General features: G+C 40.2%; 2 long non-coding RNA genes and 1 other non-coding gene across 4 annotated transcripts; 2 read left to right on the plus strand and 1 right to left on the minus strand.

Annotated features, from left to right (window-relative positions):
• Positions 1-22,042: 22,042 nt before the first annotated feature.
• On the minus strand, positions 22,043-93,680 carry LOC121133665. Of its 2 annotated transcripts, none has more exons than XR_005870616.1 (3): positions 93,327-93,680; positions 46,041-46,184; positions 22,043-23,064 (listed from the first exon to the last, which is right to left on the minus strand). It is a non-coding gene; the product is annotated as an uncharacterized LOC121133665 (long non-coding RNA). The 2 variants fall into 2 exon arrangements; XR_005870617.1 differs by lacking the exon at positions 22,043-23,064 and adding an exon at positions 26,797-27,870.
• LOC121133750 lies at positions 25,338-25,444 on the plus strand. Its single transcript, XR_005870727.1, has one exon. It is a non-coding gene; the product is annotated as a U6 spliceosomal RNA (small nuclear RNA).
• Positions 93,681-93,832: 152 nt separating the features above from the next.
• On the plus strand, positions 93,833-102,170 carry LOC110343282. Its single transcript, XR_002385519.2, has 3 exons — positions 93,833-94,166; positions 98,054-98,193; positions 99,926-102,170. It is a non-coding gene; the product is annotated as an uncharacterized LOC110343282 (long non-coding RNA).
• The last annotated feature ends 26,425 nt before the right edge of the window (positions 102,171-128,595 follow it).

Genomic DNA, 128,595 nt, shown 5'->3' on the forward strand with positions numbered 1-128,595 from the left:
CCCTGCTTGTGTTTATTATAAACAGCCTATAATTTTAAGTCTTCTAGTGTAGCCAACTGGGATAATTTATTATTTTAATTTGCCTTCTACTTAGGTCAATTGGAACAATTTAGCAATTTTAGAAGTATTACCTAAATGGATACCTGGTAGAAGTCCCCTCATTATGTTTATTTTTTAATAAATTTTATTTAAATTAGAAACAATCTTATTTGATATATCAAATCCAATTCCCTCTCCCTCCCATTCTCCCATGCCTGCCACAGACTCCCCCCATCCCATCCACCATTCACTCCCCAGGGAGGATGAGGCTTCCACTAGGGATCATCAAAGTCTGTCAAATCATTTGGGGTAGGGCCTAGGCTCTCTTCCATGTATCTAGGCTAAAAGAGTATACCTTCATGGGGAATGGGCTCCCGAAGTCTCTTTGTGCACTAGGGATACATCCTGGTTCCACTGCCAGAGGCCCTATAGACTACCCAGGCCTCCTAGCTGGCACTCACGTACAGGGGGCCTGGTTTGGTCCTATGCTGGTTCCCCGGCTGTCAGACTAGGGTTCAGTGGACTCCCACTTGGTCAGATCAACTGCTTCTGTGCATTTCCCCAGCATTTTCTTGACCCCTTTGTTCATCAATCCTCCCCCTCTACAACTGGATTCCAGCTCAGTGCTTAGCTGTGGATCTCTGCTTCTGTTTCCATTAGCTATGGATGAAGGCTCTAGGATGTAATATAAGGTAGTCATAAATCTTATTATAGGGGAAGGGCCTCTTCACTATTGCTTAGAATCTTAGTTGGGGTCATCCTTTTATATCTCTGGACATTTCCCTAGTGTCAGATTTCTCTTTACACCTATGATGGCTCCCTCTATTATGGTATCTCTTTTCTTGCTCTCCTCTATTAATCCCCTGACAAGCTTCCTGATCCCTCATATTCTCCTCCCCTCTCCTCTTTCTCCTACCTTCTTCCCTCCTCCCCCCTGTGCTCCCAATTTACTCAGGAGATCTTGTCCCTTTCCCTTTCTCTGGGGGACCATGTATGTCTCTCTTAGGGTCTTCCTTGTTTCCTAGCTTCTCTGGAGGTGTAGATTGTAGGCTGGTAATCCCCTGATTCATGTCTAATATGCATACATGAGTGAGTACATACCATGTTTCTCTTTTTGTGACTGTGTTACCTCACTCAAGATAGTTTCTTCTAGTTCCATCTATTCTCCTGCGAATTTCAAGATTCCATTTTTTTTCTGCTGAGTACTCCATTGTGTAAATGTACCACATTTTCTTTATCCACTCTTCAGTTGAGGGGCATCTAGGTTGCTTCCAGGTTCTGGCTATTACAAATAATGCTGCTATGAACATGTGGAACAGACGTCCTTGTATGAATGTGCATCCTTTGGGTATATGCCTAAGAGTGGAATTGCTGTGTCTTGAGGTAGACTAATTCCTTTTTCCTGAGAAACGGCCATACTGATTTCCAAAGTGGCTGCATAATTTTGCATTCCAACCAGCAATGGAGGAGTGTTACCCTTTCTCCACATCCTCTCCAGCATAAACTGTTTGTCTTTGGTGTTTTTTATTTTAGCCATTCTAACAAGAATAAGATGGTATCTCAGAGTTGTTTTGATTTGCATTTCCCTGATGGCTAAGGATGTTGAACATGTTCTTAAGTGTATTTCAGACATTTTAGATTCTTCTATTGAGAAGTCTCTGTTTAGTTCTGTGCCCAACTTTTTAATTGGATTATTTGGTGTTTTGGTGACTAGCTTCTTGAGTTCTTTGTATATTTTGGAAATCAGCGATCTGTCAGATATGGGGTTGGTGAAGATCTTTTCCTATTCTGTGGGCTACTGTTTTGTCTTGTTGACTGTGTCCTTTGCCTTACAGAAGCTTCTCAGTTTCACGAGGTCCAATTTATTAATTGTTGATCTCAGTGTCTGTGCTACTGGCGTTATGTTCAGGAAGCAGTCTCCTGTACCAATTTGTTCAAGGATACCTCCCACTTTCTCTTCTAAGGGGTTCAGCATGGATGGATTTATGTTGAGATCTTTGATCCATTTGGACTTAAGTTTTGTGCATGGTGATAGACATGGATCTATCTGCAGTTTTCTACATGTCAATATCCAGTTATGCCAGCACCATTTGTTGAAGATGCTTTCTTTTTTCCATTGTATAATTTTAGTTTCTTTGTCAAAAATCAGGTGTTCATAGGTGTGTGGGTTAATATCAGGGTCTTCAATTTGGTTCCATTGATCAACCTGTCTGTTTTTGTGATAATACCAAGCTGTTTTCAGGACTATAGCTCTATAGTAGAGCTTAAATCAGGGATGGTGATGCCTCTAGAAGTTGCTTTATTGTACAGGGTTGATTTGGCTATCCTAGGTCTTTTGTTTTTCCATATAAAGCTGAGTATTATTCTTTCAAGGTCTGTGAAGAATTGTTCTGGGGTTTTGATGGGGATTGCATTGAATCTGTAGATTGCTTTTGGCAAGATTGCCATTTTTACTATGCTGATCCTACCTATTCAAGGGCATGGGAGATCTTTCCATTTTCTGTTATCTTCTTTAATTTCTTCCTTTAATGACTCAAAGTTCTTGTCATACAGGTCTTTCACCTCTTTGGTAAGAGTTACCCCAATATTGTCACAGTCTCAAGGGGAGGGGTGCAAAAGGAAATAAATAAGTGTTTAAAACAGTTTCCAATATTTTTGAAATGTTTGGATAGATCAGATTGCATATACTGGAAGAGAAGCATCAGGTAGAAGAACTAAAACTCCAAACTGTGTAAAGTCCACCAAAGAACTAAGTGACAACTGCACACCAGAGGACATTTGTAACACTAGAAGGTTAGAGAAAGTAGCTCAGAAGCTATAAATGCCAAAGGGGGCATAACATGCTTCAGGGTGGAGAAGACTGGGAGAGGGTGCAACTGTGGGCCATGGGAATGCCGGCTAACAGATGGTCACTCAGAGCAGGCGTTATCTTTGAAGACAATGATCAGTTTGGTGAACTAGATTTCCTAGATAAATGATATGCAAACAGCGAAATGCCAGTAGATCCTTGGTAAGACTATAGTGTATATTGGTTGTTGTTTAATTCACCACTTACAGCTCAGTCTTTGACTAAACTGTTCCGCATTCCATTTTTGTTTTTGAGCTAGAGATCCATGTATGGCTTAGCATACATTTTCCAGGCTACACTCAAGGTATCAGGTGGTCTTCTCAGATTCAGCAGCGACTGGCCTGCTTCTGAGATAAATCAGCTGTGGAAATTTTTGTTTCATTCTTAAAGGACTATTGAGCAAAAGGGTGGTTCTTTGTTTCTTACTGTTAGGTGTGGGGTGTTCTTAGTTCTGTGTCTTGTGAACTCACTCCCTCCCACTTGAGAACATCCATCAGGAGAAGGATGATTTGTAAGATGAAAGTCACAGGTGTAGTCTCATTGTGGAAGCAATCTTCTGTAATTTTTCCTATATTCTTCCAACAGAAGGAAGCAGTTTGATCCACTCCATGGAAGAGAAGGCTTATATAACAGTATGAACTCTGGGAGCTACATATCATTGTGGTCATGTCCAGTGCTGCCCACCATATACAAATTCTGTCTTAGTAACTTTATGAAAGCAAGTGCACACTCTTTAGTCTCTGCTGACTCTCTTCAGCTGTATTTTGTGACAAATCTGGTAAGCTTTTTTTGTTGCTGACCCCTCTTAAATTGTTCAAGGGCATTTGCTTACTTATAATGTGTGCTTAGACACACAAGTCCCACGGCACTCATGCGGAGATCAGAGGACAACTGGCAGAGTTGGTTCTCTCCTTCCTGGGGGTGCATCCTGGGGGTGGAACTCAGCTCATCAGGCTTGGTAGCAGAAGCCTTGACCTGCTGAGCTGTCTTACTGGCTCTGATTCCTAATTTTATGCATTCTTCTCTTCCCTTTCCTGCAAGTGCTTTGTGTTCTAGTCGTTTATCCCCTTTCCCATGAAGAAGCCTTCCTTACGTCCAACAGGTATTCTTCATATCTATCTATCTGTCTGTCTGTCTGTCTGTCTCTATCTATCTCTGTACTCTAATTTCCCTGTGCACATTGGTTTTCAAGTTTATATGTTTCCCTATGTGGTTTTCTTCTTGACTGTTACTTCTTTTGATTGCTACACTCAAGTGTTAATTATTCTTTTATTCATAGGGCTTAGCTCAAAGTAAACACCAGAGAAGCTGTTGTTTCTTTGTGATGAGATAATGAGGAAGGGGCTGCTTCTTGCACTATATGTTTTTTCTCTTACTCATTTCCAGATAGTTGGATGAGCACCTGCTATGTGCCGCTTACTGTGAGAGAGTCATGAATTCTTCCCTGTAAGGCAGACAGTGCTTCTCTTGTCTTGAAGATTTGGAAATTGGGGTTTAAAGAGGTTAACTAACTTCCTCCACCCTCTTTTCCTTAGCCCTCTTCCAGTTAATGAACACAGCTCTGGTCAAGAGCATGCATGCAATTGGAGTCAGCTGGGGTGGCTCCTGGAAAAAGCTCTCTCCCTCCTCTCCTCTCTCTCTCTCTCTCTCTCCCTCTCCCTCCCTTCCTTCCTTCCTTCCTTCCTTCCTTCCTTCCTTCCTTCCTTCCTTCCTTTCATTTTCTTTCTTTTGATTAAAAACAGACCACATCATCTGGAGCATCCTAACTTTCTTAATTACAATTTTCTTTCCCATTCCTTTGTGCTTAGGACTGAAGGTAATACCTAGAAGCTCAGCTGGCACCTTGTAACCTTGAGGCTACAGGCAGGAGGATGAATGTCAGGCATATTCAATGAGTAATGAGAAAGAAAGAGCCTAGGGTCGTTATGGCATCTGTGAACAGCTGTAACAGTCCAGTGTTCTTGGTTCCATGACAAAAATCAGTCTTTATGTTAGCACAGCTCTATTGTTTCTTTCAATCAATTCTTAGCCAACATTGCTGCTAAGTGGTAGCCCTCTGATTGAAATCTCAGTGCCTTCACTTTGGATTCTATTATTTGATTGCACTCCATTTCCATAGCACACATTTTCCGACTCAAGTTTATCTAATGTTAGCAGCAGAAAGAAGACACTTGCACTAATTAGAGGCAGTCATGCTCACAGCTTCACTGGCTAGCTGTTATGTTTTTTTCTGTTCAGTGTTACACAGGTAGGAATTTGTGGTGATGTAACGACCAAAGAAAACTTCAAAGATCGGACATACTATATGACAAGTCTCAATGAATGGTCCAAATTTGGAAGCCTGACCCAGATAAAGAAAAACAGACATAAGTATCATTGGTGACAAAAAGCAAAGGGCACATGTTTTTTCTCATCTACCTCCCCACATTTTTTCTTTACAATGCTTCCTATTGGGGAACCATACAACTTTTCTGAGTCTTTGGCCAAGAGTTTGAGAAGTCATTACCCTGTAGTTGGTTAAGGTTCAAAATTAGAGACAGGAGGAAGAGTGAAGGTTTCTCAGCTGACAAAAGACAGGGAGTGGAGTTCACCGTATGTCCCTATTCCTGACACTCGCTACTACTAATCAAATGGATTCCATTGCTGCTAGTTAAGTCTACTATTTTTAAGTGTGAAGTAAGGTGGACAAGGAGCCTTGCAAATCCACCAAAATGGTTTATATATTCTGGCTCTTGGATTAGCATTATAACTCAGAATCAGGAAGAGATAAACCACAATCAATAGAGAGAATATTGATTTTATATCAATTAGTGTATTTAGTGTCATAGGACCAAAGATTCTTGGAACTTAACAGTCAAATGGGAAAACCTAGAAAGCAATATACCCTCAGATACATTGGTTCAAAGAGGAAGAGAATAAAACTGAGTGAGGGATGTTTTCACCTTTTATTCCCACCATCTGGTTCCCACATAGCTGTTAGGTGCAAAAGCAGCCCATGTTGGCTCAATGGTATGCAGAGCACAGCCAACATTGTTGACACATGGCCATTTCCCTACTAAGGTTTACGTGGACTGTATGCAGAGCTGTATCTTATGAATACATTATTTCCCTCAAATGCAGATTAACACTTAGTCTTGGTCATCAGAGGAATGAGTTTTGAACACATATTTTGCCATTCTCACTTATTGGGAAGTCCTGATGCATAGATCTTTTTTGTATCCTCTCAATCTAAGACACTCTTTATGATTCTTTCATGTTCTCTCTCTATATATACATATACATACATACAAATACTGGCTGTACGACTGGGATAAAGCAGGAATGATCAATCACTTCTCCATGGTGTGTGAGGATTCAGTGTGATGTTGTGGGCAAGAGTCCTCTGTTAAGTGGAAAGTACTTTACAGTTGTAAGGGTTTATTAATGTGATAATTGTAATTCATTATTGCATCATTCATCAGGCTTTATAACTCAATAAATGCTTAATACATATGGCTGAAATGAAAAGTAAACACTTAATGATTAAGTGCAGGCTGGATTCCAGGTGTTGACTGTCACAGATTATCCACTACACAGAAACATGAGAACTTGGAGCCAGTGAGACTTTCAACCCTCATTCATATGTCCCCTGAGAGACTCATGGACACCAGTTAGGGCAACAAAGGAGTGAGGACAGGCAGTTGGGAGTTCAAACTGGCTCTATGCTCTGCTTTGAGGTTGATGTGATGTCATTTTATATTTATTTAAATCCATACTTTTTACATACACATTATTTGGGGCCAGAGTGGACCTTGGAGACAATGGCTTGATCAAGCAAGCAAGCAAGCAAACAAACAACCCCCCAGATTTTAGAGATTGAATCCAGCTTTTCCATGTGTTAAGTGTGGGACTCCAGGCAAGTCCCTTCTACTCCCTAAACTTCAGTTTTCTCCTCTGCAAAACAGGAATGAAGAAACTTGGGAGTTCTCTCTCTCTCTCTCTCTCTCTCTCTCTCTCTCTGTCTGTCTCTGTCTCTCCATCGCTCTCTCTCTCTCTCTCTCTCTGTCTGTCTCTGTCTCTCCATCGCATACAACACACACACACACACACACACACACACACACACACACTATTATATAGCATACACACATCATAGTTCTTGGAAGAGTTTGCCTTAATAAACGGTAGTCAGCTTCCTGTTCCCCCATGACCAACTCTCTTCCTCTTCACCCCCTGAAGTTGAGTGGGTGGGGTTAGAATAGGGGGAAGACAGAATCATAGGATAGAAGACAGATCAGGCACCAGAGTGACCTTGAGTGATCTAAAGGGATAACACCAATTGGCAAGCTAAGCAATAGAGGAGAGACCACCTCGAATACCCATTCCTGATAATGAACTTGATGTCTATAACCATCCGGGAGTCTTCATCCTGTGACTGATGGAAGCAGAGGCAAACACACAATTAATCACTCAACTGAACCCAAGGAACCCAGTGACAGAGAGAGATGAGTGATGAGCAAATTGGCAAAGAATGGGCTGGCAAAACCAGCAGAGACAGCTGATCTGAACAGGGGAGAGCTCTTGGACCCCAGAGCGACAGTGGGGAGGCCAGCATGGGACTGATCTGGACCCCCCAAATGTGAGTGTCAGCGAGAAGGCCTGGACAACCTATGGGGCCCTGAACTGTGGATCAGTGTCTATCCCTGGAATACAAACAGTTATCGTGTGCCTATAGCACAAAGAGGGATGCTCTCTCAGCCTGGACTCTTTCTTAGGGGAGTGCCTGGACCCTACCCAGAGTGAAATGACAGACTCTAGATATCCCCTATGTGGAAGGATTTGGCAATAGGGTGGGAGGGTGGGGGGGAAGGGGAGTGTGGGAGGAGGGGAGGGAGAGGGTGCTGGGGTTGGGGTTGACATGTAAAAAAAGCTATTTAAAATTAAAATAAAAGAACAAAAAATAAAAATAAACGGTAGTCAGTTTTTATTTTTATATCAGATAGCTCTTAACTTGTTTCTCTGGTTAATCTTAAATTCTTTTTCTGACTTCTCTGGCTTTAATTGGGCAGGCTATATGTGTTTATTTGACTTTTTTGGTTGGTAATTTCTGCACTCATTTGTCTGCTGAAACCTTTCTGATGGCTATGACAAAGTTCATTGACTTTCGATTTGATCAGCTTTTTTTCCTGTAAGATGGAGAAAGGACTTCCAAGTTGTTTTCTTTTAAACGTGATACTACAGAGATTCAACTGTTTGTGATGAGAAGCAGTATGTATTGAATGTACATGACTTGATGACTCAAGAGATAGTATATTCTTATGAAACCATCACCATTGCCAAAACTGCAAACATACCATTACTTCCCTTTCCCTGTCCTCTTACCTATGATTTTGTTTTAACATAATATAAGTTCTAACTTCACAAAATTTAAAGTGTGCATTGTAAAACAGAATGCTGCTAACCACAGCTACTATAATTGTAAAGTCGATTTCATCTTGTGAGTGTGAAACTCTGCAGTCTTTAACTATTATCCTATTTTCTCCTTCCAAAACTACTGGCAACAACTGCTCTACATTTTTGTTTCTGTGTTGACAACTTTATATTCCTTATGTAAATGATATCAAATCCTTCTGTGGTTGGCTCATTTTCTTAGTGTGTTGTGCTCCAAGTTTGTTAATGACAGAGAAACAAAAGATGAGTAGTTTGAAGTTTCTGTCTTGAAGTGCTTAGAAGTTTAAAGGGAAGAGAAACCGAGGGTGGGAAACTTACATTGTATGATTTGGTTATCATAAGCTATAAATACATTAACTCAGATCTGTGGGAGCTCAGGGAGAAGTAGATTACACTTAAAACACTGTAAACTGGCACTCCAGCTTATCTCATTAGTAACTAATTGATTAAACAAATCCTCACCATGGTGCCAGGCTCTCTGCTGGTGACATGCTGGTGTAAAGACACATTAGAAAAAATTTTTCCCTCTGAGGATTGTTGGTGGAGGGAGGAAAACTTGTTACTAAATGGAGATAGATGCAATTTATTGAGGAGGTAGAGGAGTGGTTAATGCTGCTTGGACTTGAGAGATAGACTCTTGAGGGGTAAACATAAATTTTCCTCTGATTTAATCATGTGCAATCCAATACTTGATTGAGTGTCTCAAGACCAAATATTTAGGGTAATTTTACCACTCTGTAGACTTGTAATTCTTTTCTTATTGTTTATTTTATTTGGCTATTACAGTATAATTGCATCATTTCCCTCTTCCTTTTCCCCCTTCAAATTCTCTCATGTATTCCTCCTTTCTCTTTCACTTCATGACATCTTTTTTATTAATTGATGCTACATGCATACAAGTATGCATATGTGTGTGTGTGTCTGTGTACTTATATATCCATATCCATTCCTAAATATAACCTTTTTAGTCTGTATAATGTTGCTTGTATGTACGTTTTCAGGGGTGACCATTTGGTAATAGACACCCAGTTGTGTTGGTGTGACCCTCCCTTGAGAAGACTGTTTCCCCCCCTCAGCATTCCTTAGTAGCCTGTAGTTCTTTGGGAGGGAGAGGCCTGGCAGTTTTTGCTACCACCTCAAAGTAGAACAAAGCTCATGACCAATTCCTAGACTTGAGTCCTTAGGAAACATTTTCTGGATCTAAAAGTTAGTGCTATTGCCATGTACAGTTGTAGATGATTTTAGTGAACATTAATTATAAAAAGTTTTCAGTTTTATTGTGAAATACAGTCACTCATTCCATTGCCTTTTTGGAATAGTCTCTCTTTTTTACTGACATGTCTTTCTCCATCTTTTAATTTTCACATATTTACCACTTTTAAAATTGTAACTTATTTTTTGTGTTTGAATATGCCCAAATATGTGTCTATATCATGTGCCCATCTTGTACCTTTGGAGGCCAGAAGAGAGCGTTGTATCCCCTGGGAATGGAGTCACAGTTGGCTGTGAGTCATCGTGTGGATGCTGGTAACTGAACCAGTGCTTTTAACGGTTGAACCACCTCTCTATGCTCATTCCCTTACCTTCATCCTTTTAAAACATGCTCTTGCCATGTGGCTCAGGCAGCTTGCCTTGAATTTGCGGTACCCCTGCCTCAGCAAATTTTAGGAGAATAGCTATATGTGCCAATGCCTGGCTCCTGTTTTTATTTACCTATCTATCTATCTATCTATCTATCTATCTATCTATCTATCCATTCATTTATTTATGTGTGTGTGATTATCCCTTTTTCATCTTTTTCTATAAGACTCTCTGGTAGGCTATTTAGTGATGCCCTCTAACCAAGTGGGTTTTATGCTTAAAGTGTGCTTCAAAAACACATAACAGAATTTGAACTCTCCATAAAAGTGCTAGCTAGCATAAATGACAATTTTTCATAATCAGTATTCTCATTAATTCCACAGTTCAAAATTATGTATTTTTATTTTTGAGAACATACTGTATTTCTATAACTGTTCAATATACTAAAGGAATTATAGAGGTCTTTCATTCATTCATTCATTTATTCATGTGCTCTCTCACTTTTTAGACATTTTACAGGGGTCAAATAAATGTATGATGGGGACATATATATGCTTCTCTTATTGATTGATGAATAAAACACTGATTGGCCAGTAGACAGGCAGAAAGCATAGGCAGGACTACCAGACCAGAAGAAGGCTGGGGAGAGGAAGGCAGAGGGGAGCCACAGAGAGATGCCATGCTGCTGAAGGAGGAACATGACAGATTATAGGTAAGCCACAGTCTTGTGACAATACATAGATTAGTAGACATCGGTTAATAATTAAGACAGAGCTAGCCAATAAGAAACTTAAGCCATTGCCCCAACAGTTTAATAATTAATATAGCATCAGTGTGTTTATTTAGAGCTAATCAGCTGTGGCACCAGGCGGGACAGAAACTTTCATCTGTATGTAGGAGCCAGGGGTTGGGGAGTGCAGACCGGTTACAAAAAAAGCAAGGTATTTTGTTTTCACTCAAGGGTTTTAAAGCTTAGCAAGAAGTACAAAATAGTGTATAAGACTTAGTTGAAATATGTATGACAAATTGACATAGTGATTCCAGTGGTAGTTCAGAGACTTTGGGAGACAATTAACAGGGGTCACGAGGATGAGGTCTCTGCCACGGTAGAGTGGTTTTGTAGAAAAGAGAGAGACCGGAGCAAGAGTATGTGCTCTTTGTTGGGATTGGAATGGCTACAGCAGTAGCCATCTTGAGTCAGAGCAGTCACTGCTGCTGAGTGACCCTGCTCAGTTTTCCATGCATGGCATTTAGACATGTTCTAACCCTTAGACCCTGTTGCTATCAGTGCTAGGAATGTGCCTGCTATTAACGATATCGGCTTACATTAAACCAGGTACATCTGACTTGGGCAAAGACCCACTGGCTTCTTTTTTAAGATTTTTTAATTTAAATTAGAAACAAGCTTGCTTCACATGTCAATCCAAGCTCCCTCTTCCTCCCCTCCATAGGCCCTCCCCCAAGATTTCAGTCTGAGAGAGCATCCCTCATTATGGCATGGGCACCCAGAGTCCATTTGTGTGCCAGTGATTAATAATATCCAAGGCCCCATAGATTGCCTAGACCTCCTCACTGACACTCACATTCAGGGGGTCTGGATTATTCCCATGCTAGCCCCTCAGCCATCAGTCTGGGGTCCAAGAGCTCCCACTTGTTCAGGTCAGTAGTTTCTGTGGGTTAAACCAGCCCAGTCTTGATATCTTTGCTCATCAATTCTCCCTCTTTGTCACTGGATTCCAGGAGTTTAGCTCAGTGTTTAGCTGTGGGTGTCTGCCTCTGCCTCCATCAGTCACTGGATAAAGGATCTGTTTCCCAGACTCTCTGGCAGTGGGATTGTAGGCTGGCACTCCCCTGGTCCTTGTCTAAAATCCATATATGAGTGGATGAATACTAAGTTTGTCTTTTTGTGTCCGGGTTACCTCACTCAGGATGGTTTCTTCTAGTGCCATCCATTTGCCTGCAAATTTCAAGATTCCATTGTTTTTTTCCCACTGAATAATACTCCATTGTGTAAATATACCACATTTTCTCTATCCACTCTTCAGTTGTGTGGCATCTAGGTTGTTTGTAGGTTCTGGCTATTACAAATAGTGCTGCTATGAATATGGTGGGATGGATATTTTCTACTTCTGTCCCAAATATCAGGGATCGGCCTGGTCTAGCTGTCACCCAGAATCAGACTTTTGTCCTTGACCAGTCTACCTCTTTCTTCATCCTCAGGACACTGTGGAGACAGTACACTGTCTGCATGTCCTTCATTGTGTTTAGAGGGAGCAGAAGCACCCTGGAAAGATCAAGCCGGCAACTACTCTGCATTTTTTTTTTTTTACAATTTCTAGCCTCTAGGACTGTGTGCTAACCAAACTCCCTCCCTCTCTCCATACTTTTCTTCCTTTCTTCCTTCCTCCCTCCCTCCCTTCCTTCTTCACTCCTTCCTTCCTCCTTTCCTACTTTCCCTCCTTCCTTTAGCTTTTCCTCCCTCCCTCATTTCCTTCCTTTCTTCTTTCCTTCCTTCCTGTTACTTTCTCTCCCTCCTTCCCTTTCTCACTTTTTCTCTGCCTCTTTCTTTCCTTCTTTCTCTCCTTTCTTTTTCTTAAACAAGTTTTGTCTACATAGCCTTGACTGTCCTGGAACTCACTATGTAGACTAGGCTGACTTAAAACTCACTGAATTCTTTTTTATTGTGGAAGAGGCCTTCATATTATGGCTGGGAACAATTGAAGATAAAGAGAAAGGGGTTAGATATCAACCATTTTTTTCCAGGGCACATTCCCAGTGCTCTGAAATCTCTGCATAGACAGTACTTCTTCAAGGTTTTATCACTTGAGGGCTCCACAGGCTCAGGCATTCTGTTTTAGCAGATAAGGGCAGAAGGAGGGATGAGAGAGCAGTAGTTTTGTCTATGAGTCCCTTTGAAAATTATACATCTCTTAGAGATGGTTTAAATCACCAAGCGCTATGTAGCCCTTGGAATGCAATCTTTCTGAAAAAAGATTTACCAGGAGAAGAATGGCAATTAGTTTTGCATTTTGAAAGTTATTTCTGGAAAGGAGGAAAGATGAAATTAGGTTTTCTTAACAGTTCAAAATGAGTCTATAGGGATAGCTCTTCTGTATCTACCCCACATTCCTCAAATCCGACACTTGGGGTGAGAACATGAGTAAGAGGTCCTTGTAAACCCCATCATTATCATCATCATCATAACCACCACCATCATCATCACCATCATCATCATGACAATAGTGAGGATGATGATGAGGATCATGTTGCTGAGCATGGTGATGAGGATGAGGAGGATGACAGTGATGGTGATGATGATGATGAGGATTGTGATGATGATGAAGATGATGAGGTGATCACCATCATCCTAATCACCATCACCACCATCATCCTCCCCCTTCTTCTCATGGTCCTAATCATTACCATCATCCTTCTCATCACGCTCCTCCTCCTCCTTATCTTCACCATCTCATCATCATCATCCTCATCACCATCCTCATTATCACCATCATCATCCTCATCACCATCTCATCATCATCATCATCATCATCATCCTCAACATCCTCATTCTCACCATCATCATCATCCTCATTGTCATAGTCATTTTCATCCTCATCATCACCATCATCATCAGGCTTCTTAAACAGTTCCAGCATGCATGCTCTATAGTGTCAGTCTTAACCCACTTTAAAACAATCACACGTAGCCTGTTTGCCTGAATTATATGTCAGGGTATCTTATGAGAGAAGGGCATGATATCCTTTGCATCCATGAAAGCAGTAAGCAGCACACATTTCAAACTGTGTGTATGCATGGATACACCTTCATGTTTATGTGTATACACTCACACACACACACACACACACACACACACACACATGGAGGGCAGAGGTTGATGCCAGGGTCTTTCACAACAAACTGCACAGCTTCCTGTCTCTGTCTTGCTCCCTAACACTAGCTGTCACATTCATTTTTTTATGGGTGAAGGACACTAAATGCAGGTCTTCACACGTTTTTTTGAAGGCAGGGTTTCTCTGTACTCTGGGTGTCTTGGAACTTGTTCTGTAGACCAGGCTGGCACCGGCATCAAACTCCCAAGTACTAGGATTAAAGACGTGTGCCACCATGCTTGACTTGATGGAGCCATCTTGCCAGATAGTACAGGTAATAAAAATATTGACCAATATTTTGGCTAATAAGGAAACAAGACTCAAAACACACCAGCCCAGAGAGAGACAATGGCAGGATAGCAAATATACTTGAATGCTGTTGTGGTTGGACTGATAAATTTTCCCTGTAGGCTCATATGTTTGAACACTTGGCTACCAGTTGGTGGCGCTGTTTGGGGAGACTATGGGGCCCTTAGGGAGTGAAGTGGTCCTGGGGGATCTAAGGTTTTATAGCCTGATGTCTTGACTCCTACTTCCCTCCCTCCCTCCTCCCTCTCTCCCTCCCTCCCTCCCTCCCTCCCTCCCTCCCTCTCTCTCCCTCCCTCCCTCCCTCTCTCTCTCTCTCTCTCTTTTTGTTCACAAAATGTGATTAGCTAGCTCTCTGACTTCCATGCTAAAGCCAAAGTAAAACTCCCCTCCCAGCCCCCAGTATCTTTTTGTCAGGGTCTTTTATTGCATCAGTGGAAAAGTAGCTAATGCAGGTGTCCATCGAAATAACATATCTGTTATATGTTAAGAGAGAGAGAGGCGTATTTGCAGAAGAGCCTGTGAATACAGATTTTCTGTTGTGGTTGCAGTTAAGATGTCACAGGTGTGGCTGGAGGCTTCTGTATTTTGTCTGCTTGTGTTCACATTTAAATGGTCAATGTCAGTGGGCTCTTGGATTGAATTTGCTGAACATGCACTCTTGGATGAACTCTGGAGCTTGTTCTAACCTCCAAGCATTTCTCCCAAGGAAATTCCCAATTCTGCTGAGTCACGCCTAGCCTGAGAACATTGTCTAAATGTGATTTCAAACTCATTTTCTCAAGATACTCTTCAGGTCTCCTAATGAAGTCACAAAAATCTTAACCTTGATTGCAATTAGCCTGCCCCAAACCCTGAACTTTGGACAGAGGAATGCTCAGTGAATAAGAGGAAAGGAGGGAATATTAAGCATGAAGTAAGGCTACCACCCACATTCAGAAGGCAGAGATGGGAAGATTGCCTAGCCCATGAAATGAAGCAAATGAAAACCAACAGAATCACTTGGGAAGGGGGTATAATATTTCTGCATCTACCTCTTAGGGAGGTATCATCTGCCTCTTAGAAGTGACTTTGATTTTTTAAAATACATTTCTCCCTATGTACTCAAGATAGCTTCAGTGTGATGATTTTGGCTTCGTGATGTTTTTCGGAAGCTGATATAACACAGGCCTGGCACATGAGCGCTACCATTAGGACCTTGGTCAGAAGCAGCCAACAGAGTTCCTGGTGAGCTCAGAGCGCTTTATAAATCTTGGAAAGGCTCAGGGTTGCAAAGGACAGAGATTAATTATGTAACTGTGATCAAGCTGTTTCCCATAGGAGTTGGGGGAGGAATGTGTCTCAAGCCAGCTCAGGAAAATCTGTGTACGGTGAAGAGGTGACGCGCTCAGGCTACTCTCTTCCCATTGGCACCATTGTCACTATCTGAGTTTTGTTAGCATCATCTGGAACACTGGGCTCTGTGCTGGACACTGGATGAAGACCTTCTAAGGATGGTACTTTCATTTTTCTTGTTGTGTTTTTTTTCTCCCCTCATGGTACTGCCTTGGAGTCAGATTTCAATTCTGACTCTACCTCATCCGTAACTGGCCAGACACCTTCAATTTTTTTTCCTGCAGTCGACAGACTCTAGTCATTTGGTTTCATCTTTCGTTAATCATCTCTCTTGCTGGGAAAGCTGCTCAGGGAGAGAATGCTTGTCTGGCATGGGCAAACTCTTTCTCCCTGGTATTTATTTAAAAACAACAGAGAGGGAAAGAATCAAATTTAGAGAAAAAAATTCAAAGACCATACAGAAGTTTCCCACACACTCCTTGCCCAGTTCTCCATCATTGATGTCTCACAGCAGCAAGGTGCATTTTCAAACAGGTGTTAGGCCGATCCGGATGGGTTGCCATTCACCAACACCGCAATTTCTTCTTCCTTCCATAGCTTTGACCCAATGACCCTTTCCTGTTCCAGGACCCTATTGTGGATTCTATATTAGCTTAGCTGTCATCTCTCAGGCTCCTCTTGGATTGACAATCTGTCAACCTTTCCTTATTTTGAATGACCTCGACAGCTTTGATAAGTTCTGACCAGGTATCCTGCTGCATACTTCTCATTTGGGATTTGTCTGCGTCACTCTTGAGATTAGAGCGGGGTTAGGGATGTGGGGTAAATACGGAGGCCATGCCAAGCTCATCATATCACACCAAGACTTTGTACTCTAAGCACGACTCTGCATGTATGGTGCTGACATTATTGTTTTCCGAGTTTCTCTTCAGAAAGTTACTCTTTCCCCCCTGCCTTCTATGACAATGTCTTTGGGAAGGAAGTCAGCTGTGCTGCTATCCACACGTAAGCAGACACTACCTTGAAGGCGAGGTGTTCAAATCATAGAATTCTTCTGCACCCTGCATCTGCTTAACTTAGTGTGATGGTTTGGATGATGTTTTCTCCATAGTTTCTAGAATTTGAACGCTTGGTTCCCAGTTGGAGGCTCTGTTTGAGAAGGCGTCCTGATGTGTGGGCTTGCTGCAGGAAGTATGGCACTAGTGGAAGACTTTGAGAGACTAAAACTTGCCCAATTCAAGTTCTCTCTCTTTGCTTTTCTGCATGCAGTTTGAGATGTGATCTCTCAGCTGTTTTGGCCACCGTACCTGGTGCTTGATGCCATGTCCCCTATGGGATGGTTACAGACTCATCCCTCTGGAACTGTAAGCTTAAAATAAACCCCCCTTATATGAGCTGCCTTTGTCATGGTGTTGTATCACTAAAATCTAATGAATGCCTTTATCATTAATAGAAATGTTTTGGTTATAGTTAAATACTATGTACCTTATAACGTATTTCCAACTGTGGTCATCGGGAATTAATTCTTTTGGCTTCTGGGTTGGTTTGATCTCATTGCTATTGAGATGCTGGTGCAGGAGCATCATTTCTTCTTCCTTATCTGACAGAGTTGAGATGTTAGTGTCTGCTGACCAGTGTATGTGCACACCATTTGCACGTTATGTCCATTTACACCAAAGTCTATAAACAATGTGACAAGGTGGGCTAAGAGAATCTCATGGAGCAGAAAACAGGGATTCAGATGCGTGTTGTTTCCTGTTGCTTTGATGATGCAGTCCATGCTTGGGTATGGAGAATTAATTCACACAGTTTTAGACTGATCTTACATAGACAACAGTGGGTACCATCTGAAAATTTGTTTTTTATACTGCAAATACTGTGTTCATCATTAAACCTCTTGTTGAAGGAAAATCGTGGAGACAGTTCAGGTGGACAGTGTCGAAAGGAAGAGTTACTTCAGCTGGTATAAAGGATGCGTTTGAGAAAGTGGTTGAGATTAGGCTGAAAGACTGGACTGTGCCCTTGAGTTTGTAAGAAACTTTTGAACAATCCCCAGAACTTTGGGAATATTCTAAAATAGGTAAAGTATCCAGTTGTCTCCTGAGGAGACAGCATGGCACAAAATTCTCATACATATATGTGGTTGTGATTTTATTACCAGCCTTGTCCGGCAGATGCTTTGCCCTAAATGAACACATAGAGATGCTGTATTAATTATACAACTGCTGGTTGGTGACTAGAGCTCTCTTAATTATTAACCCATTTCTATTAATCTAAGTATTCCCATGTGGTCTTATCTTACTGGAGAGTGCCTAGTGCATCCTGTCTTTCCAGTCTCTATGTGATGTCTCCTCGTGGTGGCCTCACTCCACCACCTCTCTCCAGAATTCTCCTTGTCTCCTAGCCCCACCTATCTTCCTGCCTCTATTGGCCAAACAGTATTTTATTCATCAGCCAAAAAGAGAAACATATATACAGATGGACATCCTCCATCACATATCTATCTCATATTCACCCAGGAAACAAAAAAAATCACAGAACCACAGGCTCCATTCTGAATACCCTAAAGCAGAACATGCCCCTCACACACTGATAATCTTTCCTTCTGTGTTACTCCTGTACTGATCTAGTTGAAGGCTCATGGTCAGGTGTTTAAAACTTGAACCTTACGTTTATACAAAGCAGAATTTCAATGGAAACTGCATCACTGATTGTAGACAAGCTACCCAAGTTCTATGAGCTGAAAACACTCCCTTTGCATACCAAGGATGCAAATACCCACCCATTGGGTGTATGGGGAGATTGCAGAGGCAATGTGTGACTACACAGGGAGCTGTCACTCCAGTTCTTAAGCACAGTAGCAAAGAACAGTCATGCATCTCTCTACTCTTGTTTCCTTACTTGACGTTAGGACATCATTCTGTTTAAGTTGCCAAGTGCTTGTGGAATTTCAGATTGAGTCCACCTCCTTTGTGCGTAAAACTTCAGAGTTCTCCTTCATCTAAATCTTTCCTTGGCTATATACGAGATCATTGTGAATTGCAACCCGTGGATCAAAACACTGCCAAGAACACCTCTGCAGTAACTGTTTCCTTAGCTTCCCTTCCCTCCACTCAAAGCCATCTTGGAGACAGTGCAATGGGAGATGATTAAAAGATTGCTTCTCCAGAGGCAGAACTTCTTCTGACAGCCTGATATGAAAAAAGTCTCCTTTGAGTTTCCCAGGAATCACACTGTAGACACATTTAGCCATTAATCAGGTTTGTTCAGAAATAAAATGTCTACTTTGATTATGACTGCCTCATCCCCTGACTGTGGTAGAACTACCTTCATGTGTGAAGGTGTCTTGGTGGTGACTGTCTCAATCAGGAAGAAATTGGAGTTAGACTTACAAGAGAGATTCTCCCTCCATTCCTTTCTCCCCTGCCCCCATCCCTTACTCCTTCCCTTTCCCCCTCTCTTGTCCCTTCTCTTCCTCTTTCCTTTCCTTAACCCCCTTTTACTTATTAAAATGATTTATTTTGATTTATGTGTATATGTGTGTGCCTGTATCTCTGTGTGTGTATCATGTGTGTGCAGGTGCTGTGGAGACCAGAAAGTGTCAGATCCAGTGGAGGGCAGATACAGGGGGTTATGAGCTGCCTGATTCAGTGCTGGGGACTGAATCTTGGGTCTCAGCAAGAGAAATAAGTGTTCTTAACTGATGAGTAATCTCCCCAGATCCTTTCTTCATTCTTTAATATATGGAGCTGAATAATTAAAATCACTGTTCTTAGTCTTACTGTACTTTCTTATAAAATATAAATGGCAACTCATGTCTGGACTGCCTCTCAAGGAACTTTATGAAGATTGAATGAGATAATGTCTCATTTTTAAGCTATAAATTTCCATATAAGGTTAATCATAATTTTTATTTTCCATATTTATATCTTAGGTGGCTCAAGAGTATAAGAAAAGAAATGGAACATCCATTAATTAGCTTATTACTTTTGCCTGCTTATGCATTTACCAGTAGTAAATATTTATCAAACAGGATAGAAAAGAACACAGACTCTGTCAGATCCTTGTACTTGTGCTATTTCCCTTAACTTTGGTCCTGAAAGATAATTTTTGTTTTCTTCATTGAGAAATCCAGAAAAACTGCCTAGAACAGGGCCATATAGCTGGTGGAAAACTGAGCTCCTTCTTTGTTTCAGTCTGACCACGAGTAAGATGAATCATAGATAAGTATAAAGAGTAGTATTTTTTAACTCTTACTTTAGGATATCTTAAAAAGGATAAAAAATAAGGCTAATGAGATAACTCAGTCAGGAAAATGCTTGCTATGTGAGCTTGAGGATCTAGGTTTGATGTTCTAGAACCTGTATAAAAGGCTGGGTATAGTGGGAAAGGCTTATAATTCCAGAACTGGGGACGTGGAGACAGACTGGTCTCTTGACTGGCCAGCAAGTCAGCCTGTATTAATGGTGAGATCCATGTGCAGCCAAAGACTTTCTCTTAAAAAATAAGGTGGACAATGACTGATGCAGACACTCACATTGATCTCTCTCTCTCTCTCTCCCTCTCTCTCTCTCTGTCTGTCTCTCTCTCACACACACACAGAAACATTTACATGTACACAAAACATGAGCAAGCATTCATCTAAAACTTTGCTGGCACTTTTGGAGCTACTCTGGGATGAAGAGCAAGAGAGTGAAGCTATGGATTTTGGACAATTCCATCCAATACGTTCAATCCACTAAGAAGGGTCCATGGTGCTGTCATCTAAGTCCCACCCAAGGTTTATTTGAGACCCCTCTCCGCCCTTTTATTTAACCACTATAGAGGCTCATTTATGACTGGTTCAAGGAACAGTCTCTACATGCAACTTAAAAGCATTTTTTCCATAATTTAACTCTTGGGTTCTAAAATGGAACTTTTTCTTGACGTATGAAGCCTCCTGTTTCCTTCCTTTTGACATTTTATGTGCTGCTTAAAAATAATTCCAAGCAGCCTAGGCCTTAAAAATATGCCAAGTCAGACTGTTTTATATTGGAGGTTACTTGACAGGAACCATTGGGGCAAAGCAGAGTGTGTGCTTTTGAGCTGCCAACAACCAAGGCAGAGAATGAGGTGGCAGTTAAGACTAGAACGTAAGCCCTATGAAGACTGGAATGAGTTTCTATTCCAAGACTTAAAATAGTGCTGAGCAAATATAAAGTTCTCAATAATTATCTGCCAAATGAGTGATAAATCATCAAAGGGTTAAAGGAGAGTGATTTTGACTTGGAGATTAGAGAGGGTAATGTAAGATTGTAAAATGCTGTTATTGTTCAAGGGGAGGGTGAGGAGATGGAAGGAAGGCAGATGCAATCTATGCTCTGGGCTTGTGGAGACAGGCATGCTTACATCGGTGGCAGAGCAAGTGACTGTAGCTTCTCAACATAGTGGATCCTCAGCTGCCTTCTTCTTCTTCGTTCTCCTTCTTCTTCTCCTTCTTCTTTTCTCCTCCTTCTCCTTCTCCTTCCTCTTCCCCTTCCTCCCCCTCCTCCTCCTCTTTATTTGAGACAGAGTTTCTCTGTGTATCCTTGGCTGTCTTGGAACCCACTCTGTAGACTAGGTTGTTCTTGAAGTCACAGAGATCTGCCTGCCTCTGCCTCCCAGGTGCTGGGATTAAAGGCGTGTGCTACACCACCCAGCATTGGCTTCTCTTAGAAAGCTAATATTTCTTTGTTGGGAAATAGTAGAAAGAAAGGACCATTCTTGGAGTGAAAGAAAGTACAGTTATGCCTGCTCTCCATACCTATCTTAGAAAATATCTGACACTGTGTGGGTGATGTGAGAATCCTTTTTAATCTTCCCAACCTGTCCTGTTGATGAGGCTCCAACAAATCTTTTATAAATGTGTTCATGTGTGAGGGTGTTAGTTGTGAGAATTTGATCTGTGACATTAGACTCAAAGCCACCTGTCTCATTTGACCATAGCAAGCTATATTAAGGACAAGCAGCTTGTATCTTGCAATAGTATACCTTGCATTCATTTAAAAACTTTGTTCTCTCTCTCTTTCTGTCTCTCTCATTCTCTCTGTCTGTCTGTCTCTCTCTCTGTGTTTGTTCTTCAACTCGCAACTCCTACTGGCAGGAAAGAGGACAGCTTTGTGGGGCCACTTCTCTCCTTCCATCTTTCCATTGCTTCTGGAGATCATTTTCAGGTTGCCTCACTCGGGCTGCATCTTTACCCATTGACTGATGTCTTTCCTGTTATGCCTGCTTTTGAAATCAATGAGGTGGGTATGCCTCAGGCATCACTGCAGCTGAGGACTGTTGACCAGTGTGTGTTGCTGTATACCAGTGATACTGGATGGCCCTTACAAAAGCCCCCTTTTCAATATGAGAGGAAAGTCCCAGATCAAAGGTAAGAAAGCAGTACCGGCATTCTCAAAAATTCATGAAAGAAAAGAAAGCAAAGAAAGGCATCTTGTAATATCAGTAAGGCTATCAAAGGCATTCATCCACCTTCCTTTATTCCTTTCTTCTGGTTTCCCTTCTCACTGGTTCCCTTCCTCAAAAATCATCATTATCAATATCAAGGATGCATTACCACGCCAGTGAATGAGACCTGCTCAAAACCTAGTAAATTTTCATGGAGTCTTTATTAAAGTATCCTATAGTTCAACCATCCCGTTATTTTACCTGCTTAGATTTCCTTTTTGTGTTTTAGACTTCTCATCACCTATTTCAGTCAATGGAGACATACATAGTCTGTGAGAAATTGTAGGGTGATCAGGGGAGTAGAGCCTGCGGCTTCAGTTAACTTTATAATTTATATTCTCAGGAAATCATTTGCTACTGCATGAATTTCATTGCTCCTGTCCAGGTGTCAGTTGGATAGATGAAACAAGGAAGAAGAGTTTGCCCTCATTCTGTAGGTGGAAGAGCCAGAGACACGGAGGGGTTGGGCAGCTTGCAGAATGTTGTGCAGGTAAATTTTTCCAAGGCAAGATTTGAACCTGCTCCCTCTTTCTCAGCTCTAGTGTTTCCTTCACTGGGTAGTGATGGTGGTTATCATGGTGGCTTCTCAGTCAGGACCCAGGGAGTTGAGCTGTCTTGGGACAGGAGGTCACTCATTCCTTTTGCCCCACATCCTTCCCTAAAGCCAGACATCTGAGGCACATTTCTTGTTAAGTTGATTCTTACATGTGATGAAACAGAAGAATAACCTAATTTGGTATTCGTTCTGATACAAGTAGGGCAGGCTTTGAGAACCTACACCTGGGCATAGATCCGGGGTGCATCCTCTGAGTAGTAGCTTGTACCCGGTGTAATGTCACATTTTTTTCATTACTAGAATGTATACCTAGGGTCCCATTCATGTTAATCAAGCCTTCTGCCATTAAGCTATATTCCTATTCTTTTATTTCTTTCTGAGACACAATCTCAGTATGTTGTACAGGCTGAACAGAGCTAGTTAGTTCATTTATAACCTAGTTATGCCTCAAACTTGCAGTCTTCTTCCTCAGTCTCTTGAGTAAATAGGATCACAGGTATGAGCCACCATCTTGGTGTGGAATTCTTTACAATGTGTGGAAGAAGAGTCCGTGTTTGCAAGCTTATGATTTTGGAGGCTTCAATGTCTTCAAATATTAATTTTCCCATCTGGAAATTAGAAACAATAAAGTTGTGTATACTTCAGAGTGTTCTGGTGCAGAATACACAATACAACATTGGCAGAGTCTCCAGGGATCTTTTGTATAAATATAGTCCTTAAGACATCCTAACTTCCTTCCATCTGCAACAGGAGATAGACCTCTTCATTAGTGTATTAAGTGAACATTAGGAGGTGGGTCATATGTACACAGAGTTTGGCTTTAGGCTGGGGAAGATGATTATTTGGGTTTTGTTGCTGTGAGAATAAATTGAGCAACATGAAAAAATAACCCCCATGTTCATATAACAGTTACTGTTGACAAATGTGCAGCCTGACAAGGGAAATACCACAAGAGTTCAGGCTAAGAAATGAGATCCCCCAGATAATATCAGGGGCACTGGCATCACTGGAGAGCATCACTGAGTAGGTTCAGCTATACTTCCTGATCAAGGATAACATGAGTGATAAGAATAATAGACGCACACAGATGAAAAGAATGTAAAAACTAAGACTTACTGACATTTAAAAAAACACACCTACTTACCTTGATCTAGCTGATAAACTATGCTAACTTTAGTGTCACAAGCAGTCCATGAAGGAGGCAACATCAGTAACATTTTGTGGATGAGAAAACTAAGCTCATTGGATACTTAGTAACACTGAAGAATCCTACAGATTGGTAGTGTTTATAATCCAGTGTTTGAGAGGGATAGAGACAGAGGATAATGTACTGTTTGGAAAAACCATGGCAAATGGGTTTAGAATAATGGTCAAATTTTAAGTTTCTGGTAAGGCTGTGTGCAGAAATATTTAGGAGCCATCCAGATTAGACTGTTCAACTTGTCTTGGTACTGAACATCACCTTGGGCTCTGGAGAAGTGGTGGTGGTCACTAAGGCAGATATTTGCTGTCTTGATCCTTATATCTCATTTTATAGAAAACCAATATTAAGAGTTATGACTTCTAGGGTCAACCATTACCCAAACCTGTTCTTAATCTTCAATTTACTGATTCTTAGAACAAGAAAACTTTCACAGTGGAAAACACCAACCAACCAACCAACAAACCACTGAACTAATAATAATAATAATAATAATAAAGCAAGGAAAAGCAAGAAGAAACATATTTGTTGTCATCTGGGTCTGATGAGAATGTAGCACAGAAGTATGAGTGTTGGAAACTTTGAAATATTTTTATTTTTAAAACAATCTTACGTTATATACCAATCCCAGTTCCCTCTCCCTCTAGTCCTCCTGCTCCCCCCAGCTTCTCCCCCCACCTACTCCTCAGAGAGAATGAGGTTTCCCATGGGTAATCAAAAAAGTCTGTCACATCACTTGAGGCAGGAACAAGGTCCTCCCTACTATATCTAGGTTGAGCAAGGTATCCCTCCATAAGGAACGGGCTCCAAAATGTCAGTTCATGCACTAGGGATAAATACTGATTCCCCTGCCAGTGCCCCCACAAACTGACCAAGCCATCTAATTGTCACCCACATTCAGAGGACCCAGTTTGGTCTTATGCAGGTTCCCCAGCTCTCAGTATGGAGTCAGTGAGCTCCCACCTGCTCATATCAGCTGCTTTGTGGGTTTCCCCATCATGGTTTTGACCCTTTTGCTCATATTATCGCTCCCCCTACCCTAGGACTGGACTTCAGGAGTTTGGCCCAGTGATTAGCCATGGATCTCTGCATCTGCTTCCATCAGTTACTGGATGAAGGTTCTCTGATGACAATTAAGGTAGCCATTAATCTGATTACAGTGGAAGGGCAGTTAAGGTACCTTCTCCGCTATTGCGTAGATTCTTAGCAGGGGTCATCCTTCTGGATTCCTGGAGAATTTCCCTAGTGCCAGGTTTCTCAATAACCCTTTAATGGCTCCCTCTATCAAGGTATGTCTTTCCTTGCTCTCCCTCTCTGTTCTTCACCCAACTCAGTAGAAACTTCTTAAGACTTGTCAGCTCATAGCACAGAAAAGGTTTCAAACTTGGGCATGTGTCAGTAACCCCGAAAGGCATTCTCAACAGTTCCTGAGCCCCATGCACAGGCTTAGGAAACAGTGGGTCTGTGATGGAATTGGAGACGCTTCATGTTCATGGATGAACGCTGGTACTTTTGTAGAGCCTGCTAGTCACTTTCCCTTGGCCACCAATCGGACTCCCTTTCAAATAAAATGAATTATTCAAACACGCATATTTTAAAGGTCTGGGAGACTCTGTCTGCCACCCTCATGGGATTTGTTAGTAAGACTTTCTGAAAATTGCATCACCATTTATTTAATTAGTACTTGTTTTGGCAGCACGTTTACTAAAATTGGAAATACACAGAGAAGATTAGCATGGCCCCTGTGGAAGGATGACACAGAAATACTGCAAGCAATGCATAATTTTAGAAACGCTTTACACCATTAGTTGAAATGTAAAATGGCGTAATGCTATGGAAACTGGTATGAAGGTTCCTCAGAAAAACAAACAAACAAACAAAAAAAACCAGTTGCCAATTTATATGGCAATTATACCTTGGGTATACGTAATAAATTCAAAGTAGAGTCTAGAAAGAGCATATGCACCCTCATGTTTATTGTACCATTATTTACAATAGTTGGAAGGTTAAGTAACAGATGCTCATTGATGGATAAAGAAATGTCTTATACATACATTGGACTGTTACTCACACTTTTAATAATTACTTGGTGTGTGTGTGTGTGTGTGTGTGTACCCAGGGAAGTCAGAGGAGGTCTCAGATTCCATGAAGCTGCCATTACAGATGGTATGAGCCACCTGATGTGCGTACTAGGAACTACTTTTGTGAGGGAAGGGCAAACACTCTTGACCACTGAGACACCCAGCACCAAGTACTTTCATAACATTTTGGTGATGAGTTCAATCTGAGACTCAGATCTTGTCTGAGATGTGACCTGTGAGTAAGGATTTTTGAAAGTTCCTCAGATGGTAGCCATGCATGTCAGGCATTGCAGGATCAGTGGCATGAAACTCGTGGGAAGTTATAAAAACATCTTTGAGCATCTTGTCAAATTCTATACACTCAGGAAGCTTTTTGCACTTTCTTCTAATTTCCCTGGGTAAGTCTGATTACTGCTATCTCCCTGCCTCTTGCTAATTTGAGAATTATAGAACGCATGATTCTTCATGCTTTTTAGATGAAATGCATAAGTCTCTCAATTTTGGAAAGTTACATTCATCACCTGCTGAATGCATGTGATCAAAGTCAGTGAGACATTCCTAACTTTGGTCACCCATGTATACAGTGCCCTCCTATATTTTTAAGTCTTCAGATAAAACATGATATGGAGTTTTATATTAAACTATAAAAGTCTAGCAGTTTGTTTGGACATTAAGCTCCACAGTGCATGGATCATTTAGAGGACAAGTTGAAGGACAAAGGGATATAGTTTCATTATAAATGAATATTTGTGTGTAGGGATTAGCTCCTGTCAAGGGTGGTTTGTCCCAAGTCTCTAAAACTCATTGTTGTTGAAGGGCAGATGGGCAATCCTGAGGAATTAGCTGCAATGTCAGGGAGTAGAAAGGAGCTCCCCCAGAGTCACCCATTGAGAGCCAATTTAGATTTTCATGAGATCAGAGATTTGGCAACAGAGAAGACAAGGACTTGCCAACCCAATGCTGTTTAATATTAATTAGACCTAATATAACTCAGTATCCGTTTCTCAGATATTCCCTGGCAGAATACCAGAGAAAAAAATCTGAGTTCACATCATATGTAAGTTGTATAATCATAAATTTATTCATAATTACATATTCATATGATATAATATGTTACTATATATTCTACATTTCTGAGTATTTTTGAGTAACTGGAGAAGATGAATGGGTACACCAAGTCACTAATTCCTGTGAAGTGAGCTGCCTGGGAATATCCACATGAAAACTTCTGATGCAGGTGTTATGCATACAAATTCAAATTCCAAGGACCCCAAGAAAGTTAAACCTTGCTGTGTGGTATGCACCATATGCATTAGGGAGAGGGAGTATTTAAAATTGGGACAGGGTTTGCATGGGGACATCATGGAGGAGATGAGTATCCAGTTGAGACACGTTTCCTGGGATTGGGAGATGTGAAGGTACCCAGTAGCACTCAAAGGACAAGCAATATCAGGACCTGGGCATCTTCATACCCGACACCTGAAATGGGACCCTCATTGTCCCTCCTTATCTGAACAAGCATGCAATATTACAATGGGGCTGAAACATCCAGTTTCTATTGAGCACACTCCTATTTCTTTTAAACTCCGTATTTTCAATATCGAGACAATGAAGCATCATTAAAACTGTATATGGAATGAATTAGGCTTCCCCAAACAGATTATAGTAGACACTGACACTGTTATTCACGTGGAAGATAAGACAGCGGAAGCCAGAGGTAGCACATTAGGGAACCTGAGTGCTTGTTATACACTGAAATAGTCCATAGATTTCAGGCTTCATTTGATATAAAACAAGGTGAAATATATATTTCAAAAATCTGAATTACTGATGATTGTAGTGGAGACTTCTGAAAGTATGTGGTCTTCAGGGTAGACCATAATTTATATGTACAGTTGACCCTAAGACTGTGGCTGTGTAAGAACTGTGTAGGAGAAGAGCTGGGGAGATGGTTCTGTGAGTAAGATGGCTTGCTCTGCAAGCATGAGGACTTCAGTTGGAATCCCAGGAACACACATAAAAAGCTGTGCGTGCCTATAACACCAGCATTCAGAGTCTGGGACAGGAGGATCTTGTGAGGTGGTCGGCCAGCCAGCATGGGTGGAATGTAGAACTTCCGGTTTAGTGAGCAACTGTTTCAAGGTAAACAACAGAGAATCATTGAAAAAGATACCTGATATTCCATGCACAGATCTACATACTCATGTGTAACACACACACTCATGTATAACACACACACACACCAAGAATAAAAACCCAAACCCAAATAAAATTAGGTAGGACAGACTGCTACTTCCAAACCATACAGAATAACCAAGGTCATAGTAAGTATCCCCACAAAAACAACCAAAACATGCAATGTACTGACTGAAAAATGGTTGGCATTGGGTAAGAAAAGACAGCAATCTCTGCGTGATAAGAATCAGATGAGATGAACCCTGCAATTTAGCCAGCATAGTGTGTAGACTGTGTTATTGGCTACCACCAATATGTTGAGTTTGGTGTTCTTCTTACATGGGGAGATGACCTTGAGAATCTAAGGGAGCCAAACAATGAGTATTTATAGGAGTAAGTACTGGATTAGAGAGAGAAGTACCAAGAAAGAATCCTCAGAACTTCATAGGATTCCATCTCTGGTCATGAGTTAAGTTCTACTCAGTGCATACATGTGAGAAAAATGCAGAGACTAAAATGCAGCCTCTAATAGAAAAAAAAACTAGAAAACTAGAATAAAGGGGGAACTTTCAATGTGATGCAAGATATCTATGAAAAAATTGTGTCTAAGTACAGAGACAGGATTATTTGCTATTAAGATCAGACTGGCAAGCTCCCAAGGCCATCTGGGTCCACTCCCCAGTCCTGAACTCATAAGCCAATGCAGCCATGGCTGATACCTTACATGCATGCTCAAGATTTGAACTCAAGCCTCCCATCCTTGTCCAGTAAGTGCCTTTACATCTCCTCAGCCCAAGAACTCCAGTTTATTAATGCTTACAAATGGATAAGTAGTGTTTACCATCATACCTTTATTCATTTTAACGACTAATGTAAGCATGCTGTATAAGGGCAAAGGCTGCCCAATTCTAAAATGGTTAGCATGGAAATACAGACACATATCTATCATCTATCTATCTATCTATCTATCTATCTATCTATCTATCTATCTATCTATCTCCCTATATATGTATGTATGATTGTCTCTCTCTCTCTATATATATATTTATATATATATAAAATAAATCATAGTGTAGTTTACAAACTCTTCAAAAATGGTGAAATTACTGAAATGTTACCAGTTCTCAAAGGAAGGTCACTTTTAGAGTGAACCTTGCAATCCTGAGTTTGGGGTGGAGTATTACTACAGTAGAGCAACATGCATGGAAGAAGGAGACATAATAGAATGAACTCGCCGTTAACACTCTTTTGTTTTGTTCTTTAATTACTTGGCTATTATCAGTGTGTGCACACGTGTGTACGTGTGTGCCTTAGTGTGCATGTGAAGGCTAGAGAATACTTCTGTGGAATGACGTCTGCCTTTCCACATTTGCATGGGTCCAGAGGTTGAACTCAGATTGCAGGTTTGTCTGCCAAGCACGTTTACTCACTGAGCCATCCTGCTGGCTCTGTGATTAACACTCTTAACCAAGATTCCTACTGTAATTTCCTTCAGCTTGGTAGGTGTTTGGGAGAAGAACAAAAGTATGTGAAGACTGTGCAGTTTGAAGTATGACACTTATATCAAGCATTTTGTAATGCTAGTGAAAACTATACGTGGGTTTCAGGCCCTCCCTAAACGAAAACCAACACTATTTACAACAATGCGCTCCTTCACAATATAGAAGAGAAAACGTATTTCCTTCTGTTGGGAATAATTTAAGCTGCGCGATTTGTGTCATTTCCAATATTGCCATGGTTACCTGGAGGCTCAGAATCAATTGTGAGGCATAGTCCTAACAACTCTAAAATCTCTCTCAGTTTTACATCTGTGTTATCTTTCCTCCGATGCTCTTTGTTGCTGTTGTTTTATAATTAACTTTCTAGCAAACTGCCCATTTACTTTTAAGGCGAGGGAAGAAGGCAAACAATTGCATTCCCACAGCATCCAACTGGGTGTACATGTGTCAACACGTTACTTATTTAGTCATATGACGTTTATCTGCCAAATCCTGGCTCCATCCTCACATTCATGAATAACCGAGGCAGAGGTTACGCAAGCCACACCTCAGGCTGTAATTACCCAGCTCCCAGGGTGCATGTGAGTCCATCTCGGTGTGTGTCTACCCTGATTCCATTGACTCTTATTCCGCAAAAACTTTAACTTGAAAGAAAATCCATCCTCTTTTGGCTAAGGAGAATGAAGCGTTAGCTAATTAAATTCCTCATAGGCCTCACTCTTGAAGCAGTAATACTAAATCCAGAGATAAGTTGTCTTGGCAACCACTTTGGCGACTGTTACCAGCTTGCTTTTACAGCTTGTGAATAAAGATGTTTGAGAATGTAAATTGCCAGCTGAGGTCCAACTGTCCCCCACCCCCTTCCAAAGAAGCTGGACACTAATTGATAACACAGTACACTGCACTTTTGTTTATGTGTGAATAATAAAGCCACTTGCACAGCTCAGCCTTTGGGCGATTACATGTATTATTCATGCCTTCAAAATGTAATAAAGATACATACTTAATATCAGTTTTCCAATTAAAGTTTATGACCAAGCTCAGTGATGGTTATAGTTTTTGGCAGGCACTTTTAATTTTCTTCCAATGTATTCTTGAGGTTTACAAAGCAGCTTCAGACGTAAGAGAGCAGAGGGAAAGGAGGAACAGAAGCAGCGCATGCGCACAGGAAGATGTCATAGCCACGCCTGCTCCATCTACTGATGATGGGTCTGGCAAGAGTTGTGCTAGTGGTTCCTCTAAAAAGTAATTTCTTTTTAATAAAAGAAAAATTCTGCTTAAGGTCCAGTGCCCTGGAAAAATTGGCAAGTGAGTGAATTAGTCATCATTTACTTCAGAGTTCTCTAACGTGCTCTGACTGCCTTCCGCTAGCATTAAAACAATCCAGAAAAGCCATTTTTACTAGGTAGCAAGTCACTTCTCACTTAGGCTTCTCACTGGGTTCCTTCTAGAAACCCAGGCTATGAAACGATTATGTAGGGGCCTGAAATCCTTTGATTCAAACCTTCACTTTACAGAAACAGTGAGATTCAGAAAAATCATAACCGGCCTATAATCAGGTCATGTTCCCCGAACACTGCCTTTGTAACATGAGGCCTTGTTGTGGGAGGTTTTCTCAACCTGTACATGACAAAAAATAGCCTTTAACAGTATTTTTTTTTCATGTAAAGATATACTGCAAGAATCTAGCCCTTTTTGTCATACAGACCTCAATACAAATGTGGATTACTTATGTTGAAAAGTCCCCATTCTTCTGTAATCTTGGTTCTCATACAGTCAGATAGTGGATATCTACTTATAATGGAGAAATTCCAGAACCTAGAAAATACAAACCTAACAAAGTGCTAAACAATACCTTGGGAAGTTTAACTACAGACTCCATCAAGGAAAAGAAAGAAAGTGAGCCTGAAGACTGAAGGAGAGAGAGAGAGAGAGAGAGAGAGAGAGAGACAGAGAGAGAGAGAGAGACAGAGAGACAGAGAGACAGAGAGACAGAGAGACAGAGAGACAGAGAGACAGAGAGACAGAGAGACAGAGAGACAGAGAGACAGAGACAGAGATAGAGACAGAGAGTCAGAGAGGATTGAGTAGACTATATTTATTATGGAATTCCAATCAAGGATTCAATAAAGATAACAGAAGTGTGTGAGCATCTGATAGACTCTGCCAGAAAACTTCAGTAGGTACAGTGTTTGTTTTCAGTGGGTAATTCAGAATAAAGGATCAATTTAACATCAGTTTTCATTGAGTGTCACTGTTCACATTTGGAGTTGCTAAGGAAGAAGCTTGTCTCACTTAGATATTTTTTATTTAAATTATAAACAATTTTATTTTACATACCCATCACAGTTCCCTTCCCCTCCTGTACTCTCATTTCCCCTACCGTCTCCCCATCCCACCTCTGTCCACTCCTCAGAGAGAGTGAGGCCTCCCATGGGGGATCCTCCAAGTCTGTCACATCATTTGGGGCAGAACCTAGGTATCCCTCCATAGAGAATGGTATGGTGGTTTCTCAGAAAAATGGGGATCAATCTACCTCAAGACTCACTAATTCCACACTTGGGCACACACCCAAAGGTTGCTCAATCATACCACATCTATTCAACTATGTTAATAGCAGCATTATTTGTAATAGCCAGAATCTGGATGGATGCCCCTCAACTGAAGAATGGTAAAGAGTATGTGGTACATGTACTCAATGGAGTACTAGTCAATGGCAAAAAAAGACATCTTTTTTTTTTTTGAGGCAGGGTTTCTCTGTATTGCTTTGGAGGTTGTCCTTGAACTTGCTCTGTAGATCAGGCCAGCCTCGTACTTACAGAGTTCCACCTGCCTCTGTCCCCCAAGTGCTGGAATTAAAGGTGTGCACCACCAACAGCTGGCCAAAAAAAGACATCTTGTTTACCTATTTTTATATGTTGCTTTTTTCCCATGTGGATTAGTCATAAACAACTGCTTGGTTCTTTAGAAAAGATTGTAAAATACTAGTGTTCCTTTCTTTCTCCCTCTGTTTCTTCCTTCCCCACCCCTTCCTCCCTGGTACAATACTATGTGCTCAGTTCCTCTGGAAAACCATCACTTCTGAAGCATAAGATGGAGTACTTCTTCTTGAATTACTCACTTGGTAGGGTTCCCCAACACAAATGAACAGAAATGGTGTTTTGACTAACCAATATGACAGACACTAAGCTTCATTTGCCTGTGGGACATCTGAAGCCTGGCTAAGCTGATAGGGGAGCTGCATTCTTAATGTCACTTAAATTTAACTATCCACACGTGCATAGAGGATGTCTCCTGTACCGAACAAGTTGACAGGCTAGATGGATAGAAACAAGCCTGCTTCTCTCAAGCCCACTCTTTTCTTTCTTTCCTTTCTACCATCTCAACCCTATTTCATGTTTTTTATCACTGCATGATAAGGAAACCCAGCCAAATAGCATATCCACAGCTACTCTTCAAAGCAAGTATAGTCACATGCTTTTTAATGCAATCCATTTGGAGATGGTCTTAAATTAGGTAAAAGTGCCAGGGTTTCAGAGTTGTGGCATGGAAAACTCTTTGGGTTAAGGAAGTCTTGGTCATCTTATGGCTCTCAAAACACACCTAAGTTCCCTCTATGTCAACTTGGGCAGTCCTGGCTAAGCATCCCTGTTGCTGCTGACACTGACATCTCTTTACAAGTTGATACCTAGTCCCTTGGGTTTCCTCTCATAGATTTTAGTGCCAGTGCCTTTCAGAGCTTCAGATTAGTCTTGACTCTTGAAACAGCCCCAGAGCTTTCTTCTTTGAAGTTTTACTCATCTGCTTCTAGTCTCCCTATTCCCCTGGTGCTCCGTCAACATGGATCTTAGTCATAACAGTAGTTTCTTTAAATATTGTTTTTTAAAAATTAAAGAAATATTCATCAAGAATTTTACATGTAAATACAATGAAATATGCTTCTGTCTTCCCTCTCTCCCTCCAATTCCCCCAATATACCTGGTAACACACCCCCTTCCTCTATTCATATTCTCTTTTTCTTTTAATTAACAACTTACTAAGTTCAACTAAAGCTGTCATATGTATGCAGGATTGGGGTTATCCACCAGAGCATGGGCAATGTACAAGTGGCCACGCCCCAAAGAAGAACTCCACCTTCCCTAGAAGATGTCAACTGCCAACAATTTATCAGTTAGAGATGGGGCCTCATGAACTCCTCCCCACCCTTGCTGGAATTGTGGTTGCCTTGGTCTTGCACAGATAGCCACAGCAGTTGTGAGTTCCTGTGTGCACACATTCCTTTAAACCTTGAGTTCATTCATCACACGAACCACCCCACCTACAATCAGCTGCTGCTGGAGGAAGAGAAAATGAACATGGGAAACAAGGATTAGCACACAAAGGCAGAAACAGACAAACAGCTCAGAGAAATTCCCCAGAAAGGTTTTGCATGGTTTAGAGATCTTTCCTCTTCTGGTCTAGAGTCTGACTGGGAGACTGCTTTGGGAAGGCTTGGAATCTCGGTTGCTGAATCACATCCTCTGCCAGTGACGGCGGAGAGGTTCACTTGCTGGACCAGAGCCACCAATGGCCACTGTTGCATATGATTTGACTTTCTAGATAGCATCCAGTTGATTACTAAGCCAGGTGGGATTCAGAAGGCAGAGGTTATCTTTATTTATTTACTTTTTTCTCTTCACATGTCCTTGATAGCTGCAAACAGGTCTGCTCCAGGGTTAACCCCTGGAGTTACCTGCTTGGTCAGCCCCCAAATCACATTCCTATAAGTAATGCTAGATAGACTGAGAAGTTTGTATCTATTTATTTAGGTGTGTGTGTGTGTGTGTGTGTGTGTGTGTGTGTGTGTGTGTGTAATAATAGCAATTAAAAAAGAGGTCATGATTTTGAGGGGGAGTAACGGTGAGTATATCAGAGGAACTGGAAGGAGAAAATGGAAGAGGAAATTATAGAATTTTAATTAAAAATATAGAAATAATTAAAAGTTACTGCTAGTTAAATATTTTGCTCTCTAAACCTATGTCACAATGTAGACTTAGCCCGTTGTCAGGACTGAACTGGCCTTTTAGCAAGTATTCCCATTTCTCCAGATTCCTGATGAGTCCATCATGTATTTTTCTGATGCTGTGAAAATTTTTTTCTAGCTCTTTCTTAATACCCATGACATTCAAAACGTGTTAAATCAGAGCAATTTTGCCCCACCAATTTGTTAGCATGTTAACAAATTATGAATTTGTGAATATTGAAATGTGGATAAGGGAAACTCTGCTTGCTCAGCTAATATTCTGGGGTTGTCTGTTCCAGAGGCTTTGTGTGAGCCAGTCGCCTCCATTCATAGAATAAGCTCCTCACGGGGTGAGATTACCATCCTTGCCTGGTGATGAGGAAGCAGAGACTTTGGGAGTTGGAGTCGATTCTGTAAGATTTCACAGCTCATGGTGGTGGAGTTAACACACCAGCCAGGGTCTGTCTGGCCGCAGTTACAGCTCTCACCATGTTCCACACATTTAAAACCCTGAAAATGCAGGCTGGTGTGAAGTGTGCAAGCCACACTTCATATTTAGCAACCAGATTCCCTTACCAAGGAATCTTAAGTACCTATCACAGCAGATTGACTAAGACTTGAAAATGAAGATCTTAGTTCCTATCTCCAAAGAAAACATGAGTAGTATCACTATAGAGTATAGTCTTTTCCTTGCCAGTTGCTTGTCTGAACCCCCAAATAACACACAGGACACTATATTATTTATGAAGCTGTTGGCTGTTTGCTTGGTTTCTTACTGGCTATCTCTGACTTAAGTATTTAACCCATAATTGCTAATCTAAGTATTTCTCTTACCAGAGAAAAGGGTCTGGGCCTCTTACTCTGGCAGGTTACATCTGTCTCTTTCTGCTTCACTTTCCCAGAATCCTCCTTGACTCCTAGTCCCACCTTTTGCTTCCCTATTGGCCAATAGTGCTTTATTCAACAGCCAATAAGAGACAGATTTACAGAATGATATCTCCCATCACATCGCACTCTGTTTTCTTCACGTGGTAAAAGGTTTCTATTATCAAATTATATTTTATTTTGAACTATGTAGAAACAGGGCCTGTTTTGTGTCCATGTGTGTTTTGTTTCTGTTATGCACACATGTAAATCCTGTCTCAAAATATGCCCTTGTTCTTGAATTTTTCCTTTTTATGGTTTTGTTTTTTATTTTATTTTTAAAGACAGGAATTCTCAGTGATTTTGGAGGCTGACCTGGAACTAGCTCTTGTAGACCAGGCTGGTCTTGAACTCATAGAGATCTGCCTGCATCTGCCTCACGAGTGCTGGGATTAAAGGCATGTGCTACCAATGCCTGGCTGAATTTTTCCTTTTAAGATGAAAAGAAACCTCATTTATCTGAAGGTATCTGCTTAAAAAGTCAAGCTTTGAACTTACTTAGCCATTAGTTATTGGTTTATTTGAGTCTTATTACAGAGCTCATCCTAGCCTTGGCCACACAATTCCCCTACCTTAGTCTCCTGAATGCCAGCATTATAGGTACACACTACCACATCTTTCTTGTCATGCAATTTTCTCCTCCTCCCTCCTCTTCCCTGTCCCCCTCTCTTCTTTCCTTCCTTATCTTTGAGATGATGATTTATTATGCAGCCCAGATTGGCTTTGAACTCATTATGTTTCCTGGGCTAAACTTGAACTCACATAAATCCTCCTGCCTCAGTTTCCTGAGTGGTACCTTGCTTCTTTGACTGAGGCGACCAATTGCTGGGACCTCAGTCTTCCCATCTGGGAATTATGCTGAGGATGGTGTGATGAAACTTGCAGTCTCTCTCTCAAGGAACTGAAGATTTATGAATGGATTTGACAGGATCTATACTTTGTCCTTGGTACACTGTCTTTTTATTTTTATTTTTTGACTTTTGTCACCTGTTTCCCTTCAGGGATACATAAATCACCAGCCTGTCATTTATGCCTGCGACATTATCTTTACCACGAAGCTCTCAGAACACTCCCTTCCTGACAGAATATTTGGTTTTCTTAAATATCAGAAAACACGTGCCCAAGTTTTGCATCTATTCTGAGAGAGATAAAAACCTTTTTTTTAAGGGACCTTCTGTATCTGTTACTGAAAAGTGGCCACAAGGTGGCAGCCCGAGTACCCGCATGGTGGTTGATTTTGCCTAGGGTGCTTAGTTATGTGGAGAAAACAGGGTCAAGTGTCTGCCAGGGTGAAGGCTGCTTTGAGGTCCATCAGCCAAGGGCACCGGAAGCCGCTTTTCCATGGTGTTTCATAAGTACTAGCAACACCACTCTTCCATTTGAGAGTGCTATGCTTTACATAGGCTTTCCAGAATGCTTTATTCTATTCAAGCAGATCAAACCCATCTGGTTAAAGGAAACAAACAAACAAACAAACAAACACACAAACAAAAAAGGGGTGTTGTAGGTGAAGAGACTTTTCATTATCCAAAGTGGCTGGCTCGCAACCTTGAAAGTATATTGGACTATCCCTGGGAAATGTTGAAATGACTCTCAGGGCAGTGTCCCAGATATTAACTTTTAAAAGTACCCCGGGTGATTCTACAGTGTGTTCAGGATTAAGAACTGTCTCTTTGGTCCCTCTCAGTTCATTCATCCATTGCTTGCCAATTACCACACACTTCCTCAGGTTAGCTGAGAGCAAGGCAATAGTGCTGGTGTAGAAGGAGATTCTACAGTTGCCCTCTAAGACCTTGCAAATTAATTATTCATTTCAGTGGGAAGTCAATTCAGCACACATTTATTAAGCGTCTAGTACATGACATGTTCTCCAGTAGAGACTGAGGAGGAGAGACACTAGACATTTCTATGGGCTGGCATTTGGAGTTTACTGTGAGGCTTGTACAACTGATTGCCATATGGGTGGGGTATGGTATTATCCATAGTTTACTTGGTAATAACTTCTCACAGTAACACAGACATTTCCTCACACAGTAAGTTTGCAGAGCTGGTTGCTTATCAACTCCAAGTTCGGAGAAAAACTATCATGGTTTGTGAACAAGGATCAGAGTGAATTCTCATAGCCTGTCCTATGGATTCCATGGTCAGTGTTCACTGTGTTCTTCCAAGTTAGAGATTAGACATAGGGGAGAATGATTTGAGTTCAGAAGTGGGGCTATTTGTTCCAGGATGTATCTGCATTTCTCTTGCAAATTCTCTTTCTTGGGGAGTAAGGGGATGCCCATTTACATTCATGCCTCTCCAAGAAACCCTCTCCATCCAACCCAAGGTCTTTTCTCTTTCTGGATTTATGTACATTTGCCTTTTAAAACTACAGTCCCCTACTTCCACCGAAATGTTAATCTAAAACGCTGTGGATGCCTTTTGTCTGGAAGAGAAAACTGATAAACATTTAATTCTATGGGCAGATCTGCTTGGCATGAGTTTCTGTCAGTCACAGAGATGTTTAATTAGGGAACCAGAAATTAATCCAAGCGTATATTAAGGAAGTCTCATTTTCAGATGGCTCCATTCTGTTATCTAATAGAGCATGGAGCTAAATGCCATATGGATGGGGACTAGTGAATGGGATAGTTAATGATGAGCATGCTTTAAGAATTAACCCCCAGCTTGACTTGGAGAGTTGGTTCTTACGAAAGTGTGGATGAAGTACCATGTATTGCGCCAAGCTCAAGAAAGTGTTTCAAGGTTCTTGCATTCCCACGTGACCCATGGTGTTTCTACTGCACTGGAGAATCTGATGTAGAGAATCTTAACTTGGGACTACGGAAATATTGATCTTTCCCCATCAGCATAGTACTGTAGGGAGTGTTCAGATTTCTGCACTGGAGTCACAGAAGAAGACACATTAATACCTTCCAATGTCCCCCAGAAGAAGACCTTCATCTGGAGAAGAGCTGGCATATAATTTTAAAGAGCAATTGAGAAACTTTAAAGTTTTAGGCAGAAGCTTAAGGAGCACAGACTTATAAATACACATGGGAACACAAGTGAGTCTTCACAAACACATGTTTCTATTCGTGGAAGTGGAATGATGTCAGCTCTGTTTAGCTCCAATGACAGCAGCAGACCAAGGCTGAAAGTAACAGAAAAGGACATCGAGCTCACCCTGATATGGAAGACCTTTAGAACGGCTGAGGGCTGGAAGCTGCTGCTTCACAAACTCCCTCAGAATAGCTGCTCAGGGACACTATATCAGGAATGTGGAGTACAGATTCCTCAACTGGGCAATAAATTCCCTCGGATTAACTTTCCTGGGATCATTAGCCAGCCTTCACCCAGACAGGTAGATTGGCTGAATGACGTAGAAAATTATCCAGGATTGTGAGGTCAACGTGCGTGAGCAAAAAACTTTCAACTAGTTTCATTCATTGGACAGTGTTTTAATTTTTATGTTTGTAATGTCCAGTTACTGTGTCCACACAGGAAGAAAGGTCCCATACACACTGTCCAGTTACTGTGTCCACACAGGAAGAAAGGTCCCATACACACTGTCTAGTTACTGTGTCCACACAGGAAGAAAGGTCCCATACACACTGTCCAGTTACTGTGTCCACACAGGAAGAAAGGTCCCATACACACTGTCTCCAGTCTACCTTTCAACATTATCTTGACCTTGACCCCTCATTATTTACATTTGAATCATGCTCAGATACTGGGGGTTTCCGAATATAGTTTCCTTCATGATGTTTTTAAGCCTCTGTGAAAGCTAAGTCTGGGAACTAGGTGTTGCCCTTCTCCCTGGGCACCTGACTGTTCTTGCTCCCTTGGGTACGTCATCTTCAAAGGAAGCCATCCCTAACTGCTTATCACACTTCTGCCCACAGTGCTGCTGAAGACTTCTCCCTTTTCCTTCTGGTAGACAACCAACAATGGCACGATTTCTTGAATTGACCCATATTCAACTTCACAATCTCTTTATGTCCTTCCAGGGAGATGCTGCTAATGAGACAGAGTTGATAACTGAGGTGTGGCCTTTCTACTGTTCTCAGTATGGGCCTGCATCACTTATGAGGCTTTTTACATTGTATTTAAAGGGTTTATGAACACTTATTGAATAACGCCATAATTTTTTTCTGATCCCAGTGACATCAACAGAGCTAGATATTAGTCCCTTACTATGTAGTTAAGGTGGAGGACTTGGTTGAGAGAAGAACAGGAGCAGAGAGGAGATCCATGACTTCCCAGTCACTCTTACTCCACGGCACAAGACATGGATTGGCTGAATGGAGCACGAATAGAGGACACACGACCCATGCCATTCTAGAAGATGGGTTGGGACCACCTCACTTGTTTCTCCTTTAAGGGCTGTCTACATCCTTAGTGCAGAATCTGAAGATCTCCTGGCAGGAAGGGCATCACTTTTGAAGCCTTTTGATTCTTATATGTGTAGGTCTTTATTAGCTGTTCATGGGATGGGCATGCCTGCCTTATCTCAGTTCTTTGGCATAGACCTCTTACCCTTTCAGTTGAAATTCCTTCTTACAAGTGGGAGCTCTTTATAACTCTTCACTCTAGATACTGCATGCATTTGCCACTAGGAATTATGTTCAGTGTCCACATCCTCCTGCCTTTTGTCCACCAACACCTTTCAGATCATGCTGGGTCCTTCTCCAAACAGAGGGCTTGCTTTTGAGAAACTTGTCCATAGCAAGCTTCTGCATCTGACCTTCCAGCAGTGCAGGAGTCTTCATTGTGAAGTAGAACCAGTGGGTGACAGAGCAGACACTGGAGACAGACAGAAAAGTTTCCACCATCCACATCCCACTTGATTTTTGGAAGGATGTTAAATGCTAATCTGCTTTCTTGTTTTAAAAAAGAATATCTTAAATGATTATACTTGCCTCATATGATTTGGGAGATGATTACATGCTGTTCCCTTAGCAAACGGGAGCTTATAAAAAGTTTTTGAATAATTTCATAAGAGGACCCAAAGTGTGCTGAGTCTAAAGATGAAAATGACGCTGAGTCATAGTACCTAGAGGAAGTGCCAGAAAACTTCATAGGAAATTTAACATTTAACAATGACTGTCAGTGAATGAGATAAAGTCATGGTTTGTACATTATTGAAGGTTTGGTACAAATAAGCTGTAATATTTAGGAAATCAAATTATATTTTCTTGAGACTTTGTAAGTCTATATAAGACTTCATTCACTATTCTTGGATGCATTGTCTAAGCCAGACTATCCTATCACCGCATCTGAGGGCTTTATGTTTGTTTACAAGCAATATTGCCTTCCACAGAGTAGGCACACAGTAAGTGTTTGCTTTGTGAGTTTTGTTAGTTGTATGTATCAAAAGTGGACTGAGTCCTTTCATTGTATAAGGTATGCCTACCTGAAATCTGCACAGAGTTAATTTTATCAAGTTCTTGTTATTATCCCAGAAGCAGGCTAAATTCAATCCCTACAAAATTCATTTAACATTTATGACCAACTTATTAAGACGACCAAACAGTAGCTCACCAGTATTTCCATTTTTTATGGAAATGGAGGCACACGGAAACTAAATAATGCCCTCATGCCCAGGAAGTAGACAATGTGGGATTTGTTTATAAGTTTCCTTTTGTGAGACAAGAGTGTCATCATGTAGCTAAGACTGCAACACTCTACACAGCCTAGGCAGATCTCAAAATCTATCTTCCTGCCTCTGTCTCTTGAGTCCTGGGAAGACATCTCTATCACAGTAGGCTGATGATACAGGGTTCACATGTAGATTGTGTGATTACAAGTTCACCAAAATCAGTCAATTAAGTACTCTTTTAATGAAGGGGTGATTATGAGCAATGATTCATGGGATTGAATAAGTTTTAAACACAGCCAACAATTCCTGGATTTTTTTCATGTGACAGACACTAAACACTCCCTCCTTTAACCCTTGTCTTTGTCTCACAAAATTGGTCCTATTATTGTGCGTGTTTTACTGATGAGGAACGGGAAGACTGGGCCATCAAATCCTTAAGCTTACCCCACCATTGTACATGACCACTTTCCCTCTCAAAACTGTGTTTGTATTTGACTTGGAACTGGTTGTCAATGTGTAGGCCTACAGAGAACTGTCCTTTATGCGTATCCATTGACTGTAGACTTCCTAAGGGCGGGCTGGAGGTGATGAAGAAATTCATCGTTAGGCAATGTGATGGAAAGAACGGAAACAGCGTGGTCGAATGGAGATGAGGTGAGGCCTTGGCTTATCATACAGCTCACTATGGGAACTTGGAAAGGTCACTTTCATTTCCAACGCTCATGCCTCCATGGTTACATTTATAACATTGGATGGTAATTACCTTGCCTTAATGTTATTATATAAAGATGGATGAATGTGATATATATCCTTAACTTGGTGACTGACACAAGCCATTATACCGTCTCCTTCCACCCCTGGTCATTTTATTTTCCTACTTCTCCCTTCTCTTCATCTTCTTCTGTTCTATTTCATCCTCTCCTTTGGTCTTCATTTCTTCATTACTAGTATAACTTCCTAAATAGTGCTTTCATAGTATAAATAGAGTTGGGATAAGAAAAGACAGTGCAGGCCTCCTGTGACTGATGAAGCTGAGCATGTCTTAGTGGGGTGTCATTCACCTAGAAGCCTCATATCCTCTAACCCAGCACCACAGGGTCAACCTAAAAGATAGGCAGGAATTTGTACATTTTTTGGACTTTCTTTTGGTTAAAGAATATATTAAATGTAAATGAGATTTTGTCTTAGACTTTAATGTGGATTAAATTGGGTCTTATAAGATGTAATTTGCTTTTCTTTTACATTTTTACTTAAGTAAAAATAGTTAATCACACTACTGAAGTAATACTTGATTTTATAGTTAGGCTAACGTTGTGGGTTATGGGGCATATCTTAACATAATAAGCTTGGTTTTAAAGAGGGAGGCATAGCTTCCTTTGCCTTTCTTTTGGCTTTGTATGTTTGAAATAAAAATGCCCTCAGTGAATATAAGAACAAGAACTGATAAGTTTAAGAGTGTGTGAATGCCTGAGGCAGTAGCTCAGATAGGATCATGTGTAGACCCAAGTTTCTGTTCAGCCTGGTCCTGCATCTGATTAACCCCCAATAAACACACAAAGACTTATATTAATTTATAAATTGTTTGACTGATGGCTAGGGCTTCTTACTGGCTAGCTCTCCCTTAACTATTAACCCATATCTACAAATCTATATATTTCTATATTGCCTTCCCTTACCGGAGAAGGCTCCAGCATATTATTCCTTCAGCAACTACATGGTGTTTCTCTCTGGCAGCTACTCTCTCTCTCTCCTCTCTCCAGGATTCTCCTTGTCTCCTAGTCCCGCCTGTGCATCCTGCCTGGCTACTGTCCAATCAGTGTTTTACTCATCAATCAATAAAAGAAACATATATACAAAAGGACGTCTCCTCATCAATGTTATGAGGCAAGGTTGGAAGTTACCGGGAGCAGAAAACTCACTGTCCTGACTACATACATCATTTTTGGCAAGTTACTCGTTAAGAACACAACCTGTCTCCACTGGTCTGGGGATCCTCCTGGATGCTTTGAAGCAGAGGGTACCAAATTGTTGGTAATGCAAAGCAGAAACATATTTCACATTGCATGTTTTGGTCTCTTACTCTTTCTTTCAAACGGGAACCTCCTGCCAGGGTGTTTCAGGGAAGATTAATTAACTTATATCAGTAAAGGGCCTTTGATGATGGCTGCTAGGTATTCTCATCATGTAATTGCTATTTCACTCCTAACAACGTCTATAGAGTTACTAACTAGGCATTGTCAATGCATCTTGTACTTACTATTTTACCATTGTCTTGCAATTACCTAGGATCAGTACAAGTTCAAGAAACATCTATTGCTCATTTCATCGATTTAATTTTTGGAAGCCTTGGCATTAAAAAATACACTGCAAGTTGAATAACTAGCAAGGTAAATATGACTTAGAATGGTGAGACTGTCAACAATTACAGTTCTTTAGAGATGTTAACTGAGAACCGTACTGATGCACTTCATGAGAAAGTTCGTTATTGTACCCAAGTACTCGGAGGACTGTGGGCTGTGTTTTGTGTTTGCCTGTAAGATACAAATGGAAACTTTGAGTTTTCCTGACCAGTCTACAAACAAAACAGGAAAACAAGAGCTAAGACTGTATTTGGCTTGTCTCAGTGATCCCTCACCTCTTCTCTCTGTGTGCATATGGTATACCCATGTATGAATATGTGTGTGTGTGTTTGTGTGTGTTGAGAGAGAGAGAGAGAGAGAGTAACTTCATAGGTCAGTGTCTAGTGCCTTCTCTTGTTCTCCAGTTTTTGAGACAGAGTCTCTCTCTATACCTGGAACTCACTACACTGGTTACACTTGTTGGCCATTGAGCTCTTAGGATCTAATTGTCTCTGCTCCCTCTGAAATTCTGGGGGTAATTGATGTGCACCACTCCACTGGGCTTTTATGTGGATGCTGGCAAACCAAATTTAGGTCCTCATGTTTGCACAGAGAGCATATTACCCACTGATCCGTCTCTTCAGCCTGGAATTAGCTTTCTTGAAGGCAGAAAGGTGATTAACTTTGCCCCATTTTCTTACTCTAACTTAGATATTTGAATCATACATCATATGTTAAATGTCTGCTATACTGTCAGCTATTGCATTCTTTAATCTACAAGTCAGTGAGGCCTTTCATAAGTAACAAAATGAAGGTACATGGAGGTTAACTAAGATGTCTAGGCCCACGCAATTATTAATAAGGGAAGAAAAGACACAGACTCAAATTTGTCAGATTCAAGTCTGGGCCCTTTCCACTCTGTCTTTTCAACAAAATTTCTCTCACAAATGCCAGCTTGTGCCTTTTCTAAGAAGTATTTATGTATTTCAATGCATGTGACCTCTTGGAATTCGATACTACATTCTACAGCTTCTCCCAGTCTTAATTATAGTTTATCTGTGTTTCAGAGGTAGGGAGGACAGTGTGATATGATATATACTGAAAGCATGGGGCTTGGGGACACTAGATTGCAGTTCTGATTCTGCCTTGTCTTATCTGGGTCATGTTGAACAAAATTTAGTGCCTTTAAGGCTACATGTTGATATGAAGATGAAAACGGAGACTATATAGGAAGGCCATAGCACTTTAAGTGCCTGGAAAGCATACAATGCATTAAACAAGAACAGAACTAATGAATTACTAAATGACAGGAACTTTTCTTATATTAATGGTCATTTCTAAAAGTTCTTAATTGCTCAAGCTTGGTATGCCCTACCAGTTCAGTGAATAGTAAATGAAACATTGAATGTTAAGGTTTCAAGAAACTAAGCATATGTGGTTGAATCCTAGGCATGTTTCTCATAGAAAACCACACTAAATTATCTTGATTCTGATGGACTATTCAACTTTTCACATCCATTGCCACTAAAGACAGAAAGCATTGATATCAATAATCATAAAATGCAAAGTTCTATTATGGTGTAGCTTCCTTCATCCCATTACACGTGCAGAGACAGAGTGATGCAGGCAAAAGGCAAGGGGGTGGGAGAGGGGCTAGACTTGACACCACAAGATGCTTGTTAGAATTCCACCTCTACCTTGTCCAATTATCTGGGTGACACTCGATCTTTGAAGAAATATCCAATATAAATACTACCACAATGCTAGGGGAAAGACCGGAAATTGGACATGGTCTTGTAGATAGTTTACAGCATGGTTGGGTGGTTTCTCTGGAAAAGCTCCTGTCACACGATGAAAAGTGGCTTCAACAAGCCTAAGCTGGTCCAGCTGGCATTGATGGTACTGGGATGGTTCATTTAAGCTGTTTTTATTGATTAATGCAAGCCATGCCTTGAACTCCTGCGGATTGTCCCCAAGACAGGATGTAGGGCTTGGCAAGTCAGCAATAGAGGGTGATGACTGGGGATGTACTTAACTGCAAGATGACACATGTTTCTGAGTTTAGGAAGGAATCTGAGCTGAGATATCTATTATGATGGTGAAAGAAAATATGACTCCTTACATCTGCATCAGGATTTGCCCCCTGCAGAGGCTATTGTTTTTGTCTGAATTTTACTACTGGAAAAACAGAATCTCTGAGTTAATTAACTTTTCCAACTAACATGCTTTTGTTCTTTGAAGAGAGGGTTTCTCTGTGTGACTTTGGAGCCTGTCCTGGAACTTGCTTTGTAGATTAGGCTGGCCTTGAACTTATAGAGCTTTGCCTGTCTCTGCCTTCTGAGTGCTGAGGCTAAAGGCATGATGTACCACAATGCCTGGGTCTGTAGGGTTCATTTTAAGCCCTCAAAGCTAGTGCATATTTTCTAGGACTCTGCATTTGCCTGCTTGGATAGAAAATGAAAAGTCACCTAATGGCTTGCTGAAGTGTTGGATACCCAACAGCTTACTGAACCTCAGAAGATGGAAGAAACTTCTCTCCTTCTGTACATGCACACAAGCATGTGTGCATATGTACACACACACACACACACACACACACACACACACACACACAGTGTTTAGTCCTATTGTACTTGCTTCCCTACTCAGGACTTCAGAAGGGTAGTAGATAGCCACTTTCAAAGACTTCAGTATCAGGTAGTTTCTAAGAGCTAGGCTTCATTGCTGATAAACAACACCCCACAATGAAACTAAACTGTACCTTTTGAATATCGCTTACCAATTTCATTTTAATTCCACAAGTTTTGGTTGTAGAGCTATGTCTTTACCAGGGATCGAGAGTCAAGCGGAGCAGAGCACATGAGCTGTTGATGAGTTTGTGTCAGATCTTGGCTTCGGCATTGTTAAGACAGTTTGCAGGAGTCTAAAACCAGAGAATTATTTCAATAATGGTCAGCGTGTTCCACAAGCCCCAAATTTGAGTGCTGTGTTCCAAAAGAATAGGACAATAGAGAAACTGTAAGAAAAGCAAGGCATTACTAGTCCCACGGTGAGGATGTCACACATCTTGTAGGCAGCATTATTGGGCATCATTATCAGCTTGTACACTTCCAGGATGCCAGTGCTGGGTCACATGAGCTCATAGAGTCACAGTAGAGTGAATAGGAGTGTATCAATAGCAGGGCTACCCTTCCCTAATTGTCTGCTAGGGAAAATCAGAACCCACTTGAACTAGCTCCTTTCTCCTAGTTTTTTTCCCCAGCCTGGGTTTCTCAATTTCTGTGTTCCTCTTAGGTATAAACAATTCTCCCTAGCTGCTGCCTTCAGATTGAATGTGAGAGCACTGTTAGGGAGGATGCCGGTTAGTAAGAATAATCCTACCACTGAGCTTCCTGCTAGCTAGTGAACTGAGCTGTTCTTTCTTTGGCAAAATGGACTGAGAATGGTGGTTAGGACTATATCATAATTATCAGAAAATTTACATGCTTAAAAAAAAGGGAGACACGAAAGTGCTCCTGAGCCTGGCAGACACCTTGAGCTCAGAAAGAGGCAGGATTTACCTTATTTCCAGGAAGAGGTAGGCTCAAAGCTGTTGAAAGTGTTCTGAAATGAAGACGAGATACCTTCTCAAGTGACTCTACCAATTATGTTCACACCCCTTTGTAGTGAGAGATCTTACTAGGTACCTGTGGCACTGACCACGCCCATTTGGGATTTAGGCCTTAGGGAAGGACAGACGCTCACTGTCAGAGTTCTGGTGGTTCTCACAGGGCGGCTCAGATTGGATGCTCAGAGCACTGACCCTGGATTATCGGTTTCTCATGTAAGTGATTTCTCCCCAATAAAATTAACGTACCTCATCCCAATCCCGTGTATTGTGTATTCCGTGTATTGTAATTGTACAGCCACACCCCTTCTCATGTGTTTGGCACCTTTTACTGTTCTACTTTGTCCTGCTCCCTTTGCTCAAATCCAGTCCAGATCAAAGGCAGTTATTGGCTATTGCACATCTAAATGCCTATTTCCTTATATTGGTTGCATATTTCAACCTATTATATTAGAATAAAAATTTTTATTAGCTCCAGAGTATTCAGGCATCTCACTATGTAGTCAAATACCATTTTGTGAGGTCACAATGCAGTTTTGTGATGCCACAAGTATGTTGCACACGTAATAATTTCTTCCTATGATCTACATTTTTCACATGATTTAAAATCAAGGTGCTATGATGGTCTTAATGTGATTATTACTAGTAACTTGGAACTGTATCTTTCTGATGAAAATGTTTGGTCCATTGCTAAGTCTAAATTATTTACTCAGAGGTTTGAAAGGGTATTCCTCACTATATAGGGGGGAAAATGCCCTTCTCGGGTTTTCACCTCTGCAAGCATGCGATTCTGCTGTGATCAGAACTCTTTCCTCTTAGTTGGTGGTTCGGGGTCCAGACTTCAAATTCAACTCACATCCCTAGTAAGCATTTCTGTTTCAAGTTTTCACTTAAATGCTTTCTCTTTTATGTAGACTATGCTGTCCTTGAAGGGAGGCACTAAATTGTACTCACTTTTGTTTCAGAAAGCATATTATGGAATTATCCTGCAGTTGTAAATTGAATAGATATGTACATACATGTAGAAATAATTTTATCAGATGTCTATTTACATATGAAATATTTACAATTCATTGTCTTTTGGCAGGATGGTATTAAAATTTTGAGCCCAATCAGAATTATACTGTTATTTAAGAGATGAAATAGTGAAATTTTGTTGCAAACAAGTCAACATTTCTTCCTTTCTGCTCATTCTTTATCTACCATGGAAAAGCTCATGATCTGAACTTGGAAGACACTTTAAATCCAATTTGAAAGTTGTTGGCTACTCTCTTAATATTCCTGCCACTATTGGGTAAGCATACCTTGCAAGGCCAGGTTACTCTCACATGTATGATGTGCTTGGACCCCTGGGCTGGTCCAATGATGAGCTGTCTGTTTTCACAGAGTGAAATCTTAGAACGTGCCCTCTGACGAACGGGAAGAAAAACAGAGTTCAAAACGAACGCTACTGAACACAAATTAAATTGCCACTTATTATTTATTTAGCATGAACTGGTTAAGGTCCTGGACACATTACATATGTTATCTTAATCATAAATCAATACCACCATCATTTTTTTGTGCATTTGAAGGAAGAGAGGCCCATGGGATAGTTTAATTTCCTACTAAAGCCTAAGATGATTATTGTCTGAAGTCTGGGACCATGTTGGGATGCAGACATGGCAAGAGGAAGCTTTCCTGGAGTATGTCGTGTACATGTGATGCCCAGGTTCTCCCGGGCTTGGAGACGGTGCTTGGCGATGGCATCTGCAGGTAGACCCCTGATGAGAAAGCAATGAGGCTGGAGAAGCCAGAAAGGATCCAAAATTCAGTATTTGGTCAGTCCTCAGGAGCACCGGGTTTCCCTCGCTTAGATCAATCACTAGCTTGCGTATTTTCCTTCATAGCTCCCCAGCCCTTGCGATAGAGTCTGCGGCTCTATCAAAGGCTGCCTGGTCCAACTTTCTTTCTGTCCACTCACTGTGCGCCATGTTCCCAGTCCCGGGGCTGCCCACAGTGGAGACTTCATCACTTGTTCCTTTGTTTCAATAAGGGTTGTTGTTTCTGCTCAGAACTCTCCTCTCATCTCTCCCGAGTCACCTATTTAAATCCTTTCCATCTTTTATCTCCCAACCAAGCATTTCTGTCTCATGACAGACACTGTTGCTGTCCCGGGGCCAGCACATCCCCTGTGTATCACCAACACAGACCCGTGTTCCTCCCCTTCAGAGTACCTCAGTCGCCACGCAGCTACACACTCGCCATCTGACTGAACGGCTGATATTTGTCTTTCTCTTCAAACACTGAATTCCATAAGGACGGTATCAAGACCGCACATGGTATCCTGTCAAAGATATACACTGAGAAGCTTCGCCTCATCCTCTCTGAAGACCAGTCTCCACTCCGTGAGACGGGTCTACGATTCCTGTTAAAATCTATGTCGGTGTAACTCACTTTCAGGAAATTAACTCAGAACCACCCACTTTAAGATGGAGGAAGTGAGGAATGATACCAAGGTCTCTTATAATCTTCACTTGTCGGCAAGCCTAGAGCCTTAGAATGCACACCACTTTTCAGGTTTCTGACACCTTAAAGAGTTTTTGCAGTCCAGCTTGCCCATCTAACCAGGAGCTCAAGTCCATAGTAAATGTGCCTGTGATATTGGTGATGGGTTGGGCAGTAGAAAAAGTTTTGGCTTTAAAAGCACATTGCCTAATCTAAAGCCTAATTCCAACACAAATTAACTCTGATCATTTAGTGAGTTTCTTACCATGCATCTAACAGGAATTTTGCCATCTTTAAAAAGGACAGAAATTTATAGTGTAATTGTGCTAATAGGGAATATACATAACTAGATATTATATATAAGTAAAACAAAAGGTTTAGAACAGTTTCTGACATATTGCCAATTCTGTATAAATATATTCAATCATTTTATTGTTATTTTAAAAAACTTATTTGGATTGAGAAGATACATTGTCAAGTGCTAATACCTGAAACCACTTCCTGGGTGTTCTCCTGTTTTCTTTTTATTTTCTTTTTATTTTTTGACAACTGTGGCTTCTGTCTCCCTTTTGAGCTAATCATGCTTACCCTGATCTTACTTGACTGGTGATTTCCTTGTTTTATTTTTTTAATCTCTGTGTTGAAAAGGCCTGGTACTGAACTGGTGAGAAGTAGTATTAGCACCTCATATTATGCGGCAGTTTTGTCCCACGGGAAAAAAGTACTGGTTCAATAAGAAGAAGCAGTGCTGGGAGGTGAGACAGTTGAGAACAGTGACTTTTGTGAGGAGGAGAAACACTTCCCTCTTCCATGCTAAGTGTGGATGAAGTTCTAGTGTAAGCTTTTGAACCAAATAATCCTTCTCTTTTCCATTTCCCCATGAACTCTTTGGTCTAAAAACTAGCATCATACAGACAAGCATGCCAGTGAAATGTCTCCCCAAGATAGGCTTCCAGGGGACTCTAACAATAGAACTACAAGCATTAAATGAAAATGCCATATGAAAAACTAGTACTGTAGAAGCTTTTTAAGATATCTGTATATACGTATGTAAATGTTTAAGTGGAGTTACTCTAAAATAGGGGAGGCAATGCCTCAGTAATTGGAACCTCATTTTATGCTGATGTTCAGTGAGGTACAGATGACTGACATTGATCTTGGCTGTCCTCCAGAACTTGATAGAAAGATATTATTGCTATAGATACCACATACTCAAGGCATAGGTTTCAGATAAGTCAGTACTCATCTGGAAGCTTCTTCCCTATTGGCTAACTTTCATAGTGCTAGAAGGTTCTATCCATGCTACTGAAAGAGAAAAGTATTGGCTACTCTTACCCAGGTGTGAACTCTGTGAGGCATAGTAATGACTGACCTTGCAAGGTACACTTACTCAACAGTGGCAGGAATGTTAAGGGGACAACCAACATCTTTTAGATTGGGTTTAAAGTATCTTCATGCCTGGTAGTGTTAATTGGGCCCCCAATACTCAGTTGGCTAAGTTATAAGCATCAGGGAAGAACATAATACACTTATTGTGCTAAAGGGACATAGTATTAAACTTTCACCAAAGTTTTTGTGTTTATACACATAGTACAGTGCATCTCTCAAGTGTCATCAGAGAAGCTTCTTTTTGCAGTAGGTGACAATTAATGCAGACACGCACAACTGGGCAATGTTCAGAGACTAAGAGATTAGGGATTACTCAGCTCTGAATGTGACTTCTATACCATACCCCTCACACCAAGTCTGAAGGATATTGTGGAAGAGGGGTGGTATTATTGTAAGCCAAAAGGAGTGGGTGTCTATTTGTTGGACATGATAAGGTCATTGCACACATAGACTTACCGTGCAGGCAGCAAGATGTCTCTGAAAATTCTAGAGTTTATATACTGTCTTTCTGTGGTCTATGATGGTGTTGAAGACAGAGAGTTATGGTTATGGTTTTCCTTATTTATGATAAATGATCAATAACAATTATTCCAAAACAGAAAGAATCAAATTCATAAAACTATTTGGATTCTCCCGAGGATCGTGAGACAAACACCTATTTCCAGAGTTCTTACCTTCTACATGGATGCAAACAAATCAAGTAAAGCAGGGTATAAATTAGAAAATATAAGTAAAGTAGTTCAAAGCCCTTACAACTCTGTACAAAAGGCAGATTTGTATGCCATTCTCATGGTACTTAAAGACTTTACAGAGCCTCTGAATATAGTCACGGATTCTCAGTATGCAGAGAGAGTTGTCTTTCACATTGAGACAGCAGAATTTGTTCATGATGGCACTGAATTAACCTCATTGTTTTTACAATTACAGGAAACCATCAGAAACAGAACTCATCCTATTTATATAACACACATCAGATCTCATACAGGTCTGCATAAGGCAATGATGAAATTGATCATTTATTAATAGGTAATGTGTTGGAAGCTTTAGAATTTCATAAGAAACACCATGTTAACAGCAAAGGTTTAAAGAAGGATTTTTCTATCACCTGGCAACAAGCCAAAGAAATAGTAAGAAATTGCCCCACTTGCTCATTCTACAAACTCTGTTACCAGCGGGTTGTAATCCTAAAGGTATTCACAGAAATGAACTTTTGCAAATGGATGTATTTCACTTCCCAGAATTTGGCAGTTTGAAATATGTACACCATGCCATAGATACGTTCTCAGGCTTCCAATGGGCTACTGCCCTCAGCTCTGAAAAGGCTGATTCTGTTATTACACACCTCTTAGATGTGATGGCTGTTATGGATATACCTAAAATAATAAAACACTGACAATGCTCCAGCATATATCTCCAGTAAATTGGAACAATTTTTCAAATATTATAATATAAAACATGTAACTGGTATACCTTACAATCCCACAGGACAAGCAGTGGTTGAAAGATCTAATCGAACCTTAAAAGAGATGCTTCATAAACAGCAAGGGGGAACAAAGACCCCCAAACACAGGTTACATAATGCTTTACTAATGTTAAATTTTCTTAATGCTAATGAAAAAGGACAAACTGCAGCAGAAAGACACTGGACTACAGAGAAGAATTCTGAACTGAACCAACCAGTGTATTTTAAGGATGTTATGACCTCAGTCTGGAAACCAGGATATGTGTTACATTGGGGAAAGGATTTTGCTTTTGTTTCCACAGGAGAAGAAAAACTTTGGGTCCCATCGAAATTAATTAAGATTCGATCAGAACAGAAGACATCTCAGGAGGAGGAAAGATGACGGCTCACCTACAAAGTCATATTCTACCAGGTACTACTATATGTAAGGAGACCTCATAAAAGGAAAGAGAAGTGTTCTGTTTTTGTCTTTACAGGAATACTTAGTTCTGAACAGTGAAAAAATACTGGGCATATGGATACCTGAAGAAGAAAGGATAGCTACCCAGAGGACCATCAAACATGCAATAATACAATGTTGTATCAATGTCTGAATCTCTCTATTTTGTTATTATAATTTCCATTTTTCTTTGCTTCTTAATATGCCTTAGTCCCAATTCATCTAATTAATGCTGGCTTTAAAGTTGGATTGGCTCTCCTGCTTTAAACCCAATCATATTGTTAAAATACAATTCAGACTTTCTGTATTATATCAAAGAGCCATTGATATAAGACAGAAGAAAACAAAAGTAGGGACTGTTATTTGTGTATACTTGGTTCTTTTTCTAAAATTCTAATCTCCTTCATGTTTATTATCTTCCTTAGGGTTGCTTTTCCCAGTATGCATACATATAAAAGTTAAAAATTTCTGTGCTAACATTAATGTTTGAGTTTTCCAGAGAACAAGGGATTTCCTGACAGCAATCTTCAACTGCTTCAAAAAGAGAATGGGGATTCACTTCCTCGATTCTGCCTGATTCAACTGGATGCATCTGAACTTCCCCACATCATCGACCCCACCTGACAAGCACCATCCTGAAACCAGCTTGGAACTACATCACTCGACACATCTCCAGACCAAGGAACTGATACAGTGCATCTTCTACAATCTGACCAGAGCTTCAGATATGAGCTTCAATCAAAATTAGAACTCCAATCAAGAACTTCAGTCAAGCATCTCCTGCCAAACAGAGACTAATTAACCTACTTAAGACTCTTGTTACACTAACAGTTTCTTCCCACAGGTCCCCATGATTATCATCGTACCACTTCAGCAGGAAGTAAATTTGAGAAGTCCACATCCTTTCCCCTACTATTGATATTAGAGGATGGTTTACACCTGTTAGTGTTAATTTTAAATTATTTTAGGGTTGGGATTGGAAGGAGGTGTTCAGACTTAGGCATCCCTTTCAGGTAAGTTTAGAATTTAGGTGGAATGGATATGTTTAGCTTAGGATATAGGTAGATTATAACTTAATTATCACCCTCTATGTATATATGTTGTATATGTTTGAGTTTATATCAAATTTAAATCTTCTATTTAGACTAAAAGGGGAATTGTAGGAGTGAACCCCACAAAGCTATCTGCCCATGAGGGCAGGGACAAGTAAATTAGCACAGGTAGAGATAAAAGGAAGCGAAAGGAAAAAAGGACCTCCTCTTTTGGGAGCCGGCCATGCTTCTAACTCCTAGCTTGTGTGACTCTCTCTCTCTCTGGTAAATAAATATATTGTATCCCCTATAGCATCGGCTATCATCATTATACATATAAGACTTTAACTCAATAAGATGGGATAGATGATAGAATATTTTCTTTAAAATTTGCCAAATGTTAATGGACTAATACTGTTAAGTATAGTACTCATTTGATAACTGTTATTATATATTTTACTATATTAAAGTTAAAACCCTTCTTTTTATTTAGACATAAGAAAAGGAGATGGTGGGGGAATGTCCTTCCATATTATGCTTGTCTTACTGGTTTATGAATAAAACACTGGTCAATGAGGCAGGAAGACAGGAGATGAGGAGATTCTGGAAACTTGGGCGGGAACAGTCACTATGTAGTGGACCAAAGGTAACAGGTCCAAACCCTTTGCTGGTAAGATAAGACCACATGGAAATACTTAGATTAATAGAAATGGATTAAGAATTAAGACAGAGCTAGCCAACAAGAAGCCCTAGCTACTGGCCAAAAGTATTATAATTAATATAAGTCTCTGTATTTTCCTTTGGAGCTGAAGAACTGGCAGGACCAGGCAGATGGGCCAGAAATCTAATGCTTACAACTCACAGTAGCTATGACTTCACATACACGTGCATGAGATCAGTACAGCCAAGATTACAGCATAGATGGGAGAACTTGTAAAGTTCCATCTCTACCTGAGGAGGTATTGGCAACTGGTGCCTGGTGGGGGAAGGAGAGACCGTTTTCTTTAGGGAAGTGGGCCCCAAGAGTCTATCCATAGTCTAATAGATGGTCTTGTTCCTATGTACACTTAGGTAGCACTATTTAGACTCAGTGAGTTTTGAAAAAGAGCACAGAGAAGGAATAGCAGTGGGGGAATAGCAGAGGAATGAGAGGAGGGAACGGAGCTTGGATTTGATCAAAACACGTTATATGCATGCATAAAATTCTCAAGAACAGATAAAAAATCTAAACAGACCTATAACCCTTAATGAAATAGAAGCAGTCGTCAAAAGTCTCCCAACCAAAAAAAAGCCCAGGCCCAGATGGCTTCAGTGCAGAATTCTACCAGAAATTCAAAGAAGAGCTAATTCCAATACTCCTCAAAGTATTGCATACAATAGAAGAGGGAAGCTCACTGCCAAACTCTTTTTACGAGGTTACAGTTACCTTTGTACCCAAGCCACACAAAGACACAACTAAGAAAGAGAACTATAGACCAATTTCCCTCATGAATATCAATGCAAAAATACTCAATAAAATACTAGCAAATCGGATTCAAGAACACATCAGAAAAATCATCTACCATGATCAAGTAGGCTTCATCCCAGGAATACAGGGATGGTTCAACATACGAAAATCCATCAATGTAATCCACCATATAAACAAGCTGAAAAACAAAAATCACATGATCATCTCACTAGATGTTGAAAAAGCCTTTGACAAAATCCAGCACCCCTTCATGATAAAGGTCCTAGAGAGATCAGGAATAACAGGAACATACCTGAACATAATAAAAGCAATATATAGTAAACCAACAGCTAACATCAAACTAAATGGAGAAAAACCCAATACAGTCCCTCTAAAATCAGGAACAAGACAAGGCTGTCTACTCTCTCCATATCTCTTCAATATTGTACTTGAAGTTCTATCTACAGCAATAAGACAACAAAAAGAGATCAAGGGGGATACAAATAGGAAAAGAAGAAGTCAAGCTTTCAGTATTTGCAGATGGGATGATAGTTTACATAAGTGACCCGAAAATCTCCGCAAGGGAACGCCTAGAGCTGATAAACACCTTCAGCAAAATGGCAGGATACAAGGTTAATCTAAAAAAATAAGTGGCCCTATTATATACAGATGATAAAGTAGCTGAGAAAGAAATCAGAGAAACATCACACTTTACAATAGCCATAAACAGCATCAAATATCTGGGGATAACATTAGCCAAAGAAGTGAAAGACCTGTATATCAGGAACTTTGAATTTTTAAAGAAAGAAATCAAAGAGGATACCAAAAAAATGGAAAGATCTCCCATGCTCTTGGATTGGTAGGATCAACATAATAAAAATGGCAATTTTGCCAAAAGCAGTCTACAGATTCAATGCAATCCCTATCAAAATTCCGGCACAATTCTTCACAGACCTTGAGAGAACAATAATCAACTTTATATGGAAAAACAAAAGGCCCAGGATAGCCAAAACAACCCTATACAATAAAGGAACTTCAGGAGGCATCACCATCCCTGACTTCAAGCTCTATTATAGAGCCATAATCCTGAAAACAGCTTGGTATTAGCACAAAAATAGACAGGTAGACCAATGGAACCAAATTGAAAACCCTGATTTTGACCCACACACCTATGAACACTTGATTTTTGACAAAGAAGCTAAAACTATACAATGGAAAAAAGAAGGCATCTTCAACAAATGGTGCTGGCATAACTGGGTATTGGCATACAGAAGACTGCAGACAGATCCATGTCTATCGCCTTGTACAAAACTTAAGTCCAAATGGATCAAAGACCTCAACATAAATCCAACCACACTGAACCTCTTAGAAGTGAATGTGGGAGATACTCTTCAATGAGTTGGTACAGGAGACCACTTCCTGAACATAACACCAGTAGCACAGACACTGAGATCGACAATCAATAAATGGCACCTCCTGAAACTAAGAAGCTTCTGTAAGGCAAAGGACACAGTCAGCAAGACAAAATGGCAGTCCACAAAATTTGGAAAAGATATTCATTAACCCCATATCTGACTGAGGACTGATCTCCAAAATGTACACAAAACTCAAGAATCTCCAAAACAAACTAAGTATCTAATTAAAAGGTGGGGTACAGAACTAAATAGAGAATTCTCAATAGAGGAGGCTAAAATGGCCAAGAGACACTTAAGAAAGTGCTCAACCTCCATAGCCATCTGGGAAATGCAAATCAAAACAACTCTGAGATACCATCTTACTCCTGTTAGCATGGCTAAAATAAAAAACACTGAAGACAATTTATGCTGGAGAGGATGTGGAGAGAGGGGAACACTCCTCCACTGCTGGTGGGAGTGCCAACTCGTACACCCACTTTGGAAATCAGTATGGAGAGTCCTCAGAAAAATGGGAATCAATCTACCACAAGACCCAGCAATTCCACTCTTAGGCATATATCCAAAAGATGCAAATTCATATAACAAGTACATCTGCTCCACTATGTTCAAAGCAGCATTTTTTGTAATAGCCAGAACCTGGAAGCAACCTAGATGCCCCTCAGCTGAAGAGTGGATAGAGAGAATGTGGTACATTTACACAATGGAGTACTACTCAGCAGAAAAAAACATTGGAATCTTGAAATTCACAGGTAAATGGATGGCACTAGAAGAAACCATTCTGAGTGAGGTAACCCAGGCATAAAATGACAAACATGGTATGTACTCACTCATATATGGATTTTAGACATGGATCAGGACAGTGCCAGTCTGTACTTCCACTGACAGAGTCTGGGAAACAAGAAAGAACCTAAGAGAGCTATGCATGATACCCCAGAGAAGAAGAATGAGGCAAGATCTTCTGAACAGATTGGGAACATCGCAAGGGGGGAGTGGGAGCTGGGAAGAAGAGAGGGGGAGAAGAGGAAGAAAGAGTAGGTCATGGGGGAACAGGAAGGTTGAGTGGGGGGTAGAATAGGGGGAAGAGGGAGTCATAGGTTAGAAGACAGATCTGACACCAGTGAGACCTCTAGGGGTCTAAAGGGATGACACCAACTGGCAAGCTAAGCAATAGTGGAGAGGCCACCTTAAATGCCTATTCCTGATAGTGAACTTGATGTCTATAACCATCCTAGAACCTTCATCCAGTGACTGATGGAAGCAGAGGCAAACACCCACAGTTAAACACTGAACTGAACCCATGGAACCCATTGACAGAGAGAGAGGAGCGATGAGCAAATTGGCAAAGAATGGGCTGGCAAAACAGCAGAGACAGCTGATTTGAACAAGGGGGAGCTCTTAGACCCCAGACTGACAGCTGGGAAGCCAGCATGGGACTGATCCTCACCCCCAAGTGTGAGAGTCAGTGAGGAGGCCTGGGCAAACCTATGGGGCCATGGGCAGTAGATCAATGTTTATCCCTGGCACACAAATGGGTTTCGTGTGTCCATAACACAAAGAGGGATGCTCTCTCAGCTTTGACTCTTAGGAGAGTGTCTGGACCCTGCCCTGAGTGAAATGACAGACTCTGGATATCCCCTATGTGGAAGGAAATGGGTACAGGGTGGGAGGCTATGGGCAATGATGGGGGGAGGGGAGTGTGAGGAGGGGAGGTAGAGAGAACTGGGATTGACATGTGAAGCAAGCTATTTAAAAACCAATGTAATAAAAATTATTCTTAAAAAAATGAATGAAGGAACAAAAAATTCTCAAACAACGAAAAAATGAAAAATAAGGCTAATTGAAATTTATTTTTATTTGCTAGTATTAAATCATAAAGTTAAGAGAAAATAAAGCTAGTTAAAGTTTTTACAGTTCATTCATTCACTTGCCAAACATATTGAGTTCTTAGAACATTTTAGATGCTACTGGACATTTGAACTTTCAGATGTTTTACGGTAGATTTCTTTTGTGAAGTTTGTCTCTGAAGTCTTAGATATACCAAATACAGGGACAGGAACACCTATGTAATTAACACGTAGCACAAAACACAGTTTGTGCCATGTCAGATGTAGTCTGAGAATGTTTGGTAAATCTTTTGTAAAAAGTCTGGTGTTTGCTTCTGGTTTTCTGAAAATACACTTACATATGCCTTTGCTGGTTCTCACTTCCATGTTTATCGTGTCACTACTACTCGCCTTGGGTTTATTATGTGCACCTTTCCCTAACTCGTTAAGAGTACACAAAGGTGTGAACAATTGTGTTTTGGCCCAAATGAAAGTACTGGAGGTAAAAAGGGATCCTCCATTGCTGGCTTATGTTGGGGAAGTCTTATGTCAATAAAGCACTGTTGAGCCAATAAGGAACCAAGATAGGAGGGACTAGGAGTCCAGGAGGATTCTGGGAAGGAGAAACACAAGAGAGTCGAGATGTGACGCCATGGGGTAGGAAGCCCGGAACTATTTTCTGGTAAGAGACATACTTAGATTAACAATTATGGGGTAATTACTTAAGTCAGAGCTAGCCAGTAAGAAACAAGCAAGGCCAACAGCTTCATAATTAATATAGCCTCCTGTGTGTTTATTTGGGACTGATGAGGCTCTAGAACCAGGCTGGCGGGAAGGCTTCTCTCAAGGAAAAAGCTTCTCTTTACAGGCTTAGCTGTGCCTGCAGAACTTTGAAATATCGTATGTCCATTCGGATTACTTCAAATACTTTGAGGATTTCAGCTTTTATCCAAGCAGCTTTTAGAAGCATTTTTAATTTAAATGTTTATACATATGTTTATTATGCCACAGTGTGTTTCCTTCATGTTCACTAAGTATATGAATATCAAGGAATCCTGAGTGCTGTAGAAGGGATATATTCACTATGTACACAGCTGGCTCTGGGTCAAGAATTCTCAGGGAATTCCCTCACATGTCCTGGGGACTGATGTATGAGTCATGTGATTCTCTGTGGTACTCTGCCCTGAAAACTCCATGATGTGCATTAGCAGGCCCCAATTTTAATCTACACTGTAGGAACACAGTGGGCTGTGGTTCCCTCCTTAGATTTCACCTGCATATGATAGGTGACAATCATGGAAGTTCCCCAGGGCAGGGAGTTAGTAAAACACATTTCTCTAATTATAGTAAATTTGTCCTGATACCCTGATCTCATTCTCCTCCAAATCCTCATTCATTTTCCCTGGCTTTATACTTGTTTACCTTTGTAGAGAGATGGAGTATGGTCTTGAACATCAATAGAATAAGAAAGTGGTTTTGGAAGTTGGGTTTAAAGTGAGCATGTTTTTTGGTCTACCAAAATGCACTTAGTTTATTTTTATCAGAGTCATGTTTGTTTTTAAGTTTTCACATCTAATCATAATTTCTTCATGTTTATGAACGTGGAAGGAAAATATTAAGCCATTCCCCCATTTATAAGCTGCCATCACTGAGCAATGAGATTGCATCTGTGGTTGCTACCTAAAAACTTTCTATCAAGACCTCAACAGGGCTTTTCACTTGAGGGTATTTAAAGTTGCTGCAAAGAGCAGAGTGGAATGAGAAGGTTGACCTCATAGAAACTGTGAGTGCTTTTCTAATTGGCTTACTTGAGTAAAATGCTATCATCTCACCTATTGTGGGGCTTTGCCTGGGAGACATGGACAAATACCTGTTCATCTAGACAGGGAACTGAAGCCAGACCAAAGAAGTGTTTCTCTAATGTCTGGCTTGGCAAACCAGTGGGGTTGCTTACAGTGGCGTGGTCAAGAGTAACCTTCAGAAGTGTGGGAAACTCAGGGGAAGATCACAGGAGATTGGCACCCAACCACAGCCATTGTCAACCTCTTTCATACCCTGGGGTGAGGACACAGGCAACCATCTTATGCTGTCCTGCCTTGTAAGACCTCTCCCACCTCTGTAAGGGGATCTTCCCAGGCTGGGTCCTGTGAGGTGTTGTGTGGTAATCGTGCCCCTTTGACTTCATAGTGGCAAGCTGTCGAGCCAGAAGGACAGAGTTCCACACTAGTGCACAAAGGATACGTCTCTGGATGCTACTTCCCTCCTCTGCACTCACACAGGGGTGTGTCACCTGGTAATGTGCTGCGTATAATCCAGTTCAGCTGCCTAGCCTGATGTTTATGTGAGAAGGCATCAGGCTTGACATGCCTGTTTGAATATTTTCTGCTTTGCACTTGTCTGTGCCCAGATGCAAAATAAGTCTGTTTCAAACAAGCTACTACCTTGTGTCTGTGCTTTGAGACAATTTCTAAACTCGTGCTTCCCAAGAGTATACCCACCAGGACAGGGATTTCACCATTGTTTGTTGAGTCGTTCTTGTTCCTAAGCCTGCCTGCTGTCCATATTCTCAAAAGTGCTGAGTTTGTGGATTTTCCCTTTCTCTTGAGCATACCCCAAAATGACTTTATGCTCTCTTTGTTATCCCAAATTCACATTTTTATTCTATCTGGATTTTTTAAAAATCCTGTTTACTAGTTAGATGTTATCATGACATCTTTAGTGTTAAGATAATTCTCAGAGGTAATTGTAGGTGGTTTTTTTTGGTTAGTTATTTATAGCCATTTGGGCTCATGGTGTTTGCTTTGGATGTTTGATAATTCTTTTAACTGATTGGTTCTTTTATTTATTTTAAGTAAATAAGACTGGCGCAGTGAATCGTGAGCTATTTTAACTTTTGTTGACTTACATAAATTTATCAGTCAACTGTTATTTAAAAGCACACATGGCAGGGCTTTGGGAGAAAGAGTCATGCTTCATATTTCATTGGCTATAAACTAAGCAACCAAAGAATGGTAAGGAATCCCAGGTAGAATTATGTGTAAAATTAAATGACACCATGAAAAGGGACATTTTGTGAAAAAATATTGGAATATAATGTGACTATTCAAAGATGAACCTACAGATGGAGTTGGCTGTGAGATATTTTTACAGAAGGATTATGCAGCATTTGTCTGTTAATAGCTTCAATCTTTCCAGTTCTTTGAACAAACAATAGGGTGTTGTCTAATGTGACATCCTGTCTCTTTTCTGTTTGGTGTATAAGCTGCTGTTGCTTTCTCTCTTTTTCTCAGTAGAAAACATCATTTTGGGGCCCCCATCCTCACTCCAACTATTTCCTATTTTTGTACAAGACTGTCCATGGTATCCAAGCTTCCAGGAACTGATGGGATCCTAGTCAAGAAACTAAAACAGCTATAGGCCCACATGGACTATTACCAAGAACATAACCAAACAAAATGTAATAGATTAGGAAGAGCTTTGATGAATATACTCACAGCTAAGTTGGTTATGGACAGCCCCTTGGAACTAAGTATCTTCAAAGATGATTCTGAATTTCATTCTTTCAAGACAGATATGAGCACCCCTTGGTCCCCTACCCAAGCCATGCTTCCAGAGACCTATCAAGCAAATGGAAGGATTTCAAGTTTTATCAAAGGAATCCATTGTCTTAGAAAATAACTGGCATGTTTGTGTTTATTTTTGTCTTTAAGACAGAATATAAGTAGGCACAAACTCCAAAATGTACTTCCCTAATTTCAAGTACAGAAAGAAACACATGCCTGGGCCAGACACCTACCTGTCCTTATTTAGAAACCACAGACTATATATTGAAATAGCATTGATTTTTAAAAATTATTTATCTATTTATTTATCTATCTATCTATTTATTTATTTAGTACAGAATCTCATTTAACGTGGTCTTTTATTTTCTGCAGGTACAAGCCAGCCTCCCAACGACTGACACTTGGCGTCCACTGGGAAATAAGAGTGTTGCCCTCAATCCCCTCTTCCCACTGACTGGAGCTCAGGAACTGGGAACAGAAATGGATCTATAAAGTGTGCCTGGCATCAGCATCTCTTCTAGAAGCTTTTCCATCCAAGGATAAGCAGTTTCACCTGACCAGTTTTTGGTTTATTTCATAAAGATAAGTATCTATAGATACGAATCTATTTTTGTGTAAAATATATAACTCTACTCCTTTCAATCTATTAGTTAATTGAGCTAGTCTTTATGAAACAATCTATCAAAGTGGTGGGACTTCTCTGTGAGCATTTCCTATGCAAATGGATCGTCTCCACCCCATTCCTCTTCCCCCTCCTCCCATGTTTCCCTCATAGCTCTCTCTTAAATTCATATCCTTCATTTTCTAGCTATTACCGTTTTATACATGCACATATACATATCTATGTATAAACACATACAACTAAACATTTTATGACATGTTTTACATCTTTCAGAGTCTATGCTGAGACTTTCCAGTGTGTTACACAATTTCTCTGTTAGTTCCACATCTATAGCATAATTTTTACATTCTCTGCTCAAAATTTCTAAATGTTGGTAGTTTTAGCATATTGGGCTAGAAAATTATTTATTATGAGGCCTGTATTGCACTGTGTAGGGTATTTAGTAGTCTCTTTGGCTGGTATCAACTAGAAATTGGTAGTATCAACCTTAGCCCTCAACTCAGTTACAATAAAAACAAAAACAAAAGCCTTCCCAGCATCTTTATCAACTATCCCTTGGCATACAAAAATCATTATTGTTTTAGCCTTGTATTGAATTTTCTTTATCAGGTAGGAAAAGCCCATACTTACCCTCTCTGAAGTGTTTAAATCATTCTCATGAGTTCATAATTCTATTTGTGGTTCATGGTCATTTAGGAAATCTATATAATTTATATGTAACCTTATGAAAACAGATATTTTTTATATTTTACTTTTTATTCATTTTTACATACCAACCACAGTTCCCCCTGTCTTCCTTCCCCTCCCTCCACTTATCCTAAACCCACCCCCATCTACTCCTCAGAAAGAGTAAGACCTCCCATGGGGAGTCAACAATGCCTGGCTCATTCAGTTGAGGCAGGACCAAGCCCCCTCACCCTTAAGGCTCAGCAAGACAGCCTACCATATGGAATGGGCTTCAAAAAGCCAGCTCATGCATTAGCTGAAATAGATCCCAGTACTACTGCCAGGGTTCCCAAAGACACTGAACTTTTCTCTTTCTTCTCTTTGTCTATGTGTGAAGAATAGACAAATACTGGGATATGAAGTTTGGGCCCTTGGATCTTTTCGACAAATATTCAAGCCATGAATATTCAATCAATGATCACAAAAAGATAAATTTAGAAAATTCTTCTTTTTTCCATCTCTGGATGTAGGTATAAAAGCTTTATTTTAGTAAAATAGCATGTGGAAGCCTGCGGGGGAGAGAGACAGCAATGGTACAACCCATGAAGGATTGGAAAACATGGGTAGACAGACTCAGATCAGTGGAGAAGGGAAGAGGAGTTACATCAGCAAATAGAACATTGTAGCTGAGGACAAGGGATCAGGCTACAAGGACGGGCTAGGAAGTGGCTTATATTCAGTGGAATCTGAGTTTCACACAAACTCACAGGGCTACTCAAAGAGGAGACTGAAAATTCACTGGGTTAATACCATCATGGAGAACAGTCTGGGAATATTTTGGCTCTAAGAGAGGAAAGAACTAAAATCAATAAAACAAAGTGCCACCTTCTGGATCAGATGATAGAAATAGGAACCTCCTTAAGGAACATGTCAGAGTTTTGTTGACTATGTGGTAGAGAATGAAGTCCTGTCAGAACCAGACCAAATATCTCTTTATTCTATATTTTAATGTGCTAGGTGTGTTCAGCTTTGATCACATTGCAACAAGAGTCACCTTATCCATTGAATGTACATGTTCTCTGAGCTCCTAACGTGTGTGGAATAGGTCATTGGAGATGAGCAGGCACAACAGGAATGCACGCTTTGCCATGTGTTTTAGATTCTAATAAGGGAAAGAGAAAAAATGTAATAAATGCAGGAACATAAATAGGTGTGCTATGTAGTCTCTAAGTAGCCTGAGAAAATGACATAAGCTAAAATGAATTAAGAGTTCCAGATGCCAAATCAAAATAAACAGGCTGAGAAGAGAACTTTAAGGCTGTTGCAGTTGGGAGAAAGTTTTGATCTCAGTACCACTGCCAGGGTTCCTACAGAGAGACCAGGCTACAAAACTGTTTCCCACATATGGATGACCTAAGAAGCTCAAAGTCAAACAGAGTGAGGATTTTCATGGGAGGAGGAAGGTGAATTGACTGGAGGTTTCTAGACAGGGAGGTACGGCAAGCAGGGAGAGCAGGTGGCAAAGTCAGGTTGCTTGGACTTTTTCCCTTTGCAGGCTGGCCTGTTCTTGGAATAAGCTATTTAGGGAAGATGACCCGGATCGTAGTGACTTAGTCTGTGTTAACAGTTAAGGGAAGCCAATTTTAAGGGCCCGGCCGACTAAAGTTTGGTCAAGCAAGAACTCAACGGGTGTGTCCCAGGCAGGCAGTTGTACACGGTCACAAGGGGGAATGCTCTCACGCATTGTGAAATAAGGTGATCGGCGAAGGGCACAAGAGAAGCTAGCTTGACAGCAGAGTTTTTTAAGAAGTGAGAAAGCCAACCCTAAAAGTCACAAGGAAGCAGAACACAGCGCCATCCCAGGAAGAGGGGGAAACGCTGTGAACCTGGGATCTCTAGGGAAGTGCTTGCAGGGGGAAAAAACTTGTGGATCAAATACTGCTGAGTGGTCAGGTAGGATGAGAGCTGGAATTGACCTCTGGTTCCAACAGTGTGATCTCAGCTCCCCCAACCCAACCTCCCCTATTCCTCCTGCAAGCAATACAATTAAGAGTTTACTACGTGCTTCCTAGGCCTTAGAGGTGAGTAAGCCAAATGCAGTATTCCCCCAAGAAGCTTTTGAGTACTCAACCAATTAAACAATATTTACTGCACAATTATTACATCCAAGACATTGTGCTAAATACCTCGAGGAATATAAATGTGGTGAGAGACACATGTTTAGCCTAATTGGAAACATTAAACAGAAACACAGACAGTTAAGCTGCACTAGAAGCAAACCCTATAAGATATTACACTTCTGTGAGTGGCAGCAACCTGTAACCAAAGAATCAGGAGTATAGATTGGAAAAATCTAGAAAAAAATCTGGGAAAACTTTATGAAAATGTAACTACAAAAATTCAGGGACAGGGAATGAATGGGGTATGTAGTAGAGGTTACTAAAATGGCAATCTGACAAAAGGAAAATGGATATACGCAGCAAATCTGAAAACATAGATGAAATTAGACATGTTCCCAAATGAAGTCAGTAAAAGGGATAAGTAAGAAATAAAAATTATTGTAAACCCTAAGGAAAAATCTGGTGCAAGTACCCAGCCGCTCTCTGTATTTGATGACTTTTCTGTGATTGGAGGGCAAAGGCTTGTGACCCATGCCAAGCACTTTCATTTTGAAGTCTTTTTCATGACGCTTATCTTGTCTGAAATTCCTCCATCCTTTGCTTTGCATTCCATGCATATAAAAGTATGGGATAACTGAAACATGAACCCAGCTCAGCGATGAACCTCACAAATGGGGGAGCTTCCCACCTTCCAGATGAATGAAGCAGAGAGTAAAACAGTAAAGCCACACATGTGCAGGAAACTCACCGACTTTCTCATTTCTGAATTTCATTTAGTGGCCTGTGTTTTAGTCTTAGGCAAACTGGTCAAATTAAAATACATCATGTTTATTAATTGTTCCCCAAATTCTATTATGGTTACTATGATTTTATGAAAAGTTAGTTATTTTATAATTGTCTTTTAAGTATTCATGGTCTTGGGTCATCATCTTCCCTCAATTTATGACTTTGAAATTTTTCTTATTTGCTACATGTTGATGTGGGGGTGGGAACATTGCAACAGTACTCCCTTAGTCATAGTGATGGTGGGAATTTATTCACACTTGTTGGTTAACTACCCATTCAATATTACTACACTGTACTTCAAGGGCATTTCATTTTCTTTATGAAGTACATCTCTAGATCTCTTGAGGGTACACTTTATTGCATTTTATTTTGAAATCTGGAAGGGACCCTTTCTAACAGAACCCATCAGGATGTTCACAACAAATTTGATATTGGGCACATTTTCCACTGTCTCTGACTTCTATACATTTACTGCACTTTTCTCTGTTCATGTGTCTGGTGTATGAGTGTGTGTGTGTGTGTGTATGTGTGTGTATGCATGTGCAAGTGCATAATGGGTAGTGGGTGTTCTTAAATTCCTTCCTTCCCTTTTAAATGAACTTGAAAAAGTAGCTGTAGTTCATCTAATTTTTCTAATTTTTTAAGATAGTGATAGGCTTTTAGGACTCTATTTTTGTTGTTTTTATTTTAACCATCAAACTACTTTTAGTGTGAGAAACAGGATTCTAGGCAGCATCCTAGACTTAGCTCGTACTAGCAGGTGGCTATTTTAGTAGGTCTGCCTCTAAGTACAAACATCCTTAGGTGCTTCCTGTGGGAATGGCCAGGTGGGCTACAGATCAGCAGAAGAGCCATGCAAGGACCATACTAACTTTGTCTTCTAGATGTCTTAGTCAGCAGCCTAGGGATGAAGGATGTATCATCAAACTCACTTCTGTTCCAGGAGCCTCTCCTGCAGAAGTGTGATCTGTAGCACTGAACTTTATACTAAAAAACATGCCCTGTCACTGAATACTATATTAGTACATCTTAAACCCTCCAACCTTCATGTGTAGACATGAAGGAGACCTTGGAGGAAGAACTACTTGGGAGTCTACTGAACTCTCTTCTGATAAAAAAAAAAAACTCTCTTTGAAGATTCGAAGATGAGGAGCAGGGAAACACCTTTATTTTGCTACCATCAAGTGAGTAAAAAATTGAGGTAGCTGTGGCACCTGGGATTTTTGGGTTAGAGATGCTGCAGATCTGAGCTAGCTCAAGAGACTGTAGAAATGGCTGCATTGTGTGGAGGCCAAGATGTACAGTTTTTAACACTGGCCAATTTTCTGAAGAAAATCGAAGGCTAGACCAAATTAGTGCATCGAGTTAACAACCATTGTCTCTCCTGGGAGGGGGTGAGATACACAACTCTGAGAATGTACTTCTTGTGGTTTGGAGATAAGCTGTAAACATGGGAGGGGTGCTTCACACTTTCAGCTTGTTTTTCTTTGCAGAAGTGGTTTAGTCCTTTCTACCTATAAAAAACAAATCCCACCGGAAGCCAGCTTTGCCTTGCACAGCTGTAGGAAAAAGATGCCAGAGAAGCAAGATGAGACCGGGCCACTTGACAGCTTCCACCTAATTCCCTAAAGCCTGAGAGGGGACCCCATGTGCCCCCTGCTTTGTCACCTCAGAGGCAGCTTCAGCCTAGAGGCTAAGGGAGAGGGAATCTTACAGTCTCTGAGAATAGCTAGATACAGCTCGCAGGTACAGACCGAGGAACGGTGTGCAGTTGTGAGAAAAGCAGTCTCTGAACTCTTGGTGAAAATGGGCAAAGGACTGGTTACCCATGTCTGCAGAATTTCATAGCTCCAGTTTGTTGCTAACAAGCAGGAGGGTGGTCAAATCCCTGTCAGCTTTCGCCTGCCTTTAAAGTGACAGCAAGCAGTAACCATCCTTACAATGAAAAGTGACAGTCTAATTAAACATGTAGGTTTGTAAAACCACAAAGAGGCAATGAATTCATAGCATCCCTAAGACGAAATGCAATTTTATTGTGTATATCTCAAACAGTAAGTTGAAATAAAAGATCTAATTCATCACAGAGTTTTTTTCTTGTATAAAATATAGCAACAAATTAGGAAAAAAGTAAAAATACATAAACTATAAATATTTTACTTACTAGATTCCATACATAAGAAAAAGTTTCAGCCATGAAGATTTCTATATTTTGGGACTAAAGTCTTAAATCAAAAACTAAAATTCATGGATGTGTTTTAGTCCAAACAGTCATATAGTTTCATTTTCCTAGACAGAGTATTCTTAAAGAATATTGTATAAAAACGATTCCATACATATTTATTGGGATCTTTCTCCACATCTCTATTTCTATATGTCATGTATTCTGCCTGTCCGTCTATCATGTATGTATGGATACACATGTATGTCTGTCTCTCTTCTAAACTGTCTATGGTCTACAAATATTTATACATCTATATCCTTTCTATGTCATCACCATTTATCTTCACCTCCTATAGAATTACTTTCCTGATTTCATATCTTATACTTATATGCAATTCTCTTAGGTTTGCTCCTATTCATTTAAGTATGGCCACAAGAGCCATACTTGTGGAGAGCAGGCTGGCCAGGAAGGGTGACTGCCTGTGTCCCCAGGAATCCACTGTGATATGCATGGAACTTGAGAAGCTTAGTTTGCCTCTGAATGCTGAATGTTTCCCCTCCACATATTTTTAACTAAATAGTAGAAGTCACACTGCGAAGTGAATCTGCTTGCCTTTTAGGTCTCTTCTTTATTTTTTGGTGTAAATCTTTGGGGTGATGTGTTGATTGTTAGAAATTCTTGTAGATACTCATCGGTTTATACCTCAGTGACTTTACAGTGAAATTCCTTACTGAATTATTTTTTCTCACCATTTTAGTACCTCCTTAAAAAAGAATATAGAACTTATTTTTAAAAGTTTCATTCCACTGAGGTTTGTTCTTGAATTATTTATTCTGTTTTTTTGAAGATGAGGGACTTGTTTACCAGCCTTTTTCAGTCCCTGTGATTTAAGTCTGTTTCCATGATATATACAAAGCAAAATTAGCCAATCCGGGACCTACTGCTCAATATAACTACTCTGGTAATCCCATATTTATGTTGATTTCCTCAAATCTGTCACTTGCTCTAATTATTAGCACAGAATGTGTTCTTAAAACATATCATCATTAATACTGATATTACTAACTTTTTTCCTGGATCCATGTAGAATTATATTCTTGCATCTGCAGAGGAAGAAAAATAAGAGTGTTTTATTTATTCCTTTAATAGTCTTTTAGCTGGACTCTCTGGCAAAAGACAGATTAATGGAAGCAAAGTTCGCAGAAGTTTTTGAGCATACACGTGCCTTACGTACAAGGAGATGAATGATTCAAAAGCTTTGGTTTGAAGTGGGAATCCCACAGCATCTTAGCCAAGGAAGACTGCAGTTTTGGAGAAATGTAAGAGGATAGAAAAGGAGGTAGGGGCAGTGGGAAGACAAACATTGGGTATTTTGATGGAAGATGAACCTGGCTAGTAAACCTTGGGATGCAGGATGCTCCTAGTTTTGTTTTACATGGGCAAGGGTCTGAAGTTGTCTCTGGTGCGGGACTGGGTGAAGAAGGAAGGATGGGTGTCTCCTTTCATGTATTTCCTACTTTTTGACAAGTTGGAGGACAGAGTGTTTTGCATAGACCTTCGCTAACCCTTGATTAGAGTAATCATTATACCAAGCTGGCATGTTTGGGGATATCAAATTCCCCTACCCTTCACACTGAAAGTAATGTAGTTGAAAATGAGATGAAGAACATGCCTTTCAGCATTGCTCATGGGAGGAGAAAATCGTATTTGATTTAGTATCTAGGGCTTTAAAATGAGTATGCTATAAAAAAATCACATCCCTAGTTGTATAAAAATAGCTTGCTGTTTTTATTTATTTGCAGATACTTAAAACAAAACATACCCAGTTTTTAAATATTAAAAAATAGAGATCTGTGAGTTTTAAAATTTTAAAGTTCAAAACAAGAACTATAAGGTAAAGTGGTAGGGAAGATAAGAATGTATGTAAAAAATCCAGTCTGAAATTCCTGCATTTAAGAAGAAAATTAAATTAGTGTCTTATATAGCATAGTAGTTAAGAGCCAGATTACTTAGCTTCCAGTCTACCTGACCTGGTTAAATGTAATTGCTGGGGATCAAATAGCTTCCTTGGGTGTGAAATAAGTGCAGACGAAAGAGCATTGGCTTCACAGCCTGATGCAGGTGAAGTGAGTTAACATGTTTAAAGCATGCCAAGCAGTGCCTTAGGAATTGGGGTACACAGTTGATGGACTATACTTCTTTTCTTTGAGATTTACCTGTGGATTTCTTTGTCTGTCTGTCTTTCTGTTTGTCTGTCTACCTATGAGAAAGGGTTTCTCTGTAGCTTTGGAGCCTGTCCTGGAACCCTCTCTGTAGACCAGGCTGGCCTTGAATTTACAGAGCTCCAACCTGCCTCTGCCTCCTGAACGCTGGGATTAAAGGCATGTGCCACCACCACCTGCCACCAGTGGTTCTTATACGCAAAATATAGAGCAGTAAAAAACTTACCTGCTCAACGGGTCAAGACCATCCTGGAGAAACCCACAGAAACAGTTGACCTGAGCAAGGGGAAGCTCATGGACCCCAGACAGATAGCTGGGAAACCAGCACTGGACTATTCCAGACCCCCTGAATGCGGGTATCAGTTAGGAGGCCTGGGATATTATATGGGACCTCTTGTAGTGGACCAATATTTATCCTTAGTATATGAATAGACTCTGGAAGCCCATTCCACATAGAGGGGTACTCTCTCAGCACAGGTACACAGGGGAGGATCTAGGCCCTGCTCCCAGTGTTATGACATACATTGAAGATTCCCCATGGAAGGCCTCACTCTCCCTGGGGAGGGAAAGGGGGATGGGATAGGGGGCTAGTAGGGGGCAGGGCAGGAGGGGAGAGAGAGGAAACTGGAATTGACATGTAAAACAAGCTTGTTTTTAATTTAAATAAAAAATCTGAAAAAAATTACCTGCTCTAAAAATGAACAAATAAATCCTTAGAAGAGACCAGGTAGCGTGGCTAGCCCATAGAGGAAAACGTGGACTAGGACATTTATGGTTTACTTTTGATTTCCTGGGCAGCAAGGCAAGGGCTGAGAAGATAATTGCTGACCCTGTCTAAGGAGAGACCAAGGTCCCTTAAGCATCACATTGCGTCGTCTCTATTTGCTGCTAGCTCTCTGATCTTTGAGAATTGACTCAGCTTCTCTGAGTTCACATTTCTGTATTTGTTAAACAGAGATAACGGTATTACCTATCTAGGAAAATTGCTGCAGTGTTCAAGGAGTCTGTGCATGTAAAGAGCCTGATCACAGCATGCGTTCGGCAGATCTTAACCTGTATTAACCACAATATAAATACCCCATCTCATCTCTGTGTTGCATATGGAGTCTAGATTGCATACTTAGGGTCACATAATTGAGATCAAGTCTATGTTTCACATCTAATTTTGCTTCTAACCAGAGCATATAGGACAGAAACAATCAGAAATAATAGATACGTAGAGCTAAATACTGTAATTACAAGGCAAAGTCTTCCCCAAAGAAGCTATTCATTATAATTGAAGTGGCTTGAGTTTTCTCCTCTTTCCCTTAGCTCTCTCACACGAGAGGCGCTAACATTTCCAAAGCACTTCAGACCAAGAGCTTCAGAGACAAAGAAAAGGACATTCTCCGGACAATGCGGTCTGTGTTGTACAGCCAGGGTCATTGCTGGCATGAGAACAGTGACTGGTGGAAGCTGAATTCCCTTTTTATGTGAGGAGCAGAAATATTCTCTGTTCCCACAGGCAGAGTAGAGGTGTCCCTATCAAGGTCTGGGTAATGGCAGCAAAAAACCAAGATCTCTCTATGTGGGAAGAAGCTGTGGACTTCATTTGCAAGTGCTTTGTAATGAATTCTCTAAAAATACATGCTTTTTAAGGCTTTCATCTGGTTTTCAAATGTGAAGTGGTTAAATCTCTAACGCTATCTTTTTTTTTTTAATGGAAGAGGACTGTGGTCTGAATGATAATGATTGTCACCGAAAAGCAAATAAAATGGGAATTCTGGGAAGATGGATTTAGGATCAGAAATTCACAATGCGGGTGTGAGGTGCAGCTATGCTCTTCACATCATGGATTCCATGGAGTCCACAAACCCTGGGATACACAGCCGTCTGAGTAGGCACTGTAGAGACAGAGCCTGTTGAGTTCCCATTGGAAAGAAAAGACCTACAGCCAACCAAATGACTTACAGCTGACCAAATGACATTGTCCAAGGCCAATGGAAAAAAATCCCCAAATGAAGAATTAAAATAAGACTCAGCCAGAAAAAAAGGCCCGAAGAGCAAGTACTTTGAGTTATAGAAAGAAAAGAGTTCAAATGTCTACATGGGTCAGAAGATGCTTCATAGAGGCTGTGAGATCTTGTTTGAAACTCAGTGGAAGTACAACCCAAAAACCAATGTGAAAGAGTCACTAAGGGTTAGACAGGGGCTGCTACACCACAGTGGGGCCAGGCAGGAACAGGTTCTTCCCTTAAATAGCCCACAGGGACAATCATCAGACTTCTCATGGTTTATTAAGCATGACTGCTAGGGACCCAGATTCCTCAGGCAGGACAGTTTGGACAGCATCTGACACTAGCAGAGACATCAGTCAAAGCTCAAGAGAACCTAAAGAATGTCCAATAAGGGATTAAATGATTGCACTGTCCCTCGTCTCTGGTCATGAACTGTGACCACTCCAAGTGAAGACTCTGTGATCTATAGACTAGACTGTCTGTGTCCCATCTCTGAAGTACTGATTCCAAGGTCTGATAGACTATAGACCACAACAGCCCCGCATCTCCACATTAAGACAGGACCCCATTCAGGAAGCAATTTGTGCCCAGGTGGAATTTTGGGGCTTTTTGAAAAGTCACACTCTGGACAATTCATACCCTCAGCCCCTGATTCCCACCCTCCCTTTCTGTCTTGTAGATACACTTCCTAAGTTCATGTTTGCTGAGGATCCTGCTGCTTGTTATTAAGGGGCATGTATATAGGACTGGAAGAATGTTTAAAGCAGAAAGTAAGCACACTGGGTTTGCTTGGGGCAAGCAATCTGATACGGTTAGAAAAGCAGTGGGTAAAAATCTCGCAAGAGAGTTTAGAAGCCAGTTATTACCTGGGCGTTGGTGGTGCACACCTTTAATCCCACCACTTGGGAGGCAGAGGCAGGCAGATCTCTGTGAGTTCGAGGCCGGCCTAGTCTACCAAGCGAGTTCCAGGACAGGCTCCAAAACAATACAGAGAAACCCTGTCTTGAAAAACCAAAAAAAAAAAAAAAAAAAGAAACCCAGTTATTAGACAACACTTTTCATAGTTAATCAGTGAAACTAAGTAAGTCATGATTTTTGCCTGCCTATCGCTTAGAGAACATATTTAGATAACTCTTAGATTTAACTGAACTATGATGAAGTCTGTGTTTTAACAATAAGTCTTGTCACTTAGAACTGGACTATGCAACAAACAGGATTTGACTTTGGGGAACCTATCTCATGATGCTGGAAACTGGATAGCACTCCAATTGGCTATCTAGAAAGTAGTAAACTGATACCAGTACGTGGCTTGCACTGATACTATCTGAGGATTGGGCTCTGTGGAGGAACTTCATTTGGTTTTGAGAAAAGAAAGGCGATCTTGGAATAAGTGCACACACAAACCCTCAGGGTGGTTGCCTACCAGGCACTAATATTCACTGGACTATATGAGATGAATCCAATTTACTTAAAAGCAAATCACTATTTCATCCTCTCTCCCACACATCTTTAGTTCCTTCTAATTCTTATGTAAGTTTGCCTTGTTTCCACATCAGGACAGTGAGATGTGTTTTGCCGACTCTTTGTGTTGTTCAATTTTAAACATTAGGTAAGCTCACCCACTGAATAATTTCACAAGCGTTGACCAAATGTTCATAGTGCATCAGATACTACCTGTAGGGATATACAGATGCCTATCCACTACCGAAACCCTTTGTTATCTCTTGTCATGTAAAAGAAACATAGGACACATGGTCCAAGTAGAAGTTTATGGTCTAGTGACTAAGGCAAAAACTAATGAATACTGCTGATTGGTGTGGTACATGCCGTATAAGAAAAAGATAAAGAATCGAGGGGTACAAGTAACCCTGGCCTTGGGGAGACAACGGGATGGGAGCAGGATAAATATAGTTGTAGACCACCATGGCGGAGAAGAGATGGCAGAGTATCACCCAGTACAGATGGCAGGATATATAGAGTAGAATCCTTAAGCTGGCAATTCTCTCCTTTTGCCTCCTTTTTATCAATTAGGGACCCCAAACAATGGGTCAGAGCTGCCCACATTCACAGACGTACCTTGACAAGCAATTTAGCTATTTTGTAGGCATTTCTCCATTCAATCAAGTCTGGCAACCCAGGTTAACCATCATACTTGATAATGCCTTTGATTCTACCAGAAAGAAGACCATCAATAACTTCTGATTCCTGACTTTGGATTTCAGGTCCACGAGCCCCAAATAGGCCTATTTTCCATGTAAAGTTGTCCAGTCTGTGGTTATTATGTTAATATCAGTGGGAGCTGTTCTAAGGCAGTAGAATTGTAGAAACTCCAGTATCCATACATCAGGACTTAGCAAGATGGAAGGAGGGTGTTTGGAGCAGGAGAAGCATATGTCACGGTTGGATGTGAAAAGAAAGCTATTGGCTGTCATCAGAGCTGGGATGTAGAGATTGGCTAAAGTAGAGAGGTGAGTCAGACATTAGGGTCTTATTCTCATGCTCTACAGTACAGACTCTTTAGAAGGCAATCAGGAGCAATACAAACATTTCAAAATGATTGCATTTGCTTATCTATGTGTGTGCACATGTGTCACTGTGTGTGTGTGTGTGTGTGTGTATGTGTGTGTGTGTGTGTGTGTGTGTAAAAGGACCACTTGCAATAATTGGTTCTCTCCTTCATCATGTGGATCCTGGGAATCAAACTTAAGTCAGGCTTAGTTGTAGGTTATTTTACTGACTGAGTCATGTCATTAACTGTAGAGTGAAGCCTTTTTCTTGTCAGCTGCTATGGTAATATAATAAAATAATATTTTTACTTTAGCTTCTTCTGGTGCTTCTGTAGAAACTGAATTGTGGAAGAAAGAAAGGAAAGATGGAAAAATAAATGAAGGAAGGAAGGAGGAAAGAAAAAAGCCATTTACATGACAGAATGGTTCTATAGGGCAAAGGTCATATGCAAATTGAGCCTAGATAAAGATATGTGGAAAGATATGGATGGTTGTGCATATCTTTAACCACAAGACTGCAAGGCAGTATTGCCACTACTTTGAAGCCAACTTGACCTACATAGCAAGGAGACCACATGTTAGATGGTTGTAGGAGATAAGGAAATGTGCTACCACACCTTCCTGAATCATCAACATCTTCTTTTTTATCATGTGTTCATCAGTACTGAGAAATCATGTTTCCATTAAACAACATTTCCTGTTATTCACTAACTGAAAAAATTTACATGCTTTTGATAGCAAGCACAGACCACACCCCTTGGCTGAACTCTAGTATATAGAGCTCCTGCAGACCCTGGCAGTCCCTCAGTTGGTGAGCTCCAGCTCGGAGGTGGTTTCCTTATTACAGCTATGTGAGTAATGTTCCTCTCTATCTGGTTTGGTGTTTCGCAGAGTGGTGCTGTAACTCAGGATATGAACCTTGCTGTAAGATCTTCACATCTTACAGCAGGTAATAAGGCTGCCCAGAGTTTGGAAGCTCTGTTTCTACCCCAAATCACTGGCACAAACAGGTGAGTTCAGGTCCTGACCCTGTGTTCTAGGCTCTAGTCTGTTGGTAGCAGGTAAGGATTTGACTGTTACTTTTTTTGCATTTTAAGTTGAGTTCCAGTGATGAATTTTGTTTGTTTTATGGTCATTTGGTAATCACTGCAAATGAATTAATGGTTTATAAACATTTTGTCTCTACTAGAGGAAAAACGCCAGAGAATTGAGTTAATGACTCTTTTCTATTCATCTAATTTTTTTCTAAGTCAAACTTGAAGAATTTGTAGCTACTAGAAAAATGAGTCTCGTGTATACCAATAAGTGACTATAATGTTTCTGTGTTCAGGCTTGATTTATGGTTAGATTGCATGCAGATATATTTATGTACTTGTAGCTATGTATTTTCCTACTATCAGACAGTATTATTAAAATAGATTGCATTTTTAGAAGCACTATTGTGATTAACTTACAGCTAAATAGGTTTTATTTATTTATTTATTTATTTATTTATTTATTTATTTGTATCTGCACATGCTCATGACCCAGCAAGAGTGTGGAGGTCAGAGAGAAGAATGAAAGTACAGAGAGTAATTTAGCAGCTTGGGATCTTATATTAGGCTATATATGATCCTTGGTAGCCTAGCTCATTTAGTTTCATGTATTATGAACACATATCCTCCTCCAAACAATCCTTGAAGAGAACCCAGAATCCCAATAATCCCTCACATACATTGGGCTACAGATAAACCCCTCATTGAACAATACTATAGCCTTCTTTGACCCTGACAACAATCAAATTTAGACAGCTTCTATTCAAGCACATTTGCAATGTATCTGATAAAAAGGATAAAAGGGCCAATTCAACCTGAACTGGTTTGAAGTACATGTACAGTAAGGTAAACTGGTTCCTTCAAGTGAACTTTAAGGAAGAAAACCATATTTACAATCTTTGCCTTTGCATAACTTTGCTTATACATGATTAAAATCAGATGCATTATGGGAAAATATGTGCGATAGGAAAATGGGTATGTGATCTAATCTAAAATAAAAACAGAGACAACCCAAAATATGCTACTGAGTAACCAGCCCTACTTTCTTTTAGACTCTATTAAAAGAGATCCCAGGCTGTAACCTGGGACCCTTGACTACCATTTTTGGGGGGAGTTCTACCATCAGCCTTGAGAATGTATCCCTGTAGCATTTGTTAGCCTCATTTCACTATGGATACATTTATATTGCTTCATTTGCAAATCCCTGTGAGCTCTGATTTTTCCATTCTTTGGATAGGAGGACAAGAAGCTGAGAATGGTTGGCAACTCTGACCCTGATCATCAGTAAAGTATTTGCTGAACCAGCCAGGAGGGTAAGAAAATAAATTCTGTACCGTATCACCGCTAAACACTTCCGTCATGGCCCTCCTTTTCATTTGGTTATGACTGTAATGGCAAATTGAACTAATTAATTTGGTTGAAAAAGAACTTCTTAGACTGTGTTCTCCTCGTATTATAAAATGCAGGTGGCTGAGGCTGGACGTCACCCACCATCTACTTTGCCAAAGATAGAAAAGACGACAAAGGGGAAACGGGAGGAAGCAATAGGAGCCGCTCCCCAACTAACTGGAAGGTAAACTTCCCCTTCCTGCAAAAATATTATTTCTGCTCTCTGAAGCAAACCCAAACTCTTACACATTCTTAGACTTGATGAGTATTTTTTCTTCCCTCTCTATCTTATTTTCTTCTGTTTTCCATTTTGATCTTATATAAATCTGAAGTGGTTCTGCAAGTTTTACTATTCTTGAAATTCAAACACTAGGAACACATCTTGTAATACTGCTTGGGTAGTCCATAGGCTTGCCTGCAAAGGCAAGTAAATGGTTGAAAGGGCCAGAAACACAAAACACCAAACTTTAATTCACTGTGGAAATACGGTCTTTTGAGAATAATGTCGCCTCCTTCTGCTGACTTTGCTGGACAGCTTCTCCTTGCTTTCAACCATCTGTTGTCTACTGACAGCAATATGTATGATTTTACTCCTTTTTTCTGTGATTTAAGATCTTGTGATTTCTTCAAACAGCTCATTATTACGCTTTGGGGGCCTCACAGTCCTCAAATAATAGAGTCTCTAGACTCAAAGATTGAGAGAGCATGTCCTTTCTGTCATGTCAACTTGACTAATCTTCCCTCTGTACTTAGGGAAGAGTCACTCTTTACTTGGACCAAACCTATGAAACATCTCAAATTTCTCACCCATGTGTTTTGAGAAAAGACATTTTGATATCATGGCCCTTTATTGACTTACTTAACCTGGTATACAGCCTTCCAGGATCTGACCGTAATTATTACAGTGATAACCAATCACCATTCCTAACTATAGATAGAACTTCTCCTCCAACCCTCACTCAGGCTGTAACTCAACACATGATTCAACACCTTTCTCAAGAGGTTCATTGGTAAGAGACCAGGTTCTCCAACTGGAGGGTGGCTAAAAGGCTATGTCTTCATCCAAGGGTACTACAGCTAAAAACCTATCATAAAAGGAACTATCTTCAAAGGTCCAGGATGAAAAAGAAGCTTCAATGTTCATCTAAACTAAGGCACTGAGGATGTTCAGATTCCATGGGGGAGAACCCTGGGAAACTCACATCCTCATTCCATTCTCCCCTCTCAAGTGGATTCCCTTTTTATGGAAACGGATTATCGGCTCCCCATTTTGTTGGACTGTCCCATCCATTGCAAGTTCTCATGGGAAACTCTCTCCTTGTTTTACTGTACTCTACTTTCCTCAGGTATATCCTGAGCCACTGGCAAAATTTTGACCTAGACAACAATACATAGGCCACGATATTAGCTGTGATGTAGAAAAATGTGGCCCTCAAATGGCAGCCTTAACTATACCATCATCCTTCATCCCATGACAGTTAGATCATTACTGTGGAAGAAAGGGAAAATTGTATGTGATGCCTCATGTCAAGGCTTTTATGGTTCTATACCATCACTACCCCTGGAAAGAAAATGTGAAGATAAATGACAAAACTCTGTGTGCAATGGAAGACCCTCTATTTTAAGGTCCTTTTGTATCTTACGGGTGATCAACATCCCACTCTCTTTGTACTAATTCCTATGGCCCTCCAAATACCATAAAGAAAAAAATCAGTCTCTCCCCCCTACAGTTTCTGGTGCTGCCATTAAGGTCCGGGAACCAGAACTTCAACTGGTTTTGAATACTTTCAGGGGAAACCCTGTACAATGCAGAAGTGGTCTTTTCTGTCAGGGAGGTAACTGACCAGAGGGATTATAACAGTGCCCCCTTTAGTGATGGATATTCATCAATGAAGGAGAAATTGAATGCTTATTCTGAAGATTAAGATAAATTTATTAGTGTGTTCCAGACTCTGAACATGCCAGTCAATCTGCCCTGGGGGAGGAATATTTGGTCTTTCTGCTTTCTTCGCTACCATAGAGATTGAATATATCCTAGGTCAGCTGGAAAGGAGGCAGAGATGTTTGCTAGGAATACAACAACTATTGCTCCCCCCTGACATTGATTATAATACTGAGGAAGAATTATAGATGGGAGAAAACATCTTGAAGATTCTTAATGGGTGAATGAAAAAAGACAAAACTAAGCCACTTGATCATGATAAAATCAGAGGTCACCAAAGGGAAAGCCGGAAATTTTTCTGTTTTCATACCGGAAAAACATTTTTTGTTGCTGCTTCATAACTGTAATTATGCTACTGTTATGAATGATAATGTAAATATCTGATATGTGACCCCTGTGAAAGGGTGGTTCAACTTCCCAAAGGGCTTGTGGCCCACAGTGAGAAACACTGGTTTATGGAGATTATTGTTTCTCTTTTGACTTCTATTCCAGTCACAACGGTGGCCTCATAGGATAATTTACCCACAAGTATAGTTCATATCTGAAGACAATGAATTTGCTTACTCATAACATCCAGACTCAAGGAAGCTTTCTACAAATACACTAGTATTGACTCTCTAACTCTAAATGGAAAAGCCTTAATGGGACAGTATTTTATCATCCAATCTGTTTCTGATACAAGAAAGGAATTACAAAGCCCAGACCCACTTAGTCAGCTAGTGGCCATGACATTCACAACTATGGAAATCAGAACCTAAAGAAAGAAAGAAAGTATGTGAAGAGATAAAACACAAACCAAAATGATGACTGTCATAATTGGGTGTGCCTTTGATGGAACCTCCAAATTTGAGGAAAAGCCTAGACACTGGAAAAATGCTCCAACAGATCTCCAAGCAGCCCATGTTGTGTCTTTCAAGAAACCATCTCCTCGGCATAGGAAGAGGCAAGGGACATCTAATAATCTTATAGCTGTGGAAAGGATGGCTGACTAGGGCAGCCCAGGAAGATCCTCATTGCCTCTACCAGACATCACCATCTATTACTACAAAGGAATCATGGGAATCCCATCCAGAAACAATAGAGATAAAGAATTACTCATGTAAGTCATGTTAGTATCTATGGCCTGTCTTCAGAAAAAATCTCAAGTTAAGTAAAATGACCCGATGATGGTGGCTTCCACTTGGCTCCCATCTTTACAGTTTCTCTAAAATTCTCTCCTTAGAATTTTCATTGAACCACATCTGTGAAGGGAACCTGGTACTTGCAGTGTGCTTAATTGCATTTAATCCCTTTTAAATTTCACTAAGCCTTATTGCTAATATCTTCCTGTTCTGAAGATGAGTAATGAGTATCCAGCATTGGAGTAGGACGGGCCTCACCAGAAACTTACTTGCAAGGGAAAATACAGGTGCAATCCTTCTGGAAACCAACTAGCTACCAGCAATTGGCCCAAGAGAAAGAACAGGAAACATACTTAAGATGAGGGTCTATTCCTGAGTCAACCCCAAAAGTAACATCTTTCTTTCAACTAGGCCCTGGTGCTCACATTTAACCTGGAATTCAACTATTAAATTCCATTTTTGCCTACACAATGAAAGTAGCTCAAGTACATGAGTAGGAATTGGTCCAACAGATTCTTGTAGGAAGACAGAGGATTAATAATTTAGCGGGAATGACATTAAAGACCTTCAACTGTCCTCTATCATGAGCTTTTACCTCTTCTTGGTCCATGTTTCTGCTACTCCTCTTAACTTGTCTAGCTATTTATGCTCGGATATCTGTTGCAGAAGGTCTATCCCTGGAATCTTTCTTCCAGTTAATACTGATTTGGCTACAGAGTGGGTGACCCTATAGAACCCTATCTGGAGATATGAATCCTGACCTACCAACTGTATACCATATTAGACCTAACATTAAGCAACTGTCAAAAGAAACCACCATGATAGTGAAAGAGACTGCACAGGATCAAATTCAATCCCAAATAAAACCCTTGTGGGGTTGGTTCTCAAAATAAAAACTCTTTTGACTTACTGCAGGACAAAAGGACACTTGCACATAACTCTAGGATTGATGCTTCTTTTACTAATAAACCTGGAAAAATGCAACAGAATATCAAAAATATCCTCAGAGTAGTGAATACAACTGAATCTACAATCAGTATGTCAATTATGAGCAGGTAAAGTAAATACTTCTGGCATTCCTAAAAGAGAGCTTCTCCCTTCTCTGATTCTCTTGCTTTTTTGGGGACTTCCGCATATATGTATCTCTATATATTCATATATCCATGTTGGATTGTGGAAAAATATCATATATATGTCATATATGATACATATGACATATATCTATATACCCACATATCTGTTATCTATGTTAGATTGGGAAGATATATATGAAAGATATATCATATATATAATGTATGATATGTATATATCTTCCACAATCCAACATAGATCTATCTATCTATCTATCTATCTATCTATCTATCTATCTATCTATCTAACTATATATCTATGCTGGATTGTGGAATATATATACATACAAATATATGTACATATATATGTATATATATCATAAAATGATATATGGTATATATTTTCCATACATAAATATATAGCATATATCTGATATTTTATTGTATGTATATACATATATATATATATTCCATAATCAAATAGATCAATTTACAGAGGGGAACTTGGTTGATCCTAACCAGAGGACACATGAGGTAGACCTTGGACTAGCAGGCTGAGAAATTTTGTGTATTCCTTCCAATGGGTCCTCAGGAAATATAATAGCATAGGGACAGAATAGGAGAGACTCTTCTGCTCTCCCCAGCTCTACACCCCTGGTCAGCATGAAGCAGTTACAAGAAGACTGACCATCTACCTTCAGCTTCCCTTATGAATCAGGGTGAAAGTCTCTTAGAGGGAGTTGAGGCAGGTAAGCACAGGGAACAAGTTAGTAGCCTGGGATCCTATGTGGTTTTGTATTAACAGATACTGGTCTCTTATAGTTGGTTACCTAGCTCCCTCAACTGCATGATGTATGCCTGTAACTTTCTTTCCAAACAATGCACAAAGCAACCCCAGATCGTGCTAGTACCCAACTTGCATCAGGCTACAAGTACATCCTCTCTCTGAACAAGAGCATACGTTTCTTTACTTATAACAGCAGACAAATGTACGTAGTTTCTATTCACGTGTATTCTTGATGTATTTGGTGTGAAAACTAGGAGAGCAAAGCAGGACCAAACTGGTTTTGGATGCCTGCGCAGTAAGTCTTGCTGTGTCCTTCAAGTGACCTTTTAGGAAGAATGCCAAATTTACAGTCTCTACCTTGTTTGAAATTGGACTTATATATTATTACAATTGGAATCATTATGGGAATTGAGATGTGCAGCAGGAAAAATAATATGTGACCTACTCTACCAGTCAAAATACAGAATCACTCATCTCTTCTGTGTATCCAGCCCTCCTTTCCTTTAGACCCCTTGACTACCCTTACTTCATTGGGCCTATTGACAATCTGTAGCATTGTTCCAATCAGAATAAACTTACGTTGTATCATTTGCAAATCTGTGTGAGTCTTTCTCTTCTGCTAGTTTCTGGGTCAGAGACCATGAAAGAAACCCTACCCCTAACCAAGCAGAACAAGGGGAAAACTGAATGATGTCAGTTCTTTCCTTACACCATGATGGGTCCCAGTGATCAAATTACAGTTATTATGCTTGGTAGCAATTTCTTTATATGTTAAGCCATTCCATTGCCTTCAATACTCTGTATATAAAAGGGATATTCCAAAAATTCATAGGCATGAAAAAATTGAACTTTAATTTCCATATGTTAAAATGTATACCTGCAAGTACAAATTCAAATGTTTAAGAGGTCAAGGTCATACAATAGGTAACTTTTGTCAAATGAAACTAATTTAATATTGGTGATTGAATAGAAGTAGATGCACATCCTAAGTTACCAGTATTAAGTATTAAAGAGTCATGTAGTCTTTATGTACTTTAGTGTTTTCTTACTCAATTAGTACAGACTATCTTAAGTTTCAACTCAATTACTAGATATTTCTCTGGTTACAGAGATATACATTTATATTTAATCAAATTGAACCATTGTTTTGAAGATAATAATGAACAAAATAAAAGCAGTCATTTTTTAATTTTATCTTTTATTCTTCTCTAATACATTATATCCAACCACAGTTCCCCCCTCCTAATTTTCCCTGTCTGTTTCTCCCACCAGTTTCCCACAACTTTCCTCTCCCCCAAGATTATCCCTCCTCTGTTTCCCATCAAGAAAAGAGGAGGCCTCCCATGGATATCAACTGAACTTGGCATAACAAGTTACAAATAAGACTAAACACATACTCTCCTATCAAGACTGGACAAGGTGACCCAGTAAGAGGAAAAGGACCTGAAGAGCAGGGAAAAGAGTCAGAGACACCCCCCTCCCATCATTAGGAGTCCCACAGGAACACCCAGCTGTGCAACCACAATGTGTGTGAAGAGGATCTAGCCCAGACCCAAACAAGGTCTGTGATTGCTGTTCCAGTGTCTATAATCACCTATGAACCCTGTTTAGTTGGTTTTATGGGCTGTGTTCTCCTGGTGTCCTCGACCCTGCTGACTTCTATGATTCCCCCCACTACCTGCACCTGTTTTACTGCATGGGTGGGGGTTCCCCAGGCTCCACCTAGTGTTTGGCTGTGGGTCTCTTTACCTGTTCCTGTCAGTTGCCTAATGACAAGTGGGCTAGGCATCTATGAGAATAGTAGAATATTATTAATAATCATTTCATTGAATTTTTTCCCAGTCATGTTTTTTTTCTTTTTTTGGTTTTACGAGACAAGGTTTCTCTGTATTGTTTTAGAGGCTGTCAGTCCAGCCTGGCCTCGAACTCACAGAGATCCGTCTGCCTCTGCCTCCCGAGTGCTGGGATTAAAGGCGTGCGCCACCACCGCCCGGCTCCTGTGGGAACACCAGACCTTGAGCAGAGACTCACTTCCCCTTCTGCCTGGGAGTAGGCAGCTGTAAGCAATGTTTACTAAAAACATGTTTACTAAAAACAATGCAATGCCCGGGGGCAATAAGTTCCTGGAAAAGGCCTGCCCACAGAAACCACCCTGACCTCGACCTTGTCCAAAGACTAACCACCTCTTCTGCCACGCCCAGATCAGTTTCTGGGGTCAGAGCAGAACCAGCCAGGGAGAGGAGAGAGCAGAAGCTTCTCTGGTGGGAGACTTTCTTAGGAAGTTTTCTTGAACCTTTTTGGGGTCTGCTTAAAGTTTTCTTTACATCGTTGAACAAGTCTCTGTGTTGTCAATCCCCGACACCCTCCGCACGTTCTCGGACACAGGCCGCGCAACAGACGTGACAGGCTCCCAGGCATGTTTTGTTCTACCTTTAATAGTGTGTTAGATTGAAAGCTGTTTCCAAGATGTTTGATAACTTTAAGACCTCACAATATGGCTCAGTTAAATGAACTGATATTCATTAGGTCCCTAGATTATATTTAAAATAGATGAAACAACAAAGTATTATTTGCTAAACAGAATTTTCTACTTAAATATCTATGCCTCTTATTTCCATATGATATCCAAGGGCTATATACTTAGGTACATTCAATTCAGGAACATATTTATTTTTGTCATAATGGAAATCTCTACTATAAATCATATTGATAACTATGAGATATGTATTCATAAATTCTGCTAGTCTCCTACAAAATAGCAATATATGGACGATGATAATAATAATATATGAAGATGGAAGGTGATAATTATCTACTCCCTAACTACACATGGTGTTTCATACCTGTAGTTCCACACTGAAGAGGCACAGGAATTAGGAGTTTGAGGTAGAACTAGACAAGAGAGCAAGACAATTACCACTCCTAGCCTTAAGGAGAGAAACTTCTATTTCCAGTGAATACTGATGGAAGCAAAGTCTTATGGCTGCACAAGGCTCCCAGAATGTGGCAGTTAAGTGCCATAACCAAAGCATTATGTCATCTCCTCCTAGGCTTAGGGGATCATTGTGTCACAGGGAGAAAGACGGTAAGAACCAGAAGTTATGGGGAAGGCTGTAAAAGGCAGTCATGTAGGCAGAATACAGCCATGTCAGTCAGGAACTCTCTCAACAAATATGAGTGACTGTGCTTGGTTTGCATGGCAAAGAGCCTTTCCACAGCAAAGCAAAATGGAAGAGAGAACTCGGCATGTCCCAGCCCTCACCACTGAATTATTTCCTATGGCTTGACTCAGGGCAAGAGGGAGTCATTACTGTCAGTTTGTAGCTGCTGGTGACTCTGCAAGATTCCAGTGGATAGTCTCAATTCAGTGATCACACACATTATTCTAATTAAACCAAAGGTACAATACAACAAACAAAGTTTCATGAATCTCATAAAGAAACTGAAGGGGATGATCCCTGTGTGTGTGTGTGTGTGTGTGTGTGTGTGTGTGTGTGTGTGATCTAAGAACTAATTTAATAAAAAATTAAAACAAACAAACAAACAAAAAGGATCTCATCTTAACCAAATTTCAAACTTCAGTCAGCCTCTTTAAAGCTTTCTTCATACTGTGCTTTAGCCTTAGTAATCCCAATCAGTGTCAGCAATGAATGTTGGTGGGAGAGTCACTAATAATCTCTCATCGTGATAAATGGCCATTATTGAGATCTCACACTTTATCAGCCTCCTGCATACTCAGCCCTGGTATTTAGCATTTCAGCTTTCTTTCAGCAAACAACTTTTAAAGACAAGTGAGTAAGAATACATCCACTCAATAGAAATCAAATTTCCCTCAGCATTTTTCTATCGACTGATGCTTTACTCTGCTCATTGGTGTAAGTCCCAAGCTGTGTGTTTTCTAATGGTAGTTGTTCTCAGTTCACCCTCTCTTCTCCTTCTGTCAAGACCTGCCTTGCTAGTTATCAAGTACCCCATTTGTAACCTTTCTCTATTCAGTCATCAGAGGTTTTCTACATAATATAAGTGACTGTAATAAGATGTTATAATCAGTGTGTGAGGGTGACCTAAGAAGAGCCTTAGTGGCAGAGAGGAACTGTGAATGAAAATTATAAAGGGTTTCTTATGTTTGTTTGTTAAGGAAAGCAAGGATTTTTTTTACTTAAATACAATCAGTGAATTTTCCAATATATGAAAATAGAAAGTATAGGGGAAGACATGCCTGGACAGAGAAAGTTGTCCAAAGTTTCACAGAAAGGTCAACTTATTTATTATAGTCAAATCTGATTCAGTGTTAATGAGACCTCATGAAACTGAAAAGACTTCTGTAAGACAAAGGATATATCAGTAGACAAAATGAAAGCCTACAGACTGGGAAAGATTTTCACCAACCCCATATATGACAGAGGGCTGATCTCCAAAATATGTAAACAACATAGGAAACTAGATGCCAAAATGATGAAAATATAGGGTACAGAAATATCTAAACAGAGAAATCTCAAATGACTGAAAAACTTCCTTTGCCATTAGGAAAATGCAAATCAAAATGACTCAGATACCATCTTACACTGATTAGAATGGCTAAGATCAAAATCACTAACAAAAGCTTAGGCTGGAGAGGATGTGGAGTAAGAGGAGCACTGGTTTACTGCTGGTGAAATTACAAACTTGTACAGTGACTCTGGAAATCAGTATGGCAGTTTCTCAAAAAATTAGGAGTCAACCTACCTCAAGACACAGCTATACCAAACTTGGGCATATACCTAAAAGATGTTCAATAATACCACAAGGTTTCTTGCACAGCTTTGTTCATAGCAACATTATTCATAAAAGCCAAAATCTGTAAACAACCTAGATGTGTGTACCCTCCACCCCCACCAAAGAATGTATAAAGAAAATGTCGTACATTTACACAATAGAGTATTACTCAGTGGTAAAAAATAATGACAACATGAAATTGAAGGCAAATTGATGGAACTAGAAAAAAAATCATCCTGAAAGATAAACACAAACACCCCTAAGTGGAAACTAGATGTAAAAGGAAAGAATACTCAGGCTACAATCCACAACTCCAAAGAAGGTAGACAAAAAGGAGAAACCTAAGAGGAACAGATATGGAGGACCCCAGGAAGGGGAAATAGTTAAGATCCCCTAGGTAAACCAGGAGGGAGGTAGAAGGGATGGAATGGGGAGTGAGAAAATGAGCGATTGAGATGGCCGAGTTGTGGGAGGGACAAAGAAGTAGAAGAAAGAAAGAGATAGCTTGATAGAGGAAGCCATTATGGGGGTAGGGAGCAAACTGGTGCTAAATAAATTCTCAGGAATCTGCAAGGATGACCCCAGCTGATACTCCTGACCTTCCCCTATAATCAGATTACTGACTACCCTAACTGTCATCATAGAGCCTTCATCTAGTAACTGATAGAAGTAAATGTAGTGACCCACAGCCAAGCACTGGGCTGAGCTCCTGGACTTCAGCTGAAGAGAGGGAGGAGGGATCATATGAGCAAGGGAGGTCAAGATCATGTTGGAGAAATCTGCAGACACAACTGACCCAAGCTAGTGGGAGCTTACAGACTCTGGAGTGACAGCTGGGGATCCTGCATGGGATCAAACTAGGATCTCTGAATGTGGGTGATATTTATGTGGCTTCATCTGTTTGGCGAGCACTGGCAGAGGGACAAGGACTTATCCTGAGTTCATGAACTGACTTTTTGGAGCCCATTCCCCATGGTGGGGTGAATGTCTTGCTCAACTTTGATGCATGGGGGGTAGATTGGTCCTGCCTCAACCTGGTATGTCAGACTTTGTTGACTCCCAAAGGTAGGCCTTACCCCTTCTGAGGACTTGATAGGGGTGGATAGGGGTGAGATGAGGGGAAAAGGGAGAAGGGGAGGGAGGGGGAACTGGGGTTGGTATGTATAATGAAAAAATTATATAAAAAAGATTTGAAATAAGAATTTAGTATCAAATACTATGCTGAGACAATTCTACTATTTGACTTTCACTATTGAAATGACAACAGCTTCTAAGATTAGTGGTCTTCTCTTAATAAGATATTAAAATATATTTTCTTTACCTTATGAGTTATCTCTTGAGAAGTTAAACAAAAATATTCCTAACAGCAGCATAATTTTCTGTGTCCTATGTAATTTTTACCATGCCATTGATTATTAAGGAAACAAAGTCTTCACTTAAAAGATCTGGAGAGTTCTGTAAGTGAATTATCACCCCATCATCTCTAAACATCCTCTGCCTTTATGTAGGGATTAAACTCAGGTCCCAACATATGGTATGCAAGCAGTGCTGTTGAGTTAATCCTTAACACCCTAAAATATTTTAAATGCTCTTTTGGTTAAATGGGAAATCAAGGTTTGTTTCTGAACTTCACACTGTCCTATTCACTTGCGTTTTGATTATCAGATAACTTTATGTACTTAAATTGCCCAAATCAGATCCTAAATGAGATCTTTGCCTTTGCCAAGGAAAGAAATGTACCTCTAACGCTGAGCAAGACAGATACTATTAAAACAGGCTACTTTAATAAGAAGGCAACAAAGTCTAATTCAGAGATTTCTGGGAAGGAGACTATAAAAGAGCTTTTGTAAGCAGAGGTCTTGAGGTAGGTGACTAGGGGAGTGAAGGAGGTACATTAATAAAAGTTGGCAGGGGGGGAGTGGGAGCTGGGAAGAAGAGAGGGGGAGAAGAGGAGGAGAGAGTAGGTCATGGGGGAGCAGGAAGGTTGAGTTGGGGGAAGAATGGGGGACAATAGGATGAGAAATACCATAATAGAGGGAGTCATTATAGGTTTGAAGAGAGATCTGGCACCAGTGAGACCTCTAGCGATCTACAAGGATGGCACCAACTGGCAAGCTAAGCAATAGTGGAGAGGCTGCCTTAAATGCCCATCCCTGATAATGAACTTGATGACTACCTTACATGCCATCCTAGCACCTTCATCAAGTGACTGATGGAAGCAGAGGCAATCACCCACAGGTAAACACTGAACTGAACCCCTGGAACCCAGTGACAGAGAGAGAGGAGTGATGAGCAAATGGACAAAGAATGGCGAAACCAGCAGAGACAGCTGATCTGAACAAGGGGGGAGCTCTTGGACCCTAGACCCACAGCTGGGAGGCCAGCATGGGACTGATTTAAACCCCCTGAGTGTGAGAGTCAGTGAGGAGGTCTGGGCAACCTATGTGGCCATGGGCAGTAGATCAGTGTTTATCCCTGGCATACAAATGGACTTCATGTGTCCATAACACAAAGAGGGATGTTCTTTCAGCCTGGACTCTTAGAGGAGTGTCTGGACCCTGCCCTGAGTGAAATGACAGACTCTGGATATCCCCTATGTGGAAGGAAGTGGTGATAGGGTGGGAGGCTGGGGGGAATGTTGGGGGTGCGGGAGGAGGGGAGGGAGAGGGAGCTGGGATTGACATGTGAAGCAAGCTCTTTTCTTAAAAAATAAAATAAAATAAAAAGTTGGTATGTACTTTTATAAAACAGGGATGAGGAGAATTTCAATTAGGTTATGAGAGGATGGAATAATATCCAGGGTGAGAGTTTTCACCTTGAACAATTATTTGGCATGCTGACTAAATCAATGAAGTATCCTTTAAATCACTGAATGCAAAGAAAAATGGGAAATATTAAGGAAAATGGATGCATTAATGAAAGATACAGAAGCTGAAATCTAGGCTGTCCATTTCAGGGAAGTATAGATTTGATGGATGGACTGGATGGACCCTTCTGACTGAGGCACACTAGCACAGCTCCTTGAGTTTTCTGATGTTATTGGTGATGTCCTGCAGTACCTTGGCAGCCTTCTTCAGGAAGTGACTTAGATTTCAATGGATATGTTTAGTGGTAAGAACAGTTGCCTGTCCAGAAGAAAACAGTCATAGCCCACAACAGCTATGGGTGAGTCTTTATAAATGCGTAACAGGACATTGAAATTTATCTGCCAGAATCAAGCTGATAAACTAGGACTACAGCAAACATCTCTCTTAAGAGGTTTAAGTCTCACAAGAAAGAGTCAAAGTTCCAAAAAAAAAAAAAAAAAAAAAGCCGGGTGGTGGTGATGCACGCCTTTAATCCCAGCACTCGGGAGGCAAAGGTAGGTGGATCTCTGTGAGTTTGAGGCCAGGCTGGACCGACAGCCTCCAAAACAATACAGAGAAACCCTGTCACGTAAATACCAAAAAAAAAAAAAAAAAAAGAAAGAGACAAAGTAGATGGTTAATTTAGAAATATGGAGATATGTAGAGAGACAGATACTGAAAGAAACCAGAAGGTCTGAAAACTTGGTTGAAGGCTGACAATTTGTGCAAGGTACAGAAAATTTGCTGAAGTTTGACCACCTGCACAATGTGTAAAAACCAAGTATATCTTGAAATTTGACACCCAGATCAACATGTCCACAGTAGAAGAAGAAACCAATTAAATCTCTGCCAAATGTAGTCTTCATATCAGCTACATGCTGTTTAAAAAAAGATAGAAAGTAGCTCAAACATAAGTGCACTGGACTAGAAACAGAAGATTGGCCATTGTCCCTCTGAAACCTCCCTAAAGTCTCTCCCATTTTTTGATTTTTCTTGACCATTCAGTCAGGGATCTGGTTGACCTTGTTGAATTTGGCCTGGTTACTCATACAGGTGTACCAAGAATGGCAATTTGCAGCCGAATTTTTACATTTGCTCTGCTGGAAGATGCTGGGAATCTCAAATTGTACTTTTCAGAGCCTCTGTGGGTAAGAAACCGAGCTAGGTGCTTATCACCCTGTGTGGCTTGCAGAGCCTGTTGATACAGCAGGGATTCTATTTTCCTTAGGACTCCAGAGATTCTCTAACTTCTGAGCCTGGTGGGAAGCCATTTCCTTCCTCACCTATAAGGCTGGAGAGCATGAAAGCCAGGAATCAGGTGAGATTCCCCCAGATAGTTAGACACATTCCTTAAAGGTATATTGTCAAATCGGATGATATGAGTCATTCTCAAATACTGTCTTCCAGGATGAACCTTGGTTAAATTATCCCTGTTTCCAAGTTCCTGACATTTTTGTTGGGTATCTGAGCTAGTCTTTTGCTGCTGATAAAGCCCTCTGCACTGTAGTTAATATGCTGACAATGGGTGGAACGTATCAGAGACCACCACAAACAACTGTAGAAGACAGAGTGAAAATGTCTGTGTTCAACATTATTTTTAAAGTTTGGAAATTAAAAGATCCAGTGTAAGTTAAGTGCATAATAATGCAAATGCCAGGGAAATTTGATTATTCATATGACACTTAAAGTCAATTCAAAAGTTTTAAGCTAAATATATATACATGGAAAGATTAATTCTATTTTCAAAGAAGAGTGTATCTAACTTATGAAATAGATAAGCATAATTTTCAAAGAGAAAATTTTCAGATATAATAGCTTAAGCCATCATATGTCACGGATATCAAGCACATAGAATATACTGAGAATATGTATATCAAGCAAATATATGAAGTGTGTGCATAAGCAAGGAACACCCAAATGAAATAAATCTAAATTTATGCTTGTTTCACTGACAATTCAGAGGAAGACTTTACTGTATTCAAGTCATCATATAAACTAGTCTCATTAGCTAACAATTTACCTTAAGTGTGTGGACTTGAGTTTTTAATACATTCTATTAAAGACTTTATAACAACAATTGCTTTTACATTAGTCATATGGAAACTTAAATTTCTTAATTTCTATAGGCTTTTATTTAGCTCTAAGCCAATCCAAAATGAGCCCCATTAAGGGATTTTATAATTGAATGTGGTGATGCCATCTGGATGAAAGAAAACATTGCACAAACACAGTTTGTACAGGCATACCCACACATGCATAATTGCATATGTACCTATACAGACAGGGACATAAATAGTGTAACAGATTCCAACTTTAAATTTTAGCCACAGTTGAGGCATTAACACAGAAATATACAGCTCATTCGTTTATAGAAAAGAATGGAGTCTCATCTCCTGCTTTTTTTCCTTTTTATAAAGATTGTGGTTTGACAAGGGAAAACGAAGCAACCAGCTCAATATAAGGGCAGAAGCCTTTTCACCATTGTTGGTGTAATGGACCTTTCGTTCTTTGACCTGATGTTGAGTTCTATGAAGTCTGTGGGCTAGAGCAAGGCAGGAGAGAGGAGAGACAATGGCTGTCATCTGGTGTTTCTCAAGCCTGCTAGTGGATAAATGTTTAATTTGTCTTTTTTATAGACATTTTGGCCTCAGACTGTTGCTGTTGGTGGCCCTAAGCTCCCACAGAGGCGCCAGTAAGGGCAGAGGTGCTTCTAACCCAGAAAGCATAAGAAGTTAGAGGGCAAACTGAGGTCTGGCAGAGTTAGGCAAAGAAGTAGGGAGGGTAGAGGTTTTGAAGGTTAGAAGATTCAAAAAATCAAGTCAGGTAAGTAAAGACAGGAGGTAGAAATCTTGGAGTCGGCAATGGGAATGTCTTAAGACAAAAGCCTGGAGCCGGGGTAGGGGGCGATGGAGGAGAGGTGGCCTCTGTGGGAAGCAACGGCTCTGCAAGGGGTTTTGAAGGAATGACATTGTTTCTATCTATAACAAATAAGTAGGTAGGGAAAAGCTATGTGCTGCTTGGGCGAGATATCAGAGTTGTGGAAACAAACAGCCCTCCTCAAAATAAGACAGTTTGGGAAGATTCCAAGTTGTCTCAAGAGCACGCATCTCGCAGTCTGGGATGCGAGGTGTAAGAGATGATTGACAGTTCACCTTGACAATAAAAGAAACCCCTGCCAGAGGCCTTTGACCTCAAATTGAGATATGGCTTCCTAGGAATCAGTCATGAAGTTTAACCATATTTATAAAAATGTTGAGGGATTTTAGAGAAAGAGTAGAAAAAGTCAAAATCGAGGGAGAACTAAAGTGGACTTACAAAGGAGAAAAAAAAACCATCTAGAATGTTGGGATATTGGAATTTGGAGGGTATGGACTCACCATTGTGGATTTTGCTTTCCAGGACAGGCTGCAAAGGTTCAATAAGATGGTATTACCCCTTGGGTGAGGAGAGCAGGAGAAGTCAGCATTCTGTCCAAGTCATGGCACGTTGTAGAAAAAAACAACAGTTGAGGGGCAGTCAGAATTCTGTTCAAATTACAGAATCATCACTGCTGTAGAACAACATCCAATCTGGACATAAACATGGAAACTTATTAAGAAGGTTATTGAAATAGGATGAGGGGAGCATTATCACACAGTCCCTTGAAGCTTAAATCATATACGTCTCATGGAAAGGATGAGTGGGCAAAGTTTTATATGTAGACTCTTGGTTGTGAGAAGTGAGGAAAGGAGAGGTAGAGATGAGAATGTTCTTGAAGCCTAGCAAATGCGGACAAAGTCGGTGACAACAGGAAATTCAATTCAGGAAATGGTTTGTGGTTATGAACACAGAGAAAGCAGCTTCACTTTAGCTGGGCAAACAATTCAAATCCCGGGCAAGGTAGGGAGACCAAAGCAGTGGGTGTCTAGTAACCCTTAGAAAACCAACTGATTTTTATGTCAAGTACATCATTTGGTTAGATTGATTAGCCACCAAAACTAGTGACATCTCTCAAAGATCCCTGGAAAATCATGAAGGTGTTTTTTCCCTTTCACTGGAAGAAGGCTTAGAAATGGTGCTGATTATCTGAAGTACTATAATGAGACACTTGGGAAATACTGTCAAACAGAAAGAGGTTTACAGTCTCCCCTGTGTCACATTTGTATGAGTAAATGTTAATTAGAATTAATTGGAAGAATTTTAAAATTGTATTCTGTCTGGGAAGGATGAAGATGATGGTGAGTTATTTCTTTAACTTGAACCTGGTACATCTTAGGCTTGTTGTCATCTATTCAGGACACATGCCACTGATTTTATAAGTCTTGATAATATACCAATTCTTAGAATCTACTTCTGATATACAGAATCTATTTACCTGGGAATCTTGACACATTTGGCTGGAAACTTTAGTGATATTCTGTGTATATTTGATGAGTAATGTCATAGAAGTTTTTTTTATTTTTGTAAGTTAGATACAATATTCATTCTTTTTTAGAAGCATTCTTTAAACATTGTATTTATGTTCCTTAAAAGCTGTGTTTAAATATTGTTTTATCTTTTATAGAATTTTTTGTAGTTGGGCAGTGGTGGCACACATGTTTAATCTCAGCATGTGGGAGGCAGAGGCAGGTTGATCTCTGTGAGTTCGGGACCAGCCTGGTCTATAAGTGTTGGTTACAGGACAGGCTCCAAAGTTACACTGAGAAACCCTGTCTTGAAAAAACAAAGAAAACACTTTTCTGGGGGCATGACTGATTTTTATAAGGCATTATAACCACCAAACATGCCTGCCAACTGTATTAAACACTGTTCAGGTCACCCACTTCTGAAAAATGTCAATGTAAGACTAATAGTTTGAGCAGATAGACTTTTTTCCTTTGGTGTATTTTACTCTATGACACTCTTAGGATAAGTTTCAGGCCAGAGAGTTTCATCTCCAACAAGGAAGAACTGCTGGACAGCCTGGCAGATAAGGATCATGACATACACTCTTGGCTACACATTCTTGATGGCCTGGCAATTTGAGGTGTCTCCTTGCAGAGATACTGTAAGAAGAGCTACCTGCTATATGTGTGAATAGACAGAAATACCTAATGAGGTCAGCCAGGTCTCTGATGGAGTGAATAAGAATAGTCTTTCTTGAGATTGTCTTTGATCAAAGGGTGGGAGAGGCTTTAGGGAAGCATGCTGTGTTTCAGCAGAGATGGTGGTCCTGTATTCTGGGTTATCAGATTCTATTTCTGTGCACTTTTGTGTGTGTTACTTCGCACTTTTTAAAACTGCATGTTACTGTTGGATATGCAAATCCCCATGTGTCCCCTTTCATGTTTGCAAACAAAGTCTAAATTGCACTAGATACCCCTGTCTTTAATCTTTCATTGTTGAGTATTGCTAGAGTATCCATTTTCCTAGTTTCCTTATATATCTGGCTGTGGAGCAGGGACCTATAATCTAAGGTTTCATTTTCTCCTCTTCTTAATTTTCTAAGAGACGAATGTTGAATTTCCAGACCCTTATTGCAACTGTAAGTCGCTTGCTGGCTAGTCTTTCCCCAGCGGTTTGATGTATCACTGTATGCGCAAAGCTGAGGGCTTATTATAAGTCTATAAGGTTGTATCATGTCATTAGATTAGCTTTCAACTGTTCTAAACATGGATAGACTGCTTTTGGGACCACTAAGAAAGTCCGGCGTATTTTTCAGGTCACACATTCCTTATCAACAGTGTGACTGACACAATTGTCCTAGCAGCTTCAAAGCTCAGTGTGTGATTAGATAAGACATGCAAAGTATTATGATTTGGTTGTGTTTTGAGTTTATGCAGCAGTTTCACACGCTGATGATCTAGGATTCATTGTGGAAGGGTAAGGTGGTAGAACCTTAGAGATGTGCTTTAGTGGAAAGAGAATAGGTCTTGGGTACCACCTTCAGAAGGAATTAAGTCAAACCTGGATGGTTACAGTAGCTTTGGAGAAGATTGTTATAAAGCCAATTTTGTTATATTGATCTTTTTGTCTTGCTTCCTGTCTTATATGCTCTTTTTTTCTCTGTGGCGTATAACCCCACTATGACGCTGTCCGTTATTTGTGATATAGCCAGAAAACCATCATAAAAGTCAAGCTGATGACAGGTTCATGCTGTTGGACCTACAAAACTATAAGGTTTATATTTCCTATATTAGTAAGCATCAGATATTTTCTTATAATCAAAAATGGACTAAGAGAGATAACAGTCCACATGTAACTCTGGTCACAAACTCTTGTAAGAACTAATCTAAAGGCACATCTAGAACCTTCTCATGTTGGTTTCCAAATCCATCAGAACTTAATTATTGCCAGATTCCACATTTTTTTGCCATGTTTCCAACTTAGGGCCAAAAATTACATTCCTATTTAACTATAATCAATACTTATGTTTTAGTTTCCCTTCTGTTGTTGTGGTAAATACTCTGACCAAAAGAAAGAATTTATTTGGGTTACACTTTCAAGTTATACTTTGTCATCCAGGGAAGTCAGGGTTAGAGCTGAAAGGCAGAAACCAAAGAGAAATACTGTTTTCTGATTTGTTCTCTTGCCTATTCTTGGCTGGCTTTCTTATATGGTCCAGGACCAACTTCAAATTGACAGAACCTTTCTTCATCAATCTCCCAAATACTACATTCTCATGGACCGCTCTGATCTAGACAATTCCCCAATCTAGCTTTTCTTTCACATGACTTGGCTAACTGCTTCCAGTTGGCTTACCTCTAACTCTCCCCCTCCAAATGGTCTTAGTTTTGGCATATGTGAAAAGCTTTCCTTCATTACTGATCTCTCACAATACTTTCTATATTGGAGTCTCTGAAAAACTCATACAATGTATGCTGGCGATTCTTCCATTTAGCAACTACTGTATAGAGAGCATTTGTTCATAGTGTAGTGACCTTTGTTTATTTACAGTTTTCTTGGAGATTCCACCAAGATTTGGTTGGTACTGTGCATCTTCTATCTTCCATAATATTTCAAAATCTATAAAATTTATCCTAGGCCACTGTTCAACATAGCCACAAAAGATATCTGGATACTGTTGGCCAAGAATGCCAACTGTTCCGTGATCTTAACATCTTTCTTAGATTGATCAAGTGAGACTTCGATTCTGGAGGTAGAAACTCAACAGGCTTTCCATATTCTGAAGATGTCTTCTCAGTGTGATTCACCTTTAGGAATCCTTAGTTACCAAAGGCTGTTTCATCAATTTGCGAGGGAATGGATATGTACTTAGTGAAGGATTCTAGCAGGCCTGAGCATGGTAAATATATGTCTGGCAGGCCTTGCCCTTCTCCATTCCGTCTGCCTTGCTGAAAACCATTAGATTGCATTCCTAAATCTATCCATCAATGTCTATTCCCTTATTTGGTCACTACCTCCCCATTGAGACTGACCCTCAATGTCCAGCAATCAAAGTAGTGAAGTCTAGCAGTCCAAAGCCCCTTTTTGGCTTGCCCAGTTAACATGCCATATCAAAGCTAAGTCACCACAACATAGGGTTTCCCTTTTCCCTTTATAAACTTTCACTTGCCTATTGACCATGTCTGCCTCCTCTCCATCCAGAGGCAGCCCTTTGTCTCTCCAGGGAAAATAACATCTCCCCTGCCTCGTTCTCTTTCCCACTCTCCCTGTCCTCTGTCTCCTGCTTTTATTCCTTATCCCATGCTCTTTGTCCCTCTGGGGCAAATAAATCTCCTTTGTGCTGATAACTTGATGTTGGGGTTTCTTATGCCAATCCAGTCCTTCACATAAGGTTTAAATTCATTTCCACAAGAGACATTGCAAACTACCTGCTTACTGTAGCTTCAACCTTAATTGATGTTTTATTTTGTTTTTTCTCAGACATTATATCCTGACCTCGGTTTCCCTTCCCTCCACTCTTCCCAGTCCTCTCCCCCACGTCTCTTCTCCCTCAGATCCACACCTCCTCTATTTCCCTTAAAAAAACAAAACAAAACAAAAAAACACCAAGTCTCCCAGGGATATCAACTGCACATGACATATCAAGTTACAATAAGACCCAGGATAGAAACAAACATGACTGGGGAGGGGGGAGTCAATGAAATGGTTGATTTCTAATGGCATTCTCTTATACTCATAGCCCGTTTGTAATCAGGGGAGAGTCAGCCAGCATCTGATGGAAGCAGATGCAGAAGATGCAGTTACCATGCCCAAACACTAGGCGGAGCTAGGGGAATCCCGCAGAAGAGGGCATGAGGACACAACCTACAGAATAAACAAGTAAGCAGCTCTAACACGGTTCACAGACACTGAAGCTAAAATCATAGACTATGGGTCAGAGCTAGGTTCTCTGCATACATATAATGGCTGTGTATGTGGGTGGGTGATCCGCGGGACACCTAACTGTGGGATTTGGGGGTTCTCTAACTCTTTTGCCTGCCCTCAGCACGATTTTAGAGCCTCACTCCCCTGGACACAGAACTATAAATGAAGCTTCAGACCTTGATACTTCTATGGAACAAATTCTAGGCTTTCTGCCTTGTCTTCTGGTTTCTTATCAGGCACTAACTGAGTTGAGTGCATATAATGATTCTCATCCAATCCATTAAGCTCAACATACTCTCCTCTTACAGCCCGGTTAACCCCTGCAACCCACTGAATCCTGTGCTCTTCTGAAATACCAGCACCAGTGTGACTGTCTTGCTTCAGTTAGGAAATTAATGTGCCTCACTCACTAGAAATCTCCTTGAGAAACATGACCCAAATTTGTGTTGATGGATCTGGTTCCAAGACTGACCCCGAAGGTTATGAAGCAGGACCTATTATCTATCATTTTAAACAGGTCCGGAGCACACGATTCTTTACTTGGAGTAAAACTGGTCCAGGTGGCAGAATTACTGCACTTAGAGAGTGTGTCAATTAGCCAAATACTTGAGGATGTGTGTGTATTCAGAACGGATACGGCTTTGGAGTTGCTTATGATGAGAGGGTTTCTCACCTCAGCCAAAAGAAGAGGCGATGATAACTTGGGGAACTGTAGATGCATTCTTATTACCTTGAAGGATGCCTGTTATAAAGGCAGGGACTCTCCTAACTTTAGGTGCTAATCAGAAAGCTGCAGCAGGGGCTAAACAACCTGCTGCAATGAAAGTCTCCACACAAGCTTTCGCCTCAAAGGGTAAAACCTGGTGAGACTTTGAACATGAAGAAAAGCCCTCTTGTTTTATGTTTACTGACATAATCTCTGGTCCTCTCAAGATAGCTTTTTGTGACTCATTGCAAAGGTAGATTAGTAAAATTTGTCCATAAAGGTACCCATGGAGTGGATTGCTACCAATGCTGCCATTGTGATAACTGGTTATTTTCAGGACATGTGTCACCTGTCAGCAACATCATTCTGTAAGAACTATAAAGATGGGACGTGCCTGAGACCCAAATTCTCAATGGTGCTTTGAACATAATCCAAATGGATTTTATCCAGGTTCCAACATCCCTAGGATTTGAAGATTTGCTATTGGAAATACGTTCTCAGGACCCGACATATTCTTTTCTTTTTGAGAAACTATATCTAATAGAGTTACTGAAGCTAGGTGCTTGATTTCATTTCTGAATTGGCTGTCTATGTTTTGTAACAGGTGATGGGAGCTCACCTAAAAGAAACAAAAAAGACTTCTGTAAAATATTACTCTTTATGCAGAAAACAATATCATCACCCACATTATTCCAGATAGACCAATGGCATCCTTACACCAACTTAGCAAAATTCCCCAAAAGCATTGGGTTCAATATGCCAAAAGTGCTCTGAGTAGATCTACTGTTTTCCAATCTACTTACTCAAGGATACATTGGTATGCAGTGTGAAGCAGATACGAAAAGCCTAACTTTAAAAACAAAAAAAACATTATTGGAGAATTTCATACATGCATATAGTGTGTCTCAATCAAATCTACCCCAAATGCCTCCTGTCCAACTGCTCTCATATTTCTACCACATTTCCTTCCCTTTGCTGCAGATGGAAACCAGCAGAAAAACGAACCATTCGGAAGACAGAATGGTGGAGCTGAGTCCTAACAGATGCATCTACAATACTCTTGCACCAAACTCGGGAAATACTGCAGAGGAGGAGATGGTCAGAGGACCAGGGAGTTTGCTGTGAGACCGTGCCTTCTGGTACTGTCAAAAGCTATAGACTATTGCCTATAGATTGCTACAATGTGACTGCCTAAGCACGAGCTGAGCAAGGACGACACAAATAGACATTGGGAAGTGGACGGGGGAAAGTCAATGAGGCCTCCACCCTCACACAAAGAACAACAGGCACTAAGGGATTCTGAGATTGGGAAAAAATGATCTTCCCCAGTGAACATCACACCAATTGGTTATTCATCACTAACTTCGTTTACGATTTCAAAACCCTACTACATCCATTTAGTGCTTCCAACCCATGCATGGTTTGTGTCATCCATTGGAACACTGATAGTCTTTAGGTCTGACATTTACTTCTTTCACTAATCTGTATTACGGCATAGTGAATATTGCAAAATGTTTATGCCCTACATCTACTCATACAACTGTGAGTTACATATTCTTCCAACCTGTCTTTTCATGATCTCCAACAAGAATTTTCATCGATTTCAAGAGATTTGAGAACAATTGTTCTTGATTTCATTGGAAGAGACCTTACTAGGTGCTGTTAACAATAAATCCAGCAGTAAAATTCTAGTGAGTCATTGCTTGGGGAATTTCAGAATTCTATCAAATTGGAAAAGTACTGTAATCAGGCTCTTCTCACAGAAGACCATTCAGCCCATGACGTAGCTGATCTTGAATGTAAACGCTGACCCAAGACTTTTGAAATAACTCATAACTTTAGAATGTGAGCAACTTTCACCAAACATGTTTTGCCGAGACTTCTATGCTTAATTTTCTCTTTTTAAAAATTGCTTGCTAGTAATCATTCTTTTAATTTTCTTTATGTCTCTGGTCAGTTCTAGTCTCATCAAATAAGACCACAGGAATTATAGTGCATGATGTTTCCACAGGAAAGTGACCTTCAGCAAATCACCCTATGACTAAGTAGTTGTCATTTTTTTCCTGGAAGAAGAATTAATTATTCTAATATGTTAACCAGGGACTAAGCTATTTAAAATTTTATTTTAATAACATTTAGAGCAATGGGCCATATATTCACCACCTGGAATAGATTAATAGTGATACGAGTATGTTATCCAGTTAGGAAATTTAATTCCACAGCAGTGCTTTCTAACGTCTGTGGGTTTTATCTACCAACCTCTTGGAATTCCTTAGGCTTGTGGTTACCAAATTTGTTTCAACAAATTTTACACTTTGCTATTGACTTTTCATGTCAGCATTAGTTTTTTTCTTGATTCTTTTTAAAATTATTTATCTGAAAGCTTTTTTTTTCAATTTTACATACCAACCACAGTTACACCTCCCTCCCTTTCTCCTGCTTCCCCTAAACCTTACCACCACCCAAACTCCCATCCACTCATCAGAAAGTTTAAAGCATCCCTTGGGAAGTCAACAAATTCTGGCATATCAAGTTGAGGCAGAACCAAGCCCCTTCTCCCCTGTATCTAGGCTGAGCAAGGCATCCCACCATAGAGAATAGGCTCTGAAAAGTCAGTTCATGCACTAGGGATAAATCCTGATCCCTCTGCCAATGGCCCCACAGACTGCTCAAACTACAGAACTATCACCCACATTTAGGGGGCATAGGTGAGTCCTAGGCAGACTCCCCAGCTGTTAGTCTAGATTCCGTGAGCTCCCCCCACACGCTCAGGTCAGCAGTCTCTGTGGGTTTCCCCATCATGACCTTGACCCCTTTGCTCATATAATCTCTCTTCAGTCTCTTTGACTGGACTCCAGGAGCTTGCCCCAGTACTTATCTGTGGATCTCTGTATCTGCTTCAGTAAGTTACTGGACACTACAGCATTCTTTTGAAGGCATCTATATCTATTCAGAATTATAAAAAAAAGACCTTTGCTGTCACTGCTCATCAGATGACTCAATTTATCAGAATCATTTTCATGGTGTGAAGGAGATTTACGATTGCCTTTCAACTGTTCAGTAACAACTAAATCCATTCATCTTGAACAGAAGGCATACTAATGGTGTTGAACTTTTCCTGAGCTCTGTATTCAAGGAAAACAGTGATGATTAAGAAGCACACACACCATTTCACTTTAAGAAAAGACTTTAATTTAACCCTGCATGCCATAAAATTTAATTAAGACTTCTTGTCCACTGTTTCTTTGTGACTTTAGTTACATATGTGTATGTTTATAAATGACCTTGATCAACAAAAATTTTTAGTTCAACTATCTTATTACATTTATTGAGGTGTGTGTGTGTGTGTGTGTGTGTGTGTGTGTGTGTGTGTGAGTACCATGGCATATGCATGGAGATCAGAGGACAACTTGTAAGATCTTGTTCTCTCCTTCCACCTTGTGACTCCTGGGAATGGAAATCTGGTTTTCTCCTTGCTGAACTCCCTCAACTTGCTTAAACAAAATAAGACAAATAGCAAAGCACCCCAAAGTAATGAACTAAAAGAAATAAAGAAAATAAAGGGAAAAGTTATAAAATGGGAACAAACAAAACCACATACACAAAAAAAACATTGAAACAAAGAGTAGGTTCCTTGAAAAGATAAAATATCTTGGTGAACTCTTAGCCAAATTAAACAAAAGAAAGAATACTCAAGTCAATACAATTATGCATGAGAAAGGAGATATTGTAAAGATTACAAAACAAATTCAGAAAGCCATAAGGACATACTTTAGAAACTTATATTCCACTAAGTTGGAAAACTTAAAAGACATGAATGAATTTCTAGATGCATCTGACTCATGAAAGTTAAAATGATATAATAATTTGAACAGAAATATAACTAGTAAGAAGACTGAAACAATAATAACACAAACCCCACCTCCAAAATAAAACCTATAGCTCATATTCAGATGGATTCACAGCAGAATTCTACCAGAGTTTTAAGCATGTTACTACAACCAATGCTTCTCAAATTATGCAATTAATTTAAAATAGAAGGAACACTGCCAATCTTTCTTTACAAAACTAGAATTACTCCAGTACCAAAAACCAGACAAAAATGCAACAACTAAAAGAAAGCCATAGACCAATATCTTTGTTGAATGTAACTTTAAAAATTCTTATCAAAACATCTCTAAACCAAATACAATAATACACCAAATGGATTGTTCACCATGATCAAGTTTGCTTTATTCCAGAGATTCAGGGATGGATCAATATATGCAAATAAATAAATGTAATAAATCATATAAATGGACTTAAAGAAACTACATTATCATCTTAAAAGATGCAGAAATAGATTTCGAGAAAAGCCAACATCCAATTATGTATAAAAGTCCTGAGAAGAACAGGTTTAGAGGAAACACATCTCAGCATAACAAAGACTATAAATGACACATTCATAGCTGATATCAATACTAAATATAGAATAATTTGAATCATTCTAAAATCAGGAATGAGACAGGGCTGTTCACACTTTTCACTCCTCTCAGTAAGTACCCATAGTCCTAGCAAGAAAAAAAGAGAAGGAAATAATATGGAATACAACTAGGAAAATAAATTAATATATATCTGTTTAGAGATAACATGATTCTATAATAAGAGACATTAAAGACTCTACTATAAACCCCTGGAATTGATTAACACTTTCAGCAAAGTATCAAGATAGCAAACTAACATACAAACTAACATCTTTTTTATATTCCAGTAACAACACACTTAGAGAAATCAGGGAAATAATCCTATTTGAAATAACCTCAAAATTAAAGGAAAGATCTTGAAGTAACCCAACTAAGGGGCTGATGCAAACTTCAAGATTCTGAGAACTAAATCAAGGAAGACACTTGAAAATAGGAAAATTTTTGATATCCTTAGATTGAAAAAAAATCACTATTGTGAAAACGACTACTCTTCCAAAAGCAATTTACAGATTCAATGCAATCCTAACAAATATGTCCATGGCATTCATCACAGAAATAGAAAACAATCTTAGGATTAATATGGAAGCACCAATATATGAAGCAATCATGAGAAAAATGGTAATAATTATGCTGGATACAGTATTATACCCACTATCAAGTTATACTACAGAGTCATGTTGATGATAAAAAACAAGCCATTAACACAGAACCAGACACACAGACAAATGGAATAGAAGAGATAGATGTATACCCATCCATTACAACAACCTTATTTTTGACAAAGATGCCTAAAATACACACCAGAGAATAGTCAACAGATTTTTTGATACAGATGTCATGACTACTAAATGGGAAATAATAATTTTAATAGAAAGTATTCTATGGTAAATGTATAAATGTTGACAAAAATTAAATTTGAATTCTTACAATACAAAAAGTTAACACAAAGTGAATCAAATACATAAATATGAGCACAGAGAGAAGAAAACATGCAAATATCCTTGATGCTAAGAGAAAAAGTAACAAAAGATAAAATAAATACCTAAAATGAATTGTAACAAAAATTTTAAAAATGTGCTTCAAGGCTTACTCAGGAAAGGTAGAGTATAAACCTGAGCACTTAGAAGGTAGTCTGATAACATGATCATTTAGCAAAACAGTCATAGTAGGTTCTCTTGTAGGACCTGTGACAAAAGTGGAAGGTTCTCACCCAGATTTACAGGACCAACAATAATTGTTCCTTTCTGTGGAGTGGCCCTCAAATCTAATCAGAAAGTTATTGACATTGGTTCCTGAGTCTTTTGAGGAGGAGAGGTATGCTAAAAATGTCCCCTTTAAGGCTGTCCACAACATAGTCTTTTATTCTCTGCACCTTGATCATTACCATTTACCACAGATATAAATTCCTCTGATGAAGGTGTAGATATGCATTAATTTATTGATATAACAATAAGTCTTAGGGATTTCCTAATACTATGTCCATTTAGCAGAAAAAAGAAAAAGAAAAAAAGAAAAAGCTCTCCACTAAGGCCTATGACCAGAATATGAAGGGTTTTGATCCAATAATGGTATTTTGTATGAGTTTCATTTTGTGGAGTGACACTTACATCTAATCATAAATTAGTAGGTTTCTCATATGATGCTCATGTCACTAGTGGAGCAATAGATATGTCTTACCAACCTAGTCTTTCCTGTAGCTCTTAAGATTTCCAGTTGGATAACACTGATGATTATTTCTTTCCTTTGATAGCTTATAGAAAGTACTTCAATAACAGAAATCTTGCCCAGTATGTTTAAGGCACTCAGTTCAAATAGCAACAACAAAAAAGGAAAGTAAAAATATGAAAAAGCAGACTGTAGAGACTTTTGCAAGTTATGTGTCTCATAAAGAGTATGTATATCCTTATATGGGACAACTATAAATTAATCATAAAGATGATAAATAATCTAATAAAATGGCAAGCCTTAGGAATAGTCATTTTCTAATGAACACACGAAGAGATTATGTAACTTCATAACATAATCATGAAGTTGATGCAAATCAAATATCAGAATTTGAACAGTGCCTCAGACCATGACACCAGCTACAACAAAAGCTGTAGTTATAAAAGATATTGGTAGGGATATGGAAAAATTGTAAATTTGAGCAGAAACTTTGTGCACTATAAAATTGTACAGAAACTTTGTAAACAATTTTCATGATGGAATGTGTATTTATCATCTGACTCAGTAATTCTGACCATAGATACATAGTGAAGAAAATTGAAAATGTCTATCAGCACAACAACTTGCATACAAGTGTTCACAGACTACATGAATGAAATTCATAACAGCTAAATGGCAGAGTCAACTCAAATGTTTGAGAACGGATGAGTACATAAAGCATGGAATGCCCATGTAATAGAACTAGCGTGGCCATAAACAGAACAAATCGTCTTTACGTGGTACAACATGGATTAACATTGAACACAGTGCATACGGAAGATGACAATCAGAAGAGGCCATGTGCCACCTGATGCATTACTTGCAATGTTCAGAAAATGCCAGTGTTGAAATAGGAACGTAGGCTAAGGGCTGCTTAGAGATGAGAAGCATAAAGGGGAAATGATACACTAGCTAAAGAATAATTATTTTTGAAATAATTTTCAGAAATGACAGTTTTTAAATGTCTAAATACACAAAAAACTTACAGTATTCACTTCAAATGAGGGATTGTTTGATATGTGAGTTGTATCTTAAAAAGAAACTGTTAAAAAGTAAAAAAAAGTTCTACATTGCAAATATTTAGCTAGCACTTTCACATTGATTGGAGACTCATTTTGAAATTTCATTTCCCAGTTTTTAAAAAAAATTTCATGCTGTTTCGGGGATTACTTGAAAGCTTATACTGTCTGGGTAACTTCTGTGGCTTATTTTAAGTGAGATTTGACTACCCTTTAAGACAGAAGATGACCTCTCCTAGCTGTCTTGCTCTTAGTGTTGAAATTTTGCTCTGATACTTTGGGTTTTCTTCACATATTCCAGGAACTGAATTATGGACCCTGCATTGCTAACTATGTTTCAGGAAATAAAATAAAAAATACCAGGTCTCTTAAAACCCAATCAGGAATTGTGATTATGTCATTCCACTTATTGATAAGGCAAGTTACAAGATCAGTGAACCCTTGAATGCCAAAAGAGACTCTATAGTTAGATGGAAGAAATGTCAACGTCACATGCACAGTGATGTTTTCCAGTGATAGGACAGTTCTACCAATTAAATGCCTATGTGAAGATTCTGGACATTATCTTTCAGTTCTCAGGGAATCTCTGACAGATCCAGGGTGTGGAAATTGTATTATCATTTATGTTTTCAGAGGATGACTGTGGAGTCTCTGTGGAAGACGAACTGAGGAGAAGAAAAATTAAAGTTAGGCAGTATAATTGGAACAATGATTACATAGTCTACTTAGAGATGGCGGAGACTTGAACAAAGATTGAATTGAGATAAATTTTTGGATGATTGAACCTGACAATAGTGAGCAATGTCAAAATTATACACAGTGTAGCAAATCACTACACTGTGGCTCTATGCATGTGTGATAAATTATACACCATGTTCTAGCAGTAGAAAGAGTCTATCAGGGGAAAGACTTCAAAAGAGGGGTGAGCACAGAGTTTGAGATGACTATCTTAGGCAAAGGGTGTAAGCTAGTGTAAAATTTCTGTATAATCTTTCTAGAGGCGATAAATTCAAATTTTTCATAATTAATAATAATTCTCTGTGTCATTATTTGTGGGCTGGCAGTCCAGTGATAGTTCAACAATAAAGCTTGCTACAGGACTGGCCACTGGGAGTTTGAACATACTCCAGTGAATATATGGGCAACAGAAATTGGACTTTTCCTTTTTTCTTTGGGGAAGGTCACAGGGACATGGCCTGGGAGGACTGAAATGAATACAATTGGGGTATGTTAAGTGAAACTCAAATATCAGTAATAGTATTATGTTGAGAAAAAATACTTGATCATCTAAAACAAATAGAGAAAAAAGTAGAATGTATGCTTCACTATATAGACAGCCAATGATTTCCTGAATAAGACTCCAGTAACATGGGAAATAAGAGCAACAGTCAGCAATGGTACTTCCATCCATTAATACCGTGCACCAAAGGAGACTATCAGTCAAGTAAAGAGGCAGACCAACAAACTGGGAAAAAAATCTTTGCCATTTATATACCCAACAGAGGATTAGTTTCTATAATAAACAAAGAACTCAAAAACTAAACACGAAGGTGTCTAGAAAGCACTTTAAAATTATTCAACATCCTTTACTATAAGAGAAATACAGATTAGACGCGTTTTAAGGTTCCACCTCGTCTCAGTCACAATGGCTGTCATATCGTAGAGCAGGAACCGCAAATTTTGATGTGAGTTCAGGGAAAGTGGGGTACACATTCACTGCGAGTGGGAGTGTAAACCGTTATGGCCGCTTTGCAAAGCAGCCTGAAGCTTTCTCAGAGAGCTAAAACGAAAACTGCCCCTGGAACTAGCTGTTACATCCCTGGATATACACACTGAGGACTCCATATCCTACACCTGCACATCCATGCTCATTGCTGGTTATCCGCAATCTCTAGGAGACAGAGGAAACTTACATGTCCACCCATTGAAGAATGAGTAAGGAAGATGCGGGGCACACACAATGGGATGGTCCTCAACTCTAAAGAAAACTGTATTCATGAATTTTGTATGAAAATGGTTGAAATGGGGGAAATTATTCTTGGTGAGATAACCCATGCCCCAAAGGACTAGAAACGTGTTCTCTCGTATATGAGGATCCAAGCTTCAAGTCTTTAGTATGGTGTATCTAACACAGAATCTCTTCACAAGTCTGGAAACAAACAAAACAAGGAGTGGGATGCCTGGGAGGAATCACTTGAAGGGATGATACTACACGGTAAGAAAAAAATGAAGAGGAAGAATGCCGTGGAGTGGAAAGGTTTATTTATTCGGGATGGGGTCAGATAGGAGAAATGAGGATGTGGAATGCGGTGAGGGTTGACTGGACTAACCGGGGTGTAAGGAAGCCGGGATGATAGCAGAACATGGTAAGGAGAAAATGAAGAGGAAGAATACTGTTGGTGGAAAGGTTTATTCAGGGTGGAAGACTCGGGAAATGAGGATGTGGAATGTGGCAAGGGCTGACTTGGCTACCCGGAGTATAAAGGAGCCATTTAAAAAGCAGGATGCCCACCTGTGCAACAGTTCCTTTGCTGATGTTTCAGGGTATAACCAACTGCCCTCTGAGTCGATCCAGGACACTCCACAGCTGGCAGGGTTGAGTGATGCCTGCTCTTAAAAACCTGGTGAAACCACACAGGGATAGAGAGGTGGTAAGCCCAGGTGGGAATATGTTTCTGGCACAGCTGCAAACTGCCTTCTAAATACTCAAGAGACAACCACTTACAGCTCTAATCAGAGAAACCCTCACCACAATGAACAGTGGTGCCCAAGATTCAGAAAATAAATGACAGATGCCGACCCAGCTCTCAATAAATCACTTGTAATACCCTGTCTAGTGATCAGGTAACATTGAGAGAGAGGAGGCAGGAAGTATGTAAGAGTCAGAAGATAGAGTGAAGAGCTATGAAATAAATGCCTTTTCTTAGATTCAGTATAACTGCTATAATCATTAATGCACATGAAATGCAGTTAGCCTGTTTTGGGCCCACACAAAGCTCGACCAATCAGCAGCCAAGGAAGCAGAAGTGGCTGATGGGATGCTACCACTGAACTATTGCCTACTGGGAAAGGGGATTTCTGCCTTCAGTACCTTCCGCCGAGCCTACCAGGCTCCAACAGATAGCTCCAAAACAAACCATGGCCCTGGTTAATCTTGGTGAATCACAAACCAAGCCAAAGATACTTAATTATAGGAGAGAGACTCTGGGGAAGATGGAGGGCAGATATGCATGACAGGGAGTTAGAAAGTCAGAGTGGGCAGCAGGTAAGGCTCGTGTATGTGAAACTGTAAATAACTAAAATTTAGTTGTAAGATTCGTAATCTGACCTGTAAAAATAAACTGTCTGGAGCAATGAGTAAAAGCTATCCCAGGTTATTAAGCACTTGAAATGTCTGTTTTGTAACCAAAAGAAATACATTTCTAATTTAATTTTAATTAAAAGTTAAAACATTTTCCATTCAATATAGCTCTAGTGCTTTGGTGAGATTAAATTTCAGTTGAGCTATTGAAAATTTAGCACTCAAACTGAAATATGCTATTCATATAAAATACACATGGGGTTTGGAAAAAGTATGAAAATGTAAAGTATTTCATTAATAATGTCTATTTACTAGATGTAGAAATTTTGATTTATATATAAAATGACAAATAAAGTATATTGTTAAAACAAATGACCCCTGTTCTAACAATTTATTTTTACTGTGCCTGTTAGAAAATTTAGAATTCCATATGTGGCCATATTTATTTGTATTTGACAGCACTACTGTAGGAAGTTTTTATTTCACAGATAAAATACAAATCCCAAAATCTGCACAGTGTACCTGCAAAATAGTCCTCAGGACGAAGAAATACCCTTCTATGGCTCCCTGACACTAAGGTTACCACGCTCCTTCAGGCCACTGTTGAGAAGAGTAAGTGTGGGAATCAGATGTACTTTGCTTGAGACAGTGTAATACAGAGAGACAGCACTTGTGAGTGATTGGAGGCCTTGGCTTGACTTGTTTGTTTAATCAGTCTTGAAAGGCATTTATTGCTTGCTTGACTAAAAAGTGGCAGAAATTATTGCTTTAGAGAACCCTTCACTGTCAGGCTGTTTCTTAAGAGAGGTGAATATTCCTCAGGGCCATCCACATTATCTGTGTTTATGCCAATGGCTTTCAAGGTAGGAAGGACAGGAGAAAGAATAACACTGAAAAACAACAGAGCTCAGAGGCACCCAAAGCTTTCAGTTGTGCCTTAGGCTCCTGATTTCCATAGGGGCTCTGAGCTCTCAAAATATGTAGAGATGACAGAGGAAGCTGTCTACACAGTGACTATGTGTATGCATCTCTAAGTACATGCACAGTTTATCACAATTTATCCTTCCAAATGAAAGCCCACACCAATGTGCACATGGTAGATAAACATACTTCTTTATCCAACAAACCTTTGCCTAATATTTGATCTGGTCTGATGTATTCAACATAGATGATACAAAAGGAGAAATAAGTGATAAGCACCAGGTTCTTGGCCTTCAAGAAACTGTTCTGGAGGAAGCTTATTTAAGTTTCTTTCAGTTGAACAGACAGAAAATGAAAACAACTATTGTGTACATGCTGAATATCAGAAACTCATAATACATTCAAATGGAGGTAGGATGGAGTCCTGGTCCCATCCCTGAACAAAATATATAAAGTCTTTTTGAGTAATACTATGGATTTGATATATTTTAATCTTGTCTACATAGCTCTGTGGTGTAGGCAAAGTTGATACCAACTGACATAGTTTCTGGCACTGATAATGGGTTCTGGAATGTGGTTGGACAAAGAGAAATTAGATAGAATGGAGGTAAAAAGAAACAATGCTTACCCATATTTGCTTTAGTTTCTTCACCTATTGTGTATTCTATTGGTCAAGGACTTTCTGTATGATGGGATCCATATTCCATCATTATATTCTCTGAGAGACAGACACATGCTATAACACATTGTTTTAAAATACCTAGTTAAACCCTAGTATCAATGCTCCCTGACATAGACTTTGCACAAGTCCCTCAGTCTCCCATGGATCACTTTCCCTTAGGTAGAAAATACGAATCATAGTTACCACTTCAATTATTAAGAAGATACATCAAATTAACACCTTTGAAGCAACATGTTACTCATATTCATTACCTGAATGAAGCAGTAGGTAATTCCTAAGAGAATGGGCTTGTTTAGGCTCATAAATTTTAGAAGCTCATAGTTCCAAATGGGTGGAGGAGTTCACAAGTGTGGATTTTGGTGAGTGTGGCAGTTGGTGGCATGCTGAGAGATACTTGATCACACTGTGTAAAGATATGCCACTGCGATTGGTTTAGTAAAAAGCTAAAGGGCCAATAGCTAGGCAGAAGAGGGGTAGGTAAGGCTGGTGGGCAGAGAGAAGGAATAGGCAGAAAAACCTAAGCTGGAGAGGAGAGAAGAAGAAGGGAACAAGGTGAAAAGAGGGACACAGCCGAGGCCAGGCAGCCACTACACAGACAGACATGGAAGAAGTCTGAAAAGTAGGACATATGGAAAGAAAAGGTTAAAATCTCCAAGGCAAAAGGTAGATAAATAGAAACAGGTTAATTTAAGTTAAAAGTGCTAGCCGGAAATGAGCTTAAGCTAGGTTGAGCATTCATAATTAACACGAAGTCTCCATGTCATGATTTGAGAGCTGGTTGTTGGCCCAAAAGATAAAGTCTGGTATATTTGGCACCTCACATTGGATGCCATGTTTAGCAGCCTTTTTTGAACTTCCAGCCCCAAAATCATGACACAGAGACTTATTGTTATTTATGAAACCTCAGTTTTAGCTTGGGTTTGTTTATAACCAGCTCTTATAACTTAAATTAACCCACTTCTGTTAACCTATGTGCTGTTATGTGGCTCTTGGATTTTACCTCTCCTCCTGCATACCCTGCTTCCTCTGTGTCCTGCTAATCATCCCCCTTTCTTCTTCTCAGAGGGTTCTCTGTCTGGAAATCCTGCCTACACCTCCTTCTGAGTTACTGGCTATTTAACTTTTTATTAAACCAATCACAGTAACATATCTTTACAAAGTGTAATAAAATATCTCCCAACTATGGCATGTCATGGAAGGAACATACTTAAAACTAGTGGGCATATCTCAAAGTGTACAGAAAGATTGGGGTCCCACGACCTCCTTTAAGGGAAGTCTCTCAGTGACATAACGACCCATATGTCCCACTTCCTAGTGATTCACTCCCAATACCATCCTCTTGGGGACTGAAATTTAATGCACAGATCTTTGAGAGATACTCAACATCCTAACTAAAGCAGCCAGCACAATGCCTCATCTGTAACTTCAATAAAATAACCATTATTATAATTTTCCTTTATGCTCTTATTATTTATTGTGTCAACATAGAGTATCAGGGAAATAAAACAGCACATATGAAAAATATTTAGTTGGCTTTACATGCTTGCCTAATTTCTCTAAGGGTTCATGTGGACATATTTTTCACTCTTGCTTACAAATATCTTCATATGCAAACAGAGTTAAATCATTCATTTTCCACCTCCAAGGTCTGAAATATTGGGTTGAATAGTGGAATTATTCCTGGGAGCTTTCCCTAACATTTTTAGTACCAAATGTTTATTTAAAGAAGAGTAAAATAAGCCTCCTGTAAGACTATTTGACTTCATTTGCAGTAATTGTTTTATTCACTTTCAACCATTTTCACTATCCCAAAGCTTTCCCTCAAATAGGTATTTCTGCCTGGAAGTCTTATTGTCAGAAAGTCTGTTTGTGTACTTTGAGAATGGGGGAGAGGGTGGGCATTCATTGTTTTGTGTGTGTTGTGCTTTTCTTCTAATTAAAATTTTAACATTTAGTGGTATGAGCTCATGAGGCCCAACACTTCCAGGAAGAACTATAGGTAGTTGACATTTTCTGAGGATTGGGCTGTCATTCGTTCTCTTCAATGGCATAGCTGTCTCCAGTAAATAACCTCCCAACCACACTTATGCCAGCAACTCTAATTGGCCTCCATGGACACTTAAGACATAAAAACAGGAGGGCTACTTCTTCAAAAGAAGGGTTTCATCTGAAGAGGGGGGGGGGCAGATGAGAAAGTGAAGTGTTTCTAACTATCTCTTATAAGTTAAAATAACCCATTTCTATTAATTTATGTGACATGGCTCTTGGCTTTTAATTCTCATCCAGTAAGCCCTGTTTCCTCTGCCGCTTGCTGGTGACCCGCCTTTCTTCAGAGGCTCTCTTTCTGGAAGTCCCACTTATACCTAGCTATTGGCCATTTAGCCTTTTATTAAACCAGTCACTATGATATATCTTGATGCAGTGTAATCTAATATTTCCCAACAGTGGCATGTCGAGGAAGGAACATGAAAATGACTAAAATTCACCATATACAGGTATGAAAATTGTCAAAAAATAATTTGAAAAGTAAAAACTTTAAATATGTATATCCATGCAGCATTTTAAATGCACAAAAGTTTGAGCCCTTTAGAAAACTGTTGGAGGTGTAGGGAGGCTCTTAGGATGGATTTTGTGTGTGGAGATGTCTGTTCTGTCACTCTGAAATGCCTAGACTATTCCACGAGGACTTGTCTTAGTGACAGGATTGTGACATCACCTCAGCCTTATAGAGAGTGGTTTCTCTACATTTAATCCCAAGTGGCAAAGCCTTTGTTGTACCCCATTATTAGCTTTTGTGCACACTAATGTCAGGAAATAAGCATAAGCTTATTTGAGGATAAATGGCTGTGGGACCAGGCTGGAAAGGAATTCCAGTTACATCATCCTTTTCCAATTTTCCAGCTGTGAAAACTGAGAGAAGATGAAATAGAGCACTCAAGGAGAGGGGCCCTTGGTCAGTGGGTCTTAGGCTCCAGTCCAGCAGGAAGACTTCAGACTCTGGATTGTCATTCCCGTGTGTGTGGCTCTCATGCAGAGATGTAGCAGACCAACTGGGGTGGGAGGGGAATGCAGGATACGGGAACTGACCTAATAAGAGAAAAAATGTAGAAAAGGATCTGGGACGGTTGGAAGCTATTATAATGGGTCTTAAAAGAAGGGTAAGTTCTGGCAAGTCAGAATGACAGAGGACTATTGGAGGGCGAGGAGATTCATACAGGACTTTGAGGAGAAAAATGTGTGAAATATTTTGGATTGTGGAGTGTTATGGTATGAATGATTAGGCCATGGTTTGCCTAGAGACACTTAGTGAGAAATTACGCCAGAAAACATTGGGAGACAGGATCAGGAAGAACCTTGAGTGCGTGCAGAAGAGCTTCCTTCCCATAGTGAGAGATGGGCAGAGAAGTATTTTAAATATGAATGAAACACTGTTCACTGGCATTTGAGTGCTGATTGGAGACAGAAGACTAGGACCCACATCTCCCTGGGGACACTAGGAAGGTGTTAAACATCCTCCAATAAGTTAACATTGCTAGTTCTTTACAGTAAACACTTCCAATGTTCCTTTTCTTATAACCAAGCAGAGTGCTTTGATTTCCCAATTGATAGCTCGATGCTCTCCTTTGCTAGTCTGGCTGCCTTGAGCAAAAGAGGACTAGGAACATCTGCCTGCCAGTACTGGCATTGCAAACACTCCACAGGTGCTTGGGAAAACTGTACAGTACTCATAGATAACAACTCTGGCTTCTGAAGGTTCAGGTTTAATTAGGGATGTTTCAATAGTTTGTGCCAGCCTCAGTAAATTCCAGATGCTCCTGCATGATTTCCACTGAACCCGAGGTAGGGGTTGGGGAAAGCCCTTTCCCTTGTGGCTTAGGTGGATTATTAAGACATGATAAAGATACGACACTGTCTTAATCAAACATTAACCTTCATTTGCATGTGGGGGTATACTGTGATTGATGCCAAGGTTAACTTCCCTTTGCCTGGGAGACAGGTTTCAATGGGTGCAAACACCCCTCCTTTGACTGAAAAGCAGGCTCTTGGGCTCACTGAGTGTGTTGTCTGGGAGATACCCTCCTGGACTGATTCCACATTACAACATTAGACCTGATGGAGGCTTCTTCTGGAATGGTCTTTTCATACCAGCCTTTAGTAGTGTAAACCGAGCTGGTAAACACTGAGGAGTGAAAACCAAAGAGTGATGATAGCCATAGCAGGAGCATCACAGTTGAACAACTGGCAGACTGAGCTACCAAAATGGCAAGAAAACCGCTTGACAGCTGAAGAAGATGCAGGGGTACAGACTGAGAGACTGGCCAGGAAGAATCAAAGAAGATGGCAGAAACGGACATGGTGGAGAGTTGAGACTGAAGAACAGCTGAAGGCTTTAGGAGGAGAGAAATTGCAAGTTCCAGGGGATGGAAAAGTTCTGGACAGCTGCCAAATCTTTAGGGCCATGGGTCTCAGACACCCAGCGTTTGGACATTATATCATTAGCTATCACTGAGGATTCATGATTCTGAGGCTTATGTAAAACCACTATGCTTGCAGAACTAAAGGTCTCAATACCAAAGGCATGCATGAGAGTTATAATACTGGAAGTTGCCACCTGTGACCAACACTCACTGCTGTCAATCACTGAAGAGCAGACACATGGAAGTCTAGCACTTGAAGATCTTGCTTACTTAAGATTTCTACCAAGACCAAGGGATCCAAGCCAGTTGATTGGTAACCCAAGAATCCATGTAACGTAGGTAAAAAGGAGGAAGGATGAGCTGAGATGGCCTAAGATGAGCTTGGCCTGAGATTTATTAAGATAGCTGGGTCAAAATTCTTCAAATTCATCAAATGGGAACGTGATACAGAAAGGAGAGGCGAGACAAAGGCAGACAAACCTGACTGGGTCAGTGTTCCAGTCACTCAAATGAATGTCACAACTGCAAAGATGAATGACTTGGTACCTGAACAACTGGAGCTTGTGGCCTGCTGAAACGACTTTGAGAAAACACCAGCAATAACTCCTTCAGTTCAAACCAAACTGTTAAGTGACCTGATCCAGAGCGTAATAATTTCCCATGCTGGAATGTAGCTCTGGGTCCATGAAGATCATTTCTCATCAGGAAGAGCCAAATAAACTAGCCACGGTCAGCACATCTTACAGAAGACAAATGTCTCCTTGAGATGGGCTCTTAGCTGGTAAATAGACCTGATGCATAGACATCTATTACTCACCCTGCTCTAATATGTCCAGCTTTAGGACCACACAGCACCAGAGCTGCAAGAGCTTCTAGTGAGCTATAGGAAAAGAATACAGTTTCAGAGCACATTACCACCAAGGATGCTAATGTGTAAATTTATGAGAAAAGTGCTTACAAAAGGCCTGAGCCATTGTAAAATCTGGACATAATTACTATTAGAAGAAAAATCGTTCACTTGCAAAGTGTTTACCCTCAAGTTTATTAAAATTTCATATTAGATGTCGTCATTGACTCAACATTTATTTCCTCTTCCTTTTCTCCCCCAGGTGGCTAAGGATTAGGCTGGGAATAGGCAATGGAGCTGTATAAATGTATTCATAAGCGACTTTTCTGCTAAAGGACACAATTGAACAAAATATAGTGTAGTCTCCACAACTACCGAATCATTAAGAACTGTTGTCATTTACACACTCATCAAAACCATACATTGATGTAATTATTCACATAGCAAAGCTTTTTTACTCATCTTACATTTATTCAATACTTACTTAGTGTCATGGTTAGTTTCTGTCAACTTGACACAGACTGGAATCACCTGGGAAGAGGAGCCCTCAGTTAAGGACTCATCTGTAATGGATTGGCCTGTGGGAATACTTGTGGTGTATTTTCTTCATTAATGATTTATGTGTGAGAGCCCAGCCCACTGTGGGTGGTGCCGTCTCTAGACTGGTGTCCTGGGTTGTTTGAGAAATGAAGCTGAGAAAGCCATGGGCGTGAGAGAACACCTGAGGTGCTAGGAAGACACTAACAAGCCTGGGCTCCTCACTGGGGCCCACAAGGTGACTTAAGAGCAGTGTAGAAACCTCACACCTCTGCCTTCATTGTGTGTCTGCTTTTTCCTGTTTATAAATGTTTTTGCAGTATTTGTGTATGAGTATATGTTGTGTTTGCTCGTGCATGCATGTGTGCATGCGTGTGTGTGCATGCATGCGTGTGTGTGTGCATGCATGCGTGTGTGTGTGTGTGTGTGTGTGTACATGCGTGCGTGCGTGTATGTGTGTGGGTCAGAGATTGGTGTCAGGGGTCTTCCTTGGCCACAGTCTCTGGACCTCTTGCTCCTCTTCCCAGTGTGTTGATTGAACCCCTGCCTCTCAGCATCACTCATCTCTTTAATTGGCACATTGAACCGAGTCCCCCAGCCTAGCCTGCTGGGGGCACTGAGGTGCCCCTCTAACCCTCCAGTGAAACATGTCCCTGATGAGAAGCTGATTTTAAAGCTGGCTTGATAGAGTGTAACTTTGGGTAAAAATTTGTCTTTCTTAATTTTGGTTTTCTTACCTGTAAAATTGGATGATAGTAATTCTCACCTTAGAGTATACTGCAAATATTATGGGAGATGATATCCATGCAAAGAGCTTGACACGACTGTTTATTGTCTTTCATTTACAATTTCATTCAGAAACTACATGGATTTGTTTATAATAAAATGCTTGAGAAGTTGACTTTCTGAGTGACTGCCGTGGCTCTTCAAGTGAATTTCCTTCATCAGAGAGTGATGGATATAACTTGATTAGTCTGTACTCAAAGGAGCTATCCCTGTCATGGCTATCATGGTTCCCACTTTCAGATATGCAGTTCCGTGCCTCCTGTCTCATCAGGACACAGCTTCCAACTCCATGTGTTTCCTGATCTGCCCGACACCCAGCAGGAACCCGAACTGCTTTCGCGCTAAGCCTATCCTATTTCACCTGTACAGATTTTATGTAAACTCTCAACTCTGCTTCAAGTATTCTACTGTATGCCCTTTATTTATAACGGTACACTTTTGCAGTTATCACCTGTGGCCCACCTCAGCATCATCTAGCTGATCTCCCATCCTCTGACAGGGAGAGCTGGCTCTGTCTCGCCCTGTGCTTCTCTGGAAGCCTGAACAAGACTATGTAACCACCCTTACTAGAAGTAGCACCCATCTCTGTCCATTTTTTCTGTGCAGATCCCCATTGTGTTCTGACCTCTGTGAAACGTCCATTGACTCATCACTCGGTAGTCACTTTACACGTGATTAAGTGAATAAACAAATAGAAAAGCACAGATTAAGTGGTTTCTCTCCTGTCTGAACAAAGACAGCACAGAGCTGGGCTTAATGAATTGGCAGCCATAAAGTATTTTAGGTGCATTAGTTGGACTGGTTTGGTTACTTCGGCAGACATTTACTGAATGTCATAATGCATGCAAAGCAGTGTGTACAGTTTGGAAAGGCTAGAGGCAAGCAATGTCTTACCCTGAGCTGTAGGGAGAGGTGGGGCATTGCAGGATAGACAAAATTAGGATGCACAAGGCAGTATTGGGGCCTTTCTAGATTTCCAACCATACCATTAGGAAGAACAATAATGGAAGGATGTACCATCCACTAAGGACCCTAAATTCATGACCATCTTTGAATAGTGAAGTACCGACTCAAAATAAAAGGCCAAAACAGGACCAAAGAGTCATGAAATTCACTCTCACATAATAGAAGGCACATATGTATACACATAATTTTACCCTTGTCCTCTGAGTTGTATAATTTAAGGTAGCTTTGTGAAATTAATGTAAATGAGCAGAGCTCTTGTATTAATTTTCTAAGGTACCTGTCATAAGTTTTACACACTGTGTAGCTTTAAAGGGCAGAAATTAATCTTTCCCAGATTAGGAGGCTGTTTGCAAGATCAGTTTCTTTGTGAGCCTTGAGGAAAAATCAGCCACCTGCTTCTTTTCTAGATTTGAGCCATTGTCAGCAACCTGTGGAAATCCTTGGATAGTGAACACATCAATTCATTCACTGCCTTTATTGGCCTCTACAGTGTCACGTGTGTGTGTGTGTGTGTGTGTGTGTGTGTGTGTGTGTGTGTGTGTGTTTGGGCATACGTCCTTCCATATTCTCCCCTTTTCTTAGATAACAAATAGTCATTATATTTGCAGCCCACCCAAAATCCAAAGTAATTTCATTTTGAGACCTTTCCAGTCCTGTCACTGTAACATTCTACTTGTTGAACATGAATTTCACGGGGGACACCAACGCCACCCACCTCAGGTGCTCCCAGCTAGACAATAAAAATGGCTTTACTAGAATGCCGTGTGCGGATGACACCTTATCTTAGAATCATTAGTCGTGTCAGAAACAGACAAACACGAACAAACTGTTTGACTTTGAAAAATTCAATTAAACATTCTCGGCTTTTTCACAATCAGTAAGTAAACTATTTAAGCCAGAGCTTCAAGTTATATAGGCTACCCTCCCCCATTAATGTTTATATCTCCCAACACCACCTTGTATATAAGGACCTTATCCATTGAGTTTTACTGGTTGTTTTATGGTTGTGATTGGGTTGCTAAGGTTTTCCACCAAAATATTATTTTCTATGATGCACTGTTTCTATCCTGAAACAGTACAGAAATAATATTCCTCACCTCGGTACCTCGGTTTCTTGCCTATCACCTTACGTCTATAGGTACTATAATTTAGCTCTGTCTGTGTTCTAACAGTATCCTGTCCTCACAGGATATTTTGAGAGTAAATGATCTAAACATCTGTCTTACACAATGCCCTGTGACAACAAGTGAACATGGGAATTATCCCAGTCAAAGGGGAGGGACATGGAACCCCTCTCTCTGCCTGTGTCTTGGGTCCTTCAGTCCCACTAAGATGCCAGATTTTAATAACGACTTAGCCCTTGAATGATGGCAGAAGCCGTCCTCATTACCAAGATGACTGGGTAATCAGAGCAGTTTTGTGGTTGTTGTTAAAGCTGCAGCTAGCTTTGGAATTCTCAGCACAGAGGTCCAGGAAACTCTTCTCAAAGGGCAAGCTCTGACCAACACAGCAGACACTCTGTACACAAGTATTTCTCCAAGCAGATATGTTATTTACTAAACACTTAGGCCTGGATTTGTAAACAGGAAATTCTAGTAATTGGGATTTCACACATTTCATGGCATGGTGTGTGATGGCAGGGGCAGCCAACTATGAATTTTGTGAAACGTATTTAAGACATCACACATACACACAAAAATACATTCTATTTAGGGAAAGAATGGTAATTTTAAATTGCTTAAGCTCTGTTACTAGAACTTTCTCAGTCCAGTTAGCCAAAGATGACCTAGAACTTTTGATCCTCCTGCCTATACCACCTGAGTGCTAGGATTATAGTCCTGTGCCACCACCCCCTAGGATTACAGTCCTGCAACATCACCCCCTAGGATTATAGTCCTGTACCATCACCCCCTAGGATTACAGTCCTGAACTGTGACCCCCTATTTTGCAGTACTGGGAATCAAAACCAGGGACTCTCTGGGAAGGACTCTACCAACTAAGCTGCAACCACAGTCCCATTTGCAGAGGACTTGAAGGACTTGTACATTATCACAACTAATAATAGCAATTGCTCGTTTTCTTAATTTAAAGTGGACTGCAACAGTGACCCCCTAGAATAAAAGTCACCATGTTTACTGTTTCCTAGGAAGGAAACAGTCAACAAGAAGAAACTTCTTAGCAAGAAAGATCGAACAAATTTATTCTTTTGGGGGGCTCAGTGGTAGAGTCATCAGTGGGTAGGGGAATCCTCTTATAAAAAAAAGAATGCAGGGTGACCTTATCTACTGCCATTCAATATTCTAATGCTGGACTTTCTGTCAATAATACAAAGTAGTTTCTGTAAGCAAGATAAACCTTATCTAAGGAATGCTTTTAGAAGAGTGCACTTGCTGTCTAAGAGGGTTTTTTTCTTTAAACAAAGATAACAGGAATAGCAGGAATTTATGGATCATTATGGAATGAATCTGTGTAGTAAGCTAAGAAATTCTCAGAGTACAAAATGAAGACATTCAGGTATGATGACTGATTGCAAACCTCACCACACAACAGCACCCATTAGCCTGAAGGTTTGTTTACTACAAAAGCCCATTAGGGGGTTAAAAGTTGTGGTTCTTGTGAGTCTCATTAAGTTCCACATCCTTACTGCGGAGACTACTTATTATATCTGGAATCCAGTTCATGTCTTAGTTAATACAGGTCTATCCTATAACCTTACATCTCCTGTGAAGAGACACCATGACCACAGTAACCCTTGTAAAGTAAAACATTTAGTGGGAATGGCTTACAGTTCAGAGATTTAGTCCATTATCATCATGGCAGGAAGTAATGCAAGATGCAGGCAGACATGGTGCTGGAAAAGGAGTTGAGGGTTCTTACATATTGACCTGTGGTCAACAAGAAGTAGTCTGAGACATCGGTTGGTATCTTGAGCATGTATGTGACCTCAAATTCTACCTCCACAATGATACACTTTCTCCAACAAGGCTACACCTACTTCAACAAGGCCATACCTCCTAATAAATAGTGGGTCATTTGACCCATTTCCTTTGTGGGTAATTTTCTTTCAAATACCACCCTAGAACAGCCTATCCCCCCTTCTTCATTATCTGCAGTTTTCATGAATAACTGTAGAATATCCTAGAATTGCAGCAATCTGAGATAAGTAAAAAACTAGCAAGAATAGCCCACATTCTAGTCCCCCCCAGAATATGATGTCATTCTATGACTCAACCCATTGAGTCATGTGGTTCTATAATATTTAATCCAAGGTGGTCTTCTTTTACCCCCTTTTGGGTAATGAAGGCCCCTTGCTCACTCACACAAGGCTGCTTTCCTGAACATTCAAGGAGGATACAACTTACCTTAAATCTCTTGTCTTTTGCAGCCTCATGTCTTTTGTAGTGTGCACGTGTGCCATTTCACAACACAGTGAACTTGCTTAGGAGAAATGAGACCTTATTGCCTTTGCTTTCTCCAGCAATTATTTTAGATACCTGTTGTAGGCACAAAGGTAGACACTGTTTCACCTTCTTGAAGGCAAATAAAAACATTGCCATGACTTCTAAGATTTCTTGGTGTTATTTGTAGATACTTTTCATTTATTTAAGAGGATACTCTGCAACAGGCTGTGGCCTCTATTGTCCCGAATACAAGATGACAAAATGGCATATAAATGAATAAATAATTCAGATTCATAATTAGAACACACAGGAAAGCTGTTTCTTAGACCAACTGTGTCAAATCCATGAAAGACATATGATTAAATAGTTTTTCATAGCTGAGACACCATAGGAAAGTCTGATATAGAAACTGAGCCTAGGGCTGGAGGGATAGTTCAGCAGTTAAAAGCTAGGCTCACAACCATATATATAAGACACTGAGCCTGGGAGTGACATGTGCTCAGATACAGTGCATCTCATCCACAAGCATCCAAGTGAGCCCTTGGGTTTATCAGCAGGAATAGCTCAATGCTGGATCATCTGTTTATATTCAAATCTTCCCCTAGTGTATGACCCCAGATGGTTGCATAGGGTGTGGTAGTTCATGTTAGAGAAGTCAGTGTCCTTTCATTCTGTATCTCTGTGAGAACACACCAACAGTCATTATCCAATGCTTAGCCTCTCTGTGACCACAGTAACAGCACTATCATTATAGGTTATTTGCAAAATGATATTGAAAGCATGCATCAGAGTCTGACAGGAAATCTCACATCCTCAAAGTGAATATATGACATGGGGGCCACTAACTGTCTGGGAAAAGCTAAGTGCAGAGAATGAAAGTAGAGGCAGCTAAGCTAAGGAGACTCATCTAGACCCCCATGGCTAGAGTTCGGGGAACACACCCCTAAGTGTGAGGAACTTCTAGAGGAGAAAAGGAAGTCTGCTTAAAATATCTTAGATCATATTTTACACTTCTGCTTATCATTTATGTCCTTGGTTGGAGACTGAATGACATTCCTCCTGTGTCCTGGAAAACAAGAACAGTCCCAAACAGTACAAGCTGTTTCACAATTGGGTCACCATCCAGCCTGGGCAACATAATGAATGAGAACATTTTGATAAAAGATTCAAGGCCCTAGACTGTCCTTGCTTGTGGTTGTAAAACTGGTGTAACTGCTTCCAAGGTAACAGGGACCATGTTTTCCCAGGGTAAGTAGTGCTTCCCAAATGGGTCAAAATTGATTACATGTCTAAGTGTTTCTGAATTCTAAGAATATGCATGCAAGGAGATTTTCTGTTTCTTTACATGGGAACGAAAGACCATTTGTGAAGAGAGCTACCAACCTCAAAATGTCATGTATAAATAATGCTTTCGAACAACCCAAGGATAAAATCCTTAGGCCAAAGAATAATTATGAAGATGCAGCAACTGCTTTTGCTCAACTGTATCATTTGGTGCTTTCTGGACAAATCAGGAAATTCATTTATTGAGGTACTGAGGGTAGGAAAACTAATCCTCTAATGTTTTATTAATTTTAACTAAAATTAAACTAGTTCTGAGAACACAAAAGTGTTTGTTAGCTCATTAGGGAAGATGCTGATTTTAAAAAACAGTGCCAGCAAGTTCTTTATCTTGAGGATAGTGGTAGACAATGTTCCAAATGACAAATCTTTAGGTTTTATAGTTCCAATTCTGTTTGTACGGTTACACATGTATTGTGGGTGCATGTAGAGGTCAAACATCAACCTTGAGTTCCATTCCCCATGAGACATCTGCCTCTCCCTTCCCCCTCTCTCCCTTCCTCCGCCTCCCTCCCCCCTCTCTCTTTCTCTCTGTATATATGTGCTATATGCATGTGTGCATAGCTGCACTGTCATAGAGTTTCTATCACTGTGAAGAGACATCAGGACCATGGCAACTCTTAAAAAAGGAAACATTTAAATCTGGGTTATAATTTCATAGGTTTATTCCATGATGATCATGGCAGAAAGTATAGCAGAATGCAAGTAGACATGATGCCTGATCCTCAAGCAGCAGGAAGACTGTCATACTGGCCCTAGCTTGAGCATCTGAGTCCTCAGAACCAATCCCAGTGGCATACTTCCTTCAACAATGATGCACCTACTCCAATAAAGCCATTCCTCCTAATAGTGCTACTCTCTATGAACCTATGGGGGCCATTTTCTCAAACCATCACATCCACATATACACAGCGGCCAAAGGAGAATATAGGAAATCATGCCTTATCACTCTCCATCTTGTTCCCTTGAGACAAAGTCTTTCACCAAAACTGAAACCAGACTGGTAGCCACAAGTTCCAGGGATCCTCCTATTTCTGTCGCACATAGTACTAGGGTTACTGATATGCTCACTTTTTTACATAGGTGCAGGTGATTTGACCTCAGATCCTCATGTTTGTGTCACAAGTACACTTACATAGTAAGCCATCTCTCCAGCCCTACTTTGTAAGACAACCTCTCGTAGGGCTGGAACTCTGCTTGTCTGTCTTCCTAATGCTTGCTTTACAAGTGTGTGCTCGTACCAGTCTTTCTTAGGTGGGTTCTGAAGAGTAAACTCAAGGCCTCGTGCTTGCACAGCAAGCACTGTAATGACTGAGCCATCTCTTTAGTCTTTGATGGGGGGTGTATTTATTTCATTTCTCCATACCCTTTATGTCCTCATTGGTACAATATAGATAGAATAGACATTTTGCTTGGTAATAATAATTACATAAATAATGCATATACATTTTAGAAAAAATGAGTTAGATACAATGATTATTTAAGCTCACAAATTTGTAGCTTTCTCTGCCAAAAACCTTCCCACTCAATAACTTCATACTAATAAGTATATGCCTTGTTCATACCAGTCATGGGTTGACAGCATTTGTTGAAGGAAATAAGAAAAGTCTCACATCTCTGAATGGAAAGTTGGTAGGGACCACATTGTGGATGGATTTATGTTCCATGTTAAAAAGTTTTGATTTTGAGTGAGAAGTATTTTAAATCAATCAAAATTGATATGAAAGTGTGGAATGAGAAATTGAGTTTTTGGACTCATCAGTGGGGTGTCTTGTTGGAAATACACTGATCAGAAATTCCCAGGACTAGTACGTGTCTTATCAGTCTAGAAGGTACCGACCCTCATGACCACAATTCTGTTGTCTCTGTTGCTTCTAATCATGCCCCATTATGGAGACAAATGATGGAGGGAAGCAGGAAGTTAGTAGAGTTGACATTATTAATTACAGTTGTAATGTGGCATGTTTTGCTTCTGGATCATTCCAAGTGTCTAAGTATGGTTTTAAATCAGAAAATAAGCCTGCAAGTGGGGCACCATTGCCCATGACCCTTTTCAAGTGAGAATTTTCTCTCAGATTAGTTAAACATCTTCACGAACTTCCCCAACCAGTGTGAGCATGATTTTGGAGCAATGATTTGTAACTACCAAGCCTTTCTTCCTTTTATTTAACTGTACCATCTTTCCAGCTAGAGAAGAAAAGATCAAAATTCCTAGAATTACCCTGCAGGCTCACTAGCACTGTGTGATGCTCAGATTACAGAAAAGGACTGATTGCTTCTGTGCCCCTCACACAGAGTCCTCATTGCCCACCCTCTTCTCCCTCATGTGGGAACTGGTGTGTGCTTATCTTTTTTGCTGTTAACACTGAAAGTCTATTTCTAGTGCTTAAAAAAGAACTCGATGGTTTCTAGAAGTTTATGTTGAATTGACTCTTTCTCTGCATTTTAGTAAAGTCCTTTTGTGGCCCCTAGAGATAACTGAACCTCAGGCAGTGCATTAAGAAACTCAACAAGAGACTTGTCTCAGAAAAGAAGGTGGAGAGATTGAGGAAGACACCAGACCTTGATCTCTGGAACCCTCCCACCCATACATAGATGTTTTGAGTCCTGGAATCTCCGAATTTTGTAGGCATAGGACTTCAATTAACACGACAGTGAAAATGAGCAGCTAGTTTTCTGTTGAGGGAAATATTCCTTCTTGATCTTAGAGTCTCAAACTCAGCCCCAGAGTCAGCCTTAGTGTTCCCTTCCTCTGCTGGTCTCATCTTTCTTCAGGCTTCACAGACAATGTGTGAGCTAATGGTTTCCCTCCATAGATTAAAAAATAATTGTACAACCTCATAATCAGCGTGTGACAAGGAATAACAGAGAGCGTTGAATTTTGATAAGAAAAGAAAGACTTTGAGTGAAAAGAGCATGTAATATGTATAAATGTACAATAACCTTCTAAGTGAGGCTGACAGCACTTTCTGCTTTGGTGTCAAATCAAAAGGCAAGAAATTGCTAAGGAGGTCTCAGCAAATAAGGTCCATGTGTGTCATGCTGATGGACATGCTGACCCCTCCGTGTCCCTCACTCTCTTATTTCTGTGACTTGAGAACTCATGAACCCTGCTGCCTCAACAAAAAGAGAGAGGTGTCTCTAATGACATTCTCAAAGTGAAGAATGTCAACCTTTTCAAGAGAAAGGTGCTTAAACATTCATTAACTAAAAGAAACTGTGTGTGTGTGTGTGTTGTGACTGCAGTTTGTCAGCTTACATTTGAGACTAACAATCAAACACTAAGTATCAGTGCAGTGGAAGAAAGTACCTTTAGACATGGGCAAGTTCAAGGTGTGCTTAGGGAAAGAATATCTCCATTCTTGTATCACTGTACAGAGTCTCAAGTTTCACTGAATTACATTCATTCAAACATCAATTGTGGAACTTGGATTTGTTGTCATGTCCATTTCTAATTATGATAAAGTATTAATAAGGTAGTATATTTTAATTTAAAGGGAAAAATGAATAGCTTCTATACTGTGCATTAAACTTTCAAAATATTCTAGACACTGTACATGGAGTAATACACTCTTTTATTAAAGTCTGTAGTGTGTGGTGTTGGATCTTGTGTGTGAAAAATAGTTCTGAGACTTATGATTGATTCTTATCAATGTGGGACCACCAATTTTTACCTTTACTTAAGATCTCACATTCCTGATTTGTAAACTTAGGACTCTATATTTTCAAAGACTATGATAGGTATATCAACAGGCTCCCAAAAGATGTCTACATTCTGGACTGGGAAGATGTTGTGTGATGTTTTGCTCTTTTGGCTTTTTGGCCTTTTTGAGGGGCCCACCACCAAGCTCCCAAATTAATCACACACTGAGGCATATTATTGCTTATAAATGCCTGGCCTTAGCTTGGCTTGTTATTAGCCTGTTTTTCTTAAGTTAAATTAGCCTCCCTACCTTTTCCCTCTGGACTATTATCTTTCTTAATTCTGTATATCTTACTTCCCTTCTGTGACTGGCTGGGTAGCAGGGTAGCAGGGTGGCTGTGTGGCTGTGTGCCTGGTTGGGTGTCTGGTTGTGTGGCTGGGTGGGTGGCTGGGTGGGTGGCTGGGTGGGTGGCTGAGTGGGTGGCTGGGTAGGTGGCTGGGTGGGTGGCTGGGTGGCTGGGTGGCTGATCCCCGATGTCCTCCCCTTGTTGTTTTGCTGATCCTTTCTCCTTCCTTGTTTCTCCTGTTTATACTCTCTACCTGCCAGACCCACCAATCCTTGCTCCTGCCTTGCTATTGACCATTCAGCTCTTTATTAGGACCACCAGGTGTTTTAGACAGGTAAAGAATCACAGCTTCACAGGGTTAGACAAATGCAGTAGAAACAAAAGTCACCTGCTTTCAGATGATACTCTGTCACAGGAAGATGGCTTGTTTAGTCTGAGTGATTATTGTATGAGAGCGATGACTTGAATTCCAGCTTGGCAGCACATGTAACTGCAGTGCTGGTGGCTGGAGATAAGTTCTTCTGGCTTGCTGTCCATCCTGCCAATCAAAATGGCGAGCCCCAGGCTCAAGTCAAAACCCTATTTCAAAAATCAAGGTGGAGTTGTTTATAGAAGAGGACACCTGACCCTGACCTCTGACCTCAACATACACATTTGTGTACATATGAACCCCCCACAAATATGTTAATCTTGGAACCTGTACATTTTTAATTTATATGATAAAGTTTTGAAGAGAATTACAGTTGATCATTGGCAAACTAATTACAGACATTTTTGTAGATTACCCAAGTAGATTCAATGCAACCACATGATTCTTAGAAGTGAAAGGTGAGTGAGGGACACATTGCAATACTAAGTCTGCTTAACTGGCTGATGCTGACAGTGAAGAAAGAAGGCACGTGTCAAAGGATGTGGCATCCTTTGGAACCTGGAGGAGAGAAGGGGTCGTTTTGTAGAGTCTCCACAAGCAGCCGACCTTTTTCAACACCTTGACTTTGCAACCCTGTATTCTCACTTTGGTGTCCATCCCTTGGGACTGTGAAATGAAAAATGTATGATGTTTGAAGCCATTGAGTTTGAGGTTCTTTTTTATATGAAGTTGAATTTTGTGAAATGCATTCTTTCCTCAATGAGCAAGCTACATATTTCCCTATGTAACTGTAAATATAAATATGACGGATGGCATCAATGATTTCTAAATATTGAGAAACCTTTACAACCTTACACCAATGTCAAGTTACAAAATCTGTTCAATTCTGGATTTAATGTTTTATT

Source organism: Mesocricetus auratus, unplaced genomic scaffold (genome assembly GCF_017639785.1).
Source record: "Mesocricetus auratus isolate SY011 unplaced genomic scaffold, BCM_Maur_2.0 Super-Scaffold_100023, whole genome shotgun sequence".
In the NCBI taxonomy this organism is placed as follows: Eukaryota; Metazoa; Chordata; class Mammalia; order Rodentia; family Cricetidae; genus Mesocricetus; species Mesocricetus auratus.